Consider the following 119,421-nt stretch of genomic DNA (forward strand, 5'->3'; position numbering starts at 1 on the left):
AAATGAGAACACAAAATACACAGTAAAACGAAAACAATAACCCTCCTCCCACGAACACATTTAAAAGACCATATAATGTCAATCAGCCAAAGGTCTGGTTACTGAAAAATGTTTTTGTTTGGTGCCTAAAGATATGTAATGAAGGTGCCAGGTGAGCCTCCTTGGGAACAGCATCCCACAAGCAGGAAGCCACTGTGGAAAAGACCTGTTCTCCTGTTTCCAGCATCTGGACCTCTTGTGAAAGCACACAAAGGGTCTCAGATGATGATTGCAGGGTCCTAGCTGGTTCATAGGGGAAGAGCTAGTCCTTGTATTCTGGTCCTGAGTCAATTAAGGTTTACAAGTCAAAGACAGCACTTTAAATTTGGCCCAGAAACTAATTGGCAGCCAGTGCAGTCAGGCCAGGAGCAGTGAAATATGTTCCCAACAGTCTTGCCCCAGTGAGCAACCTGGCCACTGAATTCTGCACCAGCTAGGTTTCCAAACCATCTTCAGAAGCAGCCCCACATATAACAGGTTGCAGTAATCCAACCTAAAGATTACCAGAGCACAGACAAACGAGTTAGGCCATCCCTGTCCAGATAGGGGTGCAGATGGGCCACCAGCAGAAGCTGATGGAAGGCACTCTGAGCCACTGAGGCCACCCGAGCCTCAAGGAACCACAAAGGATACAGAAGTACCCCAAAGCTATGTATATGCTCCTTCAGAAGGAATGTAATCCCATCAACAGCAGGCAACCTCCCACCCATACTATTTAGGGAACCATCGCATAACAGTGCCTCAGTCTTATTGGGATAGAGCTTCAGTTTGTTGGCTCTCCTACAGCATATTACTGAAGCAAGGTAACAGACCAGCACATCCACTGCCACACCTGCAGATGTAAAGGAGAGCAGAGCTGTGTGTCATTGGCATATTGCTGACAACCTACTCGAAATAACACCACAGTCTACTCTGCTCAATTGAGAAATTCCTCATCTTGCCCAGTAGCTCCAAGAGTGGATAGGTCAACCTCAAGTTGCTGGACCTTCTCTTCCAGCAAGGCAACCAGCTTGCACTTGCTACTAGTGTACTTTTGCATGTTCTCCAGCAGGAAGACAAACATGGCACAGGTGTTGCAGGTCACTGCAGCAGCTCCCTCACTCTCCATGTCTCTTGGTTCTACACACACCATGAGACAGCACTCTGGGCTTCCCCCTTAAACTCTCCCACTAAACACCCTCACAAACACCCTGTCCATGAGCTCCCAGAAGCTGCAGTTAAGCAGAACTGCTGCTGGCTGCTAACTCCTCTTCCAACTTACTGCCTCCTTCAGCCTGTCTTCTTCTCAGCAGTGGCCACAGCCCCTCAGACCATGTGCTCTAGGAGAGCACACAGCCACACCCACAAACTCACAATCAAGCTTCCAAACAGCTCAGACAAGCAACCAGCCTTAATCCAAAAGAAACAAGCTCACACTCTTCAGTCTCCTCCAATCCCCCGCCATACGTCCCTATTTACAAGACTTGATCACGAACTCCCAGAGGCTGTAATCAGCAAAAGAAAATTATCTTTTAAATAATATATTTTAGATGTTTTTGGCTTTTCACATTTCATCCATGTTGTTTTAATTTGTGGATGTCGCCTAGAATCCTAGTCTGGGGAAAACGAACTCCCAGAGGCTGTAATCAGCAAAAGAAAATTATCTTTTAAATAATATATTTTAGATGTTTTTGGCTTTTCACATTTCATCCATGTTGTTTTAATTTGTGGATGTCGCCTAGAATCCTAGTCTGGGGAAAACTTGGGATATAAATAAAATAATAATTATTATAATAATATAATACTATTATTATTTATAGTACTTTCTCAAGTACTGCCCCCTGGCTGCCCCATCATTCCAGTGTGATCCATGTTTCCAACGGGCTGAGCATCCCACCTGGGGCAAGCTGGATTAACAAGCCTCCCCACAGCAGAGTATTCAGGAAATATTTGCTATAGAAGAGTATTTATGTTTCCTTCAGAAACCTGTTTCAAAAACAAACTCCCTACACTTCAAGAAACCAAGGTGTGCAAGACCAGCGGAAACATTTTAATGTCTGAAACACTTTAATGTCTGTGTGATGTGTGTGTTTGGCAGTTACAGGCACATGTTTCAAATCCAGTCCATCCCACAACAGGGAACTCCAGGAAGAGCAGTAGATGAACACTTGGAAGGAGGGAAAGCCCTTTCCCAGAACAAGAAATACTGCTTTTTGAGAAGAAGAAAAAATCCCTGATCAAAAACCTTAAAGCTGCAGGCCAAGAGAGAAACCGGGGCTTCCTTCTGGCCTAAACATATGGACGGGGATGCCACAATTTCCGGCGCTTGGACCTCATCCGGAAAAAAAAGTACATGATCATCAGGAAGAAAGAGGATGCAATGTAAAGGACAATGCAGAGGCTCATGTCAACATTGGAGAACCCTAGCCCCAGGAAGGAGACAGCTGGTTTCATTTCCTCCTTGGCCAAAGGCTTGTTTTGGTCTTTGGCTAGTAATATGTCCAATACGTGAGACTCAGGATTCAGCTGTCGTTCCAGATTAGGGATCAATTCTTCATTCTTTCTGACGTTTTTCTTATGGGAGTTTTCGTCTCCCTCTTCTTTGGATCCCTCCTCAGTGTAGGTGTAGAGAATGTTGTCGCTGCTGTAGTGACGCTTCAAGAACTGAAGGACTTGGGCTTCATTCCAGGCATGCAGGCCATTTCTTTTTTCGTGGCAAAGAGGGCAAATGTCTGGTGTCGGCCACTGGAGTTTAGGGAATTTTGGGTCTTCGTTCAAGCCGCCTGTCAAGAAGGGGTAGAGAATTAGTTCAGGAGCAATGCATGAATCACAGAATCATATAACTGCAGAGTTGGAAGGGACCCAAAAGGCCATCTATCCCAACCCCCTGCAATGAAGGAATTGCAACTAAAGTATTCGTGTCAGATAGATGAATTACAAACCAAAGAATTAAAAAAGTGAATTTGCTTTACAAATCACTTGTCAAACTGCAAATATAATAATACTGTTAATACAAATCTTTGGTGCAATGACGTTTGGAAGGCTGCAGACAGTTCTGGTGGGCTCACTTTAAAAGGGAGATGGAAAACAATCAAGGAGATGGAGTGACTCCCTTATGAAGCAAATGGAGAAATGGGGAGGGCTCTTGTGCTTGGATCCTGCTTGCACATTTCCCATTAGGCCAACAGGTTGGCCACTGTGAGGACAAGATGCTGGACTAGATGGGCCACTGGCCTGATCCAGCAGGCTCTTCTTATGTCTTTATGTTGTTTATAATCAAAGTTCCATTTTGGGAGCTATGGCTTTCACTCTTTAATACTTGGTGTCCACACAAGTGGGCCCTGCAGTCCAATGGTGCTCCTTGGAATGCCTCTTGTTCAAGGTTCCAGTCTGCCATTCTGTTTCCCAGGACACTTCTTGCCATTCTCAGTTTGGAGGAACAGATTGCCATGGTTTGTTAGACCACAGCTTCCTGTGACAGCTTGAATTGGAAAATTCTGGTTTAAGCATGGTATACAGACCAGGCATAGTTACTTTTGTGGGTCAGTTAGAATTACTGGATGAATAAATATGTTAATATAAGAACATAAGAACATAGAACATGGCCTGCTGGATCAGGCCAATGGCCCATCTGGGACAGCATCCTGTTCTTACAGGAGCTGAACAATTCCCTGTGGGAAGTCAGCAATCAGGAACCAAGTGCAAAAACCCTCTCCCCTCCCATGGTTTTCAACAACTGGGATTTCAGAGGCATTGCTGTCTCTTACTGTGGACAGAGTATAGCCACTGTGACTGGTGAATTTGTCTAATCCTCTCTTAAAGCTATCCAAGTTGATGGCTGTCATTGCCTCCTTCGGGAGCAAGTTCTGTAGAAGTACTTTCTTTTCTCTCTACTAAGCCTTCCGACACCAGATGTCCATGAGTTCTAGCATCAGGAGAGAGGGAGAAATATTACAAACTCTTATCATGTTGCTTCTTACTTGTCTTTTCTCTAAACTAAAAGACCCAAACACTGCAACCTTTCCTCCTGGGGGAGTCACTCCACCCCCTTGATCATTTGGGTTCCCCTTTTCTGAAAGCCCAAGGAGAGACTGGTCATCTTGTCCCAGTTCTGCTTTCACACCTGCCAGACGGGCGTTCACAACATTGTGCTTCTCCCAGAGCCACAGCACGGCCTCATCCAGGGAATTCACATCCTTCAGTGACTCCTCAGCCATCTCTTCAAAGTGCTGAGAGCACGCTCGGCACCCAAAGAAATCCCGAATGTACTTCCTCAGGACCTGCAGAACCACCTGGGGGTTGCCTTCAAAACCTGCAATGAGAGGTAGAAGGCCAGCAAGGCTGAATCAAAACCAAATTCTAAAACAAGCGGTGCCCATCAACATCCCCCATCGCATTTGGGCTGATTCACCTGCAGCTCAATAGAAATGGGACTACAGGGTGATTTGTCATCCATCATGAAGGAGGACTTGGAAATGTGTGGAATGTGTTGGCAATGATCAGACAAAGTCCACAGATTCAAAAAGGAACACAAGATATACCGTATTTTTCGCTCTATAACACGCACCTGACCATAACACGCACGTAGTTTTTAGAGGAGGAAAACAAGGAAAAAATATTCTAAACGAAACAGTGGATGTATGATTTTTGTGGTTCATGCTGTGGCCAGACATGTGATCTGACGGTGAGTTTGGGGTAGCCCAATGCAAAAATCCTGAGGATCCATGTGGATCCATGCTTTGTAACCACGTTTTTGCGCCATTGCAGCCCCATGAAACAGTGGGTGCGTGTGTTTTTTGGTGCAGGCTGTAGCCATGGATATGCTATGTGATCTGATGGTGAATTTGGGGTGACCTAGTGCAAAAATCCTGAGGATCCATGTGGATCCGTGCTTTGTAACCACGTTTTAAGTGGGGAGGGAAGGAAAAGAACTCAAGGGACAAGGAGCACGCGTGGGGTGTGTGGAGAAGGATGCTGCTAATAATGCAGGAGAGGCTCCTCTCTGGCTTTGCTCCTTTAGAACAAGCAGGCTCTGCGTCTCTCCCTCCTCCCCGGCAAGGAAACCATGATAGTAACCACTCTGAGACAAATCAAGAAAAATTGCGACCAACACTCTCCCCCAACAAGCGCAGTGAGGTCAAAACACACACACACGCAGAGAGAGAACTGGCCCTAAAGTCACAGGGGTGCTGGGGGAGTGAACGGGAAGCAAGAAAAGGAGAAGGAGCCCTCACACACACAGAGACACACAGAGTGTCGATTCTAAAGTCGCAGGGGCGCAGGGAGAGTGAACGGAAGCAAGAGAAGGAGAAGGAGCCCTCACACAGACACAGACACAGACACACAGAGTGTCAATTCTAAAGTCGCAGGGGCGCAGGGAGAGCGCAGGGAGAGTGAACGGGAAGCAAGAGAAGGAGAAGGAGCCCTCTCTCACACACACAGAGTGTCAATTCTAAAGACGGAGGGAGAGCGCAGGGGCGCAGGGAGAGTGAACGGGAAGCAAGAGAAGGAGAAGGAGCCCTCTCTCACACACAGACACACACAGTGTCAATTCTAAAGTCGCAGGGGCGCAGGGAGAGTGAACGGAAGCAAGAGAAGGAGAAGGAGCCCTCACACAGACACAGACACACAGAGTGTCAATTCTAAAGTCGCAGGGGTGCAGGGAGAGCGCAGGGGCGCAGGGAGAGTGAACGGGAAGCAAGAGAAGGAGAAGGAGCCCTCTCTCTCACACACAGAGTGTCAATTCTAAAGACGGAGGGAGAGCGCAGGGGCGCAGGGAGAGTGAACGGGAAGCAAGAGAAGGAGAAGGAGCCCTCTCTCACACACAGACACACACAGTGTCAATTCTAAAGTCGCAGGGGCGCAGGGAGAGTGAACGGAAGCAAGAGAAGGAGAAGGAGCCCTCTCACACACACACAGACACACAGAGTGTCAATCCTAAAGTCGGAGGGAGAGCGCAGGGGCGCAGGGAGAGTGAACGGGAAGCAGGAGGAGGAGAACGATAGCTCAAGCACACACACACACAGCCCCTACAGTGGCTAATCCAAAATCGGACAGCAAAAAACTGCAGGCAGGGACAGAGAGCATGGGGTTGTTTTAAAGCAGCCAACCCCGCTCTGCTTCTCTCCCTCCTCCCGGCTAGGCTGGCTGAAAAGCTTTGCTGCTACTTAGCAGCTCAGTGGGGAGGAGAGAGGAACATAGAGGACGGGGTTGTTTTAAAGCAGCCAACCCCGCTCTGCTTCTCTCCCTCCTCCCCGGCTCCGCTAGCTGACAGGAGCCGCTTACTGTTTCAAAGCGAGCCACGGACTGCTCACAACTGCAGCAGATTCCCCCGCCATCTGTAGGCATTCGCTCCATAACACGCACAGACATTTCCCCCTACTTTCTAGGAGGAAAAATCTGCGTGTTATGGAGCGAAAAATACGGTAGATTACATTAACATTTTCAAATATTTTTAAATAATTGGTTGTGAAATTTGAGAGATGCCTTAAGCTAGACAATTAAGGGAAGAGTTTTGGGTGGGTGGGTGTCACACACACACACACACAAATATTTTTTTCATTTTTAAATTATTTTTCTTAGTCTTGCTCTGCTTCTCCAGGACCTCCACCTTCTGCAGGAGTCTATTCCACTGTCAAGTGGCTCCTACCATAAGAAAGTTACTCCTAATGTTGACTTGGAATCTCCTTTCTTTTAATTTCTCCTCATTAGCTAATGCCATAGAAAACAGAATCAGGATTCAAGATGACCGTAACTGTTTGGAGAACTGGGTCCAAAGTAACAGAATAAATTTTAATAGGGACAAACTTCAGATTCTGTACTTAGGTGGGAAGAACCAGCTGCACAAATATCAGATGGGGGACACCCGGCTTGCTAGTAGTACATGTGAAAAGGATCTAGGGGTCCTAGTATGAGCCAACAGTGTGATGCAGCAGCAGCAAAAAAAGGCTAAGGCTATTCTAAACTGAATCGACAGAAATATAGGATCCAGATCAAGGGAAGTCATAGTACCACTCTATTCTGCCTTGGGTCAGACCCCACCTGGAGTCCTGTGTCCAGGTCTGAGTGCCACAATTTAAGAAGGATATTGGAAATCTCAAACGTTTGCAACAGAGGGCGACCAAGATGATCAAGGGTCTGGAAACCAAGCCTTAAGAGGAACAGTTGAAGGAGGTGGGTATGTTTAGCCTGGAAAAGAGGAGACTGAGAGGAGATATGATAACCATCTTCAAATATCTAAAAGGCTCTCATATGGACAATGGAGCAAGCTTGATTTCTCCTGCTCTGAAGGGCAGGACTTGAACCAATCGATTCAAGTCACAAGAACTTGACTAAACAAGGAAGAACTTTCCAATAGTAAGAGCTGTTTGACATTGGAACGGACTCCTTTGAGAAATGATAAACTCTCCTTTGGACGTTTTTAAGCAGAGGTTGGATGGCCATCTGTCAGAGGACCTGTCTGTGATGCTTTGGTGGAGGTTCCTGCATTGCAGGGGGTTGGACTAGATGACCCTCAGCATCCTTTCCAACTCTATGATACTATGATTCATTTAAATCCATTGGATTGGGTCCTACCCTGTGGAGCATAGAAACACAGAACAAGGAGGAATACAGAATCATAGCAGCGAAGAATTGTAGAATTGAAAGGGACTCCCAACTGTCATCCAGTCCCCGGTCTAACACTCTGCAAAGTGGGAATCACAACTAATGCATCCCCGACAGGTGGCCAAATTCTTCTTCGAAACTGTCAATGAAGGAGAGTCCACTGCTTTCTGAGGGAGTTCAAAATCTCTCCACAGACATGTTTTGCAGTAAGATTTGCAGAAAGATCTTGGGCAGCAAAGCACAGGGCTGGCTCATCTGGATAAATATGGGTGAATTATTCAGAGGGGATTGCTTGGATCACCATTTCTCTGCACCACTCTTGAGGGGTTTAAGACAGACGGAAAGACTCCACAAAAAAGGCTCCTTCCTTTGACCAGGCGAGGGATGCATCTTGTGTAAACAGCTGCCGTCACCCGCCCCCGAACTGCTGCGATTCAGGGTAACCCTAATCTTTAAAGTGGGCAAGTCCCATCAAAGCCCACCTGCGGCTGGCAGGATTAGGGGGAGAATCCGGCTTTTTAGTAGATGGGATTTAAAAGCAAGCAATAAGGGGGGGGAACACCTCCCAAGACCTAATCCGGCCGCCTGACCCAATTCTTTTGCCGTAAGAAGCGATAAAAAAATGTGGCCTGGTTTCAACGGATGGCAAAGTATGTAGAAGACACACAGAGACATGCAGACCTTCAACTTTCAACCTTCCTCTGGAATGGAAGAGTTGGCAAAGGAAATTCAATAGGGACAAATGTCAGGTTCTGCACTTAGGCAAGAATAACCAGGTGCACAAATAAAGCATGCGGGACATCTGGTTTGACAGCAGTACATGTGAGAAAGATTCAGCAGTCCTGAAACGAGCCAAAAGTGTGATGCAGCAGCAAAAAAACTAATGCTATTCTACACTGCATCAATAGTAGAGTCTCAATCAATGAAAGTAATAGTACTATTCTGCCTTGGTCAGACCCCACCTGGAGTCTTGTGTCTACTTAAGGGCACCACAATTTAAGATATGGAGAAGCTGGAATTTGTGGAAACAAGGACTTATGAGGAACAGTGAAGGGAGCTGGGGATGCTTAGCTTGGAGGACAGGAAACTTAAAGAATATATGATAGCCATCTTCAAATATCTAAAGGATGTCACACAAATATGGAGCAAGCTTCTTTTCTGCTGCTCTGCAGGGAAGGACCCAAACCAGCACATTCAAATGGCAAGAAAGGAGATTCTGACTAGAGGACCTTTCTGACAGTAAGAGCTGTTTGACAGTGGAATGGTCTCCCTTGGAAGGTGGAGGACTCTTCTTCATTGCGAGTTTTTAAACAGATGTTGGATGGCCATATGCCATGCATGCTTTTGTTAAGATTCCTGTTGGGCGGGGGGAGGTTGAACTAGATGGCCCTTGATGTCCCTTCCATCTCTACAATTCTACAGTTCTATGATGCTGAATTGCAGCTCTATCCTGTCATACACTCCTCATCTTTTTATGACGCAGCCTTTTCTGCGACTGAGCCAAGTGTTTTTGCAAACATGCTCATCACACAAAGACAGCACTTAGGCAGCTCCCTTACTTTGCTCCTGTGCAAACAAGTGATCCAGCTTTCAGTGCATGGTTGCAAGAAGCAGGGAGGCCAGTGCTTTCCCCAGAACCCCAACACTTTCTGTTGCACTTGAGCTGACTGCTTCTAACTGCAGTGCATGCCCAAAGGATGCCAGATCCACTCCCCCACTCCTAAAATCAGCCTTCCTCTAACTGGTGCCTTCCAGAGAGGCTTTGGACTACAGCTCCCATCAGCCCCAGTCAGCAATGATGCTGAGGCTGATGAGAGTGGTAGTGCAAAGCATCCCTGGAGAGCTGCCTTAGACTCTCAGAGGGACCAGCCATCTCCTACCTGTGTTGAGCAGGACCTGTGGCCGGACAGCCGCCTGGACAGTCAGCATATGAAAGAGCTTCCAGAAGGAGCAAGGGTATCCCCGCAGCTCTGCCCGGCTGCCCTGGCACCCGACCCACTGGATGCGGCTGGGCAGGAACAGTCCAGAGATCTAGAAAGAGCCAGTATGTGTTAAACAAAACTACCAGTATCATCATGTCATTATATAAATCTTTGGAAGACAGTGTGCAGTTCTGATTACCTCAACTCAAAAATGGGATTACAGATTTGGAAAAAGTTTGAAAAAGGCCAACCAAAATGATAAAGGGGATGGTACATGTTCCCAAGGAGGAAAGGTTGCACTGTTTGGGACTTCTTAATCTAGAGAAAAGGTTTGTTAAGAGGCAACATCAAAGTTTTTCTACCTCTCACAACACTAGAACTCATGGACATCCAATGAAGCTGAATGCTGGAAGATTCAGAACAGATAAAACAAGGTCCTATTTGACTGCAGAATTCTTTCCCACATGAGGCACTGAGGACCACCAACTTGGATGCTTTTAAAAGAGGATTCAACAAATTCATGGAGGGGAGAGTTATCAATGGCTACTAGCCAGGATGGTTATGCGCTGCCCTCCACAGTCAGAGGCAGCAATGCTTCAGAATCCCAGTTTCTGGAAACCGCAAGAGGGGAGACTGCTCTTGTGCTCAAATCCTGGTATCCCACAGGCAACTGTTGGGCCACTATGAGAACAGGAAACAGAGCTAGATCGGCCACTGGCCTGATCCAGCAGGCTGTTATTATGTTCATAAACACCTGGAGAAGCTGGGATTATTGTAACTGACTGTCATTTCAGCATCTCTTTGAAAGGCTCAAAACAACACCACCACCACCACCGATATCAGCAATAGTGACAAGACCTGTAGATGATTCTGCCAGGAGACCATCATGGACATGTACAATCACCAGGGCAAATTGCTTTGAGGTTTTCTTTCCATAAACAGTGAACTACAAATTTTCTAACCAAAATAAATAAAAATATCAGGCACTGGGAGGTGGTTACACCTCTCTACACCAGATTGCTGGAATTGGAAGTGGGGCGACTGTGCTCATGGTCCAGCTTGAGGGCTTTCAAAGTAGTACCTGGATGACCACTCTGAGCACAGGATGCTGGCCTAGAGGGGCCTTTGGTCTGATTGAATGCAATTAACAAGTTAGAGGGTGTGCAGAGGAGTGCAAGGAGGAGGATCAAGAGCTAGTGGAAACCAAGCCTTAAAAAGGAACAGTTGTGGGAGGTGGGTATGTTTATCCTAGAGGGGACAGAGAGTTGAGATCACAGTCAGCTTCAAATGTCTGACAGGCTGTCACGTGGAAAATGGAGCAAGCTTGTTTTCTGCTGCTTCAGAGGGGATGACTACATGACCCTACATGACTCTTCCAACTCTACAATTCTATGATCCAACTGCCAGGCATTATGGGACACACAGCTCACAAGAACTGTTGAAAATGCTCTTTGTGAAGCAAAGTTGTCAGGCAGCAGTGCATTGGATCACACAGCTCCATCCCACATTTGCTATAGCAGCCATTTATGCCAAGAGCTAGTTGGGGCTTACCCGCATCTTGTTGTTGAGCAGATCAAGGATGGCATCATACGGGATTTTGTCCAGTGGGAGGCTGAGTAGCCACACTTGCAAGGTCTCCAGCAACTTCATCACGGGCTGCTGGCCAGGAAACAGCTGCATGAAAGATGAGAAGGTTAACAACATCTTAGAAATTTATTCTCACAGACGGACACTGTCCGCCATCTTTGCTCCTTCTATGAAGATTAAACAGAATTGGAAAAAGTGGTGATGGAAGGCAGTGCAAGCATGATTCATGCATTGTAAAAAGCGGCAAAAAAGCAGCCCTGCTTACTTTTTACACTAGGAGAGGCAAAACAAGAAGCTGTTCCTTCAAGTAATGAATAATAATTTATGGAACTTGGTGCCTCAAGGTGCAGTGATGACCAGTGTCTTTATTTCTGTCTAAGAAAAATATTTATCTTATTTATTTCCTAAAATTTAAACACCACTTGAGTGCAAAAAAACCACCCCACCCTAAAGATAAACCAAGAAAATCAATAGTTTAAAACCTACAAAAAAAATAAAATAATAAAACAGATTAAAATCCACACATTCTAAGCATCTTGGTAGGCTTGTCTAAACAAGAATATTTTTAGCAGGTGCTGAAAAGAATACAGTAGAGACGCCTGCTTGATATCAATAGGCAGGGAGTGAGTGACAAAGCATAGCTGCTGCCACACTAAATGATCGAGTTCTGACAAAAGCAGAACAGGTATTATGTAACAATGCCAGTTCTGCCAACTGAAGCAGTCAAGCGGCCCCATGTCATAAAAGAATGCCAAGTCATTTTTAAAGTGTCTGGAGGTTCTACTTCTCATTGAAATCTCCAATTATGTGTTATTTTCTCTATTATTGCTCTGTTCTATAGCAAGTGGTACCAAGTGTCCAGTGTAAGGTTCAGGCCTGTTTCCCATTGAGTAGCAGTGACTATTCAAGCTGCCAAGACAAATTCTTCTGACAATATATCTACATTAGTATCCTCAAAAAGATTCAGTCTCATTAATTTTGGATCAAGCTGATCCAGAAACCCCTGAGTGGTAAACAAGTGGGTTGCTCCACTTTTCCTTTACCCACCAGGAACCCCTGCTGCATCCATGATTGTGCACCAGGTTTTGTGGAAATCCTGAGGTCAGGCAGCACCTCCTCTTCCGGCTGAACTTTTGGCACTTAGTGAAGACTTATTTATTCTAGCAGACTTTTTAGCTGTATTCTGATTTTATAGTTTTAACCTATTTTTAGCCTTCCTGTATTGGGTTTCTTAGATTGATTGCTGCAATGTGGGGCTTCCCTTGTGCTTGATCCAGAGGCTGCAGTCAGTGCAGAACGCTGCAGCATGATTGCTGACAGGAGTGAGGACTTGTCAGCATATAACACCCCCGCTCAGAGATCTGCACTGGCTGTCCATTTGCTACCGGGTGAAGTTGAAGGGGTTTCCATTAGTATACAAAGCCCTTAACCTCTTGGGACCAGTTTACCTTTGAGATCATCTTGCCCCACATGGGGCCGCTTGACTGCTTCAGTTGGAACTGGACTTGATTATTAGATAATGATCTTCCATTATAAAATGAAACTTTATGGCAACAACAAAGAGAAAGGGAGAAGGCAAAGAATCAGTTTGATCCTCTTCCCTGTATGTGAAATAAGGAGAGACAGCTTTCAGGCAGCAAAATTCACACCAGATTCCCCACACAAATCTCAAAGAGCACTCAGAAGGCTTCTCAGAGGGAGCAGAAAGGAGCTCAGGTCTTAGGAAGCAGAGTTGCTGCAAGCAGCATTAGCAGCCAAGGAGCTAATCCTGCAATAATCAAAATCCGAAGCCTGAACACTGAGCAAAGATCCCAGCGACTTAGCGATGCTCTGAGTGCTATTCTTTAGAAAAAGCAAGTACAGTATAAGACACCCAGTAATCTGGCATCAGCCCAGCTGTTTTCACACTGAGATATTTAGGCTCAACAAAATGGAGTTAAAATCTTAGGGATAGGGGAGGATAAAGCCCAGGTCACATCAACAGAATGCAGGCTGCAATTCCCTCTGCTCTATTGGGAGAGAAAGACATGTACTCTTAATTTCAGAAAATGCATGTCTGGATTTTTCATTGAATCATAGAACTGTAGAGTTGGAAGGGACCCCAAGAATCATGTAGTCCAACCCCCTGCAATGCAGGTATCACAACTAAAGCATCCCTAACAAATGGCCATTCAACCTCTGCTTAAAACCTCCAAGGAAGGAGAGACCACCACCTCCTGAGGGAGTTCAAACCATTGTCAAACAGCTCTCACTATCAGAAAGTTCTTCCTAATATTGATTGAAATCTCCTTTCTTGCAATTTTAATCTGTTGGTTCAGGTCCTAACCTCCAGAGCAGGAGAAATAAAGCTTGATGTCATGGACTGGTTGGACACAGAAGAATGGTAGGAGGAACCACTGGAGCCTGGGGGGTGATGGTTGGAAAACCATGAGTAGTCAGAGGGAGGCTAGGAAGAGAAGGTGTCAGAAGCTGAAGAGGTGACAGGCTTAGTGAGCAGGGAGAGTCTGTGGCAGAGAGAAGTCCAGAAATAGAGGCAGAAGCTGAAACAGGAGGGTGGTAGGAGAGAGGCTAAGAGGCAGAGAGGAGTCAGGCTGCTGAAGAGTCATGGGTGTCTCCCCCTCCTGCTGTGACAAACTCCCTACCCACCAGTCTCTCAGAACCAGAAGAGGCATGAACCAGGCGGAGCAAAGACAGGCACACAGGCACAGTCATCTATTGCTGTAAAAAATTCTAGAGAGGAGAAGTAGGTGGCTGTGGGGAGGCAGGGGCCTTAAGTCTCAGCAACTAATTCATGGGGCAAAGACCTAGAGGTATAAGTTCCTGTGCTCATTAGGCCTGACATTTTGCCAAGTCTGTGCAGATCCTGTTCTTGCTAATAAAGAGTTAACTACAACATGCACAGTGTGATTTACTGCTGGCTCGCTCCTGCCAGTTGCTCCATCTTCCACATGACAGCCCTATAGATATTTGAAGATGGCTCTCATATCATATCCTGTAATCTGCTTTATAAAGAAGCCATTTTCTACAACTTTTTTGATTTGCTGCTTTTGCAAGGCAGCAACAAGCAGCCTTGGTTTTAATTTGACCTTTGCGATGGGCTGCAGGGTTGGTGGCTATTAATTCTTCCCCTCCACATAAACACATCAAAGTTTACTTTATTGGATGTTTACTTCGGCTGATGCAGAGTCCTCCATGGGGCCAGATTTATGGTGCTCTTACCAAATGCAATAAAAAAATCAGAAACGTTTACCTTGGCAAACAGTGTAACAACATCCTTGAAGGTCTTCAGCTTGGCTCCTTCCAGAGTCTTATGAGTGGCGAGCTCGATCCTGAGCAAGTAATGCAATCCGGACTCAAGGTCAGCCATATACAACTTGGATCTGGAAAACAGGCAACACACATGGTGAATGGGAATTTTAAAAGGGGAAGATGAGTTGGTTTGCCAGAAAGAAAGAAAAAGCACTGGAGAACTGACATTACCAACATGTCAAAAAGAGGGTTTATCCTTAGCAGTCTGTGCTCTGAGGTTACTGCATTTCCCCAGAAGTAACCAATATGTGCTAAGATTCATTCCTTGCCTCAGAAGTGGGGGTCTTCCCCTCTGGAGCAGCAGAAACTGTCTTCCATGTGACAGCACATTAGGTATTTGAAGAGGGCAATCAAATCTCTTCTCAGTCACCTCTCCTATATGGTAAACATACCCAGCTCTCTAAACAATTGCACATAAGGCTTAGTTTCCAGACGCTTGATCATCTTGGTCACCCTCCTCTGCATGCATTCCAGCTTGTCAATATCCTTCTTAAATTGTGGCACCCAGAACAGGACACAGTACTCCAGGTGTGGTATGACCAAGGCACAATACAGAGGTGCTATTACTTCCCTTGCTCTGAATGCTATTCTACAGTTGATGCAGCCTAGAATTGTATTAGCTTTTTTTGCTGCTGCATCACACTGTTGGCCCATGTTAAACTTGTGGTCTACAGCATTCTTGGATGGTTTGTGTATACCTGCTTGCTTCAGAGGGCTGATCTCAATGGACAGAAGATTTGCCAGGGCGTAAACTGCTCCTTTCACCACAAGCCTCCTGCTGGGTTACTCAGCTGCTCAGAGATGTCCACATTTCTCAAGGCTGGACACGGTCCAGACAGCTATTAGGGTTTTTTTAGTGGCTTTTGAAATGTCAGAGTTTCAAAACTTTTGCTGGGGGTCATCCAAGCAAAAGCAAATATCATGGAAATGCTTTCACAATAACCTGGCTCTTAGGCAGAGTTCTGAAATGGTGATGTGCCCTCATCTGCTGCAGGTGCATGAGCAAGGGGGCCACCACCTGCAAGACCTTTCCGCTTCATTTCAGTATCAGGCATGCAGAATCACTCTCCCTCTCTCACACACACACACACATGCCCGGGGGAGATCTGCACACCCCAGGCCCTTTTGTATGCTGCATCTCGGGGCAAATACTGACACTACCTCCTCCCTTGCAATAAACAAAGCATGTTAGCAGCAAGTCTTCCTTCCCCCCCAAAAAAGTTGGATTATACAAAACTTTGGTGTGACCACATTTGCAACACTGTAGATAGTTCTGGTGGCCTCAAAAAGGTTATTGTAAAACAGGAAAAGGTTCAGAAAAGGACAACCAAAATTATCAAGGGGATGGATTGACTCTCCTATGAGGAAAAGTTGCAGTGTTTGGGACTTTTTAGTTTAGAGAAAAGAAAAGTAAAAGGTGACATGATAGTTTTAAAAATTATGCCTGACATGGTGGATAGAGAAAGGTCATAACAACAGAACTCATGGACATCCAACTAAAGCATATTTGACAGATGTCCATATCTCAGGCCTTTTCATTTCAGGGGGTCTACTCTGAGCAGAGGTGAGCTCTACTCAGCCCTTAGCTGTTTGCCATGAAAGGGGGAGCCCAGCAGCACCACTTACTTGTCAAAGTCTTTCCACTCTTTGATGTCCTGGTTTTCTTCTTGGTTTTGCCTGATGGGTGTAGGTGGAGGTTTTCTTCCGACGCCAGGGAGTGACTTTAAATAGGAAGAAAAGAAAGACCGAAGCGGCTTCAAACTGTGTATGGAAGGACAGTGCAAAAGTTAAGAACAGCTGAAGCTCAACAGGCAGAGAGGAACAACAGTGTATTGACAGAAGACAGAAGCTTCATTGGGCTCAAGAGAAATTCTCCTCTGAAGGTTACAGGGGAAAATATTGCCTCTGAGAAAATATCTTACTACACAGATTAATGCATGATGAATATTTTATTACTATCATTATCATTTTTTAAATTTATATACCACTCTCAACCTGAAGATCACAGGGCAGTTTATGGTACAGAAACACAAAAATACATAACATAGTTACAAACAAAACAATTACCCACCAACCCCATACGCAGTTTAAAAGGCCAGGGAGAATAAAAATGCTTTTGCCTGGCAGCTAAAGATATGTAATGAAGGCGCCAGGCGAGCCTCCCTGGGAACAGCATCCCACAAACGGGGAGCCACCACAGGAAAGGCCCATTATCATGTTGCCAACTTCAGGAACTCTTGTAAAGTGAAGAAGGGCTTCAGATGGTGATTGCAGGATCTTGGTTGGTTCATATGGGGAGAGGTGGCACTTGAGGTATTATGGTCCTGAGTCATTTAAGTCTTTATAGGTCAAAACCAGCACTTTCAATTGGGCCTGGAAACCAATTAGCAGCCAGTGCAGTCAGGTCAAGACTGGTGTTACATGCTCAAACTGCCTTGCCCTAGTAAGCAACCAGGCTAGCAAATTCTGCACTAACTGAAGTTTCAAACCATCTTGAGAGGCAGCCCCACATAAAACATGTTGCAGTAATCTAACCTAGAGTTTTCCAGAGCATAAAGAACAGAACTTAGGCTATTCCTGTCCAGATGGGGGTGAAGTTGGGCTACCAGCCAAAGCTGATGAAAGTCACTCTGCACCACCAACATTGCCTGAGCTTCAAGCAACAATGGATCCAGAAGCACCCACAAGGTGTTTACCCATTCCTTCAGAGGGAGCATAACTCCATCAAGAGCAGGACATCCCCATCCATCCACTCTAGTAAGCTATCCACTAACAGTGCCTCAGTCTTATTGGGATTGAGCTTCAGTTTGTTAGCTCTCCTACAGCATATTACCGAAGCAAGATAACAGACCTGCACTTCCACTGCCACCCCTGCAGATGTAATGGAGAGTAGAGCTGTGTGTCATCAGCATATTGCAGACAACATACTCCAAAACTCCAGATAACCTCAATCAGCTGTTTCGGGTAGATATTAAACAGCATGAGGGAAAAGATCAAACCCGGAGGAACCTTGAATTGAAGGCTGCACGTCCAAAGAGAACTCCCCATGCATCACCTTGTAAAAATGACCATCAAAGTAGGACCAGAACCACTGCAAAGAGAAGCCACCCATCCCTAACTCAGGCAGTCACTCCAGAAGGATCCCATGATCACTGGTATCAAAGAGGTCAAGGAAAATTAACAGGGAAACATTTCCCCTGTCTCTCTCCTGACAGAGATAATCATATAGGGTGACCAAAGCAGTTTCTGTGCCATTTTATTAAGGTAGCTGTTTCTAGATCCCGCTTCTCTTCTCCACAATAATCACTGGCAAAAGGTTTATTAGCTGTTCACAGGGCAGGGGGTTGCCTTCAAGAATTTGCACATTTGCAACAGGAAATGTTTACTAATCTCCACAAGCTTCTTACATTCAGAAAACTGTAGAGTTTAAAGTGACCCCAAGGGTCATCAAGCCCAACCCCCTGCAATGCAGGAAGCACAGCTAAAGCACCACTGACAGATGGCCACCCGACCTCTGCTTAAAAGGAAGGACAGTCCACTAGCTTCCGAGGGAATCCGTTCCACAGTCAAATAGCTCTTACCCTCCTAAAGTTCTTTCTAACGTTTAGCTTTAATCTCCTTTCTTGTCATTTGAATCCATTGGTTTGGGTTTTCCCCTCTGAAGTAGCAGAAAACAAGCTTGCTTTGTCTTACACGTAACAGCTCTTTAAATATTTGAAGATGGCTATCCTTTCTCCTCTTCTCCAAGCTAAATATACCCAGCTCCCTCAACTTTTCCTCATTAGGCTTGGTTTCCAGGCCCTTGATCATCAACTGGACACGGTACTCCAGGTGTGGTCTGACCTAGGCAGAGGAGAGCAGTACTATCACTTTGCTTGATCTGGACACAATACTTCTGCCAATACTAGAATAGCAATAGCTTTTTTTGCTGCTGAATCACACTGTTGACTTGTGTAGTGTGAACTTTGCAGTCTACTAAGACCTCTGGATCCTTTTCACATGGACTGCTGGCAACCCATCTTATATTAGTGCATCAGGTTATTCCTACCCAAGTGCAGAACCTCACATTTGTCTCTATTGAAATTCACCACATCACAACTCACCCCCACTCACACTTACATGTTGATTAATCCATGGGATCCATTGGGATAGATCAGGTAAGACGAAGGGACAGAGGTAATGCTGAGCTTCTTGAGTAAAGCAGTGTTGGAATCCAGCACTCGTTTTACCACAATGTTTTCATACTGACTCATGTCCAAGATCACCTGGGTATGGGTAGAAACACACACAGGTTATATGCATGCTGCTGCAAGTTGACCTTTCGCACTGCAAAGAAAGCCAAAGCTTACCCAAAAGATGTAGACATGCTATGGTTCACTCGCCAGAGAAAGACCAGGACGAAGAACCCACACATATTTCTGCATTGCAGTGGTTTAGACTACATGACCCTGGGGTCTCGTCCAACTCTACAATACTATGATTATATGCAAAACCATTAGCTGGGATTCCTGCATTGCAGGGTGTTGGACTAGATGACCCTGGGTTCCCTTCCAACTCTACAATTCTAGGATTCTATGTTTACTCTCAAGTATATCCCACTCTGCTCAACAGGATTTATCTGCAATGATGCACAGGATTATAGCCTTGAGCGGCTAACCTAACCCCCCATAGGCAAAGGGTGACCTCAATTCCTTGGCCAGTTCTTGGAACAAAATGTCTTAATATAGGGACATAAACCCAAACACAAATCCCAGCTTCTTTTCACTTCCTACTGCCTCAAAACCTTTTATCGTCACGTTTTCTAATGCGATTCTGCATTAATGAGGACCAGAAATGGAAGGTTAAGTCTCAGGTCCCAGTAATAAGGCCAGATATAATGTCATAAACACCCAGCTTGCAGAAAGGGCTCCAGTCCAAAGACACACAAACACTCGTAGCCAGTGACCTTCCTTGCAGTCAATAAGCTTTCCTTAACTCATTGAGGCATTTCAAACACCACAAAAGCTTTTTCCAACATTGGGCACACACAACAGCATGCCTGCCTGCTACACCCCTTAATGAATTAAGTAATGCATACTCAAACCATGGAACTCCCTCCCACAGGAGTTGAGGCAGTAATAGCCACCAACTTGGATAGTTTTAAAAGAGGATTAGACAAATTCACAGAGGAGAGGGCTATTAATGGCTACCAGCCACAACGGCTGTGCTTTACCTCCACAGATGGAGGCAGTAATGCTTCTGAATACCAGTTGCTGGAAACCACAGGGAACGTGCTCTTGTGCTTGTGTTCCACACACTGGTTTCCCACAGGCAGCTTGTTGGTCATTGTGAGGACAGGATGCTGGCCTAGATCAGCCACTGGCCTGATTAGGTAAAGATTACATTACCTCTCGCCCAACATATGAGTCTGCGCTTTCAAAGATGACAGCAGTGTAATGCTGAAAGCCTTTATTGAAGAGAGAAAGCATTTCTTCTGGCCTTAAAAAAAAGAGAAAACAGTCATTTGACAGGGAATTTAACTGTTTCACAAGTGCAGGATTATCTTTCTTGTGATTACCAGTATGCTTTAACAGATCATTCTCTCTCATTTGACACACACACATACACACAGGTTTATTTCTTTTCTATGTTTTCTATTTTGTCTGGAGGTCTCCTTCAGTCAGTCAGGGAAAGAGGTGGGATTAAACAGAATCCTAGAATTGCAGAGTTGATAGGGACCCAAAGGTCATTTAGTCCAACCCTCTACAGTGCAGGAATAAATAAAGATAATAATAAGTAACAATAATTTCTCCTTCACCCTGCCCCACTGCCAAGTCCACTGGAGTCCAAATCAATTGTGGAGTGATACAACCGTGTACTGCATGTAGCAGTGTTATTAATCAACAGTAGAAAGGATTCTGGGAGGTTTGATATGAACAGTTAGCAAATGGTTTGGCAAATTTGTTTGCTTCCCAGGAGTAAAAGAAAGTCTCCTGTTTTTGCCGGGCACCTAAAGATATGTGATGATTGTGCCAGGCGAGAGTTTTCCACAAAATGGAAGATTCCACTGAAAAGGCCCTGTTCTCCTCCTGCCCCCGCTCCCATGGAGGGAGGACACAAAAATGGGCCCCAGGTGATGATTGCAGGGTCCGGGTCAGTTCGTTCAGAGAGGCTGTCCTTGAGGTCCTGGGATCCTGAGTCACATAAGACTTTATGGAGGAGGCAGCTACTGATGGCTACTAGCCACAAGGTCAATGCTCTGCCTCTGCAGTTTGAGGCAGCAATGCTTCTGAATACTAGTTGCTGGCAACCACATGAGGGGAAAGGGCTCTTATGCTCAAATTCTGCTTGCTGGCTTCCTACAAGCAGCTGTTTAGCCACTGTGATAACAGGATACTGAACCAGATGGGCCACTGGCCTGATCCAGCAGGCTCTTCTTATGTTTGTAGGTGAAAACCAGCACTTTCACTCAGGCCCAGAAACTAATTGGCAGCCAGTGTAGTCAAGCCAGAATTGGTGTTATATGCTCAGACCATCTTGCCCCAGTGAGCAACCTTGCTGCTAAATTCTGCCTCAGCTGAAGTTTTAAAACTATATTCAGAGACAGCCCCACCTACTACACATTGCAATAGTCTAATCTCGAGGTTACCAGAGTGTAGGCTGTCCCTGTCAATACAACTTATTATACTGAATGCAAAATACTCACATGATTGGCTCCAAAGGGGGACAAGCAGGAGGTTTCGTTTCCCGGGAGTGATTCTGCAGGAAGTCGATCATAGTCTGACGAACTGTCTGAACTTCCCGATCAGAGCCTGCTAAGGCGAGAACAACAACAGTGAATGTTCCCAAGGGTCATCTAGTCCAACCCCCTGCAATGCAACAACAAGACACCTCCATGCAGATTCCTAACATACTTTGTTCTTCCCCCTGAGGACAAGCAGAATGGATCCATTTACAACTTTCCTCTGATCTGGTACAGGAGGCACACAGAATTAAGGCACTTAGGCGCCTTAATCACTCAATGCCACCTGGTGTCTCTGAGCAGAAATCTGGAGGTGGCTACATCTGCCCAAGAAGACCTTGTCAAGAGTCCAACAAAGGAAACCCTATTTCAACATTAACCTATGACAGTGGTTTTCAACCAGTGGCCTCTGTCCCTCTTTCCTTCCCTCCCTCCTCTAATGCACTCTCGCGTCACTGCCTCCCAAAGGCTTGCACGGCTGTTTATTACAGCAGCCCTGGCTACAACCTCAGCTGCCAAATGGTGCCTTTGGGGCTGGTCAGGGGGTGATGGTTGCCAGGAGCTAAGGCGGCCTCGGAGTGAGCAAGCAAGTGGGCAAGGGAGCCCAGTCAGTCCACCAGCAGGACTCCCAAGGAGAGGGGAGAGGAGGCTGAGGGAACACTCCACAAGGGAGGGTGTTCAAGAAAGAGTAAGAGGCTGCCAGCTCTGCAGGCAACGGGTGACATAACTCAGCTCCTGAGCCCCACAGGGTTGCCACAGAAAAAATGTAGCTGGTCAAGGGAGCCATGGACTCAAAAAGGTTGAAAACCTCTGACCTATGAGATCACATTAACCTATGAAATCACCGTACTCCACATGTGCCCACTCGATCATTTTGATCAGTGGAACTGGTGCTACTATAGGTGCCACATAATAATCATTCTGCATTTGTAAGGTCTTGATCATATAGTGTGGCAGCACCTGCACTTTGGATATCATATAGTGTGGCAGCACCTGCACTATTGATATCAAGAAGGTGCCTTTACTGTACACTTTTCAACACCTGCTCAAAACCTTCTCATTTAGACAAAGCTGTCCAGATGTTCAAAAAGTTGTTGTGGATTTTAATCTGTTTTGGTATTCTAACTTCTGTATGTTTTAAAGTATTGTACATTTTTATTGATTTTCTTGTTTTATCTTTTTATAAACCAATCTGAGGTGTTTTTTTCAATCAAGTGGTAAATAAATTTAATGAAATCATAATAACCATCTTTTACTTATCAGGCTTTGATGATTACTGCTTGAGCATGTGTTTTAAATGTTATGGGCTTAAACTAAGTTTTCTCTTAAGCCAACTTGAGTATTATTTAGTCTTTTGATACAGGAGTCCTCAGTGCTGCTGCTTTGAGTAAATAAAGAGAATTGGTCTTACCATGGTGGTTTTCTCCTGTCGTGAAGTCTTTGGCAAAAGCCCTGAAATACTGGAAGAGAAAAGAGAGGAGGGTTTTATTAGAATAGCCACCATCACTGCTCATAATAAACAGAAGAACGTTAAGAAGATCCTGCTGGATCAGGCCAATGGCCCATTTAGTCCACCATCCTGTGGCTGAACAGTTGCTTGTGGGAAGCCTGCACAAGAGCACTCTCCCCACTCCTATGTTTTCCAGCAATTGGTATTCAGAGTATGGTTACCAAATTTTTTTCAAGGAATCTGGGGACACTCTTTTTTGGGGGGAATTTCATGCTTTATTTTAGGAAAAGGTTGCCCAGAGTTCTTGACCTTTTTTTAGTGGGGGGGAACCCCAAAGTTGTCGATCACACACCTCGACACAAGGCAGGCAGAGAAGCTCATCTACAACACACAAACGCCAAAAAAAGGGGGGGGGGAGAGACTGAGTAAAGGCGCTTGCTGGTCTTGGGAAAACATGCATTAAAACACACACACAAGGCACCGGCTTCCCATAACCAGGAGACCGCTGGAGGGCGAGTGCAGTCTCTATGGAGATTTAACTGGCGTGGTGGTGTCTCGTTACCAGAGGTGGACAAACAGCGGACTCGCACGCAGCCTTCCTCACAAGAGAGGCTGCCGGTGCTGGAGGAAGCGCAGAGGGAGGGAGGGAGGGAGGGAGGGATGGAGGGAGGGAGGGAGGCTGGCTGGAACACTGATGTGGCCAGGACCTCCAGTGCTGCTCACTGCCATGGCACCCGCCATGTTGCCTCACAGGAAGTCCCCAGGCATAAATCCGGGGACATTCCGGGGACAGATTTTGTCCGGGGACAGATTGGTGGATCCGGGGACTGTCCCTGGGAACCAAGGATGTCTGCTAACCTTAATTTCAGAGGCAAAGTCCGAAACGCTGCAAACTTTCATCATAGGAGAATCACTCCATCCCCTGAATAATTTGATTGCAATCATGTCAAGCACCTCTAGAGCAGCTCAGCTCATTAGACACCAAGTCTTTAAAAAAAAAGAAAGCAACCTTGAAGCCTTTTAAAATTGTAACTTGCAGGAGAATCACTCCCGATAATCATTCCTCAAGACATCCAAATGCAAATGAACCGCCTTGTGAATTTTTGCATGTTGAAGCTGGTTAGGTAAGCCTGGCAAATGAGAGGATGAGTCTTTGCACACTCATCCCCCCCCCCCCCGGAAAAATATCCTCTTGCAAATCTCCCCCTCCCTCATGGCTTGCCCAGCCCTTTTCCCTGGTTGGGCAACTTCTGAGAACAGGATGGAGGACTAGATAGGTTAATGGCCTGATCCAGCAAGGTTCTCCTTATGTTCTTATGTTCACTTGGGGAGCCCTAATGACTGGCTTAAGGATCAAACTGTTACCACAGCTTGTACAACAAGATTCAAAAGGTGGGGGAGAGAACTCACAAACATCCAAGTCTGTTTAACTGAGTGGAATAAGCAGAAATGTTTCTAGGCATGTGTGTTCCTGGAGTCACTTACCCTAAAAGTGGGATAGTACTGAATCCCATAGTCTTTGCAGGTCTCGTAGTTCACCTCATCCCCGCAGTCCAGCACCCCAATTCTGATGGCAGGTTCCCACTCTGAAATGAAACAGGCAAAGACTTATTCCTACACTTCCAGGAAGCAACCCCTAAAGACCCTTGAATGAAACGCATAACCACTTGGGACCAGTTTACCTATGGGTTGGAATATATGATCCTAGGGTTCTCTTCCAACTTTACAATTCTAAAATGAGCCAATGTGACAGTAACATTTTATGGTGCTCCAAGCAATCGGCTTAATCTCTCCCACTGGAGAAGGCAAAGGCTACAAGACTCATTGAGTCAAAATCCCCTCAAATTCTCAAGTTGCATACATCAAACATGGCACAGTTAATACCCTCCTCTGTCAAGTCACAAATGGTGGGGTGAAGAAAAAAAGCTGCTGGAGGTGCTCTTAGGTTTCCAGGTGAACCAGAAGCAAAGCTCAACAGACTTAATATTGTCCTAGCAGACAAGTTGTGACATGATAATCTGCACAGGAGGAATTAGATGGTCTCGGGAAGAATGGGCAGAGGTGTCCACCACTCTAAACTCTGCCAATTCCAGCAGTTATAAAATCCGGATTTCTCTAACTGGTGTAAAATCTGGCAATGAGAACCTAATTGGTCTGGTTTTATTATCCCTTTGCCATCAACAATGATCCTGCAAGGTAGGTCAAGCTGAGAGTTCCTGACCGGAAGTCACCTAGCAAAGCTTCATGGCTTGAGCAGAGAAGTGAACCCAGGTCTAACTTGTGAAAACCCCAACCACTGTATCACCACCTGGTGAGGGGTGAAATCTGGCCAAATATCAGAGGTGTGTGAAGCAATGAAAAATTACAAAGCATTATAGCCAATTACAGATTTCACTTTGAGGTCCAAGGGCCTCTGGTTGTATGCATGCATTTGAGCCCACCCAAACAAGAACCTGCACTTCTCATTTTTTGAGGATACAATGTTGCCAATAGTAGCTCGAATAGTAATTGCAACTCAATGGAAAACAGCTCCAGATCTTACACTGGACAGTTGATACAACTCACCCTGGAATAGAGCTATAATGGAGAAAATGATGCATAATTTTATATCAATAAGGATTAGAACCTCCAGATACTTTTCATGATTTGGCCTTGTTTTATGACATATTATAGTGGAAGCATAATTTTCAAGGCTACCCTTGTCCCAAGCCTGGCAAATCTATAATTAGATCATGTTGATATTCCTGCAGTGCAGGGGGTTGGATTAGATGACCAATGAGATCCCTTCCGATTCTATTATTCTTTATTGGGACTTTATTACTTTAACCCACATGCCACTGTACTTATTCTACATGCCTATTTTCTAGTTGTTTGTTTTTCATCCTTTAATTTCCCCCTGTTATAATTGTTCTGTCTGTTTTATATACATTATAAACTGAAATTTTAAAGAACTTTACACTAAAAAAGAACCTGAATTGTTCTTTGTTAGCTTAAACACCATAAAAATCCAAGGATCTTCTAGGGAACTTGCCCTTTCAAGTTTGGTGAAAATGTGTGTTCCTAACATTATGAGCCAATCATTCTGTTCTTGCTACATAATGAGATGGGTAGGTTTTCACAGAGTGGGAAAAGGGTAAAGTATTCTGTAAAACTTTTTTCCATATAGTGTTGGGATGGGCCTAATCCTCCCTGCCAGACACAATAAGACCTTTTTGAGCCTGAGGACTGCATCTCCTCACTGCAGCCCCTTCAGGGGTCACCCATAAACCAAAGAGAGGGAGCTGCCACCCACAAAGTCACTTTGACAAACACAAACACAAAACACACACACACAAACTGTAAGTCTTTGGATGCTTGGGGTTTATAGAAGTTTTTCTTAGAAAAAACAAGATTTTTTTAAAAAGGAAAAGGAAAACACCATTTATAAAATTATACATGGCCTGGAGAAAGTGAGTTGAGAAAAGTTTTTCTCCCTCTCTCATACCACTAGAAATGTGTGGGCATCCAGTGAAGCTGAATGTTGGAAGAGAACAGATAAAAGAAAGTTCTTCTTAGTTAAATTGTGCAGGGAGGCAGTGCAGGTGGCAGTGATGGAAACCAGCCTAGATGGCTTGAGAAGAGAGGACTTCTGATGTGATGGCTATGCTATGGCTACACTGCCCCTATGGAGGCTTCTGAATAGCAGATGCTAGAATCCACAGGAGGGGTGAGGACTTGTGTGTTCAAATCCTGCTTGCTGGTTTCCCACAGGCAACAGTTCAGCCACTAGGAGAAGAGGATGCTGGACTAGATGGGCCATTGGCATGATCCAGCAGGCTCTTCTTATGTTTTTATCTCTTGCTTTCCTCAGAAAAGGGACAAGTGAAAATATGGAAGCTTCATCAGCCCAGGGGAAGGACTCTCCTTCGTTATAGGCTTTTAAGCAGAAGCTGGATGGTCATCTGTAAGAGATGCTTGTGATTTCTGCATTGCACGGGGTTGGGCTAGATTATCCTTTGGGGGCTCTTCCAACTCTAAAATTCTATGAGTCTATGAAACTTGCTGAAGAAATGCCTCCTTCCCTTGACTTTTATTTTCCTTTGGAAAAGCTGCCACACTGACAGCTGAGCAGACACCAGGCTAGCTACCAACACCCCAGAGCAGATGGGGGAGCGTTCAGGCAGCCACACAATAGCCACCAAGCCACATTTGTCCCAGGAAACACAAGCACAGAAAGTTTGGCTTGGGGTGATCTGCCTCATTCATGATTCAGCACTGCACTCCCCTTCCCCACCTGTCTCCTCAGGCCTCAAGCAGAAAATGAGCCAGGGGCATCACAAAACCAATGCAAATGGCTCGCCTCCCAACAATGCCAGCCCATCTCCAAACAAATACTTGGTTAAGTGCAGCAGCTGGGAGATGGGTTGCTCAGCCTTCAACAAAGGGAGGGGGGTGGAAGAAGGCAGCCATGCTTCAGTTCACCCTCCCAGCCTTTTCACAGGCTCATAGTTATGTTGCAGGCTAGAGAGTTAGATCACAGAAGAGTTGGACAGAACCCCAAGGATCATCCAGCCCACCTCCTACAATGCAGGAATCACAACGATAGCATCTCTGACAGACTGGCATCTAACCTCTGTTAGTCAGCACAAGCTATGTTACAACAGCAAACATATCAACAAAAATCAAGCAAACCTAAATACTAAAGTTGGGAGATGGATTAACGTGATTCATTTGTCATGGAGCAATGTAGCCAGCCAGCTGTTTGCTTACGGCAGAATCCTAGGCACGTGTACTCTGAAGTAAGCTCCACAGAGTTGAAAATCCATATAAACTAACCCTAACTGGCACACAGTTATCTATAAAACTTGCTCCCAAAGGAGGCACTGACCACCAGCTTGAATGGCTTTAAAAGAGGACTGGGAAAATTCATGGAGCAGAGGGACAGCAATGGCTACTAGCCATGATGGCTATGCTCTGCCTCCACAGTTGGCAGCAGTAATGCTTCTGAATATCAGTTGCTGGAAGTCACAAGAAGAGAGTGTGCTTTTGTGCTCAAATCTTGTTTGCTGCCTTCCCACAGGCAATTAATTGCTTGGCCACTGTGATTCTGGACTGGTGTGATCCAGCAGACTCTTCCTATGCTCTTATGTTCTAATAAAAATCAAGCAAACCTAAGATGGCTTAACATGATTTATTTGTCACAGAGCAAAAACAATGCTATGTCACAGATCCAACCAATTGTTTGCTTATGGCACAATCCTAGGACACCTACTCAGAAGCAAGCTGCGCAGAGTTTAGAGACCATATATGCAAAAATGAGGCAGGTGAATTACAAACAAGCTTTAACAATGTGAATAACCTTAGACCTACCTACACTCCAAGAAAAGTCTGAAATTCAATTGACCCCCAAACCTCAATTGCCTTTCAGAGGGGAGTGTCAAAGCAGCAGCCCCATCACCAAGAAGGACCTCCCACATATGAGCATACCACAATCCTGAGTTGGAATAGCCAAAACAAAAGGCGTATATGGGAATAGGTCTCGCAGGTATCCAGGCCTCAAATTGCATATATAGCTTTGTAAACCAATACAAGTAACCTGAAGTGTGCTCAGTAACACATTGACAGCCTGCGTCACCCTTTCAGGATTGGCACCGTGTGTTCATGGCAGGTCACTGTGACAGCAAGCCACAGCTTCTCAGTCAGCTTCAGGTAAACTACATAAAAGGACAGCTCCAGGTAAAGCACATAATAGTAATCCGATCTCAAAGCTACCAGCATACCTGGCAAGGCTCTCTCAATCCAAGGACAGTGATAGCCACCAAACTATATTTTGAGAAAATTTTAAATTCCTTGACAACTACCCTTGGAGATATGTCAGTTCTGTCACCATGATGTTGACACAGAGAATATGATATACTTTCATGCTGCAAAGACCAAGTTCTGAACTCTTGAGGTTACCAACAACAAAAACTTGAAAGCACAAAAACAATGATCTCTACAGCCACAGCAGGCACTGAAACTTTCCAACAGCTTGACCTCACTCTTCCATTGTCTCCCAAGACAGGCAAATACCAACAACTTCAAGATTTAACTATCTGGAACCCCTATTGTTTACTGGAGAAGCTCTTTTGGTCAACTCAGTAAAGAATTTATTATTATTTGTTTTCCAGCATCTGCACACAGTCACCCTGGAGAACATTTAAACAGGGCAAAGCAACACAAAATCACTTTGGAATGGCCTTCAGTTTTACACCCTTATTGCCTACCTGGCATGCAGAAAGTCATGGGCTCTTCTTGTGTTCTCAAACTAGATTTGGGCTGTATACACACCGTACATGTAAACCACATGTAAACCCCCAAAGGATTCTAGGAACCACAGTTTATCCCTCCCAGAGCTACAATCCCCAGTGCCTTTAATAAACTACAATTCTCAGGATTCTTTGGCCATATGCTTTAAATGTCTGATGTTTCTTGGTCCAGACAGCTCTCTGCAACCTCTGTGGTTACTAGCCATGATGGCTATGCTCCACCTCCACCGTCAGCAAGGCTTCTGAATACCAGTTGTTGGGAACTGCAGGAACAGTGTGTTCTTGTGCTCAATTCCTGCTTGTGAGTTTCCCACTGGAGCATCTTGTTGGTCACTGTGAAGACAGCATGCTTTACTTATGACAGAAGTCTGCTGAGCTGGTTTGGGCAGGGTATGTAATCAGTTAAGCTTTTAAAAGTGGTAATCACAACACCCTCAGCTGGGAAGCCCCAGGGGAAGGTGGATAACTTCACTGCTTTCTTTCTCACACCCTGAACCAGCGGCTGGAGGAGAATTTCTCATGGTAGAGCCATCAGGAAGCTGAGAAAGGAGAAGGGCTGTGGGGTGCAGAATGGCTCCTCACCAGGTCTCATATAGGACAAGAGAAGACTACAATTGTTGAAGCTATACACTGTCCTCCTCCAGTTCGCTGGCAATGTCTTCTCAATTTGGACAGAGGCCATCATCACTGGCATCATCTCAGTCCTAGAAATGGATCTAAGATTCACAAAGAAGTCAGCTATGGTGGCCTCTCTGTCAGCCATTTAGAACCTGCAGCAATAAACCCTGATCTGTTACATCCTCCAATTAATATGCCAAATGCATTCAGTTGTAGCCCTGGAGAAACAAGAACTCTGCAAAGAAAGCTGCCTTGCATCCCTTCAGACCATAAACAGCTGCACACTGCTCTGTTATCTATATATCTAGATATATCTTTTCCCAGTAGTGATGTATGGAAGTGAGAGCTGGACCATAAAGAAAGCTGATCGCCGAAGAATTGATGCTTTTGAATTATGGTGCTGGAGGAGACTCTTGAGAGTCCCATGGACTGCAAGAAGATCAAACCTATCCATTCTTAAGGAAATCAGCCCTGAGTGCTCACTGGAAGGACAGATCATGAAGCTGAGGCTCCAATACTTTGGCCACCTCATGAGAAGAGAAGACTCCCTGGAAAAGACCCTGATGTTGGGAAAGATGGAGGGCCCAAGGAGAAGGGGACGACAGAGGACGAGATGGTTGGACAGTGTTCTCGAAGCTACAAACATGAGTCTGACCAAACTGCGGGAGGCAGTGGAAGACAGGAGTGCCTGGCGTGCTCTGGTCCATGGGGTCACGAAGAGTCGGACACGACTAAACGACTAAACAACAACAAGATATATCTAGATCTGTATATCTATATATACATACATTTGGTAAGTAGCAAAAAGCAAAATAAAAGGCCGGTTTGTTATCAGCTGTAGCCGTCTGACCAGCCTTCCACAACCTGCGGGCCCCTCCAAGATGTTCTGGATTCTACCAAGCACCAACTTGGGGAAGGACTGGGGGAGGAAGCGCCAGGTTTGAATCCCACCCCAAGATATGAAGCTGACTGGCCTATGCACTCTTCTCACTTTGGCCTACCTCATAGGGCAGCTGGGAGGATAAAAAGGCTCAAACACTTCCCTCAAAAACATCCTTCTCCTCCTCCACCAACAATGATGCTCACTAGAGTAGCCCCTGAACCAGCCACTCTCCTCCACCACCACCTCACAGCATAACCTGCTTCTCTAAGGGTCCAGTGGGAGCCAATGGTCGCGTTCTGGTTAAGAGTACCAAAATAGGATCTGTGGTACACCAGGGTTCAAATGCACACCCATCCCCCCACTCAGCCATGAAGCTAATGGGGAGAAGATAAATGCATAATAAATAAGGCAGAGAGAGTAAACGGGAAGGGGAGGAGCGCGCCCCAATCTATTAGGAGCCCCCGTCCTCTTAGCTCGCTCACCGCGGACGTCCCCGGCCAGCGCCTTCCAAGTGGGCGCGAACGCGACGCAGTGCCCGCAGGCCGAGGAGTAGAACTGCACGAGCCAGGCCGAGGGCGAGCCCCGCAGAACCTTCCGCACTGTCGCGGCCTCTAGCACCCACACCGGGTCCGTGCCCGCCTGGTACAGCCGCGCCCTGACGGGAACCACAGCAATCATCATCGACGCCGCCAACAGCACACGCCATAGCGGCAGCACCTCTTGCCACCACCCCCATCGCCGGCGCCCGTAGCCGCCGCCGCCACCAGCCTCCATGACCGGGTGAGCCTGGCTGCTAGGCCGCCCTTAGCAACGGACAGCCTGCCTTGGAAACAGGTCTGGCGAGGACCGAAGGGGCGCGGCTACCCGCCCGGGTCACCTTTATCCACTCAGAAGGCGAGGACTGGAGAGGGGGCGTGGCATCTCCGCCCCCTTTCTCAATAGCCTTCTCTGTTTGGATGTGAGAGAGAGACAGAGGAGGGAGCCCGGCTGCTAGGCCTCCCTTAGCAACTGGCCATCCCCGCCGGTCAGGACCAAGGGGGCGTGGCCACTTGTCCGCGTCCCAGTTGCCCAATCAGCGGACGAGGGGGGCGTGGTGCGGAGTGGTGTGGGCCGCCCCCCTTCGCCGCTGCCGCGGACTGGCACGTCGAGGCGTCTGTCGGTTCCGAAGGGACCACATGATCCGCAACAGCCTTGTCTGTTTGTTTTTTTAAAATGATCAAAAATAAGTATCTCCATCCTCAACAGAAATAGGTTCATTATTTCTGGTGAATCGGAAGTACCCCACCAGCTGATACCCAGATACAAACAATGCATACTCATACACAAGCACGCATGTATTGTTATGAGTTTGTGGGTGCTAGGCACCCTAAGTTACTGTGTTCAGTAGGCGTTCGAATTTAATTAAGGCTTAGAATGTTTTAAACTCTGCAAGACCCATGGGTATTTCAGCCTGTGTATGAGACACTTCTTAATCCTCAAGAATTAGCATGTGTTAAGGGCTAATTACCTCCTGTGTTGAGATAATCACCTGAGGGACAGGTATTAGGATCCAAGTTGGGGATGCTTTCACTCTAAAGACTTACAAAAAAAAAAAGCTTACAAAAGAGGAATGAAGTAATGTGAGCCAAAAAGCTTAGAGAGCAGGAGTTATGTGACAAGCAGAAAGAAAGAGGCAGATAAATGGCTGAGGGCTGTTTTTGAGGACTGCAGCTATGGAAGAAGCCAGACTCTCTTGGAGTGTGGTGCTGGAAACCTCTCCATCGTAGGCTCAGGTTGTATATATGGGTAAATAAACCATATGTCATAAAGACACCACTGTCTCCACTGTGCCTTGCTTTTCCAAAAGGAAACACAGACCTTGGATAAGTGTACCGGGACCCCCTGGAATCTGACACCACTCAGAGACTTGCGTGGTGTGTAACAATATCCACACAGAAAGAGACACAATATAAGTTGCTATTTAAGTTCTGCGATTTTCATTTCCCCCCTTTTTATGTGTTACTGTTTCAGATTAGTAATGTATTAGTCTCGTAACATTGCTCTACAATGCTTAAAATGTTAACAAGTTTGATGTGATTAATATGTTAAAAACACAATAATAAAAATGAAACGTCTGGAGGGCACCAGGTTGAAAAAGGCTGTAGTAGCACATACAAAAATCTAGAATGGCCATGTGTGTGTGTGTGTGTGTGCAGTATACAATAAAACAGGACATACAAGCACATGGTATAAAAAGAGCAATCTTAGGTTTTTGCAAATAATTCACCGTCCCTTTTAGCTGTTTTTTTTTATTCCAACACTTTATTTATTTCTATACTGCTAAATTACCAAACATAACAAAGAAGTTTAAAACCTAAAAAAAGATAAAAACTATATGATAAAAGCATTTTAAAATTAATAACCATTTTAAAGAGAGAGAAAATCTGACAGTGGAATGAACTCCCTCAGAAGGTGGATAGGACTCCCATTTGTTGGAGGTTTTTAAGCAGAGGTTTGGTGGCCATCTGTCAAGGATGCTTTAGGTGACTTTCCTGAAGAGCAAGGGGTTGAACTAGATGACCCTCAGGGCTCTTCCAACTCTCTATTATGATGTGAAGCACCACATCATACATTTAAACACACATTCAAAATGCATGACTTCCTCCAAAGAATCATGGGAACTGTAGTTTTTCCCCTCACAGAGCTACAATTCCACACGACCCCAAGAAGAGGGATTGATTGACAGTGGAAAGGACTGCCTCAGAAGGTGATGGACTCTTCTTTGTTGAAGCTTTTTAAGCAGAGGTTGGATGGCCACTTATCAGGGATTCTTTAGCTGGGATTGCAATATTGCAGAGAGTTGGACTAGATGACCATTGGGCTCTGTTCCAACCCTACAATTCTATAATTATTAAGCCACTCTGAAAATACTGTAGCTCTGTGAAGGAAATAGGGGCCTCCCAACAATTCTCAGCACCCTTAAACTACAGTTCCCATGATTCCTTGAGGGAATCCTGACTCAAATGGCTGGTGTGGAACCCTTTTTCATTTCAAGTTTTAACCAAGAGACTTCTCTGCTTCCATGTGAGCCGCTGCTTCTTTTTAAAACTGTTCTCAGTGCAGGAAACCACTTTGTGGTCCCTGAACAGAATTTAAATGAACCCAAAGCATTTCAAGGGATGGAGAACAGGACGCTGTTTATACCTCATAGAGGCCCTTGTTTTCAGGAAGGATTGCTGCGTGCGTCAGTGTCTGAAAAAGATGGATGGTGGGCAAATGAAATGCAGAGTTTAACGGAGAAATAATCATTTCCTATGAAAGCTAATGACTCCTCTGGAGGCCGCTACTAAGATTTATTGACCCAAGAGGTTAATATTGATCAAAGGCACGGCAAAGAAAATATTAGACCTTGAAAGAAGGAGAATCACGAGACGGAGGCCTCGCTGGTAACGATATATCTGGCTGTCAGCCTGGAGAGTGCTGGGCACATAATGGTAAAGGGAGTTTAATATGTCTCCCGTGTTCCGCAAGCCCCATTTTGACTCTCCAATCCGTTATTTTATAGCTAACTCCTTCCCTGGCTCAGCTTCCTGATTAATCTGTTCTAAAGGGCCGCTCTCCAATTGCACCACTTGCTCGAGATGGGTCCTTTATATCCTCTTCGTTAATTTTTTAAAACTATAAATCGCCCCCCTAAAATGCCACCCTGGCTTTTGATTATGCCATTCCTAAAAAGAAAAAGAAAAACATGTGGGTCAAACTTTTCCCCACACCAACAAAGCACTTGAAAATTGCTAAGGGTCTTGATGGACCACTTAATGATATTTTCCCCCTGCCCACCTTAACAACTGTAGATGCGGTACGATTCTTTAGCTGTGATTCCTGTATTTCAGGAATCAGATCAGGTGGCCCTTTGGGATCCCTTCCAACTCTACAGTTCTATGATTCTATGAACCTCCTCTGGCCTACACACTTCAGATGAGGACAGGTCATTTGTTTCCATGGAGGTATTTCATGTAGGGAACAGAAGTTGCTCTGGTGGAGACTCAGGGGGTGCGGGAAGATCCTCGTCTTGGGAGGAAAAGGAGACATCTTGTTCGGTCAGAGATGGCATATCATTGCTTCCATATGTCAGAAAATCGTCAACAGGTGATAACAGATCTTCCTTCATTTGAGACAGAAGCTCATCGCTGAAAGTCCCTTCGTCGCTTTGCAAAAGGCAGCTCTTAACTTGGGGTTCCTCCACAGGTTTGGGGGAACTAGAACCAGGCACTGCCACCCCAGATTCCTTTTTGCTTTGACTACGTATTGCATTTTGATTTCCTTCTGATGCCAGATCTGTGGGTTCAGGGGAATGCAAACAGGTGCTATCCTCTTCATCACCCAGAGATACTCCAGTGATCTGTGCAGTAGCACCTTCACATGGCCTGCTGTTGCTGGAGCAACTTTCATCACCTGAATTTTCTGTATAACTATTGGCACTCTCCAAAACGGACTGGGATTTGGAGGAACCAAGTGAATCCTGGAGCTGGTCAGTGATAGGATTCACACTTTTCAAAGACACTTTAGGTGCTTCTCTTACAGGCCCATGTTGGCTTTTAAATTTGTATGTGTTTCGATCTTCACCATCCCCTTCGGCTTTGCTGAGGGTTGATAAAGGGTCCTGACCCTCAGGATGCTGAAAGGCACAGCTAGGTGAGGAAGCGCTCTTCTCTGCCCCAGCCCATATATGAAACAACATCTTGCCCTTGCTGTTTGCATGAGGCCACTGGTCTGAAACACTGGAAGAGTTTGCCTCTTCTCTGGTCTCTGGTGTCTGGGCTTGAAAGAGAAGGGGTCTTGGCCCTCCACTGTTTGATAATACCACAGAATCAGATTCACTCTCTGGCCTGCCTTCTGGGGCCTTTTCCTGGCTGCTCATAGGTGGCATGCCATCTTGATTTGAATGGGCACTCCAAGAAGCAGCTCGGAAGTGGTGTCTGCTGCCAGATGACAGCAACTCTCCATCCACACCAGTTTCTGCCTGTGACACAGCAGAGATTGTAGGAATCCTGTTGCCACTACAACTGTCAGGGGGCTGTTCCTGGAAGGCAAATTCCTCTGGCAGGCTCACATCCGTGTCTTGAGAGGAACCTTCCTCTTCGAAATCGGAGGCAGAAAGGGAGCTTCTGGAGATATTGACTAGAACCGCACGGGCCTTTAGAAATTCAGAACAAGACCTGGGACTCTCCAGCATTTGAGAAAAGCCAAATGATTTGGCAGAGGATGTTGCAGAAGACAAACTCCCTGGACTCCTGTCGGAGGCGGAACTACAAGGATTGTTATCTTCTTTGGGATTCTCTGTCAGGCAAACGTTCTCCATGCAATGCTCTTCCTCATTTTCCACATGACCTGGAAGGAAACAGAAGACAGGCAGTTCTTACTTGCTAGCTGATTTTATTTTATTTTTTTGAAAATTATTTTGTCACAAGTAACAATGCAAATGTTTGAGAGGTGCAGAAGAAAAATCAGCATGCCTGTTTGACATTATCTGGTCCACAACTTAAGGATGCAGAGTGGAGAAATGGTTATTGCACAGAGAGAGAAACGATACTGCAAATATAAGGTCATGGTTTTGTGGAAGCACAACCGAGTGGTCAATAATACACCTAGAACACAACCAAATCCAGATAAAATAGGAAAAATAATGGCCAACCAAATGTTCCAATGGGACAACTGCAGGCAGGATCTAAGCACAAGAACCCTCTGCCTGTACTGTGGCTTCAAGCAACAGGTATCCAAAAGCATTGATGCCTCAAACAGTGGAGGAAGAGCATAGCCATTATGGCAAGTAACCATCAATACTCTTCTCCTCCATGAATTTGTCCAATTCAATTGGTAGCCATCACTACCTCTTGTGGAAGCTAATTCAATAGTTTAACTATGAAGGACTTTCTTTTATCCATCCTGAATCTTCCAACACTCCCCATTGGAGTTCTCATGGTATGAGAAAGGGAGAAAAAGTTTCCTCCATCCACCTTCTCCATGCCATGCATCGTTTTATAAACTTCTGTCGTGTCGCCTCTTGCTCATCTTTTCTCCAAAGTAAAAAGTCCCAAATGCTGTAAACTTTCCCCATCACAAACACATTCTGCAATGTGCCCCACAAGCACCTTTTCTATCCTTACCTGTGATCTCCAAGCCACCAGGCTCTAGGATGGGACCTGCAGATCCTTCCCTGGAAGAATTAAGATGCTCAGCCTCTTGACACCCCAGCTGTGGCTTCCAACCAGGGGATGCTGCTGCCATCACTTGATCCCTGTGTGACAACACTTTCCCACACTTAGTGCCAAGGCTGCATACAGAGAGAAGGCGACAAATCAATTGCGGGGTTATGGAATCATAGAATTGTAGACTAAATCATCTAGTCCAAACCCATGCAATGTGGGAATCCTAGCTACTACTAGGCCTGTGCCCAGTTATCACAGCTAACAACTATTGAGAGGCCTCTATATGCCAGAATTTGGTTGCTGTAATTTGTTCCATGTGGGGTTTCCCTCGATCCAGAGGCTGCAGTCAGTGCAGAATTCTGGCCTTATCAAGGAATGAGGATTTATCAGCACCTGTGCTCAGAGAACTGGACTAGTTATTGATCTGCTACTGGGCCAAGTTCAAGGCGTCCCCATTAGTCCTTAACAACTAGGGACCAGTTTACCAACAAAATCCCCTTACCCCACATGTGCCCACTCAACTGCTTCGATCGGTGGAATTGGCACTTCCACAGGTGGCCCATAATCCCTGTTCTGCGTTTGCAATAACATGAAACTTTTAGTGCAGCAGCAACTACACTTTGGAACTCCCTGCCTATTGATATCAGGCGGGCACCTTCCCTGTATTCTTTTCAATGCCTGCTCAAAACATTCTTGTTTAGACAAGCCTACCCGGATGCTTAGAAAGTGGGTGTGAATTTTCACTTGTTTTAATATTTTAACTACTTGTATTTTTAAAGTATTTAACTTTTTCCTTGGTTTTCTCGTTTCATCTTTGTCAGCTGCTTTGAGGGTTCCCCTCCCACACACAATCAAGTGGTGTATAAATCTCATGAAATAAACGAGTCATGAAATAAATGAGTTACGGAAACGGAATAAGGCGTCCAAACACTTCCAAGGATAGTGTGTTTGCGGTGGAGCTCGGTTAGCCTTCTCACCCCATTCCTCGCCCCATCAACAAGAAGCAAAAGTGAAGGCAGCCATACTTTCGACAGGCCCGGCTGACCTATAATCAATAGTGACGTGACTTATAGATCAGCTCCATGCAAAGATTTATTGGAGAGCCTTTCCATTAACAAAACATGCAGCCTTCCGCTGGCTCCCAATGCTTGGTTTATGGGAACTGACAGTACATGAAGGGTTTGCGGGGGTAGGATTTGTGGTGGGCTTGTGGAGCAGAGAGGGTGGGCAACGCCTGCAGCCTCCCCACTGGATCATCATAAAGCACCCTTAGCACTTGCTCAGTGTCACACAGGCAGGCCCTCCTGACTTGACCTGTTCTGGGGAGACAGTGAGAGGCAGAGCCAGAAAATGGAGAAATGGACAGCCCTTGCACGGGATCAGACCAACAGTCCATCTCTCCTGGCATAAGAACATAAGAAGAGCCTGCTGGATCAGGCCAGTGGCCCATCTAGGAGGGGAAAATCATGCATGACACCCTGAGCTCCTGGGTAAGGGGCTAGAACATGGGTAGGCAAACTAAGGCCTGGGGGCCGGATCCAGCCCAATCGTCTTCTAAATCCGGCACATGGACGGTCCGGGAATCAGCATGTTTTTACATGAGTAGAATGTGTCCTTTTATTTAAAATGCATCTCTGGTTATTTGTGGGGCCTGCCTGGTGTTTTTGCATGAGCAGAATATGTGCTTTTATTTAAAATGCATCTCTGGGTTATTTGTGGGGCATAGGAATTTGTTCTCCCCCCCCCCAAAAAAAATATAGTCTGCCCCCCCCCCCCAAGGTCTGAGGGACAGTGGACTGGCCCCCTGCTGAAAAAGTTTACTGACCCCTGGGCTAGATCTATAACAAATAAATAAAAATAAGTAAATAAGTAGCACATAACAATGGGGAGGTTTTAACCTAAGTCCTTGTCCACTTGACAGTTCAGACCAGCGGCCACTTTTAAGCAAAAAAAAAGGAGAGTTTGTCTTTTCATTCCTTACGTGTTGTAAGCCTCATCCTGGAGTCGTCGTTGGCTGCTTCTGCCTCCTGAACTTCCTGAAGATGCTGCACTGAAGGATGCTGGACCAGAGGTCTCCTTCTTGCCCCCTTCCTCCTCCTCCTCCTTCCCCAGCACAAGAGCTCTTTCAAAACAGGCTGGTTCTCCAGCATCCTGAAATGGGAAGGGAGAGAATTTATTTTGAGGGAATAAGGCTGAAGTCCCTGCATTGCAAGGGGTTGTGCTGAGACTACCCTTCCTTGGGGGTCCCTTCAACCTCTCCAATTCTATGAACTTGGAAGATGGTGACTTCTCCTTCGTTGGAGGCTTTTAAACAGAAGTTGGATGGCCATATAATCCTCGTTCTGCATTTGCAAGAATTTAATCTTTTAGTGTGGCGATCTTTGGAACTCCTTGCCTGTTGATACCCGCTAAAAACATTTTGTTTAGACAAGCCTGTGTTTAGTAAACTGATGTGAGTTTCAATCCGTTTATTACTATTTTAACTTTTTTAAAGTCTCAGATTATTGTCATTCATTTTTTTGTAAATGGCCTTGTTATTTTTGTTTTGTTTTACGATTAAGTGATGTATGAAATGAATGAATAAATAAATAAATGAATAAATAAATAAATAAATAAATAAATAAATAAATGTATGTGAAATTAGCATCCTGCAAACAGCAGGAAGGGAGAATCCCTGATGGGTCCCTAACTTTAGCTAGGTACAGAGGTTCTGTCTTTAAAGCAGCATATTTATGCTCATTTTTCACTGTATTCATGACCATTTGAAAAAAGGGTGCACAGTTTTTCCAGGGATTAGAGTGGAATAATGTTGGTAATATTGTGGGTGCTAGTCAAAAAGTGGTCTCTACTCCACAGCTGGTGTTTCCCTGGTCAACCTGCATAAGGTAAGTATCAAGGCATTATCTTTTTAGCATCAGGTGAATATCTTTTTATTTTGTATTTTCTGGGACCTGTTTAGTCGTTTTAATCTTTGCTGCCTGTTTTTAATTTTTGATACTGGTTTTTTCATTTCATTTTTATTTTTCCAAACCAAATAACAGTGTGGTGTGAAGGTTTAGAGTGTTGGGTTATGACCTGAGAGACTAGGGTTCGAATCCCCACTCAGCTATAATAATAATAATAATAATAATAATAATAATAATTATTATTATTATTATTATTATTATTATTATTATTATTATTATTATTTATATGTATCCTGCCCTCCCTGGCTGAGGCTGGGCTCAGAGTGGCTAACATCATGAAAACAAAACAATAAGCATAAAAACAGATACATCTTAAAATTAAAAATACATCTTAAAATTAATTCAGACGAGTTAAAATCCAGGCAGGTGGCAGTTATCAGGGTGGAATTGAGAGTGGTTAATAATTGCCAGGACCAACTGTTTCCACTGATCATACAAGGACCTGTGAGCAGGTTGGGGGCCTCCTTCAGGCTTGTTTTATACAAAGGAAAGTAAGTCTAACTGAATCCTGCCCAAAGGCTTGGCTATGAAGCTCACTGGGCGACCTTGTGCCAGTCACCGTCTCAGCCTAACCTACCTCACAGGGATGCTGTGAGGATGAAATGGGGAGGAGGAAGAGAACAATGTACTTGAGAACAAGGAGAACAAGGACTTGAGGTCCTTGGACAATGAAGGTGGTATATAAATGCAATAAATAAATAAGAACTCAGGGCCATCTAATGAAGCTGAGTGTTGGAAGATTCAGGACAGATAAAAGAAGGACTTCTTAGTTAAACTATGGAACTCGCTGCCACAGGAGGCAGTAAGGTGGGTGGCTTAAAAAGAGGACTGGACAAATTCATAGAGGAGGAGAAGGCTAATGATAGTTACTTGCCACAGTGGCTGTGCTCTTCCTGCACTGTCGGAGGCAGAAATGGTTCAAGCTGCAGCAGGGAGAGAGGGGTTTTGTGCTCTGATCCTAGTTGCAACTGTTCAGCCGCTGTGAGAACAGGATGCTGGACTAAATGCATCATTAGCCTGATCCAGCAGGGCTTTTCTGATGCTCTTATGGAACCTCCAGATGCAGAGGCAGACTATCTGGATTACTAAATCCTATGTGACACTTAGCCACTGAAAGAACAGGATGCTAGGCTTGGTAGCTCATGGGCCTGATCCAGCAGGCTCTTCTTGTGTACTTATGTTCTTAACTTCCATCTCAGGGCCCTCCTGTAAAAAACCCCACAAGGATCTTCTCCTGCCCAGAGGCCAGAGGGGGGTCCTCTCTGCCTGCCTGAGCAGCTGCCGCCAGCACTGCGCTGTCCACCTCTCCTCCTGCAGGAGCTCATTCTGCTGCTGCAAGAGGAACTGCCTCTCCTGGTGGGAAGACCTGGAGAAGTTCTGCAGGTGCTGGATTTCTGCCTGAAGAGAACCAGAGGAACAGAGGGAATAAGGCTGCCTCTCCTTTGACCTAAGAAGATCCTGTTGGGTCACAACAGTGGCCCGCCTAATCCAGCATCCTGTTCTCACAGCGACTGAATACCCCTAAGAACTTGGAAATCGAGATAGAGTGTTCCTGGGCCTGGAGGTTCCATAAGATGACCCTTGGGTGCCCCGTCCAACTCTACAATTCTATGATGATGATGATGATGATGATGATGATGATGATGATGGATGGTGATAATAATAATAATAATAATAATTGTAATAGTAATATTTTATTTATATCCCGCCCTCCCCAGCTGAAACCGGGCTAAGAGCGTCTAACAGCAGTAAAAGTAATACAGCATTCTAAAATCAATTCATTCTAAAATCAATTCAAAATCAAATTAATGGCAACCATTGGGCTAGAGTTCTACGTTGTTGTTTAGTTGTTTAGTCGTGTCTGACTCTTCATGACCCCATGGACCAGAGCACGGCAGGCGCTCCTGTCTTCCACTGCCCCCCTCAGTTTGGTCAAACTCATGCTGGTAGCTTCGAGAACACTGTCCAACCATCTCGTCCTCTGTCGTCCCCTTCTCCTTGTGCCCTCCATCTTTCTCAACATCAGGGTCTTTTCCAGGAAGTCTTCTCTTCTCATGAGGTGGCCAAAGTATTGGCGCCTCAGCTTCACGATCTGTCCTTCCAGTGAGCACTCAGGGCTGATTTCCTTAAGAATGGATAGGTTTGATCTTCTTGCAGTCCATGGGACTCTCAAGAGTCTCCTCCAGCACCATAATTCAAAAGCATCAATTCTTCGGCAATCAGCCTTCTTTATGGTCCAGCTCTCACTTCCATACATCACTACTGGGAAATCCTCATAGAATTCTATGAGGATTACCAAAGGAGGGGGTCAGGCTGTGCCTTGGCCAAAGGCCTGGTGGAACAGCTCTGTCTTGCAGCCCCTGCGGAAAGATGTCAAGTCCCGCAGGGCCCCAGTCTCTTGTGACAGAGCGTTCCACCAGATCGGGGCCACAGCAGAAAAAGCCCTGGCTCTGGTTGAGGCCAGCCTAACCTCCCTGTGGCCCAGGACCTCCAAGATGTTTTTGTTTGAAGACCGTAAGGTCCTCCGTGGGACATACCAGGAGAGGTAATGTAGAATATCAGCAGCCCTGAAGGGGACCCCTTTTCATAACCCCCGAATCATATATGGCTTGGAAATTAGCGGGAAGTACAAGCCCCATACCTGGCTGGTGGGATCCGTTGTCTCACTCATTTCGCCAGATTCTTTTGCGGGGATGGTTCTGCCAAGGAGCTGGTTGGTGGGAGGGGACCTTAGGCCAGAGACCTGGTGCCCCTGGGGGGGAAAGCTGCCAGCAGATGCCTTAGGCTGGAGCCCTAAAGAAAGAACATACGAGCATCAGAAGAGTCTTCTAGATCAGGCCGAAGGTGGCCCATCTAGTCCAGCCCCCTGTTCTCAAGCAGGACCCGAGTGCAAGAGCACCCTCCCTTCCTGTGGCGTCCAGTAATTGGGATTCAGAAGCACTGCTGCCTCCAGTCATGGAAACAGAGAATAGTCACGGTGGCTAGTAGCCCTCAATATCCCCTTTAAAAACCACCCGTCACTGCCTCCTGTGGGATAGAGTTCCACAGTTTAACTATGTGCTGTGGGAAGAAGGGCTTTCTTTAGAATCTACCCAATAATATTTGTGTTTGGCAGTCATCAGGTTGTGGCTTTTCTCGTCCTGTTCTGACATTTGCCTATGTAATGCCCTCCTCTCCTTTACGCACATGATCCTGAGTGTTTTAGAGCACAGAGAGTCTTGCATTAACTGTCTGAAGTGTCACACACCCTATTTAACTCTCAGGAGGAGCAGTTTGCATCTCAAGGTATTATTCAAAAACCACTCTCCAGCCCCAGTCTGCTAAATTGTTTCTCGCTGACACCCTTGCAGGGTTTAAGCAGAATCCAACAAAATTCCTAATTAAGATAAGCAATGGAGGAAGAGAAGATTAGGTGTTTGTTTTTTTCTTATTTTAGGCCGGACAGCAGTCTGTTCCGTCAATGGCAAATTCTGTGCCCTGTTTTAAAAATAGTGTCAGCAATAACCACTTAATCCAAATTCATGAGGCTGCACTTTTAAAAACATCGCAAAACAAGCTGCCTTCTATCTATCACCACTGGCCCATCTAGCTCAGCATTACCTGCACTGACTGGCAGCAGTACCTCTGCGGGTATTCCCAGCCCTACCTGGAGGAACCGCAGGGGATTGAATCTGAGACGCAGTGGCCTTCTGCAGCAGAGCAATGCCCCATACCCTACAAATAAAGATTATAGTCCTTGTGGTTCTGGGGAAAGGGCTGAAGATGCTGGAACTGAACCTGCAAATCAGGTGTCTTGTCATGGAGTTGCAGCTGCAGCAGGACTCTGCTCCAGGGATGGGAGGCTATTGCTCTCTGTTTGGGATAAGTGGGTGGTTTAAACCAGGGGTAGGCAACCTAAGGCCCAGGGGCCGGATGCAGCCCAATCGCCTTCTCAAACCAGCCCGCAAATGGTCCGGGAATCAGCGTGTTTCTACATGAGTAGAATGTGTCCTGTTATTTAAAATGCATATCTGGGTTATTTGTGGGGCCTGCCTGGTGTTTTTACATGAGTAGAATGTGTCCTTTTATTTAAAATGCATTTCTAGGTTATTTGTGGGGCATAGGAATTAGTTCATTTCCCCCCCCCCCAAAAAAAATATAGTCCGGCCCCTCACATGGTCTGAGGGACGGTGAACCAGCCCACGGCTGAAAAAGGTTGCTGACCCCTGGTTTAAACCTTGCCAAAGGCACTACAGTATTTTGTAATCACCTTGTGCTTAACTAGTAAGAGAACAGCGCTCTCTGGTGGCATAAAAAAGCCAGTGGAGCCCCTCCAGGGGGACATATATTACTGTATAACTTGCATTAGTGGAGAACAGTAGTTTAAGAGGCACCTAATGAGTTCAGATATTGGAACTTTGGAACTCCCGGTCTCTTGATATCAAACAAGTGCCTACATTGCACTCATTTTGGTGGCTACTAATAACATTCCTGTTTAGACAAGCCTTTCCGGATGCTTAGAAGGTTTAAACTATGGTTGCAAATTTTTTTATTGATAATTTGTTTTATCTTTGTATACCTCTTTGAGCTTTTGATTTGTTTTACAATCAAGCAGTATATACATTTTATGAAATAAATATAGAAATAGAAAATATATGCTGTCTTAATTAATTAATATTTTACTTCTCCTTTTTGCTGTATGAGTTTGATAAGCAGCAGGTTTAACATTAAAAAGTGATTGCTGCATTGCAGGGGGTTGGACTAGATGACCATTGGGATCCCTTCCAACTCTACAATTCTATGATCTAAGTGCCTTTACAAATTGTCTACGGGCAATAATAATAACATGTTTTTTTCATTCTAAGGTCCGGCACACAAAGAAAGGTCTCAGATGATGATTGCAGGATCCAAGTCAGTTCATATGGGAAGAGAGGGTCCTGAAGGGATTGGGGTTTTATGTAGGTCAAGAGCAGCACTTTGAATTGGGCCTGGAATCTAATTGGTAGCCGGCACAGTTTCTGAACTGTCTTCAAGGGCAGCCCCACCCCACCCGAGGCTAGGCAGCAGTCTAGCCTAGAAGTCACCAGAGCATAGACACCAGAAATTAGCTGTGACTGTAGCTTGGTGGAAGGCACTCCATGTCACCGAAGAAGGGAAGGAGAGAAGAAAAGGTTTGGGAAGAGCATCTCCTCACCCTGAATCTTCCCATGATAGGGCTTCTCCCTGGGGTCTTCCATTCTGAAATTCTGGTGGGGGGCAATGCAGGTTTCCATCAAGGGGCTGGTTTGTGGCCTGATATGAACAGAAAGGGAGAAACATAAGCTGCATTTATTTATTTGCTGAACCATACTGATTAAAAACAAAGACCCTTTGGCAGTCAACATAAAATTCCTATGAAAAATCACAATAATAAAAACAGGCTTTGGAAACCAGGGGATGTAAGCAATCAATCAAGTGGTGCATACATTTTATTAATTAATATGAAATCAATATATCAATCAGGTTCCTCTCCAATAACTGAACAGAGGATTTGTTTCTAGTACAAGAGAGAACAAGACAGCTGCTCATCCAGAAAGCAAGGGAAAGTAATTACTTTCTGACTTTAGCATGCCACACACAGTCAGCATAGAAACATAGAATTGCAGAGTTGGAAGGGACTCCCAAGGCTCATCTAGTCCAACCCCCCTGCAATGCAGGAATCTCAACTAAAGCATATCAGACAGGTCCTCTGCTTAAAAACCTCCAGTGGAGGATGGCCCACCGCATTATGAGGTTTTCATATGATGAAAATAATAATAATAATAAATTTTTGATTTGTTGTTCTGCCCTCTTTTTCTCTGGCCCTGCCCACCACTGGCAGGTGGCCCCAGAAGGCTTCCAAGAAGACAATGTGGTCCTCAAGTTGAATAAAGTTCCCCCCTGGCCATCCCTGTACAGAAGACGGAAGAGCATCTGACATTCCTGGCAGAGATACCAAGGCCAAGTCTTGGAAGCCGCAGGGAACCTCTTCAAAGACTTGACTGCCAAGCTGAGCTAAAAGGATTAGAGTGAAATGTGTGAAAAAGCTGCTAATAATAATAATAATAATAATAATAATAATAATAATAATAGACATTTTATGGAGCTCCAAGAGAAGGGACAGAACAGCAGCAGATAGAAGGGAAATGTTTTTATATCATCCACAATTAACTAGTAAGAGAACTTAAAAGGAGAATAAGAAGGAGCTCTCCCACTGAGCTATGACCCCCTAAAATAAAGTAAGACTCTATTTCTCATTTTTGCTGAATTAAACAGGGAACACAGGAAGGCACCAGCCCTACCTAGAGATGCCTTTGGGGACTGAATCTGGGACCTCCTGCACCTGGGATGCTCTGCCACTGCAAACCCCCCTTTGTTGATGGTAAAGGAGCAGGGTGCCATGGCCTCCCGCTCTCACCCCCCAGCACCCAAAGAGAGCACCTTAATACCTCTAATCTCTCATCCCACAAAGGATGTGGAGTTCAGAAGAGACAAAGTAATCACACTGATCGGGGAAAAGAAAACCCAGCTCAGCCTTTTCTGTCTGGTTTCTGTACGTTGTCTCCCAAGCCAGGTCAGCCACAGTTGAGGATCTCTTCCTCCATCTGGACAGGAAGGAGTTTCCTGGGCCTGAAGACACCCAGCTGTTGCTGTCATAGAGACCCCCCTTTTATGTGGGGGGGAGAAGGAATAATAACCCAACCCCCTGCAATGCAGGAATCACAGTAGAGAGACCAGGAAATTCACAGTTGTCCCAACACAGCTCAACTGAAAGAAATGGAAACCGTACGGATTGACCACAGGATCTATCCCAACCTCTTCTTCTCATGCAGCTGCCCCAAAGGCAAGTCCCTGAACAGCTGTGGGGATCCTTTGGCGCACCCAACTGGCATGGCCTTTGCACGGGCTGGCAGTGCCACCCTGTGGTCAACTGTAGAACTGCTCTTCTTTCTTTATTGCATTTATAGCCCCCCTTTTTCTCCAGTGAGTTCAAGAGTGGTGGTGATTAGTCCCCTTCTCTTCATGGAGTCCCCACAACAACCCTGTGAGGTAGGTTAGGCTGAGAATGAGTGACTTGTCCAAGTGAGCTTCATGGCTATGTGGGGATTTGAACCCTGCTCTCTCCCAGGGTCCTAGTCCTCATTTAATCCCCAGGATGGGTTAGGCTGAGAGGCAATGATTGCTCCCAAGGATAAACAGTGAGCTTCATGGCTGAGTGGGGAATTGAACCCTGCTCTCCCAGATCCAACTCTGACACTCTAACCACTACACAACACTGCTCCTCTTCTCTGGGTTCATATTAAAACACACACACACACAAGCAGGCACCACACAAAGCCGAGCTTTCCAAACTATGTGTTGCGACACATGTGTCAGCTGCACTGTGCAGGTGTGTCGCATGAACGCTCCCCAAGCTCCTCTCAGGGCCGGAAAGGGGTTAGTTTAACTTCCGGCACACTAGTAAAAATGGATTACTGTATCGTGAAATGATGCATGTGTTAAAAGTGTGTCACCAACACGAAAAGTTTGGAAAGCTCTGCCATAAAGGAACTGTTCATGAACAGAAAGTCACTGTGCTTCCCAAAATCCTTGGACTACCATTTGCAGAAGCTGAAAGCTGCAAAGAGGCTCTCTGGGAAACTGGAGCACCCAAAATCCTTTTTTAAGATATTTGCATTTTGCAAGGAGAGTTTAGAACATAACAGCATAAAGAGAGCCCTGCTGGATCAGGCCAATGGCCCATCTAGCCCAGCATCCTGTCCTCACCGTGGCCCCCAACCACATGCCCCCAATGGGAAACCCACAAGCAAGAACTGAACGCAAGAACTCATCCCTCCTGTGGTTTCCAGCAACTGGCTTTCAGAAGCATTGCTGCCTCCATCTGTAGCATCAGAGCACAGCCATCGTGCCTAGTAATCATTTTAAAGCCATTCATGTTGGTGGCCATAACTGCCTCCTGCAGCAGTGACTTCCATAGTTTAACTCTGTGCTGCATGTAGATTAGACCAATTCATGGAGGAGGAGAGGGCTCTGGATGGCTACAAGCCACAATGGCTCTGCTCTGCTTCCACAGTCAGAGGTAGTATCAGTTGCTGGAAGTCACAGGAAAGGAGAGGGCTCTTGTGATTGGGTTCTGCTTGCAGGTTTCCTACAGGCACCTGGCTGGCCACCCTGGGGACAGGATGCTGGACTGGCCATTGGCTTGATCATGCAGGCTTTTATTGCATTCTGATGGGGCACCACAGCAGCAGTGAAGGTCCATGAGGGTCAGGAGGTGCTTACCTTTGGGTGAGGAACTGCAGATGTGGTGTGGCAGGTGAGGCACCTGGCATCTCAGGGGAGGGTCCTCTTTGAGGTCCCCTACTTGCAAGAAAACCTTTAGAAGAAAAGGAAGGATTATGTATTGACGGCTTTGAGTCCTGAGACCCAAGCTCAGTTTTTTCACAATGAGGATGACGTCTAGGTGTCAAATGGGTTTTAATGGGTAAGAATCGTAGAGTTGGACGGGATCCAGAGGATCACCCAGTCTAACCTCCTGCAATGCAGGAATGTGCAGCTGTCCCGTGCGGGGATCAAACCCACAACCTAGGCATTATCAGACCCACACTCTAACCAACTGGGCCACCTTCAGAGAGGATATATTAGTTTCAATTTATCCCTTCAGGAACCCATGTGTGTGGGTTAAAGAGAGTTTTAAAATCCCATCCTTGGCAGCAAAATTAGAAGTATAGGAATTAGGCTGCAAAGCCTCTTCTTGAGCAAGTCCAGTAACAAAGTAAGCTGGCTTCCACCTTTCTTACCCCTCTAAGCAAAGAAATCAGAAAACAGACTATGATTACTAACTCAAGAGTCTTGCATTGGTCTTCAGCTACAGCAGCAGTACAAACAATGCAGGTAAAATACTTATACAGTGGTACCTTGGGTTACAGACACTTCAGGTTACAGACTCTGCTAACCCAGAAATAGTACCTTGGGTTAAGAACTTTGCTTCAGGATGAGAACAGAAATTGCACGGCAGCAGCAGCAGGAGGCCCCATTAGCTAAAGTGGTGCTTCAGGTTAAGAACAGTTTCAGGTTAAGAACAGACCTCCAGAACGAATTAAGTTCTAAACCCGAGGTACCACTGTATTTACAGTCAAAACAGTTTTGGGCTTGTGCCTAGGAATGAAGCAAGCATAGAGCATGTCTGGTTGAGGAGAGAGTAAATGGAAGAAACAGGAATTTATATACAGTGGTACCTCTGGATGCGAATGGGATCCATTCCGGAGCCCAGTTCACATCCTGAGTAGAGCGTAACCCATGACTGTGCGTCTGCACGTGTGTGGGTCGCGATTCGCCGCTTCCGCGCATGTGTGCGATGTCATTTTGAGTGTCTACGCATGCACGAGCGGCAAAACCCAGAAGTAACGTGTTCTGTTACTTCCGAGTCGCCGCAGAGTGCAACCCGAAAATACTTAACCTGAAGCTACTTCAACCCGAGGTATGACTGTATTGAGTGCTGGGATAGCTCAGTTGGTACAGCAGGGACCAGCAACCCAGGAAACGCCTCAGCTCACCTTTCCACCTTTCCTTGATGTTTTTTGCATTGGCTGCATGTTGCTCTTCCGCCTCAGAGGAAAGATCCCACTGCGGTCCCTCACCATGAACTCTGGCAATGGACAAGAAGGCCCAGATCCTCTCCATGGCAACCTGGGTTGCTGCTGCTCCTTCTGGAAGGAGAGAGTTCTCCTGAGCATGCAGTGATGGACTACGGAAATAGTTGGGCTCCCAAAAGGCATTTTCACATGCTGCAGGTGGAGCCTCAGGCTTTGAGGTGGCAGAAGGTCCCTCTGACAGAGATGGGGGTCCCGTTGGCCACCCTTGGTCCCCTGAAGATTCAAGTGGCCTGTTTCTGGCCCTCAGCCTTTTGGTCTCATTTTCCAGCCGTTCACTGAGGCTCCTGGCGAGAAGGCCAATGGCTCTGACTTTCTCTTGTTTGCTTCTGTGGGGAGAAAGTCTGGACAGTTCCGATGGGGCAACGTCCAGGTCCCTCAGCCTTAGAGGGCTGTGACTAACACTAGTGCGAAACAAATCTGAGCTTCCGGTCACTTCTGCTATCTTGGACGCCTCTGGGCACTCCTCACTGACAAGACAAAAGAACCAGAAAGGAAGGAAAACATTATTCAAAAACCCAAAAATAGCACTGGTTGCTTCAATCCCATCCCACTCCTCAGCACCTGGGAGCGATGGCAACCATCTTACCTGGGAAACCCCACCTCACTTCTCAGAAGAGCACGTGATGTTTGGCGGACCCAATGAGAGACTTCCGGTTCCTGAAATGGAAAAGAGCATCCACTTTGCAAAAATGCTGGAATTATTTTATAGAGCAAGCTTTTCCCAACCTGGTGCCCTCCAGTTGGAATCTCATTTCCTGTCATTGGTTCAGAGCAGCAGAAAACATTTCCTGTCATTGGTTCAGAGCAGCAGAAAACATTGGTTCCAGAGCAGCAGAAAACAAGCTTGCTCCATTTTCCATGGGACAGCCCTTTAGATATTTGAAGATGGCTATCATATCTCCTCTGGGTCTCCCTTTCTTCAGCCTACCCAGCTCCCTCAGCCATTCCTCTTAAGGCTTGGTTTCCTTTATCAACTTGATCACCCTCCTCTGTCCACATTCCCATTTGTTAATATTCTTCTTAAATTGCAGCACCCAGAACTGGACCGAGAACCCCAAGTGGGGTCTGACCAAGGCAGATCTGAACACCATACTTCTGTTGATTCAGCCAAAAATAGCATAGAGGGGGTTTTTTTGCTGCTGCATCACACTGTAGACACAGGTTAAGCTTGTGGTCTACTAAGATCCGTAGATCCTTTTCATAAGTCCTACTGGCAAACCAGGTGTTCCCCCATCTTATATTTGAGCAGCTAGCTATTCCTGCCTACATTTGTCCCTATTGAAATTCATTTTGTTAGTTTGGGCCCAGTTATCCAATCTGTTAAGAACATCTTGAATCCAGTTTGCTCTTCCAGTTTGGTGTCATCTGCAAATTTGATGAGCATCCCCTCAATTCCTTCATCGAAGTCATTTATAAAGACATTGAGGAACACTGGGACCAGGACAGAACCCTGCTGCATTACCCCTTTTTGCTGCTCTCTCTTGGACTTTTGAATTACAGCTCACCAACCACTCTTTCCACCAATCAAACACACATCTTATATCCTTACCGGACTCCAGTGACACTTGGCGTACTTCGTGGACGTGCTTCCCCGGTTGAACTTCCCGCCTACTTCCTCCTCTGTGTAAGCCTTTCTCCTCCTGCTTCTGCTGAAGGCTTCCTTCTGCTTCCTCTCCACCTCTTTTAGCCTCCTCTTCCTTGCCTCCTGTGCCTCCCTTAAAGCTCGCTTTTCTTCCCGGGCCATCTTTCTCCTTTCTGCCATCTTCTGCACCATAAATTCCCGTACCTCATCAATATTGTAGGGGATCCTCTTCCTCTCTCCATCCAACCTGGGCTGGTTCTCCATTCGGGAGGTCTCCTTCACCCTCCCCTTGCGGATGGCTGAGAGTATTCTGGGGCACATCCACCCAGTGTCTGCAGATGCACTGTGGACCTTGGGGGAATCCTTGGTTTCCATCCCATCGGAGCAACCTGCTTTACCCTTGCTTCCAGTTTGCCTTTGCAGATTTCCTGCCTCCCTTTCCAGATCTGGATATTCCTGGTTCCTGCAGCCTTGGCAGATTTTGTTCAATCCTGCAGCACCACCTGCTTCTCCAGCTTCTGCTGTTCCTCTCTCCATGGCATGATCTTTGCGGTGCGTGCCACCTCTCCTTCCTAAAGAGCTTTGTTCTACCTGGGACACGGTCAACAAACCTTTTTCCGGTTCTGTGGAAAGCATAAGAACATCAGAAGAGCCTGTTGGATCAGGCCAATGGCCCATGTAGTCCAGTAACCTGTCCTCACAGTTGCCAAATACCCTTGAGAACCTGGGAATCAAGACAGACTGCCTCTGGAGCTGTCAGTTCCATAAGAATCAGTCCAAAGGGCACAAAATGTTGGACATAACATTATGATGGCTGACTGGGAACAGTTATGGACCACAGGTATGAAGTTCACGACATGTAATGCCTTAAGAGAGAATATAATGAAAATGACATACAGGTGGTACATGACACCAGTCAAGCTTGCGAAAATTTATCATTTGCCCGATAATAAATGTTGGAAATGTAAAGAGACTGAAGGTACATTCTTTCACCTTTGGTGGACATGCCCAAGGATTAAGGCTTTCTGGGAGATGATCTATAACGAAATGAAAAAGGTATTTAAATATACCTTTCTGAAGAAACCAGAGGCCTTTCTCCTGGGCATGGTCGGCCAATTGGTGCCAAAGAAGGAGAGAACTTTCTTTATGTATGCTACAACAGCAGCAAGAATACTTATTGCAAAGCATTGGAAGACACAAGATCTACCCACCCAGGAAGAATGGCAGATGAAGGTGATGGACTACATGGAAATGGCGGAAATGACTGGCAGAATCCGAGACCAGGGAGAAGAGTCGGTGGAGGAAGATTGGAAGAAATTCCAAGACTATTTACAGAAACATTGCAAGATTAATGAATGTTAGAATGATGTTGGAATGAATTTATGTGATTTTAGCAGAAATGTTACAAAGATTTAGGAAAAATAGACTTTAATTGGTGAAAGGAGGGAAAGTAAAGGTATATTAATTTCAAGATAAATTTACAGGACAAAAATTTGAAAAGAGGGAAAGGATTTGCTGAAATGGATAATTGACTTAGAATACAAAAAAGGGAGGTGTGAGGAGGTCAGGGAAATAAGCTAATGAAAGATCAGTAATGGGAAGATTTGCTGCATTTTTTTTATTGATTTTTCTTTCTTGCTTAATGGATTTCAATTCTGTTTTTTCTTTTTGATTTTTCTTTTTTTCTTTTTTGTATTTTATCTTTTCTTGTTTAAAATGAGGTTTTTTTGTTTGTTTGTTTGTTTGTTTTTCTTGTTGTATTTCCAAAAACTTTAATAAATATCTTATATATAAAAAAAGAATCAGTCCAAAGGGGGCCCATCCAGTTCAGCATCCTGCCCTCACCATGGCCAATAAGATGTCCACAAACAGGACCCACTTTCCCTTTCTCTGGTTTCCAGGAACTGGGTTTATTTTGTTAAACCACCAGTTAACAACGAGGCAGCAATGCAACAAACCATGCTTGTTTCAGTGGAGATCTATTTTCGCAATTATTTTTAAAGCTTTGCTCTCCAGAAATGGGAGTGGGGAGGAAATGTCAAAAGAGGACCATACCTGGCGTGCCCTTTGCTGCCATCCATAGAGAGCTGCTGTTCCCCGGCCTTGGGAATTTCTGGGGTTGGCCCAGGATCCTCCTGGCCAGCTTCTGGCCTTCCCTCCAGGCAGAAGGACCAAATAAATGGGCTCCTAGATTAAACACAGCAGGAAAAGGGTCTTTGAGGAGTGAGACACTCTCCAGACAGCTGCATTTGTACCTGCAAAAACTCTGGAATTCCCTCCTTATTGACATCAGGCAACCAGCTTCACTATAATCTTTTCAGAACGGTTTTCTTTAGACAAGCCTGTCCAGGTGTTTAGAAAGCCGATGTTAGTTAGAATCTATTTTCACACTATTATTAACTCTTCAGATGTACCAAATTATCATTGCTACAGATGGTTTTATTGTTTTATCTTTTTTTGTAAATCACTTGGAGGGTTTCTTCTACGATCAAGCAGGGTTGTGAACAACGTAAGAATAGCCTGCTGAATCAGGACAGTAGCCCATCTAGTCCAGCCTCCTGTCCTCACAGTGGCCAACCAAATGCATCTTGGGAAACCTGCAAGGAAGATTCAAGCACAAGAGCCCTCTCCCCTCCTGTGGTTTCCAGAAGCAACTGGTATTTGGAAGCATTGACCACAGAGGCAGAGTAGAGCCATCCTGGCTAGTAGCCATTGATAGCCCTCTTCTCAATGAATTCTATTCCTTGTTTAAACCTCTCCTTCACAGAGGGCTGAATTAGATGACCCTTGGGTGTCCCTTCCAACTCTACAATTCTAGGATATTTTGCCCACCTACCTGAGCCTCCTTTCCCGCTCCTCCTTCCCATGAATAGATGAATATTTTATAGCCAGTGTGGCTTAATTTTTCATTAACTGCTTCAAATCACTAATTCATCATGGTGCTAAGCGCTTTGCCTCTGACCTCTGACCTCCCACCCATCTCACCACTGACAAACGATGAAAGGGAGCTTCCTGAGAACTGATGCTGACAGTTCCCTTGATGAATGTGGGTGGCGGCGGCCCTCCCTGCGAGGGAGACACACTAGTCATTTTTCAGGCAACTCGTTAAAACAAAGCAGGAGGGAGGAGGAAATCATTGTCTATTTCAGACATTTTAAACAGGGTTCAGCGAGCAAAAAGCCCCCTCCGCTGTTGGAGAAGGAACAGGGGATAAGTTTACAAAGTTATGCCTGGCATAGAAAAAAAAAAATAGATAGAGAAAAGTTTTCTTTCCTGCCTCATAACACCAGAACTTGTAAGCATCCAATGAAGCAGAAAGTTGGAAGGTCCAGGATGGATAAACGAAAGTCGTTCTTAGTTAAACTGATGGGCCACCAACTTCAATGGCTTTAAAATAGGACTGGAAAAATTCACGGAGCAGGAAAGGTTTCTCAATAGCTAACCCTCATGAGAGAGCCAGTGTGGAAGATGTAGTGGTTAGAGTGTTGGTTGGGAAACTAGGAGAGCAGGGTTCAAATCCTTCCACTTGCACATGAAGCTCACTGTGTGGCCTTGGGACAGCCACTTTGCCTCTCAGCCTAACCACCTTGCAGGGTTGTTGTTGTGGGGATTAAATGAGGGGGGACATGCTTGTGTTGGGAAATAACTGGGGAATACCAGTTAATCCTGAAGTCCTGCAAAAGAAAAAAAAATGGCTGGCTGGCTGCATGGATTCAAAAAGCATGAAATGCAGGAATGAATGAATGAATGAATGAATGAATGAATGAATGAAGAATTGGTCCAAGCAGCACACACACAGTCCACCATGACTTTACCTTTATCTTTCTGAGACATCTCAGGGGGAGGAATCATGTGCGATTTGCGCCTCTTCTCCTTTCCTGACGTTCCTCTGCGGCCTTCACCAGTGAGAAAAGTCACATGATACATTAAACTCAGATTTTGACAATGCACTACAAAACCACAAATAAATATATATTGGGGGTGGATTCTCCAGCAGCCAAATCCTGCTATCATTTGGACATTCCAGCACCTTCTTTCCATCAAAGAGTTCTGGGAACTGTAATTTACCTCATGTTGCCCTGCGATTGTATACATACAATTGTGTACCATCTGACCTGTCTACTGCAATTATTAAGTTTGCAGGTGCCACCACCATAATGGGTTTAATAACAGGTGAATCAGCGTATAGAGGGGAGGTCCAAAAAATATCTACATGGTGCCTAGGGAACAACTTGCACCTTAATATCAGCAAGACAAAGGAGATGGTGTTGGACTTTCAGAGGAAGAGAGGAGAACTAGCCCCGCTGTACATCGGAGAGGGCTGTGTGGAGAAAGTCTCTTCCTTTAAATTCCTAGGAGTTTATCTCAGTGAAGACCTTACTTGGAAAATCAATACAACCCAGGTGGTTAAGAAAGCCCAACAGAGACTCCATCTCCTCAGAGGATTGTGAAAGAACAATGTCAATCAAAATTTGATGATCTCTCTCTACTGGTCCACAATAGAAAGTGTCCTTTCATACTGCATCACGGTGTAGTACGCTGGCTTGACATCAACTTATAGGAAGTGCCTACAGAGGGTGGTGAATACAGCACAAGATATTATGGGCTGTCCCGTGAAGCTGGATGACATCATGGAAGAACGTTGCCTCAGGAGAGTGAGGAAAATTCTCAGGGATGATTCACACCCTGGCCGGCACTTTCTTGATCTCTTGCCCTCAGGCAGAAGATATAGAAGCATGATTAGTCGCACCAACAGGGTAAAGAACAGCTTCTATCCATGGGCTGATAGGCTGCTGAATGAAAAGATATCAACAGGGCAACTGACTTTCGGGTTTGGTGTGTGTGTGTCAGTAAACGAGGGGAAATAAGATTAAAAGAGCTGAGTGGGGGGTGCTCGTGTAATCTCACTGTATACAAATTGTACAAGTGACAATAAAGTATTTCAATTTCAATTTCAATTCCCAGCAACCATCAGCAGATTACAGTGCCCAGAATTCTTTGCATGGGGAAATGTGCTTTGCATGTGCACACAGCCTTTATAAGTGAACTGGTGTAACATTAATTTTGACAAACTGGGCAAATTCCTGCACAAGACAGCTATTAGCCATGGTGGCAGAGCTCTATCAGAAGCAGTGGTCCTTTGAATACCAGTTACTTGAAGCCACAAGAAGGGAGTCCGATCATGTGCTCGCATCCTGCTTGTGGGCTTCCCATGATGGGCATCTGGATGGCTATTGTGAGAACAGGAGCCTGGACTATATGGGGCCCCTTGGCCTGATCAACCAGGGCTCTCCAGGTGCTCTTGTGAAACCTCCAGGCCAAGAGGCAACCTATCTGGATTCCTAGGTTGTTAGAGGCATTTGACCACTGTGAGAACAGGATGCTGGACTAGATGGGCCATGGACCTGATCCAGCAGGCTCTTCCTATGCTCTTAATAATAATTCTTTGCAGGGATTTCTGCATTGCAGGAGGTTGGACTATATGATCCTGGTGGTCCCTTCCAATGCTACAATTCTGTGATTCCAAAGCAACTAACTTACCTTCAGAAGCTGGATCCGGAATGTCAACGATGTGGGCAGCCGCCTTGCCAACCTTCCTCTTGAGAGTCCTTGTACCCAGAGTGGGGGCACTCCCCTCTCCCAGGGCACGGACAAGACACCGCCGTTGCTGCTCCAGTATCCGCTGCTGCAACTCCTGCAGCTTCTTGTCTGGAGGGGACTTGCTTTTGAGAGCCTCCAACAACTTCTGAGCAATATGGCAATGTCCTGGGATGCTGGCTTTAGATTTGGCCAGGTGACCCCCACCCTCCATCCCCCAGCCTTCAGCTGGGGGGACCAAGGAAGATGGATGGAGCTCCATGGACCCCCTTCCGATAGATGGATCTTGGCAGGATGACGCAAGCTGGGAGTCTCGTCGATGGGCCAGCCTCTACCCCAGAGTCACAGGATTCAAGGTCCCAATCCTGGGTGAAGGGGTGTCTTGTCCATCCCAAAGGAATCCTCCTTTAGCCTAAGGGAAAAGCCAGGAGGGTCATTGCAGAGTCCCACCCACCCATTTGCAGAAAAGAGGAATCCAACAGGTGCAGCTTCCCAGGCAGGTAGGAGCAAGAAAAGGAGCTGAGGAATTCAGAGCTGGCCCTGGTGTTTGGCTGCCTGAAGGAGAGGTCAAGGTTGCTCTCTGCCCAGACTGGCGGTGGGAAGCAGAAGCTCTGAGACCCTTAGCACCATTCAAAACTTCATTAAACACAATGGGTAGAAGGGGAAAGGATTAGTTTCTGAATTGTACTATATATTGCTTAATGTAAATTATGGATCTATGGAACCACTTAAAAGATACAGGAGTTGGATATCGGCACATAAATTGTTCCTGAGGATTGCAATAAAATTTCAGAACTGCAGCCACTAAGGTCTGTTTCCAGTTTTCTTAGGGAAAACTCCTTGAAATCACAACACAGATGGTACTGCATTCCTTTGCAAATGTAAAAAAAAATGTTTTCTTCTGTATTACCTTATTGTTGGAGGGATTGCAATAAACTTGGTACATAGAACCATAGAATCATAGAATTGGAAGGGAACCCAAGGGTCATCCAGTCCAGCCCCCTGCAATGTAGGTGTTCATTTATTGTGTGGGAATGTCAATTTGTGCAAAATTTTTGGAATGTAATTTTGACAGAAATTATAACTATTACCAAAGACACTATTGTTTGTTATACAAAATCAATGTGACTGAATATTTTTGATGATACCAATGTAGATATATTGTCAAAATAATTGGTCATATATCGTATTTTTCCGTATATAACACTAGGTTTTTTCCTTTAAAAAGAATGTCAAAAACCAGGTGTTCGAGAAGGCAGAGCTCTATACATTATATATAATATTGTATAAGTAGAGAGTATATTTTTTACCATATATATGCTGGCATCTGCCTATCTTGGGAGACAATGGAGCACCCGCCATATATATAGTATATTGTATATATACTAAGTATACATAATAAGACCCTGTGTGGTGTAGTGGTTAGAGTGTCGGGGTAGGACCTGGGAAAGATCAGGGTTCAAATCCCCAATTATCCATGAAACACACTGGGTGATATCTTGGGCCGGTCACTCACTCTCAGCCTAACCTCCCCACTCCCCATTTAATCCTCCCAAGGCCAAGGGAGCCTCATAGCCGAATGGGGGGATTTGAACCCTGTGCTCTCCCAGGTCTGAGCTTACGATGGAAGGGTTCACAGCATTAACACCCCTGAAGGTAGCAGGCTTGGATTCAGTGGCGTAGCGTGGGTTGTCAGCACCCGGGGCAAGGCAAGTAATTTGCGCCCCCTAACCCATGGATTTGCGCCCCCTAACCCGTGGATTTGCGCCCCCTAACCCATGGATTTGCCCTAACCCCAGATGTTGTGCCCGGTGCGGCCGGCCCACCCTGCACCCCCCACGCTACGCCACTGCTTGGATTCAAGCAGAAATCAGGTATGGCTCTGTCTCCCAGCTGGCCAGCCTGCAGTCTCACACAACTCAACTCCAAACTGTGGCTTTTGTCCTTCTAACTACCAGGCAGTTGAGGGAGGAGGGACCCACCCATTATTCATCTGGCACGGAGCCACTTCCTTGGTTACTTTAACTACCAATATTTAGTCCATTACCTTGCCAGGAAGCTAGCCTGGCTATTCCAGGAATTAAATCAGTACTGGATCCAGGAATTAGAAGGGGGCTCAGGCCAGGGGTGCCAATCTGAATAAAATATGGGGTGCAGGTAAACCCCACCCCACATAATTGATCACATGCCACAGCAATACCCATCAACTTGGGGGAGGCCGGACCCCTCAAACTTTTTATTGGGGGGAAGCAGAAGGGACCTTGGTCCCCAGGAATTGGCTCCTATGGGTCAGGCATACAGTCTAATACTCTCCCCAAATAAATAACAATATTTTGAAACAACAGAGAGGCAGAGACTCATAAATAAATAAATAAATAAATAAATAAATAAATAAATAAATGGGATTTCCTTGTGAGTTACCTGCCTCTCGGGATGCGAGTGGTGCTGCGGGTTAAATCACAGAGCCTAGGGCTTGCCGATCAGAAGGTCGGCGGTTCGAATCCCCACGATGGGTGAGCTCCCGTTGCTCAGTCCCTGCTTCTGCCAACCTAGCAGTTTGAAAGCACGTCAAAGTGCAAGTAGATAAATAGGTACCGCTCTGGCGGGAAGGTAAACGGCGTTTCCGTGCGCTGCTCTGGTTCGCCAGAAGCAGCTTAGTCATGCTGGCCACATGACCCAGCTCCCTCGGCCAGTAAAACGAGATGAGCGCCGCAACCTCAGAATCAGCCACGACTGGACCTAATGGTCAGGGGTCCCTTTACCTTTTACCTGCCTCTCACCAGGACTTCCTGCTGCAGGATTTGGCTAACATTTCATGCCTGGGTCAGCAAATGCATTTCGGGATCTGTCTCTCTGCAACGCTATGAACTCCTGCAAGAGGCAGGAGTGGCTTGCCTATTTAGACAGCTTTTTAAAATTAATGGAGGAGCAGACTATTGATGGCTACTAACTAGGCATGATAGCTATCCTCTGCCTCCATAGTCTGCAGGAGGGCAGAGGGCTCTTGTGTTCTGGTCCTGCTTGCTGGTTTCCCACAATGGGAATCTGGTTGGCCACTGTGAGAACAGGTTGCTGGGCTGGATGAGCCACTGGCTAGATCCAGCAGGCTCTCCTTATTCTCTTAACAGTTAAAACAGATCATAGATTCATAGAATTCTAGGGGCTCCAAGGGTCACCCTTTAAAAACCTGATAAAATAAAGGAGATTTATTTGCAGGTTACCTGTCTCTCGCTGTGACTTCCTGCTGCAGGATTCGGCTAACACTGCATGTCCTGGATCAATGAATGTGTCTCGGGATCCCTTCTTCTGCATATGTGGAGAGCATATGTGGGGCATTTCATTGCTTTTTCTCTGCTGGCAACAGGCAACACACGCCTCCGGTTTATGTTTTCCCTGACAGCAGCTGTGTGTATCAACACTTGCCTGCCTGGGCTTGCCAGTCCCTGGCACTTCCTTCTGTTGGAAGGAGAGAGGAGGAGGAGGACCTTGGCAGCATGCAGAGTCAAGCCTGCACACCTCCCTCTCTGCTGCTCTCTTGTCTCAGTTTGTTGCTCGGGGAATAGACATTCCACAAAGCTTAATGTTAAACTGTGGAACTCCCTCCAGCAGGAGGCAGTGAGAGCTACCAACCTAAATGTCTTTAAAAGGGGGATATTGGGTTAAACCACAGAGCCTAGGGCTTGCCGATCAGAAGGTCAGTGGTTCAAATCCCCATGACTTCGGTTCCTGCTCCTGCCCACCTAGCAGTTCGAAAGCACATCAAAGTGCAAGTAGATAAATAGGTACTGCTCCAGTGGGAAGGTAAACGGCGTTTCCGTGCGCTGCTCTGGTTCGCCAGAAGCGGCTTAGTCATGCTGGCCACATGACCTGGAAGCTGTACGCCGGCTCCCTCGGCCAGTAAAGCGAGATGAGCGCCGCAACCCCAGAGTCGGTCACGACTGGACCTGATGGTCAGGGGTCCCTTTACCTTTACTTATTGATGGCCCACTTTGTCTATGCTCTGCCTCCAAGGTTGGAGGCAGCAATGCTTCTGGATACCAGCTGCTAGGAATCGCAGGAGGTGAGAGGGCTTTCCTGCTCAAATACTGCTTGTGGGTTTCCCCCCCCCCCCCTAAGGGGCATCTAGCCCTGCAACGCAGGAGCCACAACTAAAGCATCCCTGACAGGTGGCCATCCAACCTCTGCTTAGAAACCTACAGTGAGGGAGAGTCCACCACTTTCGGAGACCACAAAATCACAGAACTGTAGGGTGGGAAGGGACCCGCCAAGGCAGGAATCCTAGCTGGCCCAGGCTGGGGAAACGGCGACCACCTTCGGCGAGGTCCCTGTGCGATCAGCAGTACAGCAGGCTATGGCCGTTGCTCCAAGCGGAGTCACTTCTCTCGCGTAGAGGCTCCAAGCACAGAAAGGTGGGAGGAGGCTGGACAACAACCCCCTTCCCGTGGATCGAGATCGTTTCGTTCCAACAGCGACCAAGATACCGGAAATGAGGGTGCTCTAGGCGACACCCCGAAGGAGGGCGCCCCGTGGCGGCAGTGGGACCTTCATAATATTTATATTTTAAATCCAAAGCCGGAGATGGGGTAGAATGGGAAAGACGTTGCAAAGGAATCAAGTCCTTTAAATTCAAGACAAGTTTCCAGTCCTCATGGCCCAAGAGGATTTTATTTTTTTATTTTTTGGCGCTCGGGGTGGTGGTGGGGAATATAGCCCTGCGTCAATCAGCGCCCCCCAACTTCAACGTTACACTTAAGCTTACTTTCTGTATTTGAGGCAGGGAGACATAAGCACCCGCCCTCCCGCGAAAGCGCGCAGGCGGGCGGGCGGGCGGGCGGGCGGAGAGGTGGGCGTTGACGTCAGAGCCGGGGGCGGGTCGCCCTGCCTCCACGGAGTCGGGGGTCCGGGTGAGCCGCCGTTGCCGGCCGGCTGGAGGCGGAGGAGGCGCTGCCCACCTCTGCCCGCCTGCCTGCCTGCCCTCCCGCAACGATGTCCCTGCTGGCCCCCGAGAACGCCCTGCCGGAGCCCCCGGACAAGAGGTTGCATTCCAGGTAGGGCAGAGTGGGGGCTGGACAGACAGGCGAGGCGAGGGGCGCCTCCTCCTCCTCTTCCTCCTTTTCGCTGCCCCCCTCAGCGCTTTGCGTTCAGGGGCGAAAGCTTGCCGGGTTCCAGGAGACATGGGGCTCCTCCCCGCTCGGGCCTTGGGAGGTTTTCCAGGAAAGAAGGTTGCCTCCCTCGCCCTCCGGGCTGGAGGCAGCCCCCTCCCCGTTTCCCCTCTGCGGGGTCTCCCTAACCCCAGGACCGTCTGCATCTCGCGTGCTCTCTGCGTGGTTCTCAGCCATTATTAGGAAATTGGTCTATTTCCTTTTGGGGTGTGTGGAGGGAAGTGTCATCTAGTTTCCCAAGGAACTCTGCTGCTGGCTGCAATAGGTAGCCGAGGGTCTGCCGAGTCGGACCGCTGCAGGTTCCAGCACTCACTGGCAGCAGCTATCCGGAGTTTCGGGCAGAGGAAACTCTTCCCCCCTCCAAAAAATATAAAGTAAGGTTCTGCTTCTCCTGGGATGAATTAAATAGGAACGAAGGATTGCACCTTCTACCGAGCCAGACTGCCGTCCCATTTAGCTCAGTGTACACAGACTGGCAGTGGCTCTCAAGAGTTTCAGGCAGTGGGGCGTGCTCAGCCCTTCCTCTGAAAAGTACAGTGAAGTTCTAGTCCTCATGGTTCCAAATAAAGGACTGAATTAAACAGGAAACATAGGGGCCTTCGACACCCTAGCTTGTGGGTGCACCACTGGGGATGCTTTGCAACCCACGGTGACCCCCAAAATAAATTGGGTGAAGCAGGGCTGGACAGCAGTGGGGATCCAAAGGTGCTTGACTTTTTCTTAGGATGTCCTAATGAGATCCTGGAGTCATAGGCTGCAACTGCATTTAAAGTGCTGCAATACCACTTTAAGACAGCTTCCCCTAAAAAGGAATTGTAGTTTAAGGGTGCTGAGAGTTCTTAGGAGATTCCCCCATACCCGTCCCAGAGCTGCAGAACCTAGAGTTCCCTGGGGAAGAATTAAACCACACTGGAACTCAAAACCCCTGAACAAACAATGGTTCCCATGATTCTTTTTTGGGGGGGAGGAGCCGCAGCTGTTTAAAATGGTATATAATCCTGCTTTAAATGTCTAGTGCTGGCAAGGCCTCAGAAAAACTGCAGGTGTATATCTGTGATTCTTGCATTCCAGGGGGTTGAACTAGATGACCCTTGGGTGTCCCTTTTAGCTCCATGATTCCATGATGATTAAGGGCCTGATTTTGCAGAGTCAGAAATGCTGGGGTGTGCTTTAATTGTGTATTGCAGTGGAACTCCAGGATTTCTAAAAAGGCCTTGGGTACTGGGTCTGGATCCAGGGGAAGACGACCCCGCAGGGGGGGGGTTGGTAGAGAGAGCATAGCCAATTGTGGCTAGTATCCATTGATAGCCTTGCTTGCCATCTGCCATGTCACCTCTTCCCTCTCTTTTTCTCTGCCTGGAACCCTGGAGAGCTGTTGATGCTGCCAGCCAGAGCAGGAAATGCTCATTTGCATAGGAAGCCCAGCATTACTTACTTTGACCATCAGCAGCTCTCTGGGTGAAGTCCTAGTCCTCATGGTTCTGAAGAAATCAGAACCTGGGGTGTTCTGTATGGAGCACAGATACCCTGCCACTGAGCTACAGCCCTTCTAGGTTAGAATGAGTCGACAGCCTGCGTTCCTGTGCCATTTGGAAGCCATTTGCCATGGCCAGAGAAGCCTAGACCAGGGCTACTACCTCGCTGCTGGATCAGGCAGCTGTTTCTCTGGGCCACAAGCTGCTTTGCTGCCCCACCCCAAGGCCCAGAAACCACAACCATGTTGGATTTGGAACCTGGTCCCTAGAACGTGGGCTCCTCAGGGGGGAAAGAATGTCAGGCGGGAACGGAGGCGAGCAACCACTTTTGGAAGGGGCCAGTGTTTCCTTTTCCTTTGCAATCCTCTACTTAGCGAAAATAAAATTACAGGGTTCATTCCAGGGACCTGCAGTGAGGCAGCTTCTGGATTTACAAGATTTGCTAGGAGAGGAGAGTCCATGATCCCCAAGGCCCCATGCAATGCTAGCCTGATTCTGGAGCATATTTCTCTCTCCTGTTATAATTCCTGGCTCCCCTTTAAACAGAAAAATAATTACGGGGGGGGGGGGCGAGGGGAGTTTTTTAAAGAAGAGTCTGCTGGATCAGTCCAGCATCCTGTCCTCACAGTGGCTGAACAGTTGCCTGGGGAAACCTGCAATCAGGACCCGAGCACAAGAGCAACACTTCTCTCCTGCGTTTCCCAGCAACTGCTGAGAAGCATCACTGCTTCTAACTCTGGAAGCAGACAATAGCCATTGGGGCTAGTAGCCTTGACAGCCTTCGCCTCTTCCAAGAAATTACCTAATCCTGTTTTAAAACCATCCAGGATGGAGGCCATACTGCCTCCTGCAGGAGGGAGTTCCATAGTTTTGGGCCGACAACGTACCATCATGGGATGTGAGTTACTTATCTGATTGCGTGTATGTGTGTGTGTGTTTTTAAAAAATATAGATGGGTTTTTTAATGGCTTTCAGGACAGATAAAAGAAAGGGCTTCTTCACGCAGCACATAGTTAAATTACGGAACTGTCTCCTGCAGGAAGAAGTGATGGGCACCAACTTGGGTGGCATTAAAAGAGGATTAGGCAGATTCACAGAGGAGAAAGCTATCTGTGGCTGCTTGCCAGGATCCCAGATGTTGGAAACTGCAGGAGGGGAGAGTTGCTCTTGTGCTTGAATCCTGCTGCCCATAATGGCCATCTGGTCCTCCACTTATGTGAAGAGGATGTGAAGGTAGATGGGCCACTGGCCTGATCCAGCAGGGTTCTTCTAATGCTGTTTTGGAACCTCCAGGTCCAGAGGCAGCTTAACTGAATTCCTAGGTTCTATGGAGGATTTGGCCACTGTGAAGAAAGGGTGCCATTGGCCTGATCCAGCAGGCCTTAAGTTCCTCTTGTTTGCATTGGTGCTGTTCCCACCCCCAGCCCTTTCCAGATCCTTCCACGTCTCTTGTGTATTGAGCAGCTTCTGAAGGAGCTTGCACGAAGCCGGATGCAAATCTTAGCACGATTTAAACAAAGAAGAGTGAAGCAAACACATGCAGGCCACTCATCCGAGCTGGGAACAGAGATGGCATTATGGGATTCCGGGGGACAGATGCACAGGGTGGGCAGACTAGCATTCCCAGAAGCATGGTGGCAGCATCAGAGAAACAATAGTGTCTTTAAGAAATGTGGACAGAAAACAGGCTCTTGTCAGAATTTGGCCGGCTGGGAAAGGGTCAACAGGGTGACTCTGTCAACTTCAGTTTGTCTGGAGTTTCGTATTTCCCTTCTCTTATCTTTATGAGTTTACTCCTGCATTGCAGGGGGTGGGGCTAGATGACCCTTCAGTTCTACAGTCCCATGAGTCTGTTGACATAAATGCAACAAATGCAAGGGGGAGGAAAAAGAAGTGCAAAAAAAGCAGTGTGTGATATCTGGGAGAGACTTCCTATTAGGTTGAGAGAGGACTTAAGGCCATTGGCTGAACTAAATTTAATGTTGTACTGTGGAGAGGGAGTCCTCTGTGTCTGTATTTAGAACCACAGAACTACAGCTGGAAGGGACCCCCCCCCCGCCAAAGCTCATCTAGTTCAATGCTCCACAGTGCAGGAATCACGACCAAAGCATCCAACCTCTTTTTAAAGATCTCCAATGAAGGAGAGTTCACCACCTTCCGAGGTCATAGAATCATCCACTTGCAGAGTTGAGGGAACCCCAGAACAGTCCAGCACTCTTGCAATGCAGGAATCACAGCTAAATCACAGCTACTTGTGACATACAGTGGTACCTTGGGTTACATACGCTTCAGGTTACATACGCTTCAGGTTACAGACTCCGCTAACCCAGAAATAGTACCTCGGGTTAAGAACTTTGCTTCAGCATGAGAACAGAAATCGTGCTCCGGCGGCGCGGCAGCTGCAGGAGGCCCCATTAGCTAAAGTGGTGCTTCAGGTTAAGAACAGTTTCAAGTTAAGAACGGACCTCTGAAACGAATTAAGTACTTAACCTGAGGTACCACTGTATAAGACAAAATCCTGCCAAAAGAGCACATAATTTTCCAGGACCCTCCAAGCCTTTTGGCAACACGTGTTGTTGTTGTTGTTGTTGTTGTTTGTTGTTATCACCATCCTCTTATTTCATTTCATCATGTATGTAAAACAGAGAACCATTATTAACAACAGATGAAAATTAAAAGATGGAAAAACAAAACGATAAGGCACGCAGAATGAGTACAGTTGCACAGGTAGCAAAGTTCCAGTAAAGAATCATAGAATTGGAAAGGATCCCAAGGGTCATCTAGTCCAACCCCCTGCAATGCAGGAATATCAGCATTATGAGATTATCAAGTCTAGTTCCAGATTTGCCAGGCTTGGGATGAAGGTTGCCTTGAAAATGAAATGTCCGCTGTACATGTCCTAAAAGAATGCCAAACTCCTGTATAAAGTGCCTGGCAGTTCTAGTCCTCATTGATATCAAATTAGGTGTAATTTTCTCTATTATAGCTATATTCCAGAATGAGTGGTTCCAAGGGCCCTGTGTAAGATTTTGGGCTGTTTTCCAATGATCTACCCCATCGTTTTGGAGGTGAGGCGACCAGGACTTTTGTCCCCTTTTGCAGGGCTGTGTTAACTCTGGGGAGGAAGGAAGGCTTGCACAGTGAAGTCTGTTGAGCATCTGGTTGCCATTAAAGACCCAAGTGGGAGCTGAGTGCCTCAGAGAGAGGAACAGGAGAAGCTCCCCCTGTAATTATCTGGAGCAAATCCTGACCATGTGATCTGCAAACGGATGTACAGGGCCTGGACGCCGTGTTCCCGGCGAGATGAAAAGAGCAGCTCCCTGGCAGCCGGCCGGACTTGGCGAGGGCTGTTGTCATGGATGGATTGAGCCCAGCCAGAAGCCAGCCCAGGCACCACTCTCTGGGTTGCCGTGGTTAGCTTAATACAGCTTCTGATTCCTCACACTCAGAGGAGCGGCCCAGAGGTTGCTTGGTGTTGCAGAGGCTGCTTTCGGGAGTAACCAGAAAGCTGGAGGACCAATTTTCTTTTTTTTTTTTCCAGCATCCTTAAGAAAATGCCGTCCAGTCCAGTATCCACTTCTCAGAGTTTCCAAATGCCCCTAGGACCCTAGGAGTCCAGATAGACTGCCTCTGGGCCTAGAGGATAGACACCGGGGCTAGAAACCATTGATGCCCTTCTCCATGAGTTTGTCCAATCCTCTTTTAAAGCCATCCAGTTTGGTGGCCACCACTGCCTCCGACGGCAGTGAGTTCCACAGTTTAACTATGCATTGTGTGAACAAGAACTTCCTTTTGTCTATCCTGAATCTGAATGATGACCTTCTGCAGTTTCCCTTCTGGGCCACACATGGCTTGCAAGTAAGTCCCCTTTCCCGTGACCTTGAGGCACCCTCCTCCATTTCCCTTCCCCATGGGGGTTGCAGTCAATCAATTCCCCATCCCGCGCCAACCTCTGTTACTCAACAGTGAACTCTGCGTTTGATCAACACAGCTTGTTGAGGTTAATCGATTTTGGCTAATGTGACACCCAATGAACAGTGTTTTCTTTGCTGTGCTTAGAAGTCCTCATTTGCCATTTATTTTATTTTTAAAATTAACACCCTGCCTTTCTGCTTGAAGGATGAGCTTTCAGAGCGTTGTACAATGATGGATAATCAAAAGGCGTTTTAGGCAACAGCAGGTGAAAAGGAAAAGACAGCAATGTGTTAGCAGTAAAAACATACCATTTCATTTCTTCAATTTATATACCACCTTTAATCAAAAGGCACAAATCTCAGTATCTATACATATTGATAATGTGATCTTGGCAGCGCACATCATCATGGGAACTCAATGGAAAAAAGCCCAAAATCTGACATTGGGCATTTGGGACCACTCACAATGGACTATAGCTATAATAGAGAAAACTGCACGTAACTGTGATTTTGATAAGGACTACAACCTCCAGACACTTTTTTTAATGATTTGGCATTATTTTATGAAATAATGCAGTGATGCCATAATTTTCAAAAACAACCCTTTTCACAATCCTGGCATATCTGGAACAAGACTCAGTCATCAGATATGCTGATATTCCTGCATTTTCAAGGGTTGGACAAGATGACCTTTGGGGTACTTTCCGATTCTATGATTCTTTCCTGAGACTTGGTTATTTTAACCCCTGTGCTACTGGACTCATTCTACATTCCAGTTTTATGGTTTTGCTTTTTCATCATCCTTTAATTTTCCTCTGCTGTTCTCATACATTTATATACAGTGAGATATATATATATATTCCAGAAATTTCTGAATGTCAGTGCACACAAAAACTTAAACAAGATAAAAACCCAAACAATTCTAGTAATAAATAATTATAATAATATCTTTGCTGTACATGTTTGCCCGCATAGGATGGAAGCCTCTTGCCTGGAGGTGGCCCTGGAAGGAGAGCGTTTGTGCAAAGCCGGGGATTTCAAAGCTGGGGTGGCCTTCTTTGAAGCGGCTGTTCAGGTGGGAACAGAGGACCTGAAGACACTCAGTGCCATCTATAGCCAGCTGGGCAACGCCTACTTCTACCTGAAGGAGTATTCCAAGGCTCTGGAATACCACAAACATGATCTCACCCTAGCTAGGTAAGTGTCCTGCTGCCAGAAGTATGTGTTTATTCTCTTGTTATGAACATCAGAAGAGTCCTGCTAGATCAAGCCAATGACTCATCTTGTCCAGCATCCTGTTTTCACAGTGGCCAAATACCCCCCCAAAATCTAGGAATCTAGATAGTGTGTCTGGAGCTCTTGAGGTCCCGTAAGAGTGTCAGAAGAGCCTGGCTGCTGGATCAGGCCAGTGGGTCGTCTAGGCCAGCATCCTTTCCCCATGACGGCTGAACAATTACCTCTAGGAGAAATCAGGAAGCAGGATCCAAGCACAAGAGACCTCTCGCCTCCCGTGGTCTCCAGCAACTGGTATTCAGCAACATTGCTGCCTTCATTGTGGCCAATATCCATCAATAGCCTTCTTCATCCTTTAATCCGTCGAGTCCTTTTTTTAAAGCCATCCACGTTGGTGGCCTCCACTGTCTCCTGCAGGAGGGAGTTCCATACTATCTGTCCGGCAACGGTCAGCTTCATCGGATGACCATGAGTTGTGGTGTTATGAAAGAGGGAGAGAAACTTCTATCTGCCCAATTTCACCATACCATGCATAATTTTTATAACTTTCCTGCATTGCAGGGAGTTGAGCTAGATTACTCTTCTGAGCTGTATATATTGCCTATAGAGTTAGGACTGGCTGTTATGCTCAGTTTCCTTGAAATAATGGATAGACATTTGTGGTGGTGGTGAGAGCAGCAAAAATATATATATAATATACAAAGATTATATAATTTGCCTACGAAATCAGCAGCAGGCACCTTCAATGTATTCCGTTCGGCACCTGCTGAAAACATTCAGGTGCTTGGAAAGTGGGTGTGAATTTTAATCTGTTTTAGTATTTTATCTTTTTGTATGCTTTGAAGTCTAGTAGTGTCAACTTTTATTGTTTTACCTTTTTTGTAAACAGGTTTGGGGTTTTTCCTTACAATCAAGTGGTGTGTATACATTTTGTGAAATATGTATTCCACAATAGTTAATTGATGTCTGCTTTTAACTTTTATTTTAACTTTTTATTCTTTTTATTTGCGAGGGGGGGCGGGAGAGTTGCTGTAAACCAGTTACATAGTCAGAGGGAAGGGAAGAAAGGACAGGAGGAGACAGAAGGAAGGGAAGGGAAGGGCCCCATTGGGGTGCTTCATTCCTTCCCATCCCTGCCTGGGTCTTCTTTGTGGCTTTGCTGGATTGGAGCCACCCGGAACCGCCTTCTGCTTTCTCTCCGCAGGACCACTGGGGACCGCATCGGAGAAGCCAAAGCCAGTGGCAACCTGGGAAATACGCTGAAGATCCTCGGGCAGTTTGATGAGGCCCTGGTCTGTTGCCAAAGGCACCTGGACATCTCCCAGGAGCTGGGAGACAAGGTACCTGCACACTAAAAAATAGCACCATGAAACGGCAGGCACAGGAAGGGAGAAATGCTCTTGCCCTCAGGCCCTCCTTGCACGGTGCTCCCTATGGGGTTTCTGGGTGGCCACCATGAAGGCACCCATTGGCCTGATCCACCATGGCTCCTTATATGGATGTCAACAGTGATAGCAGAGCTTCCATGCCCAGGGGCAGTCTACCTGTGAATGACAAGTCGGGGTGGGTGCTGCTGTTTGAGCTCAGGTTCTGATTGTGGGTTTTCCATAATGGGCATCTGGTTAGCCAATAAGGACAGGATGCTGGACTAGGGGCATTTGGTCACAGTGAGAGGAGGGTGCTGGGCTATAATGGCCCGTCTGTGGCCTGATCCAGCAGCCAGGCTCTCCTTAAGGTTGTCTCTTTTGATAGCAGACTGTGTATACGGAAGATGGGGAACAACTGTGGGAGAGTTGCTTTTGCACTCAGGTCCTGCTTGGGGGCTTCTCTTTGGGGCATCTGGATGGCCACTGTGAGGACAGGATGCTGGACTAGATGGGCCACTGACCTGGCCCAGCAGGGCTTTTCTTATGCATCCATGCTGAAATCAACAGGGATGAGGACCCTGGTCCATACAACCAGTGTAAGAGAGAAACCCAAGGCAGCATGAATACCTTTTCTCCCCCCCCCCCCTTTTCTAGGTTGGAGAGGCGAGGGCGTTGTACAACATTGGGAACGTCCACCACGCTAAAGGGAAGCATCTGTCTTGGAGCTTGCCCCAGGAACCTAACCACTTGCCTGAGGAAGTCCGGGAGAGTTTGGAGAAGGCGTCCGAATTTTACGAGTGAGTGACAACCCCTTATTGAGGCAGTGAGCCTAGAATTATAGAATTCTAGGCTGCAACTCCCTCCAATGCAGCTCTAGTGCACGTGATGTCCAGCGGAGTCTTTGTAAAAATGCCCCATTCTCTTTCAGTCCATTCTTCATTCAAAGATGCTACCCTTGTTGCTCCCCTGCTGTGCCTCAATGCCCCCTTTCGTGCGAGATCTTCAGTCTTTGACGATGGCCCCCTCACCAGAAGAGCCTGCTGCATCAGGCCCATGACCCATCTGGTCCACCAGGCTGTACTTGCAGTGGCTGAACTGTTGCCTGTGGGAAACTAGCAAGCACCCTTTGCTCACAAGAGCTCTCTCCTTCCTGTGGTTTCCAGCAACTGCTGTGGTTTCCAGCATTACTTCTTCCGACCATAAAAGCAAAGCAGGGGCTGGTTGCCATTGACAGCCCTCTCCTCCTCCATCAATTTGTCTATTCCTTTTTTAAGGTCATCTAAGTTAGTGGCCGTCACTGCCTCCTGTGGCAGGGAGTTCCATAGTTTAACTAAGAAGTATTTACTTTTATCTGTCCTGAATCTTCCGCCATTCAGCTTCATTGGATGTCCACCAGTTGTAGTCTTAGGAGAGAGAGAGGAAAACTTTTTTATATCTGCTTTCCCTATTCTATACATCATTTCATAAACCTCCTGCCCAAATGCTGCAACCTTTCCTCATAGGGGAGTCATCATTCCATCCCCTGGATCATTTTGGTTGCCCTTTTCTGGACCTTTTCCAATTCTGCAATATCTTTTTCACAAGGGGCTGCTAGAACTGTACATACCTTAGTATATTCCAAATGTGGTCGCCTCATAAATTTGTTTAATGGAATTATTATCCGGGCTGTTTAGTTTCAGTTCCTTTCCTAATGATCCCTAGCGTGGAATTTACCACTCAGTGTGTCATCTTCATCAAGCTCTCTGCTATGACCCCAAGCTCTTGTTTCTGGTCTGGCACCGCCAGTTTGGAGGGATGCGGGTGGCGCTGTGGGTTAAACCACAGAGCCTAGGGCTTGCCGATCAGAAGGTCGGCGGTTCGAATCCCCATGACGGGGTGAGCTCCCGTTGCTTGGTCCCTGCTCCTGCTAACCTAGCAGTTCGAAAGCACATCAAAGTGCAAGTAGATAAATAGGTACCACTCCGGCAGGAAGGTAAACGGTGTTTCCGTGCGCTGCTCTGGTTCACCAGAAGTGGTTTAGTCATGCTGGCCACATGACCCAGAAGCTGTCTGTGGACAAACATCGGCTCCCTTGGCCAATAAAGCAAGATGAGTGCCGCAACCCCAGAGTCGGTCACGACTGGACCTAATGGTCAGGGATCCCTTTACCTTCACCTTTACCTTTACCGCCAGTTCGGACCCCTGGAGCAAGTACATGAAACTGAGATTTTTTTGCCCCAACATGCATCACTTTACACTTGTTTACATTGAATTGCATGTGCCATTTTGCCGCACATTCACTCAGTTTGGAGAGGTCCTTCTGGAGCTCCTTGCTATCCCTTTGTTTTCATGACTGCTGTTTTCCTCCAATTTATTTTGTGTGTGTGTCACATTTTTATTAAGCTTTAAAATCCTTAATTGTAAATTTCACATTTTTTATACATTCCCCTTTTAAACTTTGACTTCCTGCCGTTTCTTCCATGCTGCTCTTAATCCCATCCCATTTATGTACATTATAATAGTAAACACATCACCTAGAACATATTACTCTGTTTCATATATTATCATTTCCCCCCTGCTCATATTTCAAATCCTGCTTGCGATTTCATCTGACTATGATATTTTTTTCTAGATATTGCAACAAGGGTTTCCATTTTCCCATGAATAGGCTGTCATGTTGCTTTCCTATTTTTGCTGTTAGTTTTGCCAGTTCCACATTGTGTCCCCCCCCCCATTTATTGATTGTAAAACAAGAACAACAACAACACATTTTCCTTTTGTGGGGGATTCCAGGAAGAACCTCTCTCTTGTGAAGGAGCTGGGGGACAGAGCTGCCCAAGGCCGGGCATATGGCAACCTAGGCAACAGCCACTACTTGCTGGGCAACTTCAGCAAAGCCATCATCTTCCACAAACAGGTGAGGCTCAGTTGGGCTTTGCGTTGGGGGGGTGGGAGCCTTTCATTCTGTGGGTCGCTTGATCTGCCCCCAGCCCCTATGCTGGGATCTGATGACAGGGAATCTCAGTGTCAAAATGCAAACATAAAATAAAGCCAAAATGTTTTTCTTTCTTTCTAAAGCATGTTTCTAATCCTCATCCATGCAGAGAGTAACTTGGCCTGGATTGGCTGAAAACTCCCAAACTGAAGAGCCCAGAGGCTCTTCACCATTCTCTTTGTAGGTTGTGTTGGAGGGGAGCTGGGCAACACACCCTCATCTCAGTCACGTCCAGCCCTTTCTTCATGAATTTGTCCAGTCCTCTTTTAAAGCCATTCAAGTGTGTGGTCATCACAGCCTCCTATGGGACTTCTGTAGTTTAACTCTGCACTGCCTGAAAAAGTCCTTCCTTTTCTCTGTTCTCCACTTCTATGATTCCCACATTCAGCTTCGCTGGAGGCCCATGAGCTGCAGTGTTATGAGAGAAACTTTTATCTATTCATTGCCTTTACTCCCTTTCATACCAAAGCAGCTTATAAGTGAAAATACTTTTAAAAGCAAAAGGTGACAATATTTATAAAATTTATAAACTGCTTGTTCAAAAAAGTAAAATGAAATCTCCAAGCAGCAAACATGTCCGATTAAATACAAAACATTTCACCACCAGAAGCTGGAAATCCCTAAACCAATGGTATGATACAGTGTGTTATTAGAAGAGTTATCTCAAGAGCAGTAACAAGGGGACAAAAGAAACATGACAATTTTTATGCTATTCTAGATTGTTCAAATGGTCTGACTTGTACAAATTCATCTTAATTTTTTTGACCCATCACCATCTGATTCCTGTAATGAAGAAAGCAGGGAAACAATAATGGAATAGCTGCAGTAAAAGGAAACCAGTGTATTATTATTCACCTGATTCAAATCTGAAGTGGGTTTCCTGTATATACAGAAATTCCTTTATGACGTCTCATTATCCTGTATCTAGTTGATTTTGAGATTGTTTCTAGCTATGCTTCTTGCATTTTAAGTTGTCTTTGTTGCACCAAAATTTCAATTTTAAAAAACCACACAATTCTGTGTACAAAATGCGACTAAACACACCCAAACAAATGAAAAGCAAATTCGCTTGAGATGGCAATTGAAAATGGAGATAAAATCAACAAATGCAACTGACTCATGTGTGGTCTTGTTTTTATTTATTTATTGCATTTATACCCCCCCCCTTTCCTTTCAAGGAACTCAGAGTAGTATCCGTGGTTCTCCTCCTCCCTATTTCATCCTTGCAGGAACCCTGTGAGTTAGGTTAGGCTGATAGGTGATGTCTGCCTAAAGGTCACCCAATGAGCTTCATGGCTGAGAGGAGATTTGAACTCTGGTCTCCCCCAGGTCCTAGTCCAAGACCAGTACACCCCACTGCCCAGTGTTTTTGCTGCAGCCGTTAACCACCTCTCTCTCTCTCTCTCTCTCTCTCTCTCTCTCTCTCTCTCTCCCTGCCTCCCTTCCAGCGCCTGGCCATTGCCAAGGAGTTTGGTGACAAAGCAGCAGAAAGGAGAGCCCACAGCAATTTGGGGAATGCCCACATCTTCTTGGGGAGGTTCGACATCGCTGCAGAGTACTACAAGTAAGAAGATGTCTCCCTGCCATTTCTCAACCTGCCGTGTGATTTTATTCTTATTTACTTATAGCTCATCTTTTCCCCCCATAGAGCTCAAGTGGGTGTACATGCTTGTGTTCATTCCTCATTGAATTCCCCACAAGAGCCCTGCAAGATACATTAGGCTGAGAGGCAGTGACTGGCCCTCAAGGTCCTCACACCCAGTGAGCTTCATAGCCAAGGGGGAAATCAGAACTCTCATCTCCCAGGTCCTAGTCCAACTCTCTAACCACTGCACTGCACTGTCTCTCCCTCTCTGCATGTGTACAAGTGAGAAATGGCATATACCTGTTGTGGTACAGCTCGGCTATTTCTGCAGAGAGGTTGAACACCCCTAGAGACATTATATATGCATTGGGAGAGCAAATTCCTGCATCACAGAGTGTTGGACTGAGTGACCCTATTAAGAATTCTGTGATACTATGCAATCCCAGGAAGCACTTTACATTACTGCTTGACTGGCTAGCCACAACCGTGTTCATTTCCTGTCTGCCATGCCATCCTTTAGAAAAATCTAAAATGCAGGAAATATTTTATTCGCTTCCATTCAGAGCATCCTGCTGCCACCTTCTGGTATCCAAAAATCTCCTCTGGTTCCCTGTCCATGAACTTTAGATAAGCTCAGACAAACAAATCCTCAGCAGGCACAAGAGCTATGATAATAATAAAAATTAAATATTGTAACATTGGCCTGGATATCTATTTCAAACCTATATTTACGGTGATATATTAATTCAGCCAACCAAGATACGTGTGGAGGCTTTTGAGAATTTGAATGGCATTCACGCTTTGGTAACATTTCCTTGGTCTGAATAAAGATAATAACGCAATATGTTTAACAAGGAAGAGTCTTGTGGCAGCCTAAAGTTTCACCAGTTTAGTACTGCATAAGCTTTTGGGGGCCACAGTCCACTTCACCATCAAGTCCACAGAAGCTTAAGCTGCAATAAATTAAATTTATTAAAATGAAAGATAATAATTATTAAAATGATTAATAGATCGAGGTGCTGCAAGAACTCTGTGCTTTGCTGTAGGAGTCTGCCATGGCTATTCTAGTCAGTTTCCTGCAGGCTTACCTTTTTTTTTCAGTTTAGAAGGGGGAAAATATCTCTACTCTCTTCCAAAAGAAACCCACCACCATTTACTATCCTGTTTTAAAAAATGTAGTTTGTGCCACAGAGTTGTTAAACAGGGCTTTAAAATGCTTGAGGTCTCCCATCCTTTGTGTACATCCTGGAGAGCCCCACATGGGCTACCCTACCACTGAACAGAAGAAGAGCCTTCTAGATCAGACCCCGGACACATCTGGTCCAACATCATTTCAGTCCAGCCCAGTCATCAGGGTGCTTTAGCTGTGATTCCTGTAGTGCACAGGGTTGGGCTAGATGACCCTCAGGGTCCCCACCAGCTCCGCAATCCTAGGATGCTGTGAAATCAGCCTAGCAGGTTTATGGAAGAACAGGTCTTATTGGGTAATGTTTTGGAACAAGACATTCAAGGATCGTGTCCAACCTTGTGCCATTTTAAACCTTTTCTTTATGCTCTTTATTTTCGGTTTAGAGCATTTTGTTTAATAAAATATATTTTTTAAAAGAATCTGCTTTTTAATGCAGGAAGACACTGCAGCTCTCCAGACAGCTGAAGGACCAAGCAGTGGAGGCTCAATCCTGCTACAGCCTGGGGAACACCTACACCCTCCTGCAGGACTACGAGAAGGCCATCGATTATCACCTGAAACACCTGGCCATCGCCCAGGAACTGGGAGACAGGTGAGGTGGAAGTGGTGCAGCCGGGCTTAGAATCATATCATAGAATCCTAGAGCTGTATTCCAGGGTCATCTAATCCAAGTCCCTGCAATGGGACTTGATGGAACTTCTTACAAGGAGCCCCCTTTGAACAGCCATGTGCATGGCAGGGTGGGCAGGATTTGTTCATTTAACTATGCTTTCAAATGAGTATTTCCATTTCTGCTGATCTCTGTTTTCAGACCTGGTTTTAATGCCTCTGTTATGCCTCTGGCATTGCAGGGAGAGATCAGGGTGGTTCTTCCCGTTGCCCATGAACTGCAAGTGGCCCACGATGCCATTTTGACAGCCCTTGGCAATTTTCAAGGGTAGGGGGGACATTAAACATGAATTATGAATATATGTTTTGTGCCATGCTTCATACACATGTCTGTGTATTACATTTGTTTCATAGTTAAATATATTGAATCCAGGAGCTCAGGACTGCAATACCTCAAGGACCACCTCTCCCCATATAAACCGTCTTGGGCCCCGTGTTCATCATCTGAGGCCCTTCTTCATGTGCCTCCTCCTTGAGAGATCCAGTGGGTGGCAGCATGAGAACAGGCCTTCTCTGCAGTGGCTCCCTGTTGGTGGAAAGCTCTCCCCAGGGAAGTTCGCCTGGTGCCTTCATCATATATCTTTAGGTGCCAAGTGAAAATGTTCCTCTTCAGTTAGGCCTTAGGCTGATTAATATTGCACAGCCTTTTAAATGTGTCTGTGGGACTGGGGCGGGGGGTGTTATTGTTTGGAGGTTTTTTACCTAATTACTTACTTTTATCCTGTTTTTTTATTCTGTGAACTGCCCTGAGAAGGGTGGTATATAAATCTAATAAGATGATGATGATGATGATGATGATGATGATGATGATTACTATTATTATTAGCAGGTGGGAAAATAAGGGTTGATTTGGGAAATAGCTACACTCATGTCATTAGCCAGCTGAGACCACAAGGGGGAGACAGAGATTTTGTATGGAGCTGAACTTGCCAAACTCTATGTCTTATTAAAGCAAGAAATCACTTGCGGAATTCAGCATCATAATACTAAACTTGTGCAGATGGGAAAATCCCACTTCCCATCACCCCAAAGGCTGTTTCAGGGGTTCTCTCCACACATGCAACCCAGTTTTGGGAGCAAGAGGGGAAGTCTCAAGAGTGGTTCACAGCCTACATTAAAACATCAAATCAAAGAATCCCAAAATAAAGCATTCCCAAAGAAAATCAAACGTAGTGCAGACATTCCAAGCAATGCAATTAACGGGAGACTAAAATATTGTCTTCAGGATTACAAAAGAAGACATTACAAAGGTCAAGTATAGCACTCACAATGAATGCAAGAAAGTTGACAAACTGTACATCAGGAAGAACTTTCTGACTGTAAGAGCTGTATGACAGTGGAACGGACACCCCTGGGAGGTGGTGGGCTCTCCTCCCTTGGAGGTTTTTAAGCAGAGGTTGGGTGGCCATGCGTCAGGGATGTGGAATTTCCTACATTGTCAGGGGTTGGACTAGCTGATCCTCAGGGCCCGTTCCACTTCTACAGTTCTGTGTCTGTATGTCATTCTACCTGGCTGGGTGGTGCCTGGCAATCTCTATATGCCTTGAGTTGTCATGATGCAGGGAGGGGCATGATAGGAACATACGTGAATAAATATACCTTTCCTTTTCAGAGTGGGAGAAGGAAGAGCTTGCTGGAGCCTGGAGAATGCCTATCTCTCTCTCGGAAACCGTGAACAAGCCTTATACTTTGCAGAGAAACACCTTGAAATCTCCCAAGAAGTAAAAGCATTTTTTTTTAATTTGTTGGTGGTCCGTCACATTTAATTATTTTATAATGTTGGGGTGTCCATAGACCTTTAGCAGCTGTTCAGTGCTCCTTGGACATTACGATTCCTGCTCTGCAGGGGGTTGGGCTAGATTACTGCTGATTGCATGACTGCTAATTGCAGCCTCTGGGAACTTGTGACCAGGACTTGTAAACAGGGGTGTTTGCAGCAACATTTAATGGGGGAGGCCAGGAATGCTGTCTCATGGGCGACATAGGACCAAGGGACATGGATGGCAAGGGAGCTGCTGTAGTAACTTGCAACACCTTTGCCATGTTTGTCTCCCTGCCTAAGAATGTTCAAAACTACACCTGCAGCAAGTGCAAGCTGGTTGCCTTGCTGGAAGAGAAGGTCCAGCAACCAGAGGCCCACCAAACAGCACTTGGAGCTACTGGGCAAGATGAGGAATTTCTCAATAGAGCAGAGTGGACTGTCCTGGAACAGCGACACAGGTGGGGTGCCCCAGTGCAGAATTAAACCATGGCACTCGCTCCCGCAAGAGGGGACGATAGCCAACTTGAATGGCTTTGAAAGAGGATTGGACAAATTCATGGAGCAGAGAGTTATGGAGGGCTAGTAGCTACAATTTCTATGCTCTGCCTCCACAGCTGTGCACAGCAATGTTTCTAGAACGTTGCTGGAAACCACACAGGGGCAGGGGGCAGGGAGCACTCTTGTGCTCAGATCCTGCATGTGGGCTTCCCAGCTGGGCATCTGGTGGGGTTCCCTCCCAACTCTACAATTCTATGATTATTTGACCACAGGGTTGACTGCTACAGCTCAGAGGGGTTCAGGCAGAGATTTGTCCCTCTTGGGGTCTGAGTTGGGAACAAATGTGGGGGTTTTTTGGAGTACAAGATGGTAAAGAAAAACAGCTCCAAGAAGCAGGTGTGGCTAGAAACTGGCCTTTCAGGATGAGGCCCTGTGGACATATCATGTTGGAAATCTGGGATGCCAAGACCCAAGTTTGGGGCAAGTACTCTTTGGTATGAGAACCCCTAGCAGAGATTTAAAATGACAGAACCTGCAGCAAAGAAAAGTGTGGAAACATAAGCTGTATAACGTTTAAAATGTTATGTCCCCAGTTGCTTGGTTACAAAACAGTAAAAGCTCTTAAACTATTGGTATAGGAAAAAACTCATTTCAAACTCCATTTTGAAACCAAAGAGGGTGGCATTGTAGCTCAGTGGTATAGAGTGCTTGCTTTGCATGCAGAAAGCCCCAGGTTCCTATTTATTCAGAACCATGAGGACTAGGACTTTCCTTTATTTTTAGGGAAAAAACTCATTTCAAACTCCATTTTGAAACCAAAGAGGGTGGCATTGTAGCTCAGTAGCAGAGCACCTGCTTTGCATGCAGAAGGTCCTGGATCCAATCCCTTCTGGCTTTTCCAGGCTGGACTGGGAAATGTCTCCTGCCTGAAGCTTCAAGAAGCCACAGCTGCCAGTCAATGTGGACAATGCTTAACTCAGTGGACCAATGTCCTGACCTGGTATCTTCCTCTGTACCATTACAATTCAGCCCTTTATTCAGAACGATGAGGACTAGAATATTCCTTATTTTTAGGGAATGGTAATAAATCGGCTAACAGATTGAGGTTGAATCCTGACAAGACAGAAGTACTGTTTTTGGGGGACAGGAGGCGGGCAGGTGTGGAGGATTCCCTGGTCCTGAATGGGGTAACTGTGCCCCTGAAGGACCAGGTGTGCAGCCTGGGAGTCATTTTGGACTCACAGCTGTCCATGGAGGCACAGGTCAAATCTGTGTCCAGGGCAGCTGTTTACCAGCTCCATCTGGTACGTAGGCTGAGACCCTATCTGCCTGCGGACTGTCTCGCCAGAGTGGTGCATGCTCTGGTTATCTCCTGCTTGGACTACTGCAATGCACTCTACGTGGGGCTACCTTTGAAGGTGACTCGGAAACTACAACTAATCCAGAATGCGGCAGCTAGACTGGTGACTGGGGGCGGCCGCCGAGACCATATAACACCGGTCTTGAAAGACCTACATTGGCTCCCAGTACGTTTCCGAGCACAATTCAAAGTGTTGGTGCTGACCTTTAAAGCCCTAAACGGCCTCGGTCCAGTATACCTGAAGGAGCGTCTCCACCCCCATCATTCTGCCCGGACGCTGAGGTCCAGCGCCGAGGGCCTTCTGGCGGTTCCCTCATTGCGAGAAGCAAAGCTACAGGGAACCAGGCAGAGGGCCTTCTCGGTAGTGGCGCCCGCCCTGTGGAACGCCCTTCCAGCAGATGTCAAAGCGATAAACAACTACCTGACATTCAGAAGACATCTTAAGGCAGCCCTGTTCAGGGAAGTTTTTAACGTGTGATATTTTACTGTATTTTTGGTTTTTATGGAAGCCGCCCAGAGTGGCTGGGGAGGCCCAGCCAGATGGGCGGGGTATAAATAATAAATTATTATTATTATTATTATCTGCCTGAAGCTCTTAAGGAGCCACAGCTGCTAGTCAGGGAGGAGCTAGTCACTGTGCTAGATAGACCAATGGTTGGATTCAGGATCTTATCATGACAGTTGAGGGCATCCTCAAGAGTGTCCTGATTTTACATGGTTCCTGCTCTGCAGGGGGTTGGGCTAGATGACACGTGGGTGTCCCTGCCAGCTCTACAATTCTATGAAATGGGAAAGGAAGACAGGGTAGAGCGAAGCCCTTCTCATCCGTGTTACATCCCCTATTATTAACCCTTCAGCTGTTCCAGATAAATACACTTTGCTGTCCTCTGAGTAGTACAGATTACTCAGCAACAGATGGGGAGAGAACAATGGGAGGTTTCATGGAGGTGGGTAGCTGGGTAAGGGCTTGGATGTGAGGAGGAGGAGGAAGAGGAGAGTTCCCTAGATCATATAATGGCAGAACTGGCTTGAGGTTGGGTATGCTAACACATTTGCTTCCTGGCTCCATTTCAAAAGAAGACCAAATAGGTTTGGCTGCCACACTGGGGCAGACAATCCAGAGTCTTGTACATTTCAGAGCTTTAGATAGAATGCCTCTGGACCTGGAGGTTCCATGAGGGCATAAGAATAGCCCTGGAGTTGGATTAGGCAAAGGGGGAGCCCAGCTTCCTCTTTTCATAGCCAAGCCAGTGCCTCAGTGGGAGGACTTGAGCTCAACAGAATTCTCCCTACTTGCAATTATCAGCAAATGGCATTTCTGCCACTTAATTTATTAATTATTTATTTCCTAAAATTTATACACCACTTGATTGCAAGAAAAAGAGGGGGCGGAACACCACCCTCTGGTTTCCAGAAAAGATAGAGCAATAAAATTAACACTTTAAGAAAAATGTACAGCAATAATTTGCATCATACAAAAAGTTAAAACAACAGTAGCCTGGTTATTTGTTCTGTTGTGATTCCTGCATTGTAGGGGTGTGGACTAGATGACTCTTGGGGTCGCTTCCACCTCTACAAGTCTATGATTCTATCTTATGTATTGCATTCATCCACCTTTGCTGTAAGGACGCGGGTGGCGCTGTGGGTTAAACCACAGAGCCTAGGACTAGCCAATCAGAAGGTTGGCGGTTCGAATCCCTGCAATGGGGTGAGCTCCCGTTGCTCGGTCTCTACTCCTGCCAACCTAGCAGTTTGAAAGCACGAAGTGCAAGTAGCTAAATGGGTATCGCTCTGGTGGGAAGGTAAACGGTGTCTCCGTTCGCTGCTCTGGTTAGCCAGAAAGCGGCTTAGCCATGCTGGCCACATGTACACCAGCTCCCTCGGCCAATAAAGCGAGATGAGCGCCGCAACGCCAGAGTCGGCCACGACTGGCTAATGGTCAGGGGTCCCTTTACCTTTACCTTTGCTGTATTGCATTCACCTGACTGTTACTGGCTCAGAAATGACCAATATCTGGACCGCTGAAGACATTTTTATCATTCTGTGTCTAGATATCATTACAGTATTGAATATATATATATACGGATACCCACACACATACATAAACACCAAAAAAAAAAAACCCCAGACAGTAACAAATTAAAACTCGCATCTGGGCAAACTTGTTGAAACAATAATGTTACAGCAGTTTCCGAAAAGAACACAGCAAACATGCCCGCTTGAAATCACGAGGCAGAAGTTCCAAAGATGTGTGCTTGTTCCATGAATTAATGATGGCTAATAATACTTTGCAGGTCGGAGATCAGGGTGGGGAGGCCACGGCCTGCTTGAATGTGGCAAAGCTGAGGGCAGTCCTGGGCTTGAAGCAGAATGGAGAGGATCTGGAGACCCCCGTGGCAGGAACCGGTTACGAAGAGCAGGGTGAGTCTCTTCAAAAGGCAGCTTCCTATCTCCCTGCCTGATTCAGAATCATGAAGACAAGAGAGACACTTTATTAATAAGGGAAGGGGCAGAGCTTTTGACTGCAGAGGGTCCCTGGTGCAATTCCTGGCATCTTCAGGTAAAGGTGTCGGAATTGTCTGCTGAGCCTGAAGCCCTGCTGGTCAGTGTACTGAGCTGGAGGGACCAATGGCCTGATTCAGTATTATATATTTATTTATCTATTCCATTTATATCCCTCCTATTTTCCTCCAAGATGCTCAAGGTAGCGTTTGTGGTTCTCCCCCTGCCCATCCAATCCCCACAACAACCTTGTGAGGTAGGTTAGGCTGAGAGGCAGTGACTGGCCTTGAGTAGGGCTTTGGTTGAGTAGGGTTTTGAACCCTGATCTCCCAGGTCCTACTCCTCATTAAAGCCCCACAACGATTCTGCAAATTTGGTGAGGCTGAGAGGCAGTGACTTGCCTTAAAGGCGAGTTTCCTAGCCAAGAGGGGGAATTCGAACCCTGATCTCTCCCAGGTCCTAGTGTGGCCACGTAACCACTACACCATGCCCGCATGGTAGAAGGCAGCTCCCTGTTTTCCTCCAAACTATAAGGATTATAAACTTTATTTTTAAGGAGAAGGGCTGTAGCTCAGAGGCACAGTACTGGCTTTGCATGGAGAAGCTCCTTGGTTTAGGGACCTCCTTGTGCATGTTGAATTACTCATGTGGAGAACTTCTCCTGAGGAAAAACAAAGTTTTAACTCATACAAATATGTCCCGTACAAATTGTGTGTGTGTGTGTGTAGTGGTACCTCGGGTTACATACGCTTCAGGTTACATACACTTCAGGTTACAGATTCCGCTAACCCAGAAATAGTACCTCGGGTTAAGAACTTTGTTTCAGGATGAGAACACAAATCGGGCTCCAGCGGCATGGCAGCAGCAGGAGGCCCCATTAGCTAAAGTGGTGCTTCAGGTTAAGAACAGTTTCAGGTTAAGAACAGACCTCCAGAACGAATTAAGTACTTAACCCGAGGTACCACTATATTCTCCACCTGTGAGTTCCATTATTGTGAGAACAAGGGCTCTATATGGTCTGAAAGGAACCAGACATTTGCATTGTGGGGGTTCAGCTAGATGACCCCTGGAATCCCTTCCAATGCTACAGACCAGCTGCACATGGGTGAAAATAACGAAGTGCAAGTAAAGACCATTATCTGATTATCAATCTAATTCCAGATTTGCCAGGCTTGCGATGAGGGTTGACTTGAAAATGTATATGAATAAAGGAATGCCAAATCATATTAAAAGTGTCTGCAGGTTCTAGTCCCCATTGATACAGGATTATGCACAATTTTCTCCGTTATAGCTGTATTCCAGAGTGAGGGGTATTGATTGCTCACTGTAAGATTTTGGGCTGTTTACAACTTGTTGCCATTACTATTCAAGCTGTCAAGATCATGCATCAAGACAAATTATTTTGACAATATATGTCTACATTGGTATCATCAAAAATATTCAGTCACATTAATTTTGGGCAATTTCTTTAGTAATAGTTATCATTTCTGTCGAATTAAATTCCAAACATCTTGCACCAACTGACATTCCTGCCATAAATGATAATATGTACCAAGATCATTGCGACCCCTCAGACAATTAAGCAGTATTAGAGAAAACATACTTGACATTTGCAAAGGAGGACATGACCATCTTTGAGGGAATTTTAGAAGATTTCAGGTGCCTCAATATTTGTTTATGAAATAAAATCATGCCATGTATTTATTTAAAAGGTCATTCAAGCTCTGCCCTTTAGAGCATTTTAGTTTCTTTTTCATCCCAGATGACAACCGCTGACAGCACTTCCCAACACCGCAGAGTCCAATTTGACCTCCCTCTCCTTTTGATAGGAGCAGCGCTAAAGACTGAGCTTGGGTGAACTTGAGTGCATGATTTCTGGCGTGGGAAGTGGATTTGGAACTGCATCAATCCAGCAGAGCTCTTGATCTGGAGCTCTCAGTGGCAGCAGTGACCTCATTCATCAGGCCCTTGAATGGGCTCCCATGTTCAGACCTCATCAGGAGGACAAAATGTTCCTGAAAAGGAAAACAGAAAAGAAAATGCAAAGTTATTTATTTTGTTTATTTTTTTCAAAGTGGTTTACAAAAAAAAGAGAGAAAATAAAGGTTTACAACAATACTTTAAACAAATACTTTAGACAAAAAGTTAAGATATTAAAACAGGCTAAAATTCACATTCTAAACAGGAATGTTTTTGGCAGAAGGAGTTCAGCAAAAGGAGTGCAGCAAAGGCACCTGCTTGATATCCATAGACAGAGACTTCCAAAGTGCAGGTGCTACTGCACTAAATAACAAGAGGCTTACAAATGCATTTTGGTGGCCTAGAGAGGCGGAACTTAATGGGCATTGTGCAGAGGTGAAATTAGCTGGTGGCTTTTTGGCCACATCGTTGAAACAGAAAGGAGAGGAATGGAGGCAGGCTTCTAAACGATGTTGGGCTCCAAGCTCCTAGCAGTCGGCATGGGCAATGGTTAGCAATGATGGTGGGAGTTGTAGTCAGCAACATCTGGAGGGGAGGTGCCTCCTTGAAGAATGCCATGTGAAGATGTCCCTGCTAAGAATTTTATTGTCTTTCATGCTCTGAAATCTTGCTTGGGATTGCAGGGTGCGAGGGCTTCAAAATCGAAGCCTCCCTTGTTTTGATTTATGACCTTCATGGCTTTGGTGAAAAGTTATCTTTGGAAATGTGTGGCCAGTTGCTGCTGGTGTCATTCTCCCGAGAACTGGGGTAAATCCCTAATCTTGGATAAGAGACGTTTTCCTCACCCTCTCATAAAGACCACAGACCACAGCCCCTTCCTTCTGTTTCATGTGGATCCAAACAATACTGCCAGACACAGCCATGTAACAAGGGACTATGAGACTCTGGGCAGGAAGCTGAAGAGCCTTGGGGCACAGGTGGCCTTTTCATCACTTCTTCCTGTTGAAGGTCATGGCCCAGGAAAAGAGGAAAATACTGGAAGTAAACCACTGACTATACAGGTGGTGTCATCAGGAAGGGTTTGGCTTCTTGGACCATGGTCTCTGCTTCCTTGAGGAAGGCCTTCTGACAAGAGATGGGTTAGCAAGAATGTGTTTGCTAAGAGTCTTGTCAACCTGATCAGGAGAGCTTTAAACTAAATCTTGAGGGAGTGGGAGACAATATTACATATCACTGGGGAACACCTGGTACTGGGGATAGTAGCTTCATCTATGCACAAGAAACTAAGGTGGTGCTCCTGAAACCTGCTAAAGGGCAGGAAACGACAAGAAGAAAGCAGCTGAAGGGTTTCTCATGGTTTCAGTTGTTTCTATGCTATTGCACAGAATACGAGAAACAAGCAAGACAAATTTGAGCTTTTAATACAGGATGGCAGATATGATTTAATAAGCATTATTATTATACAGTAGAACAGGCTCCCGCGGGAGGTTGTGAACTCCTCCTCCTTGGAGGTTTTTAAGCAGAGGTTGTATGGCCATCTGTCATAAATGATTTAAGTGAAGATTGCTACATTGCAGAGGGTTGGAGTAGATGACGCTCAAGGACCCTTCCAACTCTACAATTCTATAATAAAACCAGAACTCACAGGTATCCAACAAAGCTGAATGTTGGAAGATTCAGGTCAAACAAAAGAAATTCCTTCACACAATACAGAGTTAAACTATGGAACTTGTTCCCACAAGAGAGGATGATGACTAACTTGGATGGCTTTAAAAGATGAGAGGAGAGGGCTTTCATGGAGGAGAGAGTTATGGAGGACTAGTAGCTACAAGGTCTATGCTCTGCCTCCATAGCTGTGCGCAGTGATGTTTCTGAACACCAGTTGCTGGAAACCGCAGGGGGCAGGGGGGGCTCTTGTGCTCAGATCCTGGATTCTGGCTTCCCAGTTGGGCATCTGATTTGCCACTGTGAGAAGAGGATGATGGACTAGATGGGCCCCCTTTGCCATGATCTAGCTGCTGTTGCAGGGCTCTTCTTACATTCTTATGTCCTTGTTGTGCACAAAGCACCTTCTAGCCAGCCTCCTCCTCTCCACGGCATCCTCCACCTGCTGTGAACATGGATCTGCTTCTGCTGTTTTGCACTTGCCACCAGACAAAACCACAGGGGATTTCCCGTTTACTGCAAGCACTCTATGAACGCCGGGCTGCCATCCCCAGCGCGACACATCAAAGGGCTGTCTCCATGTGCTCAGCATGGTCATGGGAGCTGGCTGGTATTCTGATGCATTCAAAGTCAACAGACGCGCCCCAACCACGGCACTAAAGTGGTGCCTTTCTCCACCTTGTTTGCACACCTCCAAGGAGACGCAGGTCAGCAAATGCCACTTTTTGCACCTTCAAGCAGGGAACTCTGTTCTACTTGGGGCTGCTCTGAGAACACACTGGAGCTAAACAAGTCCCTGTTTGTCCCCTGACAGCCAGGCTCTCTGAATTGTCCCAGCTTTAGTTATGATTCCTGCACTGTTGTCCTTATCCTTCCACTGGCAAGTGAAAATTTTCTTTTTCCAACAGACTTTGGGGAACTGACTGCTTTTAATGAAAGGGCTGATATAATGCTGTTTTTATTGTAATTATTTGTGTGGTTTTAATAGGAGTTCTGTCTGTCTCTCTCTCTCTCTCTCTCTCTCTCTCTCTCTCTCTCTCTGTGTGTGTGTGTGTGTGTGTGTGTGTGGTTTTAATTCAATCAGTGTTTAATTGTTTGTTACCGGTTGCTTTCCCCCTATGTTTTTAGCTGTTCTTGTTTTTATCTATAAGCTGCTTGAGTCCCTATCAAGGAAAAAGGCGGAGTACAAATAGGTGGAAATATGATGCATATGCTTGCACTCCCGGTTATAGAATTGTAGAATTGGAGGGTACCCTGGTGGTCATCTAGCCCAACCCCTGCAATTCAGGGCAGAGACCCTGCAGCCCTCTGTCTAATTTCATGCGGCCCTAAGATTAAGTCCCAAAGCTCCTTGTGAATGATCAGTTCTCGAGCGTTATATCCCTTCTTCAGCTGTCTTAGCGGTCAAGGGGAAGAGAGGAAGTGGGGTGGCATTGCCAAATATGGGACCTTGCCTCATTCACTGCCAGTTTTGTACAGTCTCTGCAGGGAGTTGCCCAGTAGGGAATGCAGGAAAAGGTTGCCTACACCTCAATGAGAGGCAGTTGGGGCTCTTCAACCGGGGACGGTAGTCCATCTAGAAGACGGAAAACCCATCCCCAGCCGGCCATCTCAGTGCAGAGCCGGTTGTGACTAATAGGGGTTGTGGTGGGTTATGAGGCAGTGTCGTGTGGTGGTTAGAGTATCAGACTAGGACCTGAGAGTGTCCAGGGTTCAACTCCCTGTTCAGTCATGAAGCTCCCTGGGTGTGACCTTGAGAGGCCAGTCACTACCTCTGTCAGCCTAGCCTACCTCACAGGGTTGTTGTGGGGATTGAATGAGGAGGGAGGAACCCCTTTGAGCTCATTAGAGGGGAAAAGGTGGGATATAAATGCAATAATTATAAATTAATAAATTTTGGGGCAAGTGCAGATTTGGAAGGAGGGCTGTGTTTCCATTCACCTCTTGCATTGATGAGTGCAAATTTGGGAGATTCGCTTTTCAGTACAAACTCCAAACTTGGCTCCTTGGCTGTGACCTTGCCAGGGCTCTGGCCTCCAACAGAAGCAGGGAGATGCAAGGGCTGGCCTTATCCTCTCGGCTCTTTTGTCAGTGAAAGATGTAAGCTGTGGGCTTCCTTTGACAGGCCCACTTGTTTTTCTCCATGAAGGACTCGGTTTTGTTGCTTTAATTACAGTTCTTTGGCTGATTCAAGATGCCGTCGGACTTAATTACAGCTTAGCTCAGAGGCGGCTGGGATTTCTGGGGCGGCTGGGGTGCTATAACTCCCGCTTATTTTGAGAAGTGTCTTTGTCACTGATGCAAGAGGCTCTCAAAGTATTCGGGAAAAGGCGTGAGGGATCCGGTCTCTGCGAGGCTCAATAATCCCTGACAGGTAGTCAGCCAACCTCTGCTTAAAAACGTCAAATGAAGAGACTACAACTCCCACCACAGTCAATTGCCAGGGATTATGGGAGTCATAGTGCAAAAAGTGCCCCACGAAGGCTTTTTTTAATGGTAGTTTTTAACTGATTGGTGTTTTTTTAATGCATTGTTTGATTCTGTTTGTAAATTGCTTTGAGGGTGTGTGTGTTTTTTACAATCAAGTGATATATAAAAATTTATGATACTCTAGATCAGTAGTTCTCAAACTTTTTTCTTGGGCCACACTTTCAGAATAAAAATTTGCTCACACTGATTTTTTTATTGATAATTAATACATTGGAAAACAAACAGAAGCATGTTGGGGGGGGACCAACTCTTAGCAGTGTTTGATTTATAATATAGAACTTTTATAACATACATTATAATATGAGCATGGGACATGCAGAAAGTATAAAATGATGTGGCTACATAAGAATGTAAATCATTCCCAAAATGCAATTATAAGTGAGCCTCTTCCATATGTACCTTAAGTACACTTACAAACTGCATAAGAGGCGTGAGCTTGCTATTGCCAGGTAATCTCATTTATATTAGGTCTGATTTGAGACAGACACTCTCATCTCCTCATCAGCACAAATAAGCCTTTCTCTGTTCTGATCTTTCATATTTGTCAGAGGTGAAAATCCCTGTTCACAACAATATATTGTGGAGAACAGTAGAAGAGAGGTGATTCTGGATCACAACTAGGATTTGTCCTTGGTATCTCTTGATACTCTTTCTCTCATTTTGAAAAGACATCTATCCATATTCTGCAAATATATATATATATATACTATACTATACTGTTTAAATGTTTCTTTGAATGCCCTTGAATTTTCCCCTCCACACTTGCCATCCTCTCCTGCCACATTAATGTGGTGAGTCACACCCTTTGAGAACCACTGCTCTGTACTGAAGCAAATCCTGCCATGTAAAAGATTTCCCAAGTCTGTTCTGATGCCATGTGGACGACTGCATTCAAGATTCATAGAATCATAGAACTGCAGAGTTGGAAAGGACCCAATGGTCATCTAGTCCAGCCCCCTGCAATGCAGGAATCGATACAGGAAACTCAACATCTGGACATGCATTTGTCCTGGAAGACAGCACTTCCCACTTGGGAATTATTTTGAATTTTATTTCAATAGAGTTTGCAATTAAACAGACAAACAAAAATCACAACTAACAAAAAATTATGAAGTAAACAAATAAATGTATTCCTGCATTGCAGGGGGTTGGAATAGATGACCTTTGGTGTCACTTCCAGCTCTACAATTCTATTATTCAATTCTGTGATTCTATACATTTGGATAACTGCATCATCCACGACACCTGCCCAGGTGACCTTATATTGCTGCAACTCAATTAATGACTTACGCTGTTAATTAATTTTTTTATTGGGTGGTTTTTGGTTTTTGGCCATGAAGGTCAAATCTAGACGGTAGTTGGCCAGCTCACCCACCCATCTCCTGTTGCTTTTTCAGGGGCAAGGCCCAAGAGGATCCAGAGGAACCGCATGAGCAGCCTTGAGCTCCTGAGATTCTCATCAGAAAAGGTAAAGGGAGGCATCAGTTGGTGGTGGAGAAGAGGAGGAAGAGGGATCTTGAAAACATGCCTGTTTAGGCCAGCATCCCCCTGTACTTGAACTTCCTAGTTGATGGGTTTTAATCTTTTTTAAACAAAAAACAAAATTTTAATTTTTATGCTTTTTAAGTGGCTTGTTTTATTCTACATTTTAATTCTGAATGTTTTCAGAACCACATGTTTTACTTACAGACGGATTTACACTTGTAAACGGCTGAGAAGCCATTATAAATCAGTAATGACAGGCAACATTCAGCCTGCATCTCCTTCCTTTCTGGAAAGGCATTCCTCTCTAGAGTGGCAGGGCATGGGGGGTGAGGGAGGGAGAAGGAGCAGCCCCTGTCGCCTCTGTCATGTGGCTCCCAGAAGATCACCCCTGAGGGAGTGTGGCCTCCAGCCAGAGGGAAATGCCCCCTGCCTTGCCTTAAGGTGTCACCATCTACAGCAATGACCTCTTCGTCACTTCTCCTCAGGACCAGAACGGAGACGTGGAGATCCCTGGGAAAGAATTCATGTCGCTGCCAGTCAGATCCAAGAAACACAGGGGAAGCCAGTCCATCCCAGACAGGAAGATTCCACCACGCAGCGAATCCCCGTTGGAAACCAGTGACGTACGGGTTCAGCTGTCCCAACTGGTAAGGAGATGCGGCGGGCATGAACAGTACCCCTCACCTAAAAATTCACAAATTGCTCTTCTTCCTAGGTTCATTGGCGTCTGCTATGAAGGACCCCATTGCGTGAATGCCTTTCGTTTCATTCTTGCTTATTTCATAAAATTTATACACTGCTTGATTGTAGGAAAAACCTCAAAGCGGTCTACAAAAGAGATTTTTTAAAATCAAGAAAAAATTGCAACAATACTTCCAAATATACAGAAAGTTAAAATGCTGAACAAGTTTTAAAACACACTTTCTAAGCATCTGGACAGGCTTGTGTAAACAAGAATGTTTTTAGCAGGCACTGAGAAGAGTACAGCGGAGGTGCCCGAATGATACCAAGAGGCAGGGAGTTCCAAAGTGTAGACACTACCACACTAAAATATAGATTCCTTGCCAATGTGGAGCGGGTGTCATGTGGCACATGTAGTCGTGCCAATTCTGCTATTTGAAGTGGTTGAGTGGCCACCTGTGGGGCAAGGTGACCTCGCAGGTAAACTGGTCCCAAGTTGTTAAGGGCTTTATATACTAATAGTAACACCTTGGCAAACAGTGCACATCCCTGAGCAGCAAAGGCATCATAATTCTGACAAGGCCTCGCTCTCATCAGCAATCGTGCTGCAGCATTCTGCATTGGCAGCAGCTCGTGGTCCAAGTGCAAGGGAAGCCCCACATAGAGCGCATAGCAGAAATCTAGCCTGGAGGTGTTTTCAGGTCATATTGAGGAAAGTTCTTTATGCTGCACATAGCTGAACGACAGAACGACCACCCGCAGGAGGCAGCGATGGTTACTGACTTGGATGGCCTTGAATTGGGCAAATTCATGGAGGAGGAGGCTACCTGTGGCTACTGGTGATGATGGCTCTGCTCTGCCTCCACAGCTGGTAGCAGCAATGCTTCTGAATACCTGTTGCTGAAAAGCGCAGGAGGGGGAGAGTGCTGTTATGCTCAGGTCCTGCTTGCTGGTCTCCCACAGGCATCTGGTTGGCCACTGTGAGAACAAAGTGCTGGCCTAGATGAGCCATTGGCCGATCCTTCAGGCTCTCCTAATGTTCCGGTTTGGGGAAGCATGTGGCGTCCTCCTATTTCTCTGCTGCTGTGGTTTTGACATTTGGCATTCGCCTCTCATTCTCCTGGCTGAATTTGGTCTTATTATCTCAAAGGTCACCTTGAGCATTCTTGGAAAGAAAAGGAAGGAAATTAAACAGGTTTATAAATAAACACACCACGCACCACGGGGCGGGGGGGGGATCTGCCTCTGCCTTGGCAACAATTCAACAGCCCCAAATAAATATGACGGAAGTGCGTTTTGTTGGGGAGCCCTGAATTTTTTGAATTTTATTGATATTGATGCTGTTTTGTGCTGTTTTTAAGTCGCATTTTAATCAATGTTTTATATTTGCTGTTAGCCGCCTTGAGCCTGTTTTTAAACCAGGAAGGGCGGGGTATAAATAAAAATTTATTTAACCCCCTGCTCCATGCTAGGTGAGATTCAAGCACCTGTCTTGTGCCTGGCGCTCACTGCATGCTAGATTTCCCCAGATGTGCAGGAAAGGTGCAGGAATCTCCCACCTGGGCGGGGGCTTCCAACTATATCCAGCCATTGCTCTTGTGAGGAATTCCAACTGGCTTTCCATCCATTAGCTGGGATTCCTACATTGCAAGGGATTCAGCTAGATGGCCCTTGAGGCCCCTTCCAACTCTACAATTCTATGGTTCTATGCCTTGGAAAGTAGTGAACTCTCAATCACTGGGGGGTGGGGGGTTAAGCAAAGGTTGGATGTCTGTCTGTCTGTCAGGAATTCCTTTGCTGCGATTCCTAGGCCACCCGCCTCCCTGGCAAGGCCATGTATAGTCAACGGAAAGCGCAGAGAAGTCACACTGACAGCTTGCAGATGTGTGTTCCTCAAGATTGTTTAGATCTGGAGCCATTTTTGGAGCATGCTGTTAGCATTATGCTCTTGCCGGGACTGAGATGCCCCTTGTGAGAAATAATAGGGGGCGCGTGCAATGAGGCGGCCATCTTGCGGCACCCACTGTGCAAAACCTGCCTATCTCTTTCTATATCGGCAGCGCTGGTGAGCCTTCCTTGGACCCCCGCAAAAAGGGAGCTTTGCCCTCTGCGATAACATGGCTAACAGAGGGGGCGGGTTCACTGCAAGGCAATGAAAATGACATTGGCTGAGCCATTTCTCAGGAACCGTCACTTCTAAGGAGATAAATAGGAATGAGGGAGAATCAATCCAAGGCCTCTGAAACTGCAAATATTTAATTTCTCGGGGTGTCTGGAATGCTTCACTTGTCGTTTCCAACTGTTGTTAGCTGCTTCTAATATGGCCATTGTCTGAAATTAACGCCTCCTTATAGAATCATAAAACTGTAGAGTTGGAAGAAACCTCAATAGTCATCTAGTTCAAGCCCCTGCAGTGCAGGGACCCTGGTGTCCGAAGAGTGCAGAACAGCAGCTAAAGCCCCCAATACTGAGCTGCATTACATGGAAAACTAACTCATTACATGGGAAATTTACCCATTATTTAGAAGGGAAAATAACAGCGACCTCTTTTTGTCTATGGTGGGATTTTATTGACTACATTTTTTTTAAAAAAAAGACATTTGTCTCTTCCGCAAGCCTTTCAAGAAATCTGGGGTAAGCAACAGGTAATTGGCTGAGAATTTTTCTCGATGTAATATAAAGATTTTTGCTCTTGCTACTCCTTGTGCCTCTGATGGTTTCAATTATGGGCTTACCTTTCTGTATATATTGCAAGCCATGCGCGCCGCACACCACTTGCTCTCACATTTCTTCTTTTTAAATATTCATAAAAAATTATTACACTTTGTAGCTGAGATGGTCATACATCAAACAAGTTTGTTGTCGATAAAAGTAGTGAGGGGAAGAAAAAAAAGAAAAGGAAATGATATGAAGGAGAAAAGAGTTAAGCATAGAAAGAGAGAAAGAGAGACTTTATGCTTGGAAAATATCTGTTTCCGATGGTAGAGCAGATAATAGGAATAGCCTGGGTGGAATATTCATAGAGAGAGTTGATATTTTGCCCCTCCAAGAGAGTTGTAGTGTCTGCCACCTTTTCAACTTTCATCTGTTTGCATGCTTATATTATTGCAGTTTTGATCAATGGGTTATTAGTGAATCTGGGTGCAACCAAACCCCTTAGTAGTTTATTGGACTTTCTGTATTGAAATCTGAAGGCTTTGCAGAAGGTATTTATCACTTGAATTATCAAGTTTATTCAGAAGCCAACTGGTTTAATAGTATTGATCATGTAACTGGATGCTTCTTGAAAGGTGTTTGGAAAGTCCATGTCTTTCGTATTGATGTTTTTAGTTTGGTAAATGATAATGCTATATCATTTGCATACAGTGAGATTTTGAACCTTGCAAGCCAAAGTTAATTCCATGAAGGCTTTGGTTGGTTTTTGTCAAACTTGCTAATGGTTCTAGAAACCTTTTGCAAACAATAACAAAGGTAATGAGCACCCTTGACATGCACCACAATGGTGATTTTAATGGCTTTAACAAGTAACAATTAGTAATGAAAACATTCACTCATGGGTCCTTGTATAAGATGCCAATCCATTATTTGAATCTGCCACTAAGATCATTTATTGAAGGATTCTTATTGTTCTTGCTAGAATAGGCCATGTAACCGTATCAAAGCCTTTTTTACAACCAAAACAAAAAAAGTGATTTTTGCTTTCATTTCTTTCTTAATTCAACCAATACTTCTGTTTTGTTATATTGTAATTTCCTATTTTTTATAAAAGTAGTTTGATCTGGATTTACATATTTATTTACACTTAGCAATTATTGAGGACCATTTTGGCATCTTGGTTTAGTAAAGAAATTGGTCTATACGTTTGGGGTAGTTTAGGATCCTTATCATGTTTAGGAATAAAATGAATTATAATTTCTGATCATGAATCCTGGAGTTTTTTTATTGAGAGAGATGCATTGTTGTATAGTAAGATCTTACTTTATTGGGGAAAGGTTTATCGAATTTGCTGGTCAAGCCATCTGGCCCATATGCAGTGAAAAAATTATGTTATGTACCTCTTCCTCGGTGACTTTTGATTCCAAGACTTTGAGAACTTAAGCTGACACTTTAGGCATCAGAATGTTAGAAAGGCTTTATGAATCTGTTCTTGAGTTTGTTGGGTTTTCTAGTGTATCTAAATATTGATAGAATTGTTGAAAAGAATTTGCTATTTCTGCAGGAGAGTTGCCCTTTTATTTTTATGTTCTATAGATGGAATTAAGGTTTTTGCTTGTCTATCTTTTAGTTGATAATGAATGCTATTTAGATGGTCTGTGTTACTATGTTCAAACAATTGTTATTTGACCAAATGTGTTTTTTTGAATTTTTCAGTTTGAATTTATTGATACATCAATATTATGGAATTTAATTGTTCCACTGCCTCCAGATCATGTCTTCATTTGTGATTTATTTATTTATTACATTTATATACCGCCTCTTTCTTCCAGTGAATTTAAGGTAGTGTACCTGATTCTCCTCTTCCCCATTTCATCCTCACAACAACCCTGTGAGGTAGGTTAGGCTAAGAGATGGTGACTGGCCCAAGGTCACCCAGTGAGTTTCATTGCTGAGTGGGGACTGTTTCTTTTTCTATGATTGTTTTGAATTAAATCTCTTTCCTTTTGGGTAAACTGTTTCCATTTATATGGGGGTTTTTAAATCAAAAATTCATGAATATGGGCTTTCGCTGCATCCCAGACTACCAATCAGGTTTCCTCTGGCATAATATTCTGACTAAAAATACTAATAATTCAAGACGTTGTGCTATCTTATCTCTAATTTTGCAAAATGAAGTTGTCTAACTGCCATTGTTTATCAGATCAAGCTTCTGCAAATTATTTATTTATTGAAACTGGGGGGTGATTGGGTGGATTCGAGTTTCATTCATTTTTGCTTAAAAATATATAAATACAGAAATATAAATTATAAACATGAGAATAGGAAGTGCAACCTTTATCAGTAGGGTGGCAGAATTTACAAATATATGTTAATCTGTGTTCTTCCACCTCTCATTTCTTATGATGGTACTTTTATTAAATCCTAGAAACATAGAATTGTAGTGTTGGAAGGGATCCCAGGGGTCATATGGCCAACCCCCTACAAGGCAGGAATTGCAACTATTCACTTTCCACTCTGCATATTACCACAAATATCCAGAGAACCAACTTTATCATTTCTACTTGTGGATTTAACACCCCATGCAAGCCTTGGTTTAGCTTTTATGTGTTTGCCCCATGAAGTTCTGTTTTGCTGTTTGGGTTAGGTGGATAAAATTCAATAAAACGCTTTCCGAAAAGAATAAAATATCACCCAATAAATTATATTGTATTAGGCTCAGTCACAGGCTACCTGGAGGGTTGTATTCTGGTGTATAAACCTGCCTAGGCTCTGAGATCTATGGGGGAGGCCCTTCCCTCCATCCTGACTCACTCCTGGGCCTATTTGGTGGGGGGGGGCGCGTGGGACAGGGCCTTCTCAGTGCTGGCTGCTCCCAGACAACTTTGGAACTCCCTGCCTAGAGAAGCTAGACTAACTCCCCCATAACTGACATTCTACCAGCAGGCAACTGTTTCATCCTGGCAGGCCTTTCATTGAATCAATTGTAGAGTTGGAAGGGAGCCCAACGTCATCTAGTCCAACCCCCTGCGATGCAGGAATCCCATCTAAAGTTCCCTGTTTTTAAGGAAAGGTTTTTTAACTTCTTTGCAGAGAGCTGGGCTAGATGACCTCCTGCCGAAGTGAGTTCCAGGGTTTAACTCTGAGAAGAGGACTTCCTTTTATCCATCATGAATCTCTCAATATTCAGTTTTGTTGGTTGTCTAGTGTTAAGAGAGAAACTTTTCTCTACCAACTTCCTTGCTCAGGTTGCAAGGCTGCCCTTTCCATTGATGGATCCATGTGGAGAGGATGTGAGATGCCTCCCGGTCCCTGCAGTCACTGGCTCCTTACTGGCCTATCTCCAGCAATTGGGGGGGGGGGGGTTGACACGAGAGTTGTGGGCTCACTTTGACATCTGGATTGAGGGTGGCTGGTGGCTGATGCACACACCGAGTGGCAGGCTGGCTTTTTCCATGTGGATGGCAAAGGGCACCCTTGTCATTGATGGCTGCCTGGTTGCAAATGTTCGCTGTTTGCTGCCTCTCCTTGCAGAGATGAAGCCTCATCCCTGATCCCAGAATGAGGCTTGCTAATGATTTCTTAAAGGTGCTTTTGGGCAATCCTAAGAACATAAGAAGAGCCTGCCGGATCAGACCAGTGGCCCATCTTGTCCAGCATCCTGTTCTCATCGTGGCCAAATGCCCCTACGAAGATAGATATCTAGATAGACATCCTCTTGACTGGTGGGTTCCATAGGAACACACAAAGAGTCTTCTGGATTGAGAAGAATACAGTGAAGGAACCTGCCTGATATCAGTAGGGGGGAGTTCCAAAGTGAAGTGCTGCCCCACTGAACAATCAAGTTCTTACAAATGAGGATCAGGGGTTACCTGTAGCCAGTTCCACGGACTGAAGTGGACAAATATGTGGAGTTAGTGGACCTATATATGGGCATATATACGCTTTTGCAGGTAAATTGGTCCCAAGTTGTAAAGGACTTTATATCCTGACAGTAACCCCATGAATGTGGCCCAGTAGTATATTGGCAACAAGTGCAGATCTTTGAGCACAGGTGTTAAATGCCAGCAAGGCCTTACTGCTGGCAGAAATCCTGTAAAGATGCCTGGTTTTGCACTTGTTGGTTAAACTGAACTAAGGCAAGTTCGTAATGAGTCCATTACGAAACTGCCACTGACCTGGGATGTCACTAAGGAGCAAAAGGACCCTTGCGGGGAGAGAAGGGCTCATTAGCTGCAATTCTTGAATTGCAGGGGATTGGATGGGTCCCTTCCAAAACTACAGTACAGGGGTTACCTCTGGTTAAGAACTTAATTCGTTCTGGAGGTCCATTCTTAACCTGAAATTGTTCTTAACCTGAAGCACCACTTTAGCTAATGGGGCCTCCTGCTGCCGCTGCCGCCGTGCCTCCGGAGCACAATTTCTCTTCTCATCCTGAAGCAAAGTTCTTAACCTGAGGTACTATTTCTGGGTTAGCGGAGTCTGTAACCTGAAGAGTCTGTAACCCAAGGTAAAGGGACCCCTGGCCATTAGGTCCAGTCGTGGCCGACTCTGGGGTTGCGGCGCTCATCTTGCTTTACTGGCCGAGTGAGCCGGCATACAGCTTCCAGGTCATGTGGCCAGCATGACTAAGCCGCTTCTGGTGAACCAGAGCAGCGCACGGAAACACCGTTTACCTTCCCGCCGGAGTGGTACCTATTTATCTACTTGCACTTTCAAACTGCTAGGTTGGCAGAAGCAGGGACTAAGCAACAGGAGCTCACCACGTCACAGGGATTCGAACCGCTGACCTTCTGATCAGCAAGTCCTAGGCTTTGTGGTTTAACCCACAGTGCCACCCGCGTCCCTAAGGTACCTAAGGTACCACTGTATGATTCCATGAATGCAAAGTGGACATCCGCGGCAGAGAGTTGCCCACCCAGCTGGGAAAGCCTGTTAGAACACAAATGTCTTCCAGTGTTTCCAGAACACTGCTTGTGGGGTGCAGCTTGAGGGTGCCTGCCGCATCTTGAGAGAGGCACCGGTCCTGAGAACAGGGGCAGCCATAGGAAGGTGCTGCTCAGAGTAACAATGGAGTGTGGGGCTTGTGGAATCTTTGGTACTTGGAAGAGAGATTCCTTCCCCCCATCCCTGACCCCATCCCTGATCCCATAGGGGTCCAAAGGTGCTCTGGCCTGCATTACCTTTTGTGGCTACTCAGCTGCGAGCCATATATTCCCAGAAGGCAAAGGTCTTGATCTGCTCCATCAAAACCAGAAGGAAAAAGAGGAGGATTTGGGTCTGGAGTCCACCTCTCCCCATAGCTGGAGAATGGTAGTCAGCCAGCTCTCTGGAAGGCTCCCTTGTCTCTATAAAGAGAGCATAGCCTGGGGGTGTTTTGCGTGGGGCTGGTGCAAAATGTGAAGAATGTGCAGATTTTGGAGTTTGTTTCTGGTTTGAGAGTTTTTTGTTCTTGTTGTTCTATTCTTCTCTCTTTGCTGCTCCAGCTGCCTGACTCAGCCCATTGTAAAAAGCCTGTATACTTTGTTAAAAGCCCACAGATTTAGTATTGCAGGGGACTGGACTAGATGAACCTTGGGGTCCCTTCCAACTCTACTACTCTATGATACACAGCACATAGTTAAACAATGGAACTCAGTCCCCAGGAAGCAGAGATGGCCAACCTGGATGGCTACAAGAAAAGATTAGACAAATTCATGGAGGGCTACTGATGGCTGTTAGCCCCTCTTGTGGTTTCCAGCAACTGGTATTCAGAAGCATTGCTGCCCCTGTTAAGGCAGAGCATAGCCATTGACAGCCCTCTCCTCCTCCATGAATCCGTCAAATCCTCTTTTAAAGCCACTCTCAACTGGTGGGTCCCTGACTCCTGCGGGAGGGAGTTCCGCAGTTTAACTAGGCACTACCTAAAGAAGGACTTTCTTTTACCTGTCCTGAAGCTCCTTGGGAAACAGTCGCTGCCTCCCAGGCTGTTGTGGCGAGTCAACTAAGACGAGGAGAACCACCAAGCCTGTCACTTTGAGTTCCTTAGAGTAGCAGGTGGGATAGAAATGGAATAAATAATTATCTCCCAACATTCAGCTTCACTGGATCCCCACGAGTTCTGGAGTTATGATCAGGCTGTGTTTGTGTGTGTGTGTGTGTGAGAGAGAGAGAGAGAGAGAGAGAGAGAGAGAGAGAGAGATTGGGGGTAGAAAAGAGCGAGGAAAGAAAATCAAAATATTACCTTTCCCCCAGTGCAATTCTTGCTCCCATCCCTACTCTGAGGCTACTGGGGGCGGTGTCTGGGCTCCTCCCCGACTGCGCTGGGCCTGGCAGGCGACTGGCCGCCTGGCGAGGTTTTGCCTCTGCCTCCGCCCAGGCGCACCACTCACGCGCCTCAGCTGCGAGAGGAGAGCGGAGGTTCGAGCTCGCTGCAGCGGCGGCGGCACTTCGGAGCCGGGATGCCCGGAGCCCTTTGCTGAGGAGAAGGCAGGTGCGTCCCGGGCTGGGGGGAGGGGGGCTTGGAGGGGAGGGGGGCTTCCCTCCCGTAGGAAGTTTGTAAGACTCCTCCCCCCCCCTCCTGGATCTTCCCCTTTCTTCAAAGGGGCCAGGAGAAGAGGAGCATCAGTGCCCGCCCCGGGAAGAAGATGCTAGCAACAGCCCGGGCAGGTGTGCTCAGTCGGATCCCCAGGAAAGGAAGATGTTGTCTCCCCAACGGCACTTTGCTGCAGCGCGTTCCTAGGCTGGTAGCCCCCTTCTCTGGGCGACTGCTTTCCCGCCCCACCCCCCTGATAGCAAGTTGGCTGGGTGCCCCAAAGATGGGGAGGGGGGCTTCCCCAGGCGATCCCACAATCCCTTAACACAGTCGAAGTCGTGGGCAACCAATGAAGCTGAAAGTTTGACTTAGAGTGGATAAAGTAATGCATTTAAACTGCAACACTCCCTCCTGTGGGAGGCAGGTACGGCTACCTATTTAGATGGCTTTAAAAGAGAGATGGACAAGTTCAGGGAAAAGAGCATTAGTGATTACTAGTAGCCACAGTCGCTGTGTTTTGCTTCCATAGTCGGAGGCAGCAATGTTTCTGAATACCTGGATACCTCAGGAGGGGAGAGGGGTCTTGCTTCCCATGCAGGCATCTAGTTGGCAATGTGAAAACAGGATACTGGGCTGGATGAGCCAGTGGCCTGACCTAGCAGGGCTCTCCTGATGTTCTCATGGAACCTCCAGCTCCAGAGATAGTCTATCTCAATTCTTAAGTTCTTTGGAGTATGTTTTTAAGCATTGCTTTTGGTCTCCATCTGAGGATTCTTCCTTTGCCCCCACCCTGCCCCCACTGATGACAGTCATTTCGAGCAATGGATGAAGGATGGCCAGGGTTGGGCTCGCTTTGGTCCAACCCTGTCACACACAACCCTGCAAAATGTAGCTGCCTCTTTTTCGCCAGAAGCAAGTTCTCAGAAGTTCTCTCACCCACAAGGGTGACCAAGATCCTGGTTGGACTAGATGACCCATGGGTTCCCTTCCAACTCTACAATTGTAGGATGCTATGATCCAGAGTCTAGAGCAGCCTTTCGCCATCCTGGTGCCCTCCATAAGTTTTGGACTGTGACATCCATCTGCTCCTTCCAGCACAGCTGTTTGGTCAGCTGAGAGCCAGCCAAGTGGGTGAAGACTGGAGCCCTCATTCTCTGGACTCTTGTGGGTGGCAATGATCCATAGGGTGCTCCTGAGACTGGGTGGCCAAGCGGAGGGAGAGTTTTGTTCGTTCTTTGCATCACATGGCCAGCCTCTTCTGGAAAACGCTCAAAGCAGGGCATCAGGATCCGTTTGCCATCCACCCTGTTTTTCAACAACCCCGCAAAGAAAGTCAGGCAGAGGAGCAGCAACTGACCCAGAGCCACACCAGGCAGCTTTGCGGACTGTGCATCCTCCCACTAAGGTTAATGGCACTGGGGTGTGCTTTTTAATGCCCGTGCCACAGCCTCAGTCCCTACACAGAGTCAGGCCAATTAGTGCATCTAGATCATGTTATCTACACTGGCTGGCAGCTGTGGCTGTTCAGGATTTTGGGCAGCAAACATTCCCAGGCCTACCTGGAGATGCTGCTGGGGATTGAACCTGTATGCAGAGCAGGTGCTGTCCCCATTCAGCTACAATCCTTCCTCTAAAAAAAGTTTATGGTTCTGAATTAAATAGGAAGTAGGAAGCTGCCTCAGAGCAACTAGTCAGGCAATTGTTCCATCTCAATCACTACTTTCTACACAGTCTGGCAGCAGCTCTTTGGGGCTTGAGGTAGGGGGCTTTGCCGGCCTACCTGGAGACACCACTGTGGAATGAACCTGCAACCTTCTGCATGCAAGGCAGGTGCTTTGTCCCTCTGCTGCAGCTAAAAATAAACCAAGATTCTAGTCCTTATGGGTCTGAATAAAGGGCTGAATTAAACAGAACTATAGGAAGATGTCTTATACCACTTCACTAGACCATTGTTTCACATTGTTTTGTACTGTAAATTATGTTTTTGTGCCCTCTGGCTTCAGTCACGGTGCTCCGTTGTGCAAGAAGCGGTTTAGTCATGCTGGCCGCATGAGCCGGAATGCTGTCTGAGGACAAACGCTGGCTCCCTTGGCCTGAAAGCAAGATGAGTGCCACAACCCCACAGTCACCTTTGACTGGACTTAACCGTCCAGGGGTCCTTTACCTTTTTACCCTTTACCAGTACTATAAACACTGACTGCCAGCAGTGGCTGTCCAGGGTTCCAGTCAGGGGGCTTTCTCCTAGCTCTACCTGGAGATGCTGAGATTGAACCTGGGGCCTTCTGCATGCAAAGCAGATTCTCTACCCCTGAGCTACAGCCCCTTGAAATCTCTCTCTAGAGTCATACACACACACACACACACACACACACTTCTAATTTGGCCCATGGAGTGTAGGTCAGGGTGGTGACCTGAGCTTGACTCTCCAGCTCACACGTCTTCCAACAAGCCCATTCCAGGTTTGCTGGGAAATCATAGAATCATAGAAGGGAACCCAAGGGTCATTTAATCCAACTCCCTGTAATGCAGGAATGTCAACTAAATCATCCATTGCAGGTGGCCATCCAAACTCAGTTTAAAAACCTCCAAGGAAGGAGGTCCGTTCCACTGTCAAACAGCTCTCACCATCAGAAAGTTCTTCCTGATGTTTCATCAGAATCTCCTTTCTTGTAACTGGAAGATATTGGTTCGGGTCCTACCCCGAGGAACAGGAGAAAACAAGCTTCCATGTGACAGCCCTTGAAAATAGCTATCACATCTCCTCTCCATCTTCTCTTCTCCAGGCTAAGCATGCCCAGCTCTTTCAGCTGTTCCTCCTAAGGCATAGTTTCCAGACCTTTGATCACATTGCTCACCTTCCTCTGCCCACCTTCTAGCTTGTCCTTATCCCTCTTAAATGGTGGTGCCCAGAACTGGACACAGGCAGAATATAGTGTTACTATGACTTCCCTTGATCTGGGCACTCAGCGTCTGCTGATGCAACCTAGAGTAACATTAGCCTCTTTTGCCGCTGCATCACACTGTTGGCTTAGTATAAGCTTGTGCCTCATACTAAAACCCCTGTATCCTTTTCAATCCACTGCTGTCAACCCAGGTGTCCCTCGTGTTTTATTAGTGCATTTGCTTATTCCTGCCTAAGTGTGGAACCTGACATTTGTCCCCCTTGAAATCCATTTGGTTTGTTCAATAGGGACAAATGTAAGGTTCTACATCTAGGCATGAATAACCAGGTGGTTAGGTTATAAACAGCACTCAAGTAGCCAGGGCTGGACTTGGAGGTAGCAACGGCTATTGGACCAAATGTAGAATCCTAAATTGTATTTGGAAGTGACTTCGAGGGTCATCTAGTCCAACCCCTTGCAATTTAGGAATCAGTGGCCTTTCTGTTTAAGACAAGGTTGTTAGTGGCTGTAACCACCTCAACCCCTCAGAGGGCCTTGAATTGCAAAGGTGAGGTTAACCTTCAAGCTAGTCACGGATTTGGGGGAACCAATTGTGAGTTTGAGGATGAAGTAGTTGAATTCTGAATCTGGTTTCACTTCAGTTTGGGTGGGCACAGAATTCTTTCTCCCCAGAGCCCTGTTGAGTCAGGATGGCGTGAAGCTAAACATGGGAAGATTCAGGATAAAAGGAAGTGTTTCTTCACTCAGCACATAGTTAAAATGCTGAACTCCCTTCAGCAGGAGGCAGTGGTGGCACCAACTTGGATGGCTTTTTAAAAAAAGGATTGGACAAATTCATGGAGGGGAAGGCTATTGATGGCTACTAGCCAGGATGGTTAAATTCTTTCTCCCTCCATGGAGGCAGTAATGCTTTTATAAATACCAGTTTCTGAAAGGGAGAGGAGAGTGCTCAGGTGCTTTGGGGTTTACTCTGAGGGCATCTGGTTGGCCACTGTGAGGACCAGATGTTGGAGTACGTGGGGCACTGGGCTGATCTTCTTGTGCTCTTATGTCAGAAGATGCTATACTGAACACTGGAACTTCTGTGACCCAGTGTCTCTGCAACAGTGTTCCACAAGAGGGATGGCTTTAAAAAAAAAAAAAAAAAGACTGGGCTAATTCAGGGAGGAGATGGCTACTAGTCAAGATGACCCTGTGAGCTTAGGAAGTGAGATGGCTCTTGTGCTCTGGTCCTGTCTATGGGTCTCCCACTGGGGCATCTGGTTGGCCACTGTGAGGACAGGGTGCTTGACTAAATGGGCCCAGATGATGGGACTAGATGATCCATCAGGGGCTCTTCTGGGGTTCCCGCAAATTGTTACAGTTCTGCTATTCAGAACTGAATAATTCTAGACTTTCAGATTCTAACATGGAGAAGAAGGGTTGATTCACCAGAATCACAGAATTAGAAAGGACCCCGAGGGTCACGTAGGCCTACCCACTGTAATGCAGGAATCTCAACTAAACCATTCCTGACACCTGTTGATCCATCCTCTGTTTAAAAACCACCAAAGAAGGAGAGCTGGCCTTCCTTTCCTTCTGAATTCCTTCCCTTCCTCAAAGAACCAAGGCAATTTAATCTCATTCTCACCCTTTTCTTGAGTCGGCTTTCTGTTTTAAGTGCCATAAGGCCGGCAGCTAACTTTAAATACTTGTGGGGGCTGCAGGAGGCGAAGTGTGGGGGAAACTCACTCCTAGGAAGGGTATTTATAATCAGCAGGTGATGCCATTGGAGGAGGATGGAATTGGAATAGGCAGCACAACAACTTAACTCATAGTGGGGCATGAGGCTTAACTGGTCTCAGAGGAAGGATGTTTTGCAAGCTTGCAAGATCTCCTGGTGCTCTCCAGATGTGTTGGACTACAATGCCCACCAGCTGCCAGGCAGCACAGCTATCAGATGACCCTGGGGCTGGTGCAATTTGTAGGGGAAAGTGTTGTTTACAGAGAACCAGCCTGGCAGAAGCTGCTTTAGACCCAGGCATACTCTCGGATTTTGGGATTCTTTTTGACCTGCACATAGTTTTCCTCCAGGCTCAAGAAAAGGAAAAATAGAAGGAAAGAGAAAGAAGTTGGGTGTTCCTGCTCAGCAGGTGGTGGCAGCAGGGGTTGTTGCCCCAGGGCAGTGGGTGGCCAGTCACCTGCCCAGGCCAACCATGATAGTCAGTCCCCAGGTCACACAGGAGGCTTCTTTGGGCTTGTCCTGGACAAATATCTACTCTACACCCCTGCAATGGAGGAATCCCAGCTGAAGAATCTCTGACAAAGAGCTACCTGCCCTCCATTTCAAAACATCCAGGGAAGGATATAATAAATAACATTAATACAATAATACTTCAGTTGTGAAGCTCACAATTTCCATTTCTCATCCTCCCCCTAGCATGCTGCATGAATTCTACCCCATTCCTGCTCTCCCAGACTTTGCCACAGAGAGAAAAGAGGAGCACAGATTCTCTTCTGGGCGTTTGGGGCTTTTCATTTCTCATCCTTCTACCCCCAACCCACCATGGGCACAGACCTGCTGTGATTCCCGCATTGCAGGAGCTTAGGCTGGATGACCCTTGGGGTCCTTCCCAACTCTACAATTCTAGGACTCTGTGACAATGGGGACAACAGCAAACACCAACACAGCTGTGCAAATGCCCCCAAATTACAGCTCTTCAGAGCAAAGCGATCGGTGGTTGACCCAAATGAGCACCTTTTGCCAGACAGCCGGGTTATTTTTATCCCAGCCTCCCTGTATGCAGGGAAGCCCCAGAGCTCTTCCTGACAGCTTAACGCCCAAAGAAATGGCCAAAAATGCAAGCAGCTGCATGGATCCGTTATTGTATGCATACACACTCTGCCCCACAGGAACAATAGAATCGTAGAGTTGGAAAGGACTCCCAAGGGTCATCTAGTCCAACTCCCTGCAGTGCAGAAATCACAGCTAAAGCATCCCTGGCAGACAGCCACCTAACCTCTGCTTAAAAGCTTCCAAGGAAGGAAAGTCCACCGCCTTCCGAGGGAGTCTGTACCAAGGGACTCCCTCTGTCGGAACAGCTCCTGCCCTCAGGAACTTCTTCCTAATGTTCCTTTCTTGTCATCTGAAGCTTCAGGTTCCAGTCGTGAACAAGCTGCCTCCATCTTCCAGGTGGCAACCCTTCAGATATTTGAAGGTGGCTCTCATGTCTCCTCTCAGTGTCCTCATATCCAGGCTAAACATCCCCATCTCCCTCAACCATTCCTCATCAGGCTTGGTTTCCAAGACCCTCCATCATCTCTGTCACCCTCCTCTTTACACTTTTCTAGCTTGTCAATATCCTTCTGCAGAGGGTCTTTTTGGGGTGGGGGTTGCTCGAGATATCCACAAGTGGTCTTTAAACCTGTTTCCCTCTCAGGGAACCATCAGAACAAGAGGTGGGGGGAGGGACGGAGTTATTGCATAAAAAACGTAAGAAAAGCTTACTGCATCCAGCCAGTGGCCCATCCAGTTTAGCATCCTCTTCTCACAGTGGCCAACCTGATGCCTGTAGGAATCCCTCAAGCAGGACCCAAGAACAACAGCCCTCACACACACACCCATGGTTTTTAACAACTTAATAGCTCTCTTCTCCATGGATTTGTCTAATGTTGTTTTAAAGCCATCTGACCATCACTGCCTCCTGTGAGATATTCCGTGGCTCTTAACTGGGATAATAGACTCTACTCTAAGGTTACCAGATTTTTTTCAATGAATCCAGGGACACTTTTCAACTTCAATGGCTTTTTTCAGGGGATTGATTTGTAAATCCAGGGACTGTCCCCAGGAAACGGGGACATCTGGTAACCTTACTCTACCCCAGAAGCCAGAGATTCCCCAAACCAGCAGGGACTGGGTTAACAGCACAGCTTGCTAAACACAGGGAAATAATTCATCTTCTAGCAATGCTGAAGGGAGAAAATAAAACACACACACACACACACTTGGCTTCTATTTAGAGCAGCATCGAAATTAGCCACCCAGTGGAGGAATCTGGCCTTTTGAGCTGCCTGAAGGCTGATCAGGAATTAAGAGAGAAAATAAAAAAAATCTCCTCCTTGCCACCCAAGGGTGGGTGGGGGTCTGCTATTGAAAGATGATTCCCACAGCTAGTGGGAAGAGGGTGATAGCAGAGGCAGATTTAGGGTAGTGGTAGGTGACTCCCTAATGAGAAGGACATAGAATCATAGAGTTGGAAGAGACCACAAGGGCCATCGAGTCCAACCCCCTGCCAAGCAGGAAACACCATCAGAGCACTCCTGACATATGGTTGTCAAGCCTCTGCTTAAAGACCTCCAAAGAAGGAGACTCCACCACACTCCTTGGCAGCAAATTCCACTGTCGAACAGCTCTTACTGTCAGGAAGTTCTTCCTAATGTTTAGGTGGAATCTTCTTTCTTGTAGTTTGGATCCATTGCTCCGTGTCCGCTTCTCTGGAGCAGCAGAAAACAACCTTTCTCCCTCCTCTATGTGACATCCTTTTATATATTTGAACATGGCTATCATATCACCCCTTAACCTCCTCTTCTCCAGGCTAAACATGCCCAGCTCCCTTAGCCGTTCCTCATAAGGCATTGTTTCCAGGCCTTTGACCATTTTGGTTGCCCTCCTCTGGACACGTTCCAGTTTGTCAGTGTCCTTCTTGAACTGTGGTGCCCAGAACTGGACACAGTACTCCAGGTGAGGTCTGACCAGAGCAGAATACAGTGGCACTATTACTTCCCTTGATCTAGATGCTATACTCCTATTGATGCAGCCCAGAATTGCATTGGCTTTTTTAGTTGCCGCGTCACACTGTTGCCTCATGTCAAGTTTGTGGTCAACCAAGACTCCTAGATCCTTTTCACATGTACTGCTCTCAAGCCAGGTGTCACCCATCTTGTATTTGTGCCTCTCATTTTTTTTGCCCAAGTGCAATACTTTACATTTCTCCCTGTTAAAATTCATCTTGTTTGTTTTGGCCCAGTTCTCTAATCTGTCAAGGTCGTTTTGAAGTGTGATCCTGTCCTCTGGGGTGTTAGCCACCCCTCCCAGTTTGGTGTCATCTGCAAATTTGATCAGGATGCCCTTGAGTCCATCATCCAAGTCGTTGATAAAGATGTTGAATAAGACCGGGCCCAAGACAGAACCCTGTGGCACCCCACTAGTCACTCTTCTCCAGGATGAAGAGGAACCATTGATGAGCACCCTTTGGGTTCGGTCAGTCAGCCAGTTACAAATCCACTGAGTGGTAGCATAGTCATTTTACCAGCTTCTTTACAAGAATATCATGGGGCACCTTGTCAAATGCCTTGCTGAAATCAAGGTAGGCTACATCCACTGCGTTCCCTTCATCTACCAGGCTTGTAATTCTGTCAAAAAACGAGATCAGGTTCGTCTGACATGACTTATTTTTCAGAAATCCATGCTGACTATTGGTGATCACAGCATTCCTTTCTAGGTGCTCACAGACTGTTTGCTTAATGATCTGCTCCAGAATCTTCCCTGGTATTGATGTCAGACTGACTGGGCGGTAATTATTTGGGTCCTCTCTTTTCCACTTTTTGAAAATAGGGACAACATTTGCCCTCCTCCAGTCTGCCGGGACTTCGCCTGTTCTCCAGGAATTCTCAAAGATGACTGCCAGTGGTTCTGAAATCACATCTGCCAGTTCTTTTAATACTCTTGGATGCAGTTCATCTGGCCCTGGAGACTTGAATACATCTAGACTAGCCAAGTATTCTTGTACTATCTCCTTAGTTATTCTGGGCTGTGTTTCCTCTGCTGAATCATTTGCTCCAAATTCTTCAGGTCGGGCATTGTTTTCTTTATCGGAGAAGACTGAGGCAAAGAAGGCATTGAGGAGTTCAGCCCTTTCTGTGTCCCCTGTTTGCATTTCACCATCTTCTCCTCTGAGTGACCCCACTGTTTCTTTGTTCTTCCTTTTGCTACGAACATACCCATAAAAGCCTTTTTTGTTGCTTTTAACCTCTCTAGCAAGCCTGAGTTCATTCTGTGCTTTAGCTTTTCTGACTTTGTGTCTACACGTGCTGGCTATTTGTTTGAATTCCTCTTTGGTGGTTTCCCCCCTTTTCCATTTTTTGTACACATCCTTTTTTAATCTTAACTCAGTTAAAAGTTCTTTAGATAGCCACCCTGGCTTCTTTAGGCACCTTCCATGTTTCCGTCTCATTGGTATTGCCTGAAGACAGAGACAGCAGTGTACAGAAGCAACAGGATATCCTGGGAGTTGTGGTGTCTTCCAGGTACAAAGGTTAACAACAGGGCAGAGAAGTTGCCAAGCTGACCACAACTCACCTTCCTTTTGATTCATAGGGGGTACAAATTACACTGCCAGACACAGCCTTCAACATACAGCAAAGGGACTATGAGAGTCTGGGCAGGAAGCTGAAGGACTTTTGAGCACAGGTGGTTTTTCCATCACTCCTTCCTGTTGAAGGTCATGGCCCAGGAAGAAAGAGGAAAATACTGGAAGTAAACCACCGGCTGTGCAGGTGCTGTGGCCAGGGAAGGTTTGGCTTCCTGGTCCATGGTCTCTGCTTCCTTGAGGAAGAACTTCTTGCCAGAGATGGATCGCACCTGACATTGGTTGACAAGGATGTGTTTGTTAATCATCTTACAAACCTGATCAGGATTGCTTTAAACCAAATCATGAGGGTGCAGTGGGGGAAACAATATTTCAAACGACAGGGGAATACCTGGTACTGGGAATAATAGCTTCATTGATGCACAGGAAACTGAGGTGGTCCTCCAGAAACCTGCTAAAGGGCAGGGAACTACAGGAAGGTAGCAGCTAGAGGGAATGACTCAAATGCACAGAGCAGGAACACCATCGGGGGGGGCTGAGGGCTATCTCAAATTTTTGAGGGAAGGGCACCCTCAAAATTGCGCGACTCCGCACGACATGCTCACCTCACTCACACATGCTGCAGGGTGTGCTGGTGTCACTCACACAAGTCGCATCTGCACATGGCGTGAGAATGCCCCATGGTGTGGGTGCATGACATTAGCACTTTCTTGGTTAATGTATGCCAATGGGGAGGGGAGGGGTACATTGAGATGAGCAGCTAGTTTTATTGTGCTTTTGAATTTATCCCAAATTTTCCTGCTTGCTTCTTACCTCAACATCTTGCAAATTAAGTGTCTTCCCGCTTATACAGTGGTACCTCGGGTTACATACGCTTCAGGTTACACACTCCGCTAACCCAGAAATAGTGCTTTCTGGTTAAGAACTTTGCTTCAGGATGACAACAGAAATTGTGCTCCGGCGGCAGCAGGAGGCCCCATTAGCTAAAGTGGTGCTTCAGGTTAAAAACAGTTTCAGGTTAAGTATGGACCTCCTGAACGAATTAAGTACTTAACCCGAGGTACCACTGTAATATGTACTGAAAACCGTCAGTGCCATGCTGATATAGTGACATCTAAGGTTGATATTGTCTGGTTCATACACTGAGCCACTAGGTCCCATAATATATGCTCCCATTGCTCAGACACTGCCAGCCCTAATTCTTGCCACTGTCATGTCACAAAATTCACTTTTTTTATTCTTTAGGATTTTCTTATACGCCACTCTTATCTCACTCATATTTCCCTTATTAATTTCAGAATGTTCCCCCCAAAAACAACAACAACAACATGATAGCTCGTAAAAGATCTTGTTTTGTCTCCTTGCATTGCCCATCAACTCACCTTCTTTGGTTTCCTGTATACCACTTTTAGCACTGGGATTGATCAGATAGCACCTGATGACTGTATTAACATTCAGAAAATCCGATACCGTATTTGTTAAATTGTTCATAAGGCAATGTCGCCAGAATCCTATGTATATCGTCATTCGCCTTCAAATACCATTTCACTCTCATCATGCGCAAATTTCACTCTCCTCATGCATGTGCACACGGGTTCTGCTGGGAGCAGGCAGTCCAGGACAGGGGCTAAGATAATTGAAAAAGTGGGAGACGGTCACTTTCAGTTCTTACCAGGACGTCTATTGATTTCACCAAGCTGAAGAGTGGTGAAGCTGTGAAGTAGTCTATGACATTTCCTCCCTTATTGTGTAGAAAAGTACGTTGGCCATTTGAAGCATCCCTGGACACGCATCTAATATTTAAAAAGTCATGCAGAAACTCCCCCATTCTAGGAGTTTCCGGCCTTGACGGTTGACTTTCTTGTCCATAGAAGTGCGAGGGAAGGGGGAAAAATATCCTCCAGGTCTAGCCTTTGTGGTACTAGAATTCTCTCTGAACCATCCAGATGCTGACGTTAAAATCCCTGAATAGTAGAATTTGGGCACCCCACTTATTTGAGCTATAAGAGTTGTTGGATCCCTCCAAATCTTAGCCACCACAGCTAAATATTAATGCAGGAAATGGGCCTCCTGCCACTGCATTAAGCTGTAGTGGCAGGAAATATTCGCAAAGGAGACCAGACTCCACAGCGCAGATTTCCCCAGCTTAATTCAGTGAGTGGTCAGGGGGAGTGGTCCAACTCTCACTTCCTCATCCCTTTAATTGCTTCTTAACTGATGGAAGACTTTCCTAGGAGCATCCCTGTAAATGCAAGGGGCTGATATGCTATTTCCAAGTTTCTTGTAAGCAGATAATATCAGATTTTTGCAGGAGCATTGTCAAAACTTTGTCTCATTTTCTGTTGTCCCACCGTTCCAGGTTCCAAGTGACAAGGGAAGCTCCACATAGAGTGCATTATAATAATCCAGTGTTTTAATGATATTAATACTATTTTTGAACATATATATATGTGTGTGTGTGTGTGTGTGTGTGTGCAATCTTGCCATCTGATTTTGAAGAACATGTAGGAACTGGGATGCATCTAGACAGCTGAGTTCTGGTTTTGATGATCCACTTTAAATATGGTGGGAAATTGAGACTGGAAAAAACTATTATTATTTCTTCTTTGCAGAAAATCAAGCGGGCGCCTTCAGACGAGGAGTGCTTCTTTGAGCTGCTGAGCAAATTCCAGAGCAACCGGATGGATGACCAACGCTGTCCCTTGGAGGAAGGCCAGAAGGAGGCTGAAGAAGCTACAGTGGCCACCCTGGTGCCTGCCCTGGAGGAGAGAACCTGTAAGCTTTTGTTGAGCTGCTCCCAGGGCCCTTGCTGTGCTGGGCTAGATATGTGTCCCCATCTGTCTTAAATAAGGGCAGATAAAAGGAAGGATATCTTCATGCAGCACTGTTAATCTGCGGAAATTCTTCCTGCAGGTACCATTGAGGGTCACCAACTTGAAGGGCTTTAAAAAAGAATTAGACGCATTCATGGAGGAGAGGGCTATCATTGAAACTGGATGTTGGAGGGTTCATGGCAGAGAAAAGAAATTCATGCAGCACAGTGTTAATTTGTGGAACTCCCTCCCACAAGAGACCATGATGACCACCAACTTGGATGAGCACATTCTGAACTCTGTGCTGCATTAATACGTCTATCCTTTTATCTGCCCATAAGATAAGCCCTGCAGCTGGATCAGGCCAAATATCCTGTTCTCACAATGGCCAGCCAGATACCCTAAAGGGAAACCCACATGCAAGAGCACTCTCCCCTCCTGGGGTTTCTAGCAACTAGTATAATCAAGAAGCATTTACTGCCCCCAACTGTGGAGGCAGACCATAGCCATCTTGGCTAGTAGCCATCAATAGCCTTCTCCTCCTCCTAAAGCAGTCCAAGTAGGTGGCCATCACTGCCTCCTGTAGGAGGCAGTTCCACAGATTAATTCTGTGCTGCAAAATGAATCCTCTCAACATTCACCTTCGTTGGATGCCTGCGAGTTCAAAGTCGACACTTCCTGGCATCAAAATATTAAGCAGGGGTTTGTGTGCATGGATCAAGAGAGGAAGCTCCGGAAAAAACCAGGCACAGGAGATGCAGGCAGAGTGCCAAAGCTGCGAGGCAGGCAGGAGGCAGTGTTGAAAAGGTCAGGCTGTGTTATGACAAGGAGCGGGGTTGAGCGAGGCTCTCTCGCTCCTAAAAATAGAAGGAGAGCTTCTTGTCGTCCCTGCTGATGCGGGAGCGCCCCTGGGGGCTCTTGCTTTCCTCCACAGGGCCCACACCTCCTCCTGCTTGCTTCAAAGTATTTGGACACATACAAAAGCACTGAGGGACCCATCTAGTCGAGCATCCTCTTCTCACAGTAGCCAACCTTGACATCTGAAGGGGGGGGCATTCCACAGGGGGAGCGCGACTACTGAGAAGGCCCTCTGATTGGTTCCCTGTAACTTCACCTCTCACAATAAGGGAACTGCCAGAGAAGGTCCTCAGAGGAGGACCTCAGTGTCCGGGCTGGACAGTAGAGGTAGAGATGCTCCTTCAGGTATACAGGGCTGAGGCCATTTACACTTCTAATTGTGCTCAGAAATGTACTGGGAACCAATGTAGATCTTTTAGAACCATTGTTAAATGGTCCCAGCAGCTGCTTCCAGTCACCAGTCTGGCAGCCGCATTTTGGTTTAGTTGTACTTTCCAAATCACCTTCAAAGGTAGCCCCACATAGAGGGCATTGCAGTAGTCCAAAGTGTGGGGGGGGGAGAGATAACCAGGGCATTTACCACTCTGGAAGACAGTACACAGGCAAGTAGGGTCTGAGCCTGCGTACCAGATGGAGCTGGTAAACAGCCGCCCTGGGCACAGAATTAAACAGTGCTTCTATGGACAGCTGTGAGACCAAAATGGCCTCCAGGCATCACACCTGGTCCTTCAGGGGCACAATTACCCCATTCAGAAGTAAGGAATCCTCACACCTGCCTGCCTCCTGTCCCCCAGAAAAAAAGTACTCAATCCAGTGACCACCATCCACCCCGCCCCCCAACCGACTCTGTTCACACATCTATCTAAGCTAGCGGGCACATCTTATGCCAGGAGTTCTGCAGAGTAACTATGTGTATTGCAAGCTGCTAAGCAAGGGTTGTTGCTGGGACTAATTCTGAGCAGTGTGTTCCACAAGATGCTGGTATTTGCTGATAAAATCCTCGATTACTTCAGAGCAAGCAACCTGGAATAATTTCTAATCACTGCACTACAATTTGCTATTATTATCATTATCATTGTCATCACAGAATTATAGAGTGGGAAGAGACTGCCAGCAGTCATCCAGCCCAGCCCCCTGCAATGCAAGAATCACAACTAAAGAATCCCTGATAGGTGCCCTTCCAACCTCTGCTTAAAAACCTCCAATGAATCCTGAATTCACAGGGTTGGGAGGGACTCTAAGAGTCATCTAGTCCAACCCAGGGTCTCCCCAGGGTTCTGCTTTTTAATGTACTCAGTTATACTGTAAGCAATTTTTTAAAAAAATCTTTATAAATGACTTAGATGTAGGAATTGAGGGGGATGCACACTGTATTTGCAGATGATGCTAAACTGAGAGGGGAGGCTAATACAGTGGTACCTCCAGTTACTAACTTAATGCGTTCCGGAGGTCCGTTCTTAAGCCAAAATCGTTCTTAACATGAGGCACGCTTTTGCTAATGGAGCCTCCCGCTACTCCCACCGCTGGCACATGACTTCCGCTCGCATCCCGGGGCAAAGTTCGCAGCTAGGGGCATCTAATTCCAGGTTAGCGGAGCTCGTTACCCGAAGCATTCGTTAAGGAGAACAGTACGTAACCTGAGGTTCCACTGTACCACAGAAGACAGAATGAATTTCAGTGAGATCAAATGTCAGATTCTGCACTTAGGCAGGAATAACCAGATGCACAGGTTTAGGTTGGGGGACACCTGGCTTAACAGCAGTGGATGTGAAAAGGGATCCAGGGATCTTAGTAGACCACAAAAGCTTGACATGAGTCAACAGTGTGATGCAGCAGCAAAAAAAGCTAATGCAGTTCTAGGCTGCATCTGCAGAAGGAAGGAATAGGAACTGAGCTTCACAACTAAAGTATTATGGTTATGATTATTATCTCCTTCATTGGAGATCTTAAAGCAGAGGCTGGGTGGCTACCTGCCAGGGACACTGAGTTTCCTGATTTGCAAGCGGTTGGACTAGGTGGGGACCCTGGGGGTCATCTATTCTGTTTCTGCAATAACATTTCTTTCTTCCTGTGCGCTGGCAGCCCAGTCCTCAATGGCCTCCCCACAGACTGAGGAGCTCTTCGACCTCATCGCCAGCTCCCAGAGCCGGCGGCTGGACGACCAGCGGGCCAGCGTAGGTAGCCTGCCAGGCCTGCGCATTACCCCCAACAACCTCAGCCACCTCCGCAGGGAAGGCGGCACACAGCAGGAGCCAGGCGACGAGTTCTTCAACATGCTCATGAAGTGCCAGGTATGTTTTGAGCATGGCTAATCACTTGACATCATTAAACCCACTTCATAAACTATCAGTTCCTGGCTTTTGAAAATCTTGGGGCTTATTTTTTTGCTCTGTTCTTTTTTGGGGAGGGTTGAAGTTGTGGAAGGGTACTCATCCAACTCTGAAGGGGTCCTGTTCAGAGCACTGGTCCATAGAACCACTGAATTGCAAACTCAAGTGAATTGCAGAGTTGGAAGGTACCCCAAGAATCATCTAGTCCAACCCCAGGCAATGCAGGAATCATAGCTAAAGCATCCAGTGATTTAAAATTATGTATACCACAATACATTTTTAAATGTCTGAGTGCATAAATGCAAACTCATGTGAAACTTTTTAAAATCAGAAAGAATCTGACCATTATGGGGAAAAGATGTATTCTCAATTGCTTGCATAGGCCAAACAAAAGGGGAAGGTATTCCAGAGAGCAGGGCAGATGACATAGGAACATAAGAAGAACCTACTGGATCAGGCCAATGGGCCATCTAGGCCAGCATCCTGTTCTCACTGTCACCAAATGCTGCTTAGGATCTAGGAGTCCCAATAGATTGCCTCTGGACCTGGAGGCCTCTAAGAATGTCACAAAAGCATTTCTAGATCAGGCCAGTGGCCCACCTAGGCCAGCATCCTGTTCTCACAGTGGCTAACAGATGCCTCTGTTAAGAAACGGGCAAGGAGGATCAAAGCACAAAAACGCTTTACCCTCCTATGAGTCTCAGCAACTGGGATTCGAAAGCATTACTGCCTCCAACTGTGGTGGACAGAGAATAGCTATCATGACTGGTAGCCATCAATAGCCCTCTCCTCTGTGACATTGAATGCTCAGTTTCTTGTTGCTATAAAAAGAGCCGATCAACAACACTCCTGCAGGTGATCTCAGTGATGGAACTAGGATGTTACAGTTTCAGGCAGTCCCTTAGACCTAAGATGTCCAGGGCTTGACCCCAGCTTAGGAGATGACTAACTTGGATGGCTTTAAAAGAGAGCTGCTGAGGACTATTCACCACAATGACTCTGCTCTGCCTCCATGGCCACAGGCAGCAATGCTGCCGGAAACCACAGGAAGGGAGAATTGGTGTTGCACTGGAATCCTGCTTACTGATTTCACATTTAGGCACTTGGGCGGCCACTGTGAGAACAGGATGCTGGACTAGGCAGCCAGAGAAGATTATAGCACAGAATCATAGCATTGGGGGGGGGACCATTTGTCATCTAGCTCAACCTGCTGCAATGCAATTTCTGGGCAGTATTCCACCAGCTACTGGTCCTTGCTGATAAGGTTCTACATGACTTGGGAGCAAGTGACCCGAAGGACCGTCAGTGAGCGTTGGTCCCAAATTAACTACGCCAGTGTGACGTGGTGGTTAGAGTCTGGGAGATCAGGGTTCAAATCTGCCATTGGCCATGAAGTCCATGTTGGGGTAGTCCCTCACTCTCAGTCAACCTACCTCACAGGGTTTTTGTGGGGTGGGGGGAGAACCACGTATGTCCCCTTTAGATCATTGGAGGAAAGAAAATGCAATAAATTAACAATAATCCCAAGGATCATTTAGCCCAGCCTAGGACTTGCCGATCAGAAGGTCGGCGGTTCAAATCCCCGTGACAGGGTGAGCTCCCGTTGCTTGGTCCCTGCTCCTGCCAACCTAGCAGTTCGAAAGCACCTCAAAGTGCAAGTAGATAAATAGGTACCACTCTGGCAGGAAGGTAAATGGCGTTTTCGTGCGCTGCTCTGGTTCGCCAGACGCGGCTTAGTCCTGCTGGCCACATGACCCGGAAGCTGTACGCCGGCTCCCTCGGCCAGTAAAGCGAGATGAGCGCCGCAACCCCAGAGTCAGTCACAACTGGACCTAATGGTCAGGGGTCCCTTTACCTTTACCTGCAGTGCAGGAATCACAACTAAAGAACCCCCAACCTTTGCTTTAAAACCTCCAAGGAAATAGAGTCCACCACCTTTGGAGGTAGTAGTAGTAGTAGTAGTAGTAGTAGTAATAATAATAATGATGATGATGATGATGATGATGATAATTAATAAATAAATAAATAAATAAATATCCCTCCCTCCCCAGCCAAAGCCAGACTCAGAGCGGCTAACAACAGTAAAATAATAAAACATTCTAAAATCAGTTCATTATAAAATCAGTTCAAATCAAATTAATGGCAACCATTGGGGTAGAGTTCTGTGAGGATTGCCAAAGGCTGTGCCTTGGCCAAAGGCCTGGTGGAACAGCTCTGTATTGCAGGCCCTGCGGAAAGATGTCAAGTCCCGCAGGGCCCTAGTCTCTTGTGACAGAGTGTTCCACCAGATTGGGGCCACGGCCGAAAAGGCCCTGGCTCTGGTTGAGGCCAGCCTAAACTCCCTGTGGCCCGGGACCTCCAAGATGTTTTTGTTTGAAGACCGTAAGGTCCTCCGTGGGACATACCAGGAGAGGCGGTCCCATATTGTAGGATCTGAAGGGACCCCCCCCCTGCGCAAGGATCATCTAATCCAAGCCAGTCCTAAACTGCCTGACTCTCTGCTCCTCTCTGTGATGTCTCCCTCCTTCACTTCTTCTTCTTGTTCCTCCTCCCCATCCCTAGTCCTCTCGCATCGATGACCAGCGCTGCGCAGCCCCCGATGCCACCCCACGCGGTCCCACTGTGCCAGATGAAGATTTCTTCAGCCTCATTCAGAGGGCCCAGGCCAAGCGCATCGACGAGCAGAGGGTGGACCTGGCCTTGGGTGAAGAGGAAGCCGAAGAAGATGAAGCACAGCCCAGTCCCAGCTAAGACCGGTCCCCTGTGCAGGGTCTGGACTGAGCCCTAGTGCTGTGAGGACGCAGGCGCTGGGGGGCGAGACATTGGGGCAATCTCAACTGTAGCAGTCCCACCTCAAGGGAGCGGCTCTGAGCAAGGCCCATTTCTTGGAGGGGGGCTGTTATCCTAGAGATGCTGGGGGTGGAAAGTTGAGTGTGCCTCTACCACCAGGGGCAGTCTACCTCTAAGCTCCCAGAGACATTCATAAAAATGTACAGTTGGAAGAGTGCCCCTAAGGTTCAACTAACCCAGCCCCCTTCAATGCAGGATTCACAGCTAAAGTGTCTCTGACAGATGACCTTCCATTGGTTTCAGGGAAGAGGACAGGAGCAGTGGGGGAGGGGGTTGCTTTTCACTCCTTCCCACATCTCCGAGCCCAGTCGAAACTGGAAATCAAGCCACCTGCAGGAATATCTCTGCCAAGATTCAATATATTCGCTAATTTATTCTATATACGATGTGTGTTAGACAATATAATTTTATTGAGGGGAGGGGTCCTTTATCTGCATGGTACTTTCCCCATCCCCATAAAAATCAAAGAGCTGCCAAATGAATTCTGTGGGGGAAGAGGGTGCTTATTAAACATTTTTGGATCACAAGGTCTTTTGGTGTTTTATTTCAGCTTCCGACTCTGAAACCAAGACAGAGCTGGGAGGGGGTGGGGAGAAGAGTCTAATTCGCACCACATGGCATTTTGGGGTGGGGGTAACAGAGAAGGGTCACTTCCAGCTTCCCTGCCATTATTTGGCAAAGGGCCAAACCACATTCCAGGTGGCTCAAGCCATCCCTTCTGATGGATCCTGAAACCAGAATCCTCTCTTGGGATTTGGCCACCAGCCCCCACTTGAAATACTGTTTTGCCATTTTTTAAATAGCTGCTCCTCCTTACAAAAATAACACCTCACCACTGTACAGGGTGCAACTTGGGGTCTGGCCCTCTTCTATGGATTTGGAGGCATAAATTGTAGGGTGCGGAGGGATCCCCAGTGGTCATCCAGCTGAGCCCCCTGCAAGGCAGGAATCACAACTAAAGCATGCCTGACAGGTGGCCATCCAACCAATCATGACATCGAATGACCAGCATATGGGTGGCCCTGCCCAGCTATCTGCATGGGGGAGATAAAAGAACAGGCCCACCATGCCAAGCACACCCGGTGCACAGCTTTGAATATAATTAGGGTTTTAAAAAAAACACCCTGACATTCAGAACATCAGAAGTGTCTGCTGGATCAAGTCAATGACCCACCTAGTCCAGCAACACTTGGCTGCCAGAAACCAGCAAGCAATCCAAACACAAGAGTTCTCTGCCCTCTTGTGGCTTCCAGAAACTTGTATTCAGAAACATTGCTGCCTGCAACTGTGGGGGTCAGAGCTTGGCCATCATGGCTAGATGCCATCAACATCACTCTCCTACTGCATGAATTTCCCTTATCCTTCAAAGCCATCCATGTTGGTGTCAACAGCTGCCTTCTGTGTCAGTACCATAGTCTAAGAAGGACTTTCATTTATCTGACCTGAATCTCCCAATGTACAACTTCACTGGATGTCCACAAGAGGAAGAAAAACTTTTCTCCACTTTGTCCAGGCCATGCATAATTTTATAAACTTATCTCGTGTCACCTTTTCCTCACCTTTAGTCCAAGCTAAAAAGCCCCACACACTGCAACCATTTTTCATAGGGGCAGTCACTCCACCACCTCCCTTAATCATTTGGGTTGCCCTTTTCTAAACTTTTTCCAACTTTAATATCCTTTGTGGAGTTTATAGAGTATTGACATTGCACTCAACACTGCAAGAGTCAAAGTACGAAGGGGTCATAAATCAAACACAATCAGATTCTTCCTCCATCCTTTCCCCAGCTCTGTTTTAAAAATCTTTTCTGATGTTCTGCTGCCATCTGGTGGA

The 119,421-nt window shown here is 46.2% G+C and overlaps 3 protein-coding genes across 6 annotated transcripts; 1 reads left to right on the forward strand and 2 right to left on the reverse strand.

The window, feature by feature from the left end:
* Positions 1-2,066: 2,066 nt before the first annotated feature.
* Positions 2,067-31,265, reverse strand: QSOX2 (quiescin sulfhydryl oxidase 2). Of its 2 annotated transcripts, none has more exons than XM_083596391.1 (12): positions 30,883-31,265; positions 24,098-24,198; positions 22,574-22,622; positions 21,127-21,235; positions 19,829-19,919; positions 18,561-18,706; positions 16,068-16,202; positions 14,383-14,512; positions 11,097-11,219; positions 9,504-9,654; positions 4,142-4,330; positions 2,067-2,801 (listed from the first exon to the last, which is right to left on the reverse strand). In XM_083596391.1, the coding sequence occupies exons 1-12, from the start codon at positions 31,172-31,174 to the stop codon at positions 2,308-2,310; spliced, it is 2,010 nt and encodes a 669-aa protein (XP_083452517.1). In that variant the 5' UTR covers positions 31,175-31,265; the 3' UTR covers positions 2,067-2,307. The 2 variants fall into 2 exon arrangements, with proteins under 2 accessions (XP_083452517.1, XP_083452518.1); XM_083596392.1 differs by having other exon boundaries at positions 21,127-21,232; positions 30,883-31,249.
* A 1,416-nt stretch (positions 31,266-32,681) lies between these two features.
* CCDC187 (coiled-coil domain containing 187) lies at positions 32,682-59,798 on the reverse strand. Its single transcript, XM_083596705.1, has 13 exons — positions 59,609-59,798; positions 56,331-56,799; positions 54,605-54,685; positions 52,845-52,976; positions 50,757-51,412; positions 49,794-49,864; positions 49,109-49,674; positions 47,835-47,928; positions 44,728-44,825; positions 42,196-42,347; positions 38,570-38,739; positions 36,547-36,713; positions 32,682-35,770 (listed from the first exon to the last, which is right to left on the reverse strand). Exons 2-13 carry the CDS (start codon positions 56,647-56,649, stop codon positions 34,392-34,394), a joined length of 3,885 nt encoding a protein of 1,294 aa, XP_083452831.1. The 5' UTR covers positions 56,650-56,799; positions 59,609-59,798; the 3' UTR covers positions 32,682-34,391.
* Positions 59,799-61,239: 1,441 nt separating this feature from the next.
* Positions 61,240-118,115, forward strand: GPSM1 (G protein signaling modulator 1). Of its 3 annotated transcripts, XM_083596394.1 has the most exons (14): positions 61,240-61,435; positions 67,914-68,135; positions 69,376-69,511; positions 70,193-70,335; positions 72,311-72,434; positions 73,961-74,076; positions 75,723-75,878; positions 77,568-77,676; positions 81,870-81,996; positions 89,550-89,620; positions 90,123-90,284; positions 111,350-111,512; positions 114,491-114,699; positions 117,301-118,115. In XM_083596394.1, exons 1-14 carry the CDS (start codon positions 61,374-61,376, stop codon positions 117,487-117,489), a joined length of 1,989 nt encoding a protein of 662 aa, XP_083452520.1. In that variant the 5' UTR covers positions 61,240-61,373; the 3' UTR covers positions 117,490-118,115. The 3 variants fall into 3 exon arrangements, with proteins under 3 accessions (XP_083452520.1, XP_083452521.1, XP_083452522.1); XM_083596395.1 differs by lacking the exons at positions 61,240-61,435; positions 67,914-68,135; positions 69,376-69,511; ... (4 more) ...; positions 77,568-77,676; positions 81,870-81,996 and adding an exon at positions 86,407-86,542; XM_083596396.1 differs by lacking the exons at positions 61,240-61,435; positions 67,914-68,135; positions 69,376-69,511; ... (6 more) ...; positions 89,550-89,620; positions 90,123-90,284 and adding an exon at positions 99,316-99,445.
* The last annotated feature ends 1,306 nt before the right edge of the window (positions 118,116-119,421 follow it).

The sequence above is a fragment of the Podarcis filfolensis genome (assembly GCF_964270895.1).
Source record: "Podarcis filfolensis genome assembly, chromosome: Z".
Taxonomy (NCBI): domain Eukaryota; kingdom Metazoa; phylum Chordata; class Lepidosauria; order Squamata; family Lacertidae; genus Podarcis; species Podarcis filfolensis.

Coding starts and splice junctions, on each gene's coding strand:
- CCDC187 (XM_083596705.1), bottom strand. CDS start 56,649: ATGGAGCTCCATCCATCTTCCTTGGTCCCCCCAGCTGAAGGCTGGGGG. Junction 49,865..50,756: donor CCAAGTGTCACTGGAGTCCG/GTAAGGATATAA, acceptor TTTCCATTTCAG/GAACCGGAAGTCTCTCATTG. Junction 44,826..47,834: donor CTGCAGTTCCTCACCCAAAG/GTAAGCACCTCC, acceptor TGTTCATATCAG/GCCACAAACCAGCCCCTTGA.
- GPSM1 (XM_083596394.1), top strand. CDS start 61,374: ATGTCCCTGCTGGCCCCCGAGAACGCCCTGCCGGAGCCCCCGGACAAG. Junction 61,436..67,913: donor GACAAGAGGTTGCATTCCAG/GTAGGGCAGAGT, acceptor TTGCCCGCATAG/GATGGAAGCCTCTTGCCTGG. Junction 77,677..81,869: donor ACCTTGAAATCTCCCAAGAA/GTAAAAGCATTT, acceptor AATACTTTGCAG/GTCGGAGATCAGGGTGGGGA.
- QSOX2 (XM_083596391.1), bottom strand. CDS start 31,174: ATGGAGGCTGGTGGCGGCGGCGGCTACGGGCGCCGGCGATGGGGGTGG. Junction 21,236..22,573: donor GACAGGAGAAAACCACCATG/GTAAGACCAATT, acceptor TTCTCGCCTTAG/CAGGCTCTGATCGGGAAGTT. Junction 18,707..19,828: donor ACTCATATGTTGGGCGAGAG/GTAATGTAATCT, acceptor ACCCATACCCAG/GTGATCTTGGACATGAGTCA.